Raw genomic sequence first — 121002 nt, forward strand, 5'->3', positions numbered from 1 at the left:
GTGGACCCTGGCTGTTTTGCATCCTCTAAAAAGTGAAGCTGACGTTTTCCTGACACAATCTCTGTACGTCCCCACATATGGTGGAATGACAATAAAACTGAAATGATTTGATGATTTTCACTATGATTTATTTAGTACAGTTTTGAAATGCAACTTATAATGCAAAATACACTGGTGAAAATAGTGCAAACAGCATGCAAACAGAGGCCTATAGGATAGTGGAGTCTGACTTGTCCATATATATAATACTCTGAAGATCTGCTCCATGCCATGCTGGCTAGAAGAGAACTGGCCTCCAACTGGGCTTGTTTTTTCCTCTGTGTCCGTTACTGATGGAGTTTTGGTTCCTTGCCTCTGGCTTGTTTAGTTGAGGACACTTCATTTCTGGCAATATTGTCAGCTTGATTGCACAGATACTATATGAACTTAACTGAGCTTGACGATGACTTTAACTGAAAATTGTACCTATTGTCCTCTTGCATTATCAACTATTTTTCTGTTTAACAGTATAAAGCTGCCTTCTCACAATCTGTATTGTATAAAGCACTATAAAGCATAAATAAAGGTGACTTGACTTGCTCCTGTAAGTGACTGATTACAAAGTCTTGTGTTGTCTTATATTTTACCTTTGTGTGGAAATAGATCATTATAAATTAATTTTGTCAGTGCTATTTAAGTATTTTTTGTTGTTGTTGTTGTTGTTGTTTTTTGTTGTTTTTTGTGCATGGTAGTAAGCAAATGTTGAGTTTCACATTAGCAGGAATGGAAAAAGCCTTCACCTGTATGCTGGGTTCACACCTCTACCATGCACTGTCAAATGCACATCAACCACAAATGTTTATTAATAGGCACATGTGGTTTATTTCAAACTAGGAAGGGCCACTGTCCTGCAGAGTTTAGCTTAGTTCTTAACTCTGCTCCTTGAGGTTACTTTTCCAGAATTTGTACTAAGTTCGAATGCATGGCTGTGTAGATTCTCAGCAATACAAAAATTGTCCATAACTTGCAAATGTAAGAGATCACAAACCAAAACCAAAAATGCTCAGAGGTGCTTATAAGTGAAAGGGACTGAAAAGACCAGTGATTCATCTCATGCAGACAGGCGCATACTCCACGTGAGTGTCCTCTGTGGGTATCTGTAAAAAAACACCAGTTGAGAAGTCTAAAAACTAATGTAGTGTTTTTATTCATATTTGTTAATATGTGACAGATCAGCATAGAAGCACACAACTCATGTACACAATGCACAGAAATAAAATCAACTTACTAGTTGTTGTGCATTTAGTTTGCAGAATGTTGGATTAGCGTAAGTGATCTCTACTTTGTGAATTTGAACTGTTACATTAGCATCAACATCACCTATAATAAAACAATGTATTTTAAACAAAACTGCAATTTAACTACATCCATGTCATTTATACAATGTATAAGAATAACAGCACTAAGTGGTATGTGTGTAGCACCATCTAGTTTCATTATAGATATATACACAAACTTATTGCAATATACGCATAGTTCAGAGGAATTGTGTAATCAAATACTGCATTATTTCCATTGCTTCTTACACACTTGCCTTTAGTTTTTTTGTATTTCCTGTAGATGCAGCAGATCCCGACTGCAGCTACAATCAACAGAGATCCAGCAGAAGCAGCAGAAGTCAACACGTGATGTGATGTAGACTTTTCATCCAGTGCTGTAGTCATAAATAAGTGATTGCATTAGCCTGACCTACAACAAAATAGAGACCAGGTCAGTAAAAACACACACACATATCTGCGCTGATGTACCTGAACATGTGTGACAGAGTTTGCTGATGTCCAGATGTGTGGTCTGGTTTGTGATGGGATTGTTGATCACACAGCTGTAGCTGTTTTTCTCCTGATATTCCACCTCCAGAGGTAGAGAGAGACTGATGCTGAGATCAGACACACTGATGCTGGACAATAAACTGTTTCCTTTGTACCAGGAGAGAGTCACATGACCCACATTCACCACTGAACACAACAATGAACAATTCTGCTGCGATGAAGATGAAGATGATGAAGACGAAGAACAGTTTGAAGAGTTATTGCTGATGACAGGAACAGGTAGACGAGCTGAGAAACATGAGTGAATAAACAAAACACTGTCATTTCACACACTGAAATAATTTAAACATGTAAGTGGTTGCAGTAAAATAAAACGAGAATATGCAAATGATCTCTACTCACCAAAGACAGAAACACTGAATGATTTTGATATCAGTTTTGCTCCACTTATCTCTAGTTTATAGAGTCCAGCATGTTGAGTTGTGATGTTTGTGATGATCAGAGATCCAGTTTGATAGTCCAGCTTCAGTCTGTCTCTGAATCTCCCATCAAGAACATCATTATATGTGAAGAAAGTTTTAGTCTCTCTGTTGATTTTAGCTACGGGTGATTTTTCGCCTCCAAAATACCACAGTATGTCATCCTCTTCATGCATTTCTGTAGCATCAATTTGTAAAGAAACAGAATCTCCCTCAATCACAGACTGTCTTTCATTTGTCTGTGAACCAAACCCATCTGGAGAAAATTAACAGGTTTTGATACAGATTTAGGTTCTTATTTAAATTGAAGAGCAGCAGCGGAAATGAGAAGAAAAGAAAATGCAGATCCCCAATCTGAACAGCAGCAGTAGCTGATGTTCTGAAACAAAAACTAATAAAATGGCATAACATGCTTTATAACTTACCAATCAGATGTCTCCAGCACAAACAGAACAAAATAAGCACGTAAAACATTTTCTTTAACCGTTCTCTGTCTGATCCAATAAGGCTATCTGCTAAAAACATGGCGTGAATCCTCCCACACGTTCGACTCTCCTAATGCAAATGCACATGATCTGCATGTTATATAGTAACATATAAATATACTTCTGGCTCTTATTAAAATATTTGATGCTTTAATAGCCAAAAAAAAGCATACAATTTGTTCAATCTTCCAAGATTTTGTGGTAAAACAAAGATGGATTTTAAAATAGTTTATAATCGTTCAGTTGTTGTGAACCTTAAAACAGTTAAAATCATCTTTGATCGCACATTGCCAGTCTGAGGTGTGATAACAGCAGCACCTACTTCGCATCGAACTGAAACTTGCGGTCTGATTTCCTTAGAGACATGGTTTGATCTGATGGGTGGACAAACATCTTATGCATGGGGTTTAAGTGCATGGGTGTTTACTTGTAGGTGAAGGGCTTCTTCCTGCTTTAATGTACCTGATAATACATTCTCTTCATATAGAACAACTTGAAATAAAATTTAATCCATCAAAAACCATGAAATAGCCACAGGTCAGACATGATTAATTATCATAAATCATTAATAAACTTGACTGACAACTGATCATTTTACAACACACACAAACAGTAGTTTACTACACTTTAAACAGAAACTACAAAATCACTTGTAGATGTATGATAATGCAAAGCAGGTGAAACAAATTAACAGCAAAATAATGCTTTGTGAAGAGGATTTTATCTTGGTTGAAAAATTCTTATTTTTTCTTTTTTTAGTTTTTACATTTGGTGGTCAGAAGAATGAATAGCACAGCACTGACTTCTAATCTTGTTGAATTTTACTTTTTTATTACAAAAAAATTGCAGGTGCATCTCAATAAATTAGAATGTTCTGGAAAACTTCATTTATTTCAGTAATTCAACTCAAATTACGAAACAATGCACACAATGCACACAGACTGAAGTAGTTTAACCCTTAAAGAACAGTTTTGGGGCGCCTGACACCCCTGCACTTTTCTTTGTTTTTCAGACCTATTCTAACAGTCAGCATCAAGTGCCATATATAGTTATAAACAGGAGAACTTACAGTTTAAGTTTAACTAATTTAAAGTCTCAATTTTCCTTTCATTTTCTCTAAGAATTAATGAAATTACAGAGTTTTAAGAAAAATGCAAGCAACAGTTGGGTGTTTTTTACCGTGTACTCAAACAGAAACTCTTAAAGTTTGGATATTTTTCTTTAGAAAGTTGTGTCTGGGTGTTCTACACTTCCAAATAAAATTTTGTTTACATATACCATTAACCAAAGCAAGTGAAAGCCATTTATTACAATATTGTTATCGATGCTTTTAAGTGGAAAAACAAGCCTATTTTGTTAACTAACAATAGAGCTGTCCAAAAAATATTTTAATGAGTAAATAAAATGGAAAGAGTGTTATATGATAACAAAACCAAACAAAACAAGTTTTTTCTTCATCCGAGAAATATATTTTCAATCTGAGTATGAACAATAAACACAAGCTATGCAGCATATAGTAAAAACAATTGCACAAATTGTCTTCAATACGGTGCAAAAACAGTGAAATTATTCACAAACTACACAATATGAGTGAGAATTATTCAGAGTGCAACAGAAAATAATAATGCAAACTATCTTTATGAACTGTATAATTGTATAATAATATACTTGGTATACATAATGTACATAATATAAATGCTCAATCCGTTGGCTGTAATCTGCGTCAGAATCAACTTCACCAGGACATCGCCTAACGACCCAAGACACAAATCCAGACAAAGTTCTCTGTCGTGTTTTTTTTTTTTTTTGTGCTTTTTCAGAGAGTTTTCTCATGCAAATGTGTTATTTTGTGTTTGTATTCATGCACTCGCGACAGACTTCACTTTCACATTGTTTTCGTACATTTTCTAAAGCAATATGTTAAATAGTAGTTCAAAAGACTACTTATTGGTTGAAAATGGTACCGTTTGAACCAATCTGGGCATGGGGGTGGGACTAAGCGTCAACAATCATTTCTGTTTGGCTCAGAGGAACGAAAGCATTGGTTCAATGTTGTCAAAATGCTATGACATATTCACGTACACTACAGCGCCTCTGAATATCCAAATGAGATAAATACATCATAATTTACATCACTTTTTAAAGCATTCAGATTGGATTAGCGGTTCAGATGTTATTAAACATTAAAGAATAACAGTTATTTTTAGCCGCGGGTGGCTGTCTCGGTCTTTAAGGTTAAGGGGGCTTCCACACTGGCAGTTAAGTGCGGAACGGGGCACGGTTCGCATGACAAATTGCTAATGTGAAAGCTGCCATCGGACCCTGGTGCGCACTTGGGTACCAAATCCGAGACTACCTGGAGAAAGTGGTCTGAGTTCGGTTGCTCCCAAACTGTGGCACAGTTTGTGTGAATGTGCAAGCAACACGGACTCGAGTGCGCACTAGTTCAGGAAGTAAAGTATCCCGCGCATGCGTAACACTGTCGATATCATTGTTATCTAAACAGATGAGAGAGCCAAGGTCGATTCCACACACTCCTAAAAGTAAAAATTATATTAAGTAAAATTTAATAATTTAAATTAATTATTATGCTGTGCATAATAGCACCAAAATAACATCGCGTTGTGTTCTCCAGGCATTTTCCGTGTGTGATGATGTAAAGTGACTGCAAACAATTTGATACAACTGAGTGTGAAAGCAGACCAACGTTGCGGGCGGCGCCGGGAACAATTGGCAGCAGCAAACAAGCCCAGTGTAAAAGTCTTTGGCTCACATTTAACAAAAACCTACTGTAATAATATTATCTCCATATTCATCCAGAAGAAGGAGGCGGGAACCGGCGCACAATCCAAAATGAAACTTTAATTATTCAAAATAAACAAATAACAGCGCATCAGCCCCTCACGGATGACTGATGCGCACAAATAAAAAGCAACACATAAAATAATGTCCAGGCCTGGTCCTCTCTCGTCCTTCACGGTCGTCGCTCCAGTTTTATATCCTTCCATCTCCTACGTGGGACTCGAGACAGGTGGTGGGTCGCAGGTGTAGCTCATCTCCAATCACTACACCTGGCCTCACTCCTTGTTCCCACGTCTCTCGGCCCCGCCCCACTCGTCACACCTACCAATTCACATTAATCTCAACAAATTAGAATAGGATGACATGCCAATCAGTTAATCAACTCCAAACACCTTGAAAAAATGGTCTCTCAGTTTGGTTCACTAGGCTACACAATCATGGGGAAGTATGCTGATCTGACAGTTGTCCAAAAGACAATCATTGACACCTTGCACAAGGAGGGTAAGCCACAAACATTCATTGCCAAAGAAGTTGGCTGTTCACAGAGTGCTGTATCCAAGCATATTAACAGAAAGTTGAGTGGAAGGAAAAAGTGTCGAAGAAAAAGATGCACAACCAACCGAGAGAACCACAGCCTTATGAGGATTGTCAAGCAAACTGGATTCATGAATTTGAGTGAACTTCACAAGGAATGGACTGAGGCTAGGGTCAAGGCATCAAGAGCCACCACACACAGACATGTTAAGGAACTTGGCTACAGTTGTCGTATTCCTCTTGTTAAGCAACTCCTGAGGCATCAAGCCTGGGCTAAGGAGAAGAAGAAACCAACTGTTGCCATTGGTCAAAAGTCCTCTTTTCAGATGAGAGCAAGTTTTGCATTTCATTTGGAAACCAATGCCCATGAGTGTGGAGGAAGGGTGGAGAAGCTCATAGCTCAAGTTGCTTGAAGTCCAGTGTTAAGTTTCCACAGTCTGTTATGATTTGGGGTGCAATGTTATCTGCTGGTGTTGGTCCTTTAGTATGTTCGTAGGTGGAAAGGAAGAGGACAAGGGGTCGGCTGGACTGCTGATTATATATAATAATAATCTTTTCAAATACCAACGGTGACATTTACTCTGACATCAACACACTATCGTAATCACTTCCGGGTTACTTCTTCCGGCTCAGGCACACGTCAGCAGTCCTTCTCTCTCTCTCGACTACTCCTGTTTCTCCTGGTGTTATATACTCTCTCCACACCAATTACTGAAACAAGAGACAGGTGTTGATCATTTCCATCCAAACCACTCACTCACCGTTCATCTCCTGATTCTCTCTCCCGCAGCAGACTTCGCTAAACCACGCCCCCCCTGCCACATACCCCCACCGCCCGACTCAGGCCGGGGAGCCATCCGGCCTGCAGCTACCCCCCCTTTCTGGAGAGGAAGTCGGCCACAGCCATCTGAACACCCGGTCTGTGGATCACCTTGAACTTAAAAAGGCTGTAGAGCCAGATACCCACGATTGATCCGCATGTTGGTATCCTTCATGCGGTGGAGCCACTGCAGCGGAGCATGGTCTGAACACAGGGTGAATTACCTACCCAGGAGATAACAGCGGAGGGTGAGGACGGCCCATCTGATGACAAGACACTCTTTCTCGATGGTCCTGTACTTAGTCTCTCTCTTCGAGAGCTTCCAGCTAATGTACAGCACCGGCCGTTCCTTCCCCTCTATCTCCTGCAACAGGACTGCACTCAGACCCCTGTCCGATGCGTCTGTCTGCAACAGAAAAGGGAGAGAAAAATCAGGAGAATGTAATAACGGCCCACCACACAGAGCAGCCTGGGTAAAGGCCTGGGTAAAGGCCTGCTGACACAGCTCCATCCACTGGACCATATCTGGTGCCTCCTTTTTAGTAAGGTCAGTCAAGGGGCTGGTGAGGTCCAAATAATTAGGAGCAAACCGTCTATAATATCCTGCCAGCCTCAAGAACTGTCTTACCTCCTTTTTGGTCTTGGGACATGGGCAGGTCACATCAGCGGCTGTCTTGTCAATTTGGGGACGCACCTGTCCATGCCCCAAGTGGAAGCCCAGATACCTTACTTTCTTACTCCCAATCGCACACTTCTTCGGGTCGGCCATGAGTCTAGCCCCCCTGCGGTCAGCTGGACTGCTGACAAGTTTATTAACAAAATAATAATATTTTCAAACACCAACGGTGAATTTTACTCTGACATCAACACACTATCGTAATCACTTCCGGGTTACTTCTCCCGGCTCAGGAACACGTCAGCAGTCCTTCTCTCTCTCGACTACCCCAGTTTTTCCTGGCGTTATATATTCTCTACACGCAAATTACTGAAACAAGAGACAGGTGTTGATCATTTCCGTCCAAACCACTCACTCACCGTTCGTCTCCTGATTCTCTCTCCCACTGAGTTTTTTCCCACCCACATCCTGCTTCTAATTGGCTCTGACCGAGATGCCAACGAGTACTAGCCAATCAGAGGCAAAGCAGGGCAATCTGTTTTTTTTTTTTTTTTTTTGGTTAGGAAAACGTAGGGGAGAGCGGGGTCTAAAGTAATGTGGGACGAAAGTAACAAACCGATTTTCTCCGAGCCTATAGGGCTTGGGCGCCGAGTTGCATTCTGGGACGTGGCCATGTTGCCAGCTTCGCGAATGTAAACATACAGCAAGTTGAACGAGAAGAGCAGAGTTGGGAGAAAGAAAAAAATATGTCAAAATCGCGAAAAGCTTGTGGGATTTTTAGGGATACGCTAAAAAGGGATGCCAGGGACCGGTATGTGGACAAAATCGGCACTATTAACGGTTTGGATCCATATGAAATTCCCAACAAATAGTGGAGTACCGACAGAGACTTGTTGCCGCACTTTTGCATTACAGATATATTCGGCTACCTTGTTTGTTTTGTGAGCGCCTACACTTCAGAATAGTTCCGAAGCTACAAGTCATTGAAGTCTCATGACAGTTCACAAATGGATGGGTTCAGGAGCTGCAAATCATAGAACCGGAACAGTGGCAAACAGTATACAGTAATCCGGTAAGCTGCGCTCTAACGTTACCAAGCTGCTAGTTTAGTAACCGTTAGTGCTAACAACCATTCACACATGGACTTTTAACAATGTGTTTCAAAAGTGTAGTTAAGTAGCTGTCAACCCTCCCGTTTTTTGCGGGGTTCTCATGTATTTGAGCTCTTTCCCCGCTGTCTTCCCGTTTTAGTATTTTCCTGTAAAATATCCCGTTAGCCCCTCCATCAGACCTGTCAAGTCTCTATGCTGTTGTCCTGTTGCTACTCCTTGTCCTTCCAGCGAAACAGCTGTTTTCAAAGCATAGTTTTGCTTACTTGAAAGCAACCTTAGCGTGATGTTGGGCATTTTAATATAGCGTGGTTGTTGTGAGAGCACGATTTCACGCCAATCTGTAACTAAAGTCACGTTAGACCTAGCTTCACAAATCGCTTAACGTTAGTTAATGCAGCAGTTTTATAGTACGAATTTTTGCTGTCAGCAGAGGGATAGCAACAAAAAGATGAATGTTGAAATTTCCCGTATTTTGGATGAGTAACTCGAGAAATTTGCCTTATTTTCAATGTTTACTTAAGCTATATAAATTAATATTCAGATGTTATGGTCTCCGTAGTCGCGCCTCCAAGTAGGAAAGCTGTGTAAAGTTAATCCATTCTCATTTTATTTTCCCCATGGCGATTATGTGTTGCGCTATTACACCCCACAATTCAGCAACGGTTGAAAATGGTTAAAATAGATTTTTAATTAATCAAATTAAGACACACGGATGAGAGGGAGTATGTCTGAACACTGCGCAGTAGTCCGAGTGGCAGTAAAGGAGGCATTCAACGTGGCGGCCACGCTACGTAATGACGTCACGACGCCCAAGCCCTATTACTACATTTGCATGCCAAGCTATGAGCATGTTCAAAACGCAACCCTTCACAGAGCTGAGAAATATCACGTGATTTCGTCATCATTTCCCGCAGTTAGGTCCGTAAAACTGTTTTCGACAACAAAAGTAAATTATTGAAGCGGTAATTTTTTTTTATTAGTTGTGTTGTTTTTCTTGTTTCATGTGTCACAGTAATGATCAATCTACAGGTTAGTTAGTGCTTTAACATCCTAAAGTTTGCATTATCAAAGTTTTTTAGTATAAAAGTAAATCAAGTTTAAATGTCAGGAGTTTCTGGCGGGACGAAAGTAACAGTTGTTACTTTTGTCCCGCTACAGTGACAAGAAGTATTTATTTTGTTCCGGTACATGCTATTCTGTGAATTTCTGTGTCTTGCATCATTTATTAAAATGTTAATATCATATTATACCAAAAGAATATGTCTGAGTGAGGGTCCGAAAGACAAACAGAGGTATGGTTTTGTCCAGATGTTTATGAGAGGGCGTTTCTGGACATAGAGGAACATCTGGGCAGCTCCTACCTCACATTTACCTTAGTTATGTTTAGGTTTTAGCCATATCGTAGCCTTTACACCTCCACCTATGAATTTGCAGTGTTTCCAGATGTTTTAATGCACTTTTTCAATTTATGCATAAAAACAACTGGATGGAAACATGAATAGGCCTACTGTTACATTATGTTTAGAATTTATACTATGGTAATATAATTTAATTGTTATATTGTTAATTCTAATGAAAAAATGTTTTATAAAAATACACAAAAAAAATCAAGTTTGTACAGTCGGGTTTTGAGACATTTGATGAAACTTAAATTTAAAATAAAAATATAAAAATGTAATTTAATATTTTTTTGCAAAAATAAAGGTCAAAATATGTTTGCAGTTACATTTTAACAAGGCCATAGTCAGGTTTACTTAATAAAAATAAGAGTAACAGAAAAAAATCTAGCTTATATTGTTGTGTTACTTTTGACCCACCTGTGTGTTACTTTCGTCCCAACCGATGGGGTCGAAAGTAACAATGTGCAACTTATGTTCAAAGTGAAATTATACTGAAGTCTTTCTACATTTCTACAAAATACCACCTGGTATTGTTAGACCACACTTATGAGTTACTGACCACAGCAGAAATACATCTCTGTCTACAACGTTATCTTTTAAAATTATGTTTTTCTGAAAAATGCAACTTTCGCCCCTGCTCTCCCCTAGTCATTGAGTGACGTAAACTTTAAATAAATGCGCGCAAGTTGCGACTGATGGTGACTGACTGGACTTTAGGAGAGTTTTTATTATGCAATAATAAAAAAAAAATTGTGAATTCAGGATGATATTTGCAAATTTTAATTCTCAGATGTTTACTGTGTATAATATATATATATATATATATATATATATATACACACACACATATATATATATATATATATATATATACACACACACACACATATATATATATATATATATATATATATATATATATATATATATATATATATATATATATATACACACACATATATATATATATATATATATACACACATATATATATATATATATATATACTAGAGGTGGGCATAGATTAATTTTTTTAATCTAGTTTAATCTCACTGTGATCTTGAAATTAATCTAGATTAATCTAGATTAAAATGGCTCATTCGAATTCTGCCGAAGGCATTCAGAATATGTGTTACCCAAATAAAATTGACAAACAGTAAGTCTTTGAGAAGGGGTTTATCAAGCTAGGTGGTGCATTAGAAAAGGGGCTCATCTCCTGTTTCCAAAATGTATCACAAAGTGCTTGAAAAAGCTGTAAACTAATTCCACATTGCACAAGGTGCAAACAACATTACTCCTGTTTCACACCAATGTTTAAGTTTTTTTTCAAGTTTGTAGGTGTCAAGGTACAGAAACCAAATAATAGCACTGGATAGTCTTCAATGTAAAAATGAAATATACAATCAAACCTACATTTATTCAGACACCTTCAACATTTCTCACATTATTACAGTTTTGCTATATATATCAAAAATTATATCTGGTTTCTGAATAATTTTTGGTTTGACTGTTAAAACTACAAAGAAATTCAGTCAAGAACAGTGAGTGATTTTCATTTTCATTTTCTTGGATTAACATTACAGCAGCCAGTAGCTAAATTAGGCGCGGCCACTTTAAGAAACGATGAACGCATCCAATATAATACACATCCCATTTTTTCCTCAACTGTTTACTTTCACTTAAGAAATAACTGACAGTTTATTAGAGCATAATTTCCAAGGTGGATATTTTGACATATTTTGTATGTATTTGTCGGCACAAGAGCAAAAATAAGCAAATTCGATGTTCTAGTGTTTTGAGACGCCTTTCTCTGCGCGAGCCCTGAACACCAGAACACCGTGGTATTGAATTGGGCTCTTTCACATCTTTTTGTTTGTTCAAACTGCGATTTGCATTTGTTCGTTCCGGTGCAGGAGGAACTTCGAGGTGAACTCTCTCTCTCTCTCTCTCTCTCTCTCTCTCTCTCTCTCTCTCTCTCTCTCTCTCTCTCTCTCTCTCGTGCGCACCTAACGGCACGCTACTCTGTTCAGCTTTTCCGCGTCTAGTTTTTGGATGCTTTAATGTTTAAATCGACAAGTGGAAAGGCTTAAAAACACGTGAGAAAGATAAGCTTTTGTGACGATGCGCAGCAGTGGCCCGTCAACTGTCCTGAGCATCTTTTTAGGCTGTCCTCAGCGAGTCAGTTACAGTGGCGGCTCCAGACAATTTTGATTGGGGGGGCAATGGGGGGTCCTGGTCATTTCAAGGGGGGTCTCATGAAAACCAACAAAAAATACAGTGCACATGGCTAATAACTGCATATTACTGCTACTAAACAACAAAAACAACACAGCATATCAACTACTTTGTTTTTAATTAATTAATCAATTGCATTTTGCAAACAATATGCTCAAACTTTAAAGGGTTGGACCTAATCAATAAGTCCACCTTAAATATTGATACAAAACATAAAAAACTGATACACTGGAATATAGTGATTCATATTTTTATTACTGTTGTAGTTGTTGTCTAAAATCAAACACCTTTGCAATGTAAACAAATGACAGGCTACATTTGTTATTCATATCCTTCACACTGCGCTTTGATGTCAGGTATATTATGCATTTTTTTATTGCCATTTATATTTTTACATTTATTTCCAGAGAGATACTGAGTTTACAGGCTAAAGTGGTCTTGCTGTTGTAAACACTGTTGCTATTGAAAAAAAAAAAAAATATTTGCATCACATTTAAAATATAATTATATTTTAATTCATTTCTGAATAGTATAATGATAATTCAGAGAATGAGAAAATCTGAATAAGCCTTACCAGTGTTGTGATAATTATTTTTAAGGCACTCTATGTGTTAAAAAATAAATAAGTACTGTAATATAATAATAGTGTAGTCAAATAACATAAAAAAGACCAGACCCCTCGATACCTGTGAAACTTTTCTCCCTCAAACAGCACACTAGCGTTACTTCTACACAGTACACACAGCAACATATCTGCATTTTCTCACATCACATCGTTCTAGTAAAATAATAATAAGTAAATAAACATCAAAATCACTTCGCTGAGAATTAAACACCACTTACCAGCTGCCGCAGTGTTGAAAATATCCCTTAGCAATTAAAAAAATGAGCGTTGGATGAGGTCGTCGTAAGGTGAAAGGTCATCATGTTGGTCATTTTATTTACGTCTAAATTATTATTAATAAATTGTTCTAATATTATGATTGGGCGTGGGCAGGCATTCACAAAAGGGAATGTTATTACAAAAAAAAAATCGAGGAAATTTTGCTTTGACAAAAGGGCACTTAAGGGGCAAAGGAGCAGGTGCTCAAGTGAACCGGTTCTTTCGGACAGTTCGATAAAATAAAACTAGTTGGGGGAAAAAAAACGGTTCACCGGTTCTTTTGCGCTCGATGTAATGTAATTCGCGACGACTGCCCTTCTTTCAAGCCTTCGATTTACCCGCGCTCATAAGACTAGCACAGAATCAGTTCAGAATCAATCATCAAAAGAATCAGTTCGGTTCAGACGAGCTGTGAGTCAGTCTGCTTCACGTTGAATCACACATGCGCAGTATCATCAGCTCCTCGGTTCTCGAATCGGACGCGTCTGACAGAAACGATTCTCGTTCAGTGTACGAATAAATGTCGAAACAATTATTATTTATTATTATTCTGCGTAGTTTGAATATATATTTTTATATTTATCCCGGATATATATATATATATATATATATATATATATATATATATATATATATATATATATATATATATATATATAATCAGGAAGAGGGTGGGGGGTCAAATGGGGGGTCAAGGCGTTTTTTGGCAGGGTCTTGAGACCCCCCAGGACCCCCCCTGGCGCCGCCGGTGGTCAGTTATATAAAATATCAAGGTGAAAGTCATCATAGCTTGCTTAGTATAGACCCAGCTCCCAACCCAACTTTGAGAATAGATTAACGGCGATATTTTTTTTATCGCCCGATAAGAGTCTCGCGTTAACGCAGCACGTTAACGGCGATAACGGCCCACCACTAATATATACACACACATATATATATATATATATATACATATATATACATTATATATATATATATATATATATATATATATATATATATATATATATATATATATATTATAATATACACATATATACTCGGTACATCAGTCTATATTTGATACCCCATGAGTTTTTTAATGTTAAATAATGTTAAAAGGTGGTTTAACTCCCTCGTGTGGTCATTGTCCTGAAGCTCAGGGGGGAGAGCTTTTTTGGGCCCTCCACTTGGGGGGCTTAGCCTGTAATGTGTGTTACAATGCTAAAATCAATAATAACTGGACATGTGTGTTTTAGTTTTACCAATACATATGTTTCAAGAGATTTTATTAAATGACTTGTGTATATAAAGAGTTTTTAAAAAGGGAAATATCATGTGCCTTTCCTTAATTTTGTGTCAGAAAATGTAAAAAAAAAAAAGGGATTTAGATTTGAGCCTGTATAAACTCTGTTGTCATTCTGAAAATAATAATAATAATAATAAAAAATAATAAATTGAATGCTCCTTGTATGTTTTTTATTTATTTATTTATTTATTGCACGTAATAGCTGGATTCTGGGACTGTTGAATTCCTAGTTGAACACAAGATTACTAATACTAATATAACTACTTGCATTATAGACGCATATATTAATGAAATATAAATGGGAATGTGATATCAGACTACTGTCTGAAAAAGAAAGTGACAATTTATTTATCTTACAATTATTAGTAACACTAAAACGGTAACAAAAATATATGGTGGACATTAGTAACCCTAATATAAGCATAGTACCTATGACAAAGCAAGCAACATATATTCTGTATTAATATTGCTCATCCCTCTAGTGGTCAAATTCTGTATTAGTTTCATTTCGGAGGGTGTGCTTTCATTATTATAGTTCCCTATCATAGGTCACTTCGATGCTGCGGTGACGTCACCACGTATGGGAACACCTCCGGTGTGACGAATGTCTGAAGCCCTATACCATCCCGCCAATCCTATTGGCCAAATGGCGCATAGCACCACCCTACGCATGCGCACGCATGATATACCTGGGTGCAGCGCGCCATTTCGCTCAGATTTCATTCCTTCAGGAATAGCGAATCATCTGTGCCCTATCATCTCGCGTTCTCCAGCAATTTTCTTCGAGCAGTGTTAACTCCTCTTTCGCGGACGCGATGAGTCAACGAAAGGTAAGAGCCGTATATGGGTTTATCACAGGGAGGCACTCATGAGAGATTCGTTTGCAGCCTCTCTCATGTTCTCTCTGTGATAGCCTACGGCTATGGTAAAATAAGAAAAGTATCCGCGCTCTGGAGTCTATTTCTTCAGTCGCCTCGCGTCTAACCCCCACCGTTCGCTTCTGCGGTCGCCGAGGCCCCGCACGAGGTGTTGGTTAGGGGCGATATGTGCGGCTTGACTATGAGTACAGTGATGCACTGGAGTTTTCCACTTGCTCGCTCTCCCCTACTCGAGCGCGTTAATCAGAGCAGTTTTGCTTTTATACTATGTTGTCTAACCGCAGCTTCTACTCAGAGTAGGCTCTGACCGGCATAAGCGGTTCTCTCCCTCCGAGCGGACAGGAGAAACGCGCTTCCCCTTCCTCAGTGTGCTATTATGTGGCTATCCGCGCGGTGGATAAATTACCCTTCTCACGGACCTCCACCAAGAGGTTTCGAGGTCCTGGAAGCAGCCTTATCAGCGCATATCACGAACGGCGCGGGTTTTTGCCACGATTAAGTGACATGGCGGACTGCTATTATATAGCGATGCCGTTTGACTACCTCTCTAGCCGAACGGATCGCGCCAAACTCCGCCGCGACCTAGTCTCGTCTAGACGTATCGAGTCGTGTATATTTCGGCAAATTTTTTCTCTTATTACGGTTCTTTACGAGAAGCCTCTCGTTCTTTCCCCACACTCTAACATTGACCGTCTCGCAGCACAAGCACTTCGAGCGTCACTGAACTGAGCTGTTATTTGAGCGCCCCTCAGACACTGCACAATTCAGTCTTCAGAGTTTGAGGGACGGCACAAAAGACTGGCGAATTTGGCCAGTTTATGACGGCTCACACAGCTGCCGTGTTCTCGCTAGCGGCGTGGCCCTATGTTTATCTTGTTGGATTAAATCCTGCCGTGGACACGCTTCAGGATTATACACAACGAAACACAGCGAGTTTGACGCATGCATTTCCTTCTATGTTTGCCGGGGTCTGTGCCCTCCACTGAAGAGTGCTGTTGGACTGCTAATGCACATCCAACCCTCTCACTGCAGTCCCCACGCTCTAACATTGACTGTCTCGCAGCACAAGCACTTCGAGCGTCACTGAACTGAGCTGTTATTTGAGCGCCCCCTCAGACACTCTGCACTATTCAGCCTTCAGAGTCTGAGGGACGCCACAAGAGGCTGGCAAATATGGCCAGTTTATGACGGCTCACACAGCTGCCGCGTTCTCGCTAGCGGCGTGGCCTAATGTTTTCTTGTTGGATTAAATCCTGCCGTGAACACGCTTCAGGATTATACACAACGAAACGCAGCGAGTTTGACGCATGCGCTTTACTTCATGTTTGCCAGGGTCTGTGCCCTCCACTAGAGAGTGCTGTTGGACTGCTAATGCACATCCAACCCTTTCACTGCAGTCCCCACGCTCTAACATTGACTGTCTCGCAGCAAAGGCACCTCGAGCATCATTGGATTGAGCTATCATTTGAGCGCCCCTCAGACACTCTGCACAATCCAGCCTTCAGAGTCTGAGGGACGCCACGAGAGACTGGCGAATATGGCCAGTTTATGACGGCTCACACAGCTGCCGCGTTCTCGTTAGCGGCGTGGCCTAATGTTATCTTGTTGGATTAAATCCTGCCGTGAACACGCTTCAGGATTATACACAACGAAACGCGGCGAGTTTGACGCTTGCACTTTCCTTCTATGTTTGCCAGGGTCTGTGCCCTCCACTAGAGAGTGCTGTTGGACTGCTAATGCACATCCAACCCTCTCACTGCAGTCCCCACGCTCTAACATTGACTGTCTCGCAGCAAAGCCACCTCGAGCATCATTGGATTGAGCTATCATTTGAGCGCCCCCTCAGACACTCTGCACAATCCAGCCTTCAGAGTTTGAGGGACGGCACAAAAGGCTGGCAGAGATGGCCAGTTTATGACTGCTCATACAGCCGCCACATTCTCGCAATGGCGACGTGGCCCGATTTTTATCTTGGTGAATTAAATCCTGCCGTGGATACGCTTCAGGATTATACACAACGAAACGCAGCAAGTTTACGCATGCGCTTTACTTCATGTTCGCCAGGGACTGTGCCCTCCACTATAGAGTGCTGTTGGACCGCTAATGCGCATCCAACACTCTCACTGCAGTCCCTACGCTCTAACATTGACTGTCTCGCAGCAAACAGCGCTTCGAGCAGCATTGGATCGGGCTGTGACGCCAGGCGTAAATAATAAAAAAATAATCCCTCAGACACTGCGCAATCCAGCTTTCAGATCTTGAGGGGCGATTCAAGGGTCTTACACAGACGACCCGTTTATGACGGCTCGCACAGCCGCCGTTTTAGTTAGCGGCAGAGCCTGATGTTCAATTCGTTGGTCTAATTCCTGCCGTGGACACGTTCAGGATTATACACAACGGGACGCAATAGCTCTTATGCATACACTTCCCCTGTGCACGAATGCCGCAGGCTTTTCCGTGCACGGACATTATGTGTATGACAGCGTTGCAGAAAGCGGAAATTTGAGACTGCTAGTATCGTTTTGGGTCGCGTGGAACGCTTGCCCGGCATTTCTCAATGGGTGTTACGCACAATTGTCACGGATACACCAATTCGTTTTTTTAGAGGCCCGCCTCTTTCCGCTGAATTCTTTCCACGGTGGTAGACTGATGGTAATAGCAGTGTTGTGACAGGAGATGTCAACTCTGCTGAGCAAAGGGGCTATAGAAGTCGTAGACCCCGTACTTCTCAATGCATGGATGTAGCTCTGGCCCCGTTGCGGCTCCAGGGCGTCCGTCTGTTAACCACTTGGACGATTGGCAGCGGCATTCCCCGTAATTTGTCTGGGGTTACTTCACATGCGCCCTTTTCAGTGGCAAAGTGGGCGGAAAGACGAAATATTTCACCCCGTTGTCTTCCGCATCCGACGATTTCGGTGACACGGAGTTGTGTGATGTCATTAAAGCTATGGATGCCAACCGAGTTTCTCCTACCGGGGTTCGGCTGGGGATTTGAGCTTTCCCAGAGACCGTCACGACGGATGCGTCTTTGACCGGTTGGGGAGCTGTTTGTCAAGGGCTACCAGCCCATGGAGTGTGGACAGCTGCACAACGCAGTTGGTATATAAACCGGTTGGAATTACTGGCAGTTTTCTGGCTCTCCAGTAATTCGCGAATCTGCTGATCGGCCGTCTTGTGCTGCTCAGATCAGACAACACAGCGTTTGTCTCATACCTGAATCATTAGGAAGGATTACGCTCTCGCCCCCTGTGCAGGCTGGCGAGACATGTTCTTCTCTGGTCTCAGAGAAATTTCTGTCGATCCGAGTTGTTCATGTCCCCGGACGTTTGAACTTCGGAGCAGATATGCTATCCAGACAGGCTCTGGAACAGGGAGAATGGAGATTACACCTCCAGACGGTGAATCTTTTATGGCGGATATTCGGCAAGCGAAAGTGGATTTATTCGCGTCAAACATGACTACGCATTGCCCGCTATGGTTCTCCCTATGCCCCCCATCGCCCCTGGGCGTGGATGCATTAGCTCACAGCTGGCCCAGGACCAGTCTGTATGCTTTTCCTCCGATTCGTTTGATCCCAGCGGTATTATGCAGAATACGGCGGGACAGAGTGGAACAGCTGCTGCTGGTGGCTCCGCGATGGCACACGCAGCCGTGGTTTGCGGATCTGATCAGTCTGCTAGCGGGCTCTCCTTGGAGATTCCCCTCAGACAGGATTTATTATCACAAGCACAGGGGCTGATTTGGCACCCGAGGCCGGATCTGTGGAAACTGTGGGCGTGGCCACTGAGCGGAGTGCATTAGTATGTCCCGGTCTTTCTGTTGAAACCACTGAGACTATATTGAATTCTAGAGCAGCTTCTACGAGACGCTTATATGCTTTCAAGTGGAGACTGATTACAGCCTGGTGTGGCAATCGTAATGTGGATCCAGTTTACTGCCCAGTGGCTTCAGTGCTGGAGGTCCTCCAGGATTGTTTTTCGGATGGCGTAACACCAGCCACTTTTAAGGTTTACGTGGCAGCCATTTCAGCTTACCACGAATACATAGGCGGTGCCTCTATGAGGCGTCATCCACTAGTTTCTCGTTTCGTACAGCGTGCGCGACGGCTGAGGCCTTTCCGCCCTGTGCGAGTTCCTTCATGGGGTTTATCCATTGTGTTGCTAGGTTTATCAGGGCATCCGTTTGAGCCCTTGGAGACCGTATCGGATATATTCTTGACACTGAAGACACTTCTTCTCATGGCTTTATCCTCCCTCAAGAGAGTTGGGGATTTACAGGCTCTTTCTGTTTCACCCTCATGCATGGAATTTGCACCGGGCTCTGTGAAGGTGCTGCTGCGGCCCAGGCCTAACTATGTTCCTAAGGTCGCATCTAACCTCTTTCGCTTTCAGCAAGTGTTCCTGGAAGCTTTTTCACCTGCTGAGGCTGGATCAGAAGATCTAAGTCTTTGCCCTGTGAGAGCTTTAAAGACTTATGTGGATCGTACAGCCCCTTGGCGTGAATCTGACCAGCTGTTTGTCTGTCTTGGACATAAAAGTAAGGGCCATGCGGTTACAAAGCAGCGCATGTCCCATTGGCTGGTGGAGGCAATTTCTTTGGCCTATGAGGCGCGCGGACTCGCTTCGCCCTTAGGAATTAAGGCTCATTCCACTTGAGCTGTGGCTTCTTCTCAAGCTTTTCTCAGTGGATCTTCTATGGATGATATCTGTGCTGCGGCAGGATGGTCCTCACCGAGCACTTTTATCAAGTCCTACAGTCTGGATGTGAGGATGGCTCCTGGCTCCCGGGTTTTCTCCGCTTGAGCAGATGCTTCCTCGGATCTCAGTTATCAGGTACGTCAGGCGTTTTGGTATATCGTTCCCATACATGGTGACGTCACCGCAGCATCGAAGTGACCTATGATAGGGAACATCTCGGTTACATATGTAACCTTGGTTCCCTGAATAGGGAACGAGATGCTGCGGTTCTGGCCGTTCCGTACCTTGATAACTTCTTCATCTTCAGTCATGAAATCTATTCAGGGAACCAAGGTTACATACGTAACCGAGATGTTCCCTATCATAGGTCACTTCGATGCTGCGGTGACGTCACCACGTATGGGAACACCTCCGGTGTGACGAATGTCTGAAGCCCTATACCATCCCGCCAATCCTATTGGCCAAATGGCGCATAGCACCACCCTACGCATGCGCACGCATGATATACCTGGGTGCAGCGCGCCATTTCGCTCAGATTTCATGACTGAAGATGAAGAATTATCAAGGTACGGAACGGCCAGAACCGCAGCATCTCGTTCCCTATTCAGGGAACCAAGGTTACATACGTAACCGAGATGTTATAGCAAATGCAGAAATTAAAAGAGAAAACGAGTATATCTACATTATAAAATGGCTATGCAAATTATGTTATGACTACGATGCAGAAACATAAGCATACATTTAATGCAGGGTATAATTTATAAGAAAAAAAAAAAAAAAAAACATGGTCCAAAAAATGAGTCACGCACAAGGAGGCTTTAACGGGCATGACACAGCACTTAAACCTTCACAGAAACTGTAGTCATTTCAAAACAAAATGAAGAATGCCTCGAATTTGCTCTCAGTGCTCACGTATTTACTCGCGTATGGTAAGACATTTTAATGTTATAATCTCTCTTCAGGTCAACAATACGAACGTGACGCAGTTTAGTTTACATGGATTCGACAAATTGTATTTTACTTGACCCTTGTAAGACATTTATTTGTTACAGTTTCTTTTATGGCAGGCTACAATAAAAATAAACAATGTGTGTTATTGTTTGGCTCGTGGTTTACTGTTCATTTCTTCTTCAGGTGTGTCTGGTGTTAGTACAGATGAAGTGTCTGTGATGGAGGGAGATTCAGTCACTTTAAAATATCATATAGTACACCAACAAGAAGACGTTATGTGGTATTTTAATAACATTCGCATTGCTGAAATCATTGGACATCACAGAAAGAGCTCTACAGATATTATGTGTGATAATCGTGCTGGGAGATTCAGAGACAGACTGAAGCTGGATCATCAGACTGGATCTCTGACCATCAGAGAAATCAACACCACAGACTCTGGAGATTATGATGTATTGATCTCCAGCAAAAATCACGGCGGTGGAGGATCCTACTCTGTTGTTGTTCATGGTAAGTCATTGTTTTAACAGCAAGCCATGTAGGCCTACATTTAAATTACATCATTAATTTGATTATTTTTGGAATGACATTAATTATGAATTAAAAAATTTCCACTTAAACGGATTAAATTAAATACAACAGACAGTAAAAGGTGAATCCCTCCTCCTAAACTAAACCAGTTTTCAGTCTGTCTTCATGTTCTGGTTAATTTCTTCATAATTATCCTCATGCAAATAAGTTAGGTCTTTAATTATTTTCACACCTAAATATTTTAGGCATATTCATTAAGTTGCTTCTTCTAAAATGTTTTATTGATACAGCTAAAATGATCAATACATAATCCCTGGAAACAATAATTCCTGTTTGATAAATTTGACTAGTGGTTTTGAATACATTGGTCTGATTTTCATTTATTAATTTAGCAGATGCTTTTATCCAAAGCGACTCACAAATGAGGACAGTGGAAGCAATCAAAAACAACAAAAAGAGCAATGATATACAAGTGCTATAACAAGTCTCAGTTAGGTTAACACAGTACACGTAGCATGGGATTTTAAATAATATAATAAATAAAAAGAAAACAGATAGAATAAAAAAGAATAGAGCAAGCTAGTGTTAGAGGTCTTTATACACACACACACACACACACACACTTGCATAATAAATGAAAAGAAAATAGAATACAAAAAGATTAGAAAGGTAGTTAGTTCATTTTTAAGAATATAATTAGAATAGTGAGTGTTAAAGTTAGAGATGGAAGAGATGGGTTTAAGCTGATTCTTGAAGATGGCTAAGGACTCAGCTGCTCGGATTGAGTTGGGGAGTTCATTCCACCAGGAGGGAACATTTAATTTAAAAGTCTGTAAAAGTGACTTTGTGCTTCTTTGGGATGGCACAATCAAGCAACGTTCACTTTCAGAATGCAAGCTTCTAGAGGGCACATAAGTCTGAAGTAACAAATTTAGGTAAATGGGTGCAGAGCCAGTGGTAGTTTTGTAGGCAAATGTCAATGCCTTGAATTTTATGCGAGCAGCTATTGGAAGCCAGTGCAAACTGATAAACAGCGGTGTGACGTGTATTCTTTTTGGCTCATTAAAAATGTATCATGCTGCCGCGTTCTGGATTAATTGTAAAGGTTTGATGGAATTGGCTGGAAGACCTGCCAAGAGAGCATTGCAATAGTCCAGCCTGGACAGAACAAGAGCTTGAACAAGGAGTTGTGCAGCATGATCCGAAAGAAAGGGCTTGATCTTCTTGATGTTGAATAAAGCAAATCTGCAGGACCGGACAGTTTTAGTAATGTGGTCTGAGAAAGTCAGCTGATCATCAATCATAACTCCAAGGCTTCTAGCTGTTTTTGAAGGAGTTATGGTTGATGTGCCTAACTTGATGGTGAAATTGTGATGAAACGATGTGTTTGCTGGAATCACAAGCAGTTTTGTCTTGGCAAGGTTGAGTTGAAGGTGATGGTCCATCATCCAGCAAGAAATGTCTGTTAGACAAGCTGAGATGCGAATAACTACCGTCGGATCATCAGAGAGGTATGGAATGAGAGGTAGAGTTGAGTGTCCTCAGCATAGCAGTGGTATGAAAAGCCATGTTTCTGAATGACAGAACCTAATGATGCCTTGTATGTAGACAGAGAAGAGAAGTGGTCCAAGAACTGAGCCTTGAGGCACCCCAGTAGTTAGATGTTGAGACTTGGACACCTCACCTCTCCAAGATACTTTAAAGGACCTATCTGATAGGTAAGACTCAAACCATTGAAGTGTGGTTCCTGAGATGCCTTTTGCCAGTAGGGTTGGTTGTAGAGACTTGGTTGAACACAGCTCGTCCAAGTGTTTTTGCAATGAAAGGAAGAAGGGAAACTGGTCTATAGTTCTCTATAAGAGATGGGTTGAGGGTGGGTTTCTTAAGTAGTGGAGTTATACGAGCCTGTCTAAATGATGAGGGAAAAACACCAGTGTGGAGGGATGTGTTGATGATGTGAGTGAGTGCAGGTATAACTGGAGGAGAAATGGTTTGAAGGAGATGAGATGGAATAGGATCAAGCGGGCAAGTAGTAGGGTGATTAGAAAGGATGAGTTTTGAGACTTCTGCCTCAGAGAGTGAAGAGAAGGATGTAAATGAGTGTATGTTTGCTGGTGATATGAGCTTGACTGTTTGTGGTGTGGAAAATTGTGCACTGATGTGTTTTTGTTTTTTATTAATGAAAAACGTGTCAAAGTCATCAGCTATTAGAGATGAAGCAGGAGGGGGAGGAGGAGGACAAAGAAGGAAAATGTTTAAAAAGCATGCAAGAGTTGAATTGTTAATTTTGTTATGGTAGTATGTCATTTTGGCAGTGGAGACATTAGCAGAGAAAGAAGATAGGAGTGACTGATACACATTAAGGTCAGTCGATTTTTCACTTATCATCAGAACTTCACCTTTCAAGAATTAAATATAGGAAATCCTATTAAATTATTATATGGCGGGGAAAATGGCAACATTTTATTCTGTATTCTCAGTATTCATTTGAAATCAAGAAAATAGCCCTATGATAGGGCTTAAAAAGATACTCCACCCCAAAATGAACATTTTGCCCATCATTCACTTACCCCCATGTCATTTCAAACATGTAAAAGCTTTGTTCGTCTTTAGAACACAATTTAAAATATTTTGGATGAAAACCAGGAGGCTTTTGACTGTGCCATTGACTGCCAAGAAAATAACAGTGTCAAGGTCCAGGAAAGTAAGGATATGTTTTCTGTGTGTATTTTTATCCTTTCATTTGAATAAAAACAGCACTTTCTTGTGGCTGACACAGAAGAGCGTATGCTGCTTGCGTTCAGCAGACATTCTCCAAAATGGCACTACAGTGAAACGGATAGACACAGAGGAGATGAATTGTTGAATAAAGTCATTATTTTTGTTTTCTTCGTGTACATAAAGTATTCTCGTTGTTTCATAACATTATGGTTGAGCCGCTGATGGCAGATGGACTATTCTGACAACGTCTTTCATACTTTTCTGGACCTAGACATGGTTATTTATTTGGCAGTCAATGGGACAGTAACAAGCCTCCTTATTTTCATCCAAAATATCTTAAATTGTGTTCCGAAGATGAACGAAGCTTTTACAGGTTTGGAACGACATGGGGGTAAGTGATTAATGATAAAATTTTCATTTTGGGGTGGAGTAACCCTTTAACTAGAAATAACTCATACAGAGAAGTTTTTTTTTTGCTTTTGCTTTTGGATATCTTGAAATTCTGGGGCATTATAACTGCATTCAATACAGGTAATAATTTTTATCTCTATATTTGCAAAGTGCTTGATAATGTTAGCTTGCATACCTCACATCACAATATTATCTTACATGACGATATTGCACATCCCTGTTTACATTTTTTATTTATACATATTTCTCTTACCACAATCTTTATCTGAAAACAACTTTTCATTGCACTTTACTGTTGTATAATTTTGTTCTTTGCTCATAAGGAACTGTTCTTTTCTTCTTCAGGTGTGTCTGGTGTTGATCAAGAAGAAGTGTCAGTGATGGAAGGAGATATGGTCACTCTACACACTGGTGTAAAAACAAACCAACAGAAAAAAATTAAATGGTATTTTAATGACATTCGAATAGCTCAAATCAGTATAGACCAGGGTAAGATGTGTACAGATGTTCAGTGTAAAGAAGGTGATGAGAGATTTAGAGGCAGACTGAAGCTGGACAAACAGACTGGATCTCTGACCATCACGAACATCAGGACCTCAGATGCTGGACTTTATAAACTACAGATCATCAACAGCAGAAGCAGTATAATGAAGAGATTAAGTTTTACAGTCGCTAGTAAGTATAATTTAGTGTTGATGCTCATTAAATATATACATCATTGATCTCGTAGATCCACAAGTAGTCAGAAAAGTCATTAAAGGATAAGTTCCCTTCCAGAATTAAAACTCCCTGATAATTTACTCACCCCTTCCTGTCATACAAGATGTTTATGTCTTTCTTTCTTTCTTTCTTTCTCAAGAAATTAAGATTTATGACTTCAATGGTGGCCAACGGGTTGAAGGTCCAAATTGCAATTTCAATGCAGCTTCAGTTGATCCCAGCTGAGAAATAAGGGTTCTATCTAATGAAATTATCTGTCATTTTCTAAAAGTAATAATAAAAAATTATGGATTTTTAACCACAATAGCTATTTAACCTCAAAAGCTCATCTTGCACTAGCTCTGCCATGCGCATCTTCATCCATTGTGTAATAATGCTGGAAAGGTCACATGCAGTTAGTTCTTCATCTGTATATTACAATATAAAAAGGTAGGGTGAAAAACTCCTAACACTTTATTTGCAAGTTAGCTTTGTAAACACTGGGTTTCAATCCATTGGCCACCAAAAATGTATGGAAAAATGGAAAAATCCTGGAATGTTTTTCTCAAAAACCTTAATTTCTTTTAGACTGAAGAAGGAAAAACATGAACATCTTGGATGACATGGAGCTAAATGTAATCCTTTAAGTATAAGTTCATCCATGAGACTCGTGAATGTTTGTCTGATGAGTAAATATATAAATCAATGTTTTTCTGCTGTTCATTTCCATGTGATAGGTTATAAATCCAGACATATTTTTCTACCCACATTATATATGATCAGTAGGTACAAGACTTTCCTGTTGTATTATTTTGTTTGGTGTGCATCAGTGGTTCATTTCTTCTTCAGGTTCATCTGGTGTTGATACAGATGGAGAGTCAGTGTCTGTGATGGAGGGAGATTCAGTCACTCTACACACTGATAAAACAGACCAACAAGAATGGTTTAAATGGTTTTTTAATGACAACCGTATTGCTCAAATCAATGGCGATCTTGGTAAAGTCTGTACAGATGACCAGTGTAATAAAAAAGGTTCTGAGAGATTGAGAGACAGACTGAAGCTGGACAATCAGACTGGATCTCTGACCATCACAAACACCACAAACACAGACTCTGGACTTTATCAACTAAAGATCACAAGCGAGAGAATCAGCATTGTGAAGAGATTCAGTGTTGTTGTTCAAGGTGAGTCGTTATAATATCAACAAATAATGTTTTTCAGACTGAAAGTTGAGATGGGGCATAGAAAGTCATTTGATGTGTACAGATCTTCCCACCTAGAAATGTTTACTGTTCTAAGAACGTTTTCAACGGCTAGTTTTATTTTAGTTCCCAGAATGTTCTGCTAAAAGTTAGGATAACATTCTCGAAAAACATTCTAAAAATGTCTATTGATAGCATTGTTACAACATTATTCTCTAACATTCTAATAAAGCTTCACATCACACTAGATGTGAACTTACATCGCTCAGAAGTCAAAATGTTGGTTGAAAGGGAAAACCCAACCTCTGTTTGGTGTCAGACTCTAGTGTAAATAACTCCAGAAACAGTATTACCAACTGCACTTATTATAAACAAGATTTATTTCTGTCATAAGTGTAAAAAAGTTCTTATTGAGATTAACAGAGTTGTTGATGGTTTATTGAAAATAATAGTTTAGTTTGACGTCACCATTATGGTGATCAGTACTTAGGCAGTATGAGTCTTTTTCAGTGTATCTGTTCATTTAACCGCTATAACTATATTTGTTATAGCAAAAACAGTGCGAGAAAACCGTCGTCAGGTGATGTTGGTTACTTGCTGATATTAAAACTTTTTTCACGTAGTGATCTGATCAACTGGTTTTATGTGGAGTTGAATCTATGCTATTAATTTAATATTAGAGACTATAGCAGATGCAGTGCATAAGATTCTGCAAATTCATATCAGATTTTGTCTGTTCTTTTTAAATGACATTGTTAATGAACTAGAGACTGCTTAGACACACAGCGACCTCAATAATTAGTGTATGAATCTCAACAATGGTGACAAGCTTAATGCCGCAATGCATTCTGGGTGCCACGAATGAGTTTTGCATGATGTACCCAGAATACATTGCAGCATGATGCATGTCACCATTGTTGAGATTCATACACTAAATCTTGATCTTTGTGTGACAATTTTTTTTTTTTAAATTCAGCTGGGTTTCAGGCGCTTGAGCTATTATGCTGTTTTAATAAATAATATGCACTATACATTATATTGGGAGAAAACAGGCAACCAGACCGCATATGTGTTGCATTAATCAATAGCAAGCAACCAGTGTCGTCTAACCACATGTTTTCTTGCTGTTTTTGCTATAATAAAGATTACAGCAGCTAAAGAACATCACTGACAAGTAAGTGTCAAATTGCACAACTAAAGCCAACACTTACCACCATTATGGTGACATCAAACCAAACTATTACTTTTAAACAGACATCAACATCCAACATCTAAACATATGCTTAAATCTTAATTAGAATGTTAGGGGATAATGTTCTAATAATGTTATTAATAAACATTTTTAGAATGTTTTTTAGAGAACGTTATCCTATATTTTCAGAGAACGTTCTGGGAACAAAAATAAAACTACCCACTAAAAACATTGTTAGAACAATCCATGGGAATGTTCTTAGAACATTTTTAGAACAAAAAAATTCTAGCTGGGTTGATGTTGTGTAGTTATTTTTTTTTTCTCAGAAATTCAAATGTATTTCTAAAGTACTGAATAAAAAAACAACATTGACCATAGTGCTGTACAAACAGTAACACAATGAGCAGAATACAACTTTTAAAAAGGGACCACATCCATATCATTGAATAAGTAATATAAAAAGAAAGATCCTTTGCTTAGCTGTTGGTTTGTGTTTCAGGTGTTACTGCTGCTGAACAAGATAAAATGAGAAGAAAGTCAGTGAAGGAGGGAGAATCTGTTACTTTAGAAGTCGTGGAAATAAAAAGAAAAAATAATTTGATGTTGTGGTATTTTAATGACTCTCATCGCTAAAAATTTAAGTGAAATCTGCACAGATGATCAGTGTAAAGAGAGATTCAGAGACCGACTGAAGCTGGATCATCAGACTGGATCTCTGACCATCATGAACACCAGAACCACAGACTCTGGAGAATATAAACTTCAGATCAACAGCAGCAGATTCACCATTATTAGGAGCTTCAGTGTTACTGTCACTGGTGAGTATCACTTAGTTACTTAAGTCCATTTTTCTATGAACAGTTTTTAATGAAAGTTTGAATTTTTAGATCATCCAGTTATTGTAATGTTGGCCTATATTGAAATATAATTGAGATAATCACCTTCATATGCACTCCTAATAACATAATTGTCAAAACAAACATACTGATCACAATACTAACATGAACAGTGTTTAATAAGTAAGGAATAATTGACGACAGGCCGTTGAATTATTAGAAAAATAAGGTGTGCATTATTTTTCTAATAATTCAACGGTCCGAAGTCAATTATTCCCTTTATACTAAGGTTACCACACTTCAAGACATCGATCCGATGATTTATTTAAAGAGATTCGTCTGGTTTCAAGAAATTTCAAGAAAAAATCTTTACATTTTGAGAAAATAAACCTTGTTAAATTACGAGAAAAAACTCATAAAATTTAAAGAAAAAAGTCTAAATAACATGTTGCAATTAAACTTGTTACATTTTTGGAAAAAATTGTTAAATATTGTGTACTTTTTGTAAAAATTGTGTAAAAAAATGCCGCTGCTGTTGTTACTTACTAAGTGTAAATAGTACATATAACTCTCTACACTGTAAACAGCATCTGGCAGGAGTGTCCGAAGTCCTATGAGATGAAATGAACATGAAATGGGTGTGTTTATTATTATTGCTTGGCCCTAATCCTCTTCCATAGTAAAGTGTAAATATCAGACAAAGATATTGTTTATCATCAGTCACTCTCTTAATAATAATGGCTGTTTGTTTTCAGCGGTTCTAACAGGAATATATATCGCTGTTGTTGTTGTTGCTGTTGCTGTTGTTGTTCTGCTGCTCGTTATGTACAGGTGCCATGATAGAAGGGGAGGTAAATATTACATACAGCTGATCAAACAAGAGAGAAATATGATATTTATTGTTTGAAAACAATATTTAAAAAATTGATTTTTTTTTTCTATTTAATCAAAGTACTGCATGGTTAATTGAGTTTATTATTATTCAAACAGACCCTGTGATGCAGGACAGTGATCAGGTAAGATACTATGAGCACTGAATATTTTTTTTGTGTGTGGTTTTACTCAGAAAAAAAAAAGCTGAATATAGATGAATAAGTAAGTACATTTTATGCAATTTAAAATATTTAGTATTAAAATCTATTTTGATCCGGTCACTGAACTTCCATTAATTCTCAGACCCTAACACTACACAGTACACAGTTTGCCCTTTAATAATATCTCATACCTGCACTTGGATCTCTCCGTGTATTCCTGTATCACCGAACGTGACAGAAGGACTCCGTCACAAACGAGATCCAGCGGTATGTCGGTTGATGTTTCTTCCCCAGCCACCGAGCGGGAGAGAAGCAATCGGTTTGAGGGAACCCGCCTGGTCGTGTTTCGCGGGACCAGGGGAGGTCACCGAGGAGGGAGTGGCCGAGAGGAAGCTCAGCATCGCTCTCCACCATGGCCCCCCTTCAAATCGGGGCTCATGTGGGAGGGACCAGAGCTGCCGTCTCACCATGGCAGATGGAGAAAGCCAGCGCCACTGCCCATGATGGCCGCAGGTCCAGCGCCACAGCACAAGATGGCCGCCAACCCAGCGCCGCTGCGGTGCATGGCCACCAACCCCGCACCACGAGGCAAGATGGAAGCCAGCCTCACACCACAGTACAGGATGGCCGCCAGCTCAGCGCCACGAGGCAACATGGCCGCCCACCCAGCACCACGAAGCAAGATGGCCGCCAACCCAGCGCCACAAGGCAATATGGACGCCAGCACAACGCCCCAGCACAAAGTGGTCACCAGTCCAGCGCCACGGTGCAAGATGGCTGCCAGCTCAGCGCCAACGCCCAAGATGGCCGCTGACACATTTCTTGATTACTTTGATAGGCTGTCAAAGATCCTAGAGATTCCCAAAACGGTTCACGTCATGGCTGCTGAGCCAGCACCACAGCCCAAGATGGCCGCCAGCCCAGCGCCACAGCACCGGGTGGTCGCCAGCCCAGCACCACAGCACAAGATGGCCGCTAACCCACCACCAATGCCCAAGATGGCCACCGGTCCAGCGCCACAGCACAAGATGCTCGCCGGCCCAGCACCACAACCCAAGAGGGCCCCCTGTCCAGAGTCATGGCCCAAGATGGCTGCTTGACCCTCCAGAGTCGAGTCAGGTTCCAGTTGACCCTCCAGAGTCGAGTCAGGTTCCAGTGAACTCTCCAGAGTCGAGTCAGGTTCCAGTTGACCCTCCAGAGTCGAGTCAGGTTCCAGTTGACCCTCCAGAGTCGAGTCAGGTTCCAGTTGACCCTCCAGAGTCGAGTCAGGTTCCAGTTGACCCTCCAGAGTCGAGTCAGGTTACAGTGAACTCTCCAGAGTCAGGGCTAGTCACCGATGATCCTCCAGAGTCAGGGCTAGTCACCGCTGACCCTCCAGACTCAGGGCTAGTCACCGATGACCCTCCAGAGTCAGGGCTAGTCACCGATGACCTTCCAGGGTCAGAACTAGTCACCGATGACCCTCCAGAGTCAGGGCTAGGTACCATAGACTTTCCAGAGACAAGGCTGGTCACCGTTGACCTTTCAGAGTCAAGTCAAGTCACTGGTGATCTTCAAGGACTGTGTCAAGTCACTGCTGATCTTCAAGGACACACACACATATACTATGTGTTAACGAGGAAGCGCTAATTTAAGTAATAAATGAGGTAATATATTATTATAATATGATTATTTATTTTATTGGCATATAAAAGAGTTATCTATAAATGATGTATTAAGAGGTATGTATAAATTATAAAACACTATGACAAGGTAATGTTTAACTTATATATATTTATATATTTCATTTATTACATGTTATATCTCACACATGGAGTGGCATTTTCTATAATGTCTAAATTCTAAATCAATATATATATGATATGACTTAATGTATAATTAGCATAAAACAAACAATATAATTCACATTCTCAAGGATTAAATATTAAATGAAAAAAAAAAATGATTGCACAGCCATCAGTTAGGTGGCGATATGCACTAACTAATAAACAAAAGAAGAAGAAAGAAACAGCTTGGCGTGCTTTTTCTTAGCGTCTGTTTCTATAGTGACTCGTCGATTCATCGCTCTGTTGAGAATGTCTCGAGTCTTAACCAGGAACATACTCTGAGTTGAATGAACTGACTCCCGGACACGTTTTTGGAACCACATACCTCGAGTAAGCAAGGTTTGGGATTAATCAACTGAGAGTTCAGGGTTTAGTTCACGGTAAGTTAACCCTGCTTTCTGGAATACACCCGTTTGCCAGTGTTTGACCCAGGCCTGTTATGACCACTTCTCTGTGTAGCAAAAGATCGCACATGGTTCTCACATCTAACGACTCGTCAGCCCCGTTACACCATCATTGTATTATTATCGTAATTACATTTATGTGATATTAGCTGTTATGACACTGGTCTAGGATCAGCATGTAACATACATAGTTCTTACAATAAATGACAAATAATATGAAATCAAAAATGTAACTTCATCAAGAGAGCTAGTAAATGTACCAATACTGACTTATTAAAGGTCCAAGGTGTAATATTTACAACGATATATTTAAAGAGATAAAGAGATTTTCAGAGGAGTATAAAGACCTTACTTAATGAACTGTTATGTTTTTGTTACCTTAAATTTAGCTATTTCTTTCCCTTACATTTCCCTTACATTGAAATCGCCACCATGTTTCTACATTAGCCCTAAACGGACAAACTGCTCTACATAATGTGTTTCATCACTTTATTTATGCTTCTCTGAAGGGTGTGGTGAGCGGTGGACTGAGCCGTTTGTTGCAATTCGCAACCTCACCGCTAGATGCCACTAAAATTTACACACTGTACCTTTAATACTTGCCAATATGATGCATCAAGAATTTTAGATGTGCAAGCTGTTTAGGAAGATGAATGTCTCTGCAAGATTAGAAATGTATTATTTAAAATCACATGATACAGTTTAATTATTATTATTATTTATTTGTAACTTTTTAAGGGCTTGCTCCTTTAGACTTGTAAGGAAACGGTCACTGTTGGTCTGATAATTATGGAGGCGGTCCACTGCATTATGTTGATGCCAAAAGTTTCGTTTTGCTGCTGTGATGAGTAATTTTTTTTTATAAGAGATGTCAAGAGAAAATTTGATTCTTCATGTAAATTACCATTTTAATAGAAGCATCCCACATTTAAAACATGTTAGCAGTTAATCTTAAATATCAGGATATCAGCTTGTGAAATATTTAATACTATAATACTTGTACTCTTTGTGTAACTGAACCATCAATCCTGTTGATTTCTTCTGTGATTCTGTGTTTTAGAATCATTCTGGAGATTTTTCCCCTAATCAATCTGAAGCTCTGCCGATGAACGGGACGCCCTCTAGTCAGTCTGAGACACATACTGCCAATGAGATGTCACAGTAACAGTAGTGTTTTGATTGTTTCATATGAAGAGAACATAAAGAGAAGATTGGAAATGAGAGAAGAGCATCAGCTGAAACTCACAACATTCATAAACACAATACCATGATTCCAGTATTAGGTAGGAATTGCACCTAATTCAAACTAGTTTGCAATATAATTTATAATTATTATAATTTATAATTCAATTATTAAGTGATTTAATAATTTAAATCTATATTTAAATAATGTAGGTTGCTTCAGAAAAATAAAAATACATAAGCAAAAGTTAGCAGCAATAGTGCTTAATGTTTTTCAGTATAAAGACGGTTCATTAAGAAATGAATGTGAACCATTTAATTTAATACATAAAACAATCAGTCTTTACAGAGTAGCTGCCATCAATAAACTCACAGGTACAAAATACTGAATTGAGTCTGTATTACCAATACTAGTAATATTAAGTCTTTAAAGTGTCATTATTGTCATTTGACAACACTATAGAGAGGAACATGCCTGATGAAAACACCAGTGTGCCTTTATTCATAGCATTCATATCACTCCAAGCTGGTGTTTATAGCAGGAATCAGTATATTTGTGTTTGAGTCTATGAAGCAGTTTATCTGTTTGTTCTGGTGTCGTAGCTTCATGGTTAAAGAAAGTTTGACAGTTTAAATCCTGACAGGGTTGATCCATGAAATATCACCATTGTGTCCATGATCAAACTCAAGGCACTGAACCCCCAACTTCTCCCCGGGTGCTGCAGCATAAATAATGAACACTGCTCTGTGTGTGTGTGTGTGTGTGTGTGTGTGTGTGTGCATGCACTTTGGATGGGTTAAATGCAGAACACACATGCACACATTCGAAGTATGGGTCACCAAACTTGGCTGTATGTCACGTCACTTATATTAAGTAGAATTATATATATATATAATATCGGCAGATCTCCAATCTAAATAATTCAATCTCATTAGTTTTTATTATTTTCTCATTAATAAAATAATTAAGTCTCGGATCTGAACTCTGAGATCTGGGGTTCCCAAATCAATGGCAGGATTTAGAAGTGTCATCAAGGTGTATTTTATTGTAAATATTCTCAGAAAAGTAATTTCAGACTCATAAAGTTAAAGTACAATTATAGGCCTTAGAAAAACCTTTACCTCAAAGTCAGAAGACAAAACTTGGCTGCCTTGCACTTTCAGTGGGATATTGTTAGACCCACTTTTTATTATATTTTTTTACTTTGCATCAAACGTGCTGTGAAGGCCTTGTCTATATAAACACTGTTTTATTTACAGGAAAATGGAAAGGAACTTGAAAGGTCTTTGTATGTTCGTATAATAAATTACATTAAAGCAGATCTGATTCACTCTTAACTTGAATCTGACTTTATCGTGACATTTCTGAGTTTGTTGTTAGAAATAAACGAATAATTTATCTGTGACTGATTAAATACATCTTCAACACTAGATTGCGCTCCAGCTAATACATTGTGCATACCACTTGTACTAGTTTTTTGCCCATATTACACTCTTTCATAAGTAACACATTAAAGTGATTATTATTACGACTAAAGTGTGGTAATTTTATAACACTCACACAAATGGCATCATAGAATCTTTGAAAATTTCACATTTAATTATGGTTAATTCGAAGGAAAAGTAACCACTAAATATTTTGTAAAGATGTAGAGAAGTGATTTATGGTTTAACAGGAGTAAGATGGAGGCCTGTGAGGCGTTCAAGGTAAAGCTCTTTATTCTTTCTCACGGTCTTTTATAACAGATGTTTGTTTTGTCCACGTTATTCAGTTCTTTTTACGGAACTTTTTATGGTGTTGTATTTGTTCAAAGTGCTTGTTATATCATGTAAGTATTGTGGGGTTTTTGGTTTTTATTGTAGAATATTATCACTGTGTGATGGAAATGATTGTCTTTGCTTGAATTTCATGCTTGCTCAGTCCAGTCTCTACTCTCACATCACAGGACAGGAAAAACAACAGGGAAAGTATGGGTGACTCCATCTGTTTATCTGAACAATGGGAAAATACTTCTAATTGTGCAATTCTATCTTACTTATGTTTATCCTGTGTTATGTCGATTATGAGATCTGTTCTGTCACTTACTCAGAAAGCATATTTATTATTATTATTATTATTATTTTTACTTTGAATCAGCCACAGAAAGCACCATCTAAAATAAGCTCATGTAAATATTTTTTTCCTACAGTGTAAATTAACTTGAAGCATATTTGTCTGCTCATGTGTCAAAGGCTTCTGAGGTAAATCGAACGAAGCATTACTTTAAACACCTCAGTCACACACTGATGTTAAACACAAATATAGAGCAGATTCATGCTCATGCAGAAGCTGTTTGTCCAACAAGTAAAATCACATTTCTGTACAGATGTGAATCAAAGGGACAACAGAAGAGTATTTTGCATCTACGGTTTGCACTTTAAAAAAATAGATCAATGCATATGGTCTCTTCAAGACTTTAAGAATCAAACATGAAAATGTGCCATACGTGACAAATGATTTAGATAATTTGTTAAAAGTCCTTGTATTAGGCAAATGCTTTTGAAGTTTTAAGGAGATTCCATGAATTCATCTTTAAGAACCACACTTTAAACCCTGCTGCATGAGAGTTTGATTTCCTGATGCAACGTGGTTCACACCAATCCCAAATCCTGACTTTGAAAACTGAGGTTGTCGCAGGAGGATCTCAGTCTTGCACTTAGATCATCATCTCATGGCATCAGGTACTCCACATCAGGGGCGGACTGGGACCAAAAAGTGGCCCTGGACTTTCTGGCCTACAGCAGCCCACCACATCATAACGTATCCTCCCCTGTTTTGATGTCATTTATTAATTTAATATTTAAGTATACAGTTTTGGGATTTTAACCAATAGGGCAACTGATCCTCCCTAAAAAAAAAAAAAAAAAAAACTTCGTCCAGCAGCTGTACATGCTCATCATCACGTCACAAAACATTCTCCTAGAACTCACACTTTGCATTCAGTAAACAGCGCCATATGAATCATGCATGAAATAGAAGTTTATAAACTCAAACGATAGCTTTATGTGTTTTACAGATTAACTTGAAGTCTTTATTTATTTGAGAATAAAGACTGTTCAATAATAGATCATCTTTTACTCGGTAATACAAGTTCATGATCCGATTTGTGATCAGATGATTCTTTTGAGTCCATCTTTTAAAATATTTTGTTGAACGAAACCAGTGTGGAAACCAATGGTTCACAAACTAAATAGATCTGAGGTGCAGGGCACGTAAAATTGTAAAAAGCAGAGGTGGGAAGTCCAGGGGCCAAAGAGTAAAAGTCCTGCCATATTTTTGTTCCACCCATGAACTCACCAGCCGATTTCATCAGAGGAGGAACCAAGTCATTCCTTCCAAGTCACAAACGAATCTTGAGTCAAATCCCAAGTCCTCGAAGAGTTAAAGTTAATGAGATAATTAAGTGACTAATTAAATGATGATTGTGCATTAGTGATGAACACCTGCTGTTCTTGAGAATTACAGAGGATCAGACGTTGATGTTTTATTGGTTAAAATAAGGCCACCATCATGGAGATCAGTGTTTGGTTTAATTGTGCTCTTGAGCCTTGAATTGGTTGTGCTAGATCTCTCTCTGTAGCTCTGCATGGGGTGTTGTGGAGAAGACATAACTGTGACATATGAAGAACACATAGTCACAATGTGCTGGTTTAACTATATCTCAAATGTTTTTGTTTTCTTTCTTATCAGATGTCTAGGCTTTGAGTAATTCCAGTGAAACTACAGCATGCACAAAAAAAAAAGCATTGCTCTAATGATTACAGGATATTGATTATTTTATTGTAACACATATACAAGTTTGATCTCCAGTGCATTTTAGACGCACACACGTATATCACGAACCAGCATATGAATCTCTACAATGGTGACCATCAACAAAATGCTTCATGGTGCAATACATGAATTACTCCCATAATGCACTGCACTATGAATAATAATTCTCACCACTTTTGAGGATCACATGATACATGTTCATGGCTAAATGCCTAATTCCAAAACGTTTTTTTGTCCTTAATATTGAAGCGTTATATGGTGGCATTTGCATAATGAGATTTCTCTATTTTTTTGTGAAAGTGATATACAGTTAAGTATGGTGACCTGTACTCAGAATTTGTATTCAACCCATCCAAAATGCACAGACAGAGCCGTGAATACACGGCAATTCTCTTTAACAACTAAGCCACGAACTCTTCTCACATAATCAAGAAATTTAATCAAGACCATACAGTCATCAAAAGCATAAGTCACCTGCTAGATCAAGAGTTGTATCAGCATTGCACAAATGTTTGCTGCAAAACAATAATTCAACTGTTTAGAAGCAATTTTTTTAACTCTGCTTAAAGGCTCAAGAGCTCAACTGAAGCAAATACTCACCACAATTATGGTGGCAAAGTTTTTTTTTTTTTCAATTGATTTCATCCAAGGCTGTGTTTAAAGTCAGTTGTAGTTCTTGTGTTTCTCTTTTCTTCAGTGATGTTGATTGTAAACAGCAGGTGTTCAGCACTAATGCGTTTTTCATTTAATTAGTCACTTAATTATCTCATTAACTTTTACTCTTTGAGGACTTGGGATTTGACTCAAGACTCGTTTGTGACTTGGAAGGAATGACTTGTTTCCTCCTCTGATGAAATCATCTGCTGAGTTCATGGGTGGAGCAAAAATATGGCAGGACTTTTACTCTTTGGCCCCTGGACTTCCCACCTCTGGTAAAAAGTCAGGCTACCGCTCTGACCGACGGCTATCTTGAATAGTGACTTGATTTGCGTTGTCCACTCGCTTGAAGGGGTGAAACTTCTTGTAGTTGATCGTTTGCACTTGCTTCTGAATCTTGCCGATTTACGCGTTTTAAACAATTCACGCGCATTCAGAGCTTACGCGCACACGTTCAAAGCTGAGAGCAGCATTTCAGACAATGCGCGTACACAGAATTAATTCATCTTTCGCGTATCATAACTTCTGAATGAACACATACACACTCAATTATCTCAAAATAATTGGCTCTGCAAGTATTCTCTTAACGGTTATGTTTTAAGTGAATGTATACAGTGGTCTGCTGCTCAGAGAAATTCGCTGTACCAGATAAATCTGTCTCTCTCTCTCTCTGTAAATTAGACGATGTGGAAAGGGGCCTGTTTCAAGATACGCAATGGAGTAGACCAAACTAAACAGAGGGCAAAACACCAAACAAAACACACTCCTTGTCGGCCTCGCGATCGACTCATTCACTCATCCATTTGCGTAGAAAAGAGATGTAATTCTATGATTTCCGTCATTTAATATATATATATGTAAATTTGTGTACCGGGTGGGCCGGCCCACATTGGCCAGCGGTCCACCCGTAAAAGTCCCGGTGCTCCAGATGGCCAGTCCGCCCCTGCTCCACATGATCTTCCTCTTTAATCTCCTGTAAAAACGCATCACATAAGAGATTATAATTCTAAACAAAACCATCAGAAGTGTGACACTTAATACAGATTTACACTCACCTAAAGGATTATTAGGAACACCTGTTCAATTTCTCATTAATGCAATTATCTAATAAACCAATCACATGGCAGTTGCTTCAATGTATTTAGGGGTGTGGTCCTGGTCAAGACAATCTCCTGAACTCCAAACTGAATGTCAGAATGGGAAAGAAAGGTGATTTAAGCAGTTTTGAGCATGGCATGGCTGTTGATGCCAGACGGGTAGGTCTGAGTATTTCACAATCTGCTCAGTTACTGGGATTTTAACAGACAACCATTTCTAGGGTTTACAAAGAATGGTGTGAAAAGGGAAAAACATCCAGTATGCGGCAGTCCTGTGGGTGAAGATGCCTTGTTGATGCTAAAGTGGAGAGGAGAATGGGCCGACTGATTCAAGCTGATAGAAGAGCAACTTTGACTGAAATAACCACTCGTTACAACTGAGGTATGCAGCAAAGCATTTGTGAAGCCACAACACGCACAACCTTGAGGCGAATGGGCTACAACAGCAGAAGACCCCACCGGGTACCACTCATCTCCACTACAAATAGGAAAAAGAGGCTACAATTTGCACGAGCTCACCAAAATTGGACAGTTGAAGACTGGAAAATGTTGCCTGGTCTGATGAGTCTCGATTTCTGTTGAGACATTCAGATTGTAGAGTCAGAATTTGGCGTAAACAGAATGAGAACATTGATCCATCATGCCTTGTTACCACTGTGCAGGCTGGTGGTGGTGGTGTAATGATGTGGGGGATGTTTTCTTAGCACACTTTAGGCCCCTTAACGTCAATTGGGCATCATTTAAATGCCACGGCCTACCTGAGCATTGTTTCTGACCATGTCCATCCCTTTATGACCACCATGTGCCCATCATCCGATGGCTACTTCCAGCAGGATAATGCACCATGTCACAAAGCTCGAATCATTTCAAATTGGTTTCTTGAACATGACAATGAGTTCACTGTACTAAAATGGCCCCCACAGTCACCAGATCTCAACCCAATAGAGCATCTTTGGGATGTGGTTGAACGGGAGCTTCGTGCCCTGGATGTGCATCCCACAAATCTCCATCATTTCTAAAGAATGCCTTCATGCTTCTTGTTGAATCAATGCCACATAGAATTAAGGCAGTTCTGAAGGCAAAAGGGGGTCAAACACAATATTAGTATGGTGTTCCTAATAATCCTTTAGGTGAGTGTACATTAGACAAAAAATGCATGGATCTGTTATAAAAGTTGGAAACTGTATTAAAGGCCAATGGGGGTAAAACACCTTTTTTTGGTCCAACCCCTGGACAGTTTATTGAATTAATGCCAAATTGAACAATACATATCTGAACTGATATGTGATTTTGCTAACAAGATCCAATCTACTTGAAAAACTGAAAAAGAACCAAAAATGATGGATGGTGTAAATGCCACCATGGTGTTGTAAAGCAGGTTTGATGATTTTATATATATATTACACCATACACATGCTTTTATAACTTACCAATCTGACGGGACCAGCAAAAACAGAACAAAACAAATATATATACAGCCTATATATACATATATATCAGTTACACATACTTTTTTTAAAAATAGTTCTCAGACTATTAAATAGAAGCAGAATAAGCCAGAAGTAGAAGAAAAATGATGAATATCAGAAGAACTATAGAAAAACTGAGCCACTTGTGAAATGGTTGTATATAAATATATTTTTTGATTGCTTGTGGGGGAAAAAAAGTGCAAAGTTAAAACCATTTGCCATTTCACAGTACCAGGTTTACCCAATGTGCATCATCTGAGTCAAACTGAAACCTGCTGTGGTCGGCTTTCAGAATGTGGTTTGATCTGCCGGGAGGACAAACCTGTTGTATGTGTAGTTTATAGGTGAAAGACTTCTTCCTGTCCTGCTGTTATGAGCAGCTTTTAAGACCTTCTGTTTTAATCTAAAGAAAGAATTGTGATGAGAAACTGTTTCTGACACAGAGGGAGTGAAGCAATAACAAAATGGTTATGTGTAACTTATAATTACTTTTGTGATCATCAGTTGTTTGGTTTTGAAATAAATTGATACTTCTAACAATTAAGCTTGTACTTGTTTGACTTATTACAGGTAAACATTTACCTTTGTATGCACACATTATTCAATTATATTAACAAACAAACCAAAAAAATAAAAATAATCCCACATTTTATTGTAAAATAAATAAATAAAGTAGCTGTTGTTAGCGAACTCTCATTTGTTGTAAATGAAAATGAAAGTGAGCAATGTGATGGCCATGTAAGATGACCTATACTGAGAGTTTGTGCAGTACATATGAAACCCATTAAAGTACACAAACACCATTTACAATTGAGGTTCGGTGCCTTGCTCAAGCGTCTTACCTCAGTCATGGGTACAGAATGTGGAAGAGAGTGCTGTTCATTCACTCCCTCCACCCAAAACTCAAGACTCAAACCCACAACCTTCAGGTTGCAAGCCTGACTCTTTAACCATTAGATCAAAACTACCCATCAATTAGAAGTTTGGATGGTGTGAAAAATCCATCCACTGTGCAAAAAACCTTTGTGGCCTTTAATCTTTTCATTCCAATGATTTTTTACTGTTTTAATGTTATAGCTAAAAAAGTCTTATAATGGTTTTAGTAGATTCCCAGTGCAGTGACTGAAAAGAAATAGAACCATAGTGACCTGAAACCTAAAATGGGCCAGAGTAATAATATGGGTATCTGCTAAATGCATTTAAAACCAGAGACAGTGAGATCTTTCATATTATGCTGGAATATACAAACTGTAAATATGAAAAAAAAAAAAAAAAAAAAAAAAAAAAACAATGTACACTGATCACTCTTTTGATGCTGGTTTACTGCTTCTCAAAACCCACACAATGGCCACCCGACCCAGAATTTGGAATGCATTTTAAGAATACTATTCCCATCAGCTGGTCAAAATGTACAACACCGCAGTATGCTGCTTGAAAAACTCAGATGTAAACAAGCACGCATGAGAAGCACATGAGGGAACAAGTGAGAGAAAGCACATTCACTCTCTGACAGCAGATGGCGCTAAACTGCAGACAATCCAGCTCTTACCCTGAAAACCCCATAAATAAAGCAGCTGCACTACTTTCTAAAATGTATTTAGATAGCCATTCAAATTTGTGGATTTGCTATGGTATTCATCACAGCCAAATACTGAAATATTTAGACTTAATATGCTATTAATTTTCAAACTTTTTTTTTTTAAATCTTGACTACAACATGCCCTAAATATTGTTTGAAAGTGTTTTGCTTCGTTATTGTTCATTCACACATTACATTAGGGCTTCATTAGTTAACATTAGTTAATTCATTACTTAACATAAACTGCCAATGGATAATTCTTCTGAACATTCATTAATCTTAGGTATTCCAATATTTTTCAGTATTGCTTTATTATATTTAAATGCTCAGTTATTTTTGTTGAAAAAAGTAATTTAACCTGTTATACCGTATATGACCACTTTTTTTCAATCCCATGATAATCCCTGATAAAAATATCAGCAATTAATTACAACATGAAAATTTGATACCGGCATTTCCCTAATATATAATGGTGTTAACCACAGTAATACGAGCATGACAGAATAGCAATAGTATACAGGTTATTTAAAAAGATGGAAACATGATAAATAGCTAGTCTAGGTTTAAATTAGTTTGTTATTGTTCATACAGGCATTAGGAAGGCAATAATAAGGCAAGGGGTCTTGTTTTTTGTCTGTTGTTTCTTAAATGGTTCCAGAATCATCGACTTATAGCAATGTAGAGCTGTAATCATGGACATGTGATTTTCACCTTTGGACACTACAGAGAGATAATGAGCTTGTACTACATTTGCTAACATGTCCTGCTGAGCATGTTGTGTGGGGTGATACTGTAAACCACTAATGGACTTAAAGGGTTAGTTCACCCAAAAATGAAAATTTCCGTCATTAATGACTCACCCTCATGTCGTTCAAAAAACGTAAGACCTCTGTTAATCTTCGGAACACAGTTTAAGATATTTTAGATTTAGTCCGAGAGCTCTCAGTCCCTCCATTGAAGCTGTGTGTACGGTCTACTGTCCATGTACAGAAAGGTAAGAAAAACATCATCAAAGTAGTCCATGTGACATCAGAGGGTCAGTTAGAATATTTTGAAGCATCGAAAATACATTTTGGTCCAAAAATAGCAAAAACTATGACTTTATTCAGCATTGTCTTCTCTTCCGTCTCTGTTGTGAGAGAGTTCAAAACTCTGCGGTGATATCCGGTTCAAGAACTAATCATTCAATGTAACCGGATCTTCTTGAACAAGTTCACCAAATTGAACTGAATCGAGAATCAGTTCTTGACTCGAGAACGAGTCAATGTTTTGTTCGTTATCTGGCTCGGCTGTGTTAATCTTCAGTTCTCTCTTCACAGCAGTTCAGTCAGTGTACTGTTTGAGTAAATGAATTACTCCGGGATATTGGTTTGTTTGAACTCAGAGGGAGTGTCAGCCACATTAAAAAAAGTTAACAGCTTAAGTCATTTGTGGATTAATGCTTATTGGAGACATGAACCGTTTTAAACGATTCAGTTCGATTTGGTGAACTGGTTCATGAAGATCCGGTTACATCGATTGATTCGTTCGCGAACCGGATATCACAAACTGCTTTGTTTTGAACTCTCTCTCACAACAGACACGGAAGAGAAGACAATGCTAAATAAAGTTGATTATTGGGTGAACTAACCCTTTAATGTTCAGTGGAATTGTCTAATAAGAATAAATTAAGAGCCATAAATTACAGACAAAAGGGCATGCTGAAGGGTGGAATCATTTTTATAAAGAAACTAGATTTCCATACAATAGAACATTTCGTAAAGTTTCTGAATACTGTGCGATTTGTGAGGCATCAAATTAAAGCAATAATATTTTGGAAATCACAATAACAACTTAAGAGAGGCACACAGTCATGCAAAATTATATATACAAAAAACTAAATGAAATCAAAAGATAGGTTAAATAAAACTGAGCTGTCTGGGTGAATAAATGGAGAATAAATGTGAACTAAACCAAAATGTGTGAGGCAGCGTCCTGTATGAGCTTTATCATCAGTTCCAGTAGACAGTATTTGATCATCGTTTTTTAGGGACATTTTCATACACAGCATTTGTCTTTGATTTCTGCAAGAAAACACAAACTTAATCAGGAACATTGCTGATGTGACAGAAAATTAATGGAATGTTATGATTATCTCTGAATAACCTTTACAACAAGACCCAATTAATGTCTCTATAAAATAAAAAAATAAAAAAGTTTAAATTCCCAAAGCTGAACATAATGTAAATGACACATTAGGAGGAACAGCAGTTTTGTTTTACAAAGAACACTGCTACTGCAGAACAGACGCTAACACGGAGCAGTTGGAGGAAATAACTTCAGTCATCTAGTTCATCACATGACTTTTTAAACCGTTAAATCATCAAACAAATTATTTCAGTTCTGAAAGTTTGAGAATGGTTGCATTTAACACAAAAGAAACATTGTTTGTTGCAGCACATCTACAAAGCAACCAGCTTTAGTTTGAAGCTACATTTCACCTCAGACGATGATGAACTGCAGAGCAGTTGCAGCTCGAGGTCAGACTTCAGCACAGGTAACATGAGGCAACAACTGTCCTTTTTCCATTGAAAATCTAATGATATAAAACTGATGCTTTATGAATTATTTTAGAATACCAAACCCATTTATTTATACTGCATGATTTTAAATGGCAGATTATTTCAATTAGTAGGCCATACAGATTTGGATTTGGTGTAATGGTAAAAGGTTTTAAATAAAACCATCACAAGTGATATCATTACATATCTTAACGAAACTAAACAAAAAACTTTCACACAGAAAGCAGCACCTTAAATATAGAAAAGATTTGTCCGTGAGCTACAAAGTTGCAACAACCTGGGAGTGATCGAGTGCAGTCAAATGATACATTGAGCGAGGCGGATAAAGCAAGACTGATCACAGTGCCAGTGGATTAGAGACCTGTCGAGGACTGGTGCGGGGGTACACACTCATGTGTGTGTGTGTGCAGGATGAGGAAGAATTAAATGTTTCACGGGACTCCAACAAAAAGAACTATCTAAAACAAATAAATTGTTATTCATCTATTACAAAAAAGCAACATGAACGAATATAAAATATAAACGATAAACAGGTGCAAGCGTATGCAGAGTTTCTATTTATAACACACTAGCTATAACTATAACACACATTTGCAGCGATGAGCAATGCAGTGCTGAAATTTGCATGGTCACATTTCCTCTCATTATAACACACAAGTTGTAGACATTATGAAAGTTTCAACAGAGATTTGTGAGATTGCGGTGAATTGAGATGTATTTTAGAGATTATAAATGCAGCGCTCTTTGCTTGCATTGCCCAACCATGCATGCATGCAGCCGCTTGCTTTAGTTAAAAATAACAGTGTTCTGTATATTGATGCTTTAATAACAATTTTTTATCGGGAGCGTGTATGCTGGGATTTCATAAATTTCATGTAGAAAAAAGTTATGTAACTAGTAATGTAACTAATTACTTTTGAAATAAGGTGTTCAGAACAGTAATGTGATTACTTTTAAAAAGAGTAATCAGTAATTTGATGACATTTTCAGAGTAACTCGCCCAACACTGGTCCTGGATAGTTAAGCACACAAATGACATGTAATCATTAGAAGAAGAAAAAGTTTTAATGATAGTGAGATTTGCTTGGCTATGAAAATTGTATTCTTTATATTATAGAGATGCAGTATATGAGCGCAAAGAAACTGTTTTGACTTTATTAATAATGCACATTTGATTTAGTATAATAAGCTGCTGAACGTCAGCAGATGCAACAGTAGCAGTGTCTTTCTGGTTGCCATTACAACATCTCACATTCACTGGGTTTGCAGACCTTGGTGCAGGTTGTACCAGTGGGCCCTGTTTGAAATTGTTTAATTTGTATGTTCACTCTATTTATTTATTAGTGCTATTTAGTTTTTCCAAATTTGTATGTCTCCAGGTACCAAAACCGAAAATTTTATGTAAAATAGCACTGCATAGTCTTCACTATAAAAATTAATATACCGTAAACCCAATATTTATACCGATTCCTTCAACATTTCTCACATTATCACAGTTTATTTGCCACAGTTTAGAAACTATATTGTCTGAATATTTTTTAGTCCCAAATTATTTTGTAAATTTTTCTGGTAGTCCACTGTATGAAATTTTTTAGATGATAAAAATGAGATATAATCAACATTTTTTTTCGAGGATCTCTCCAAGATGGGAATTTTTATATAATTTTGTATCTTTTTGACGGTACAAGAAGAAACAAATTTTGGTATTCAAGTGCATTGAGTCTCCTCTCTCTGCTTGCATCCTGTGCACACAGAACACCGCACGTGGGTGCTGAATTGGGCTCTTTTTCACATCTATTTCTGTTTGCATGTTTAAACTTTGATTTGTATTTGTTTGTTCAGGTGCAGGAGGACACGAAGGAGAGCTCACTTTGGTGTTGATGTCCATGAGACGCAGCTCTCTGCGTGCACACTAAACATGGCACACGATTACTCAGTTGAGTTTATCTGCGTCTTGTGTTTGAATGCTTTAAACTTTTTTGAATGTTTAAATTGGCAAGGCTTAAAAACATGTGCAAATCATGAGCCTTTCAACTGTCCTGCGTATCTTTTTAGGCTGGCCAGACGATGAGATCGCCGGGGGCCCCCTATAGTCATCACCACCTTTCACCTCACTAGCGACGGCTCTGTTTGCTGCTGCTCTGTTGTCATAAAAACGCTTAAATATTATACATGGAGTTATTGTAGGGTATTGGTTTGATCAAGAGTATTTAAATTAGGTGTATTCCCAAACCCCCTCAAAAATGAAATACACAACCCCACCACTTTTTAAAGACAAAATTACATCAGTGACATTGTTGCTTACAAACAAATCCACAAATCATTTAAAAAGTGCTGGGTCAAATCAATTTGAAGTCACCCTGTTCTTCCAGCGCCCAAGTTCTAAGCAGATTTACAAGTTGACCCTAACATTGTCCCTTTTCATTTATTTATGTTTTTTTAATTATTATTAAATGTAATTTATTTATTTTTGCAAGCCATTTAAAATCTTTCGTATTTGTTGTTGTCAGTGAGAACTGATTTGGGGGGAAGAATAAGAGAGTATGATTAGATGCAGACAAACAAGCGCCCGTCTTCACTCCTAATAGCACCACTTCCTTGTCTATTTTTAAGTCCTTGCTAAAAACGTTTTTTTTTATTTTCCTTAGTGTACTGACTACTGTGATAAGCTAAATTTTGAAATGGGTGGTTTTAAATTTTTGTCTTGTCTATTTTCATGTAATATTCTTGCTCTTCTGTAAAGCACTTTGGTCAGCCTGGAGGCTGTTGTAAATGCGCTATACAAATAAAATTGAAATTGAATTGAAATTGAAACTTCATGCTCATGTCTCATCAACCACAGCAAACACTAAAGTCTACGTGTTTTTAATTTAGATCATATTATCGTCTCGTTGAGTTTGAATGCTTCCATTGTCCTCATTTGTATGTCTATTTGGGTAAAAGCGTCTGTTAAATGACTAAATGTAAATGTAAAGAAAAGGAAAAAAAGCTTAAACTATCCTTTGAAGGCAGGTTCTGGCAGTTGGGCCACTAAACCTGTCACAGTGTCTGGGTTGTTGTTCCCCGGGGTTCCACTAGATGTCCTCCTTCTCACGGTGTTTGTCCCAGATCACTTCCTGTTTCCTTATATGGTCACCTTCCTCCTTGTTGTAATTGATTGTTTCCCCCACCTGTCTCCTGTTTCCCCATTATCCTTCTGTGTATAAAGACCCAGTCTGTCTTAGTCTGTGTTACGGAGTCCTTGTTTAATGTTTAAATGTTACAGTTATTCATGCCCGTCATTCTTGTCTTGTCTTGTCTTGTCTTGTCTTGTCTTGTCTTGTCTTGTCTTGTCTTGTCTTGTCTTGTCTTGCCTTGCCTTGCCTTGTGTTAGTGTCTTGTTTATGTTCTGTTGTGGATCTTCTGGTTTTGACCCTGCCTGGACTGTTTACCTCTATTGGATTACCCCTTGAATAAACGGCTTACTGCAATTGGTTCCTTCTCTTCGTGTTTCCTAACACATAACGTGACAGAAGGACTCCGTCTACGTAGGAACCAGCGGTATGTCATTTTTTCGTTCCCCAGCCAAGATGGCGGAGAGGCGGGCCAAGTATCTTCAGTTAACCGCCCTCCGTCAAGAGGGCAATGAAGTGGGTGCCTTGGCTCGAGTGTTCTGGTCTCTGGCTGAGGGCTTGGACTACAATGATGCGGCCCTGAAAGACCACTTCAATGGCGGGCTGGATGATCCAGTGCCGCAGGAAGAGATGGCGCAGTTGGAGACGCTGGAGTTCTGGGAATTCGTGCGCTACCTGCAGTTTCGGTGTCGGTGGGATGCCCCAGCCACTCCTGTCTCTCCCGGCAGGGTGGTCGTCAGCCCAGCACCACTGCCCAGGAGGGCCGTCAGCCCAGTGCCACAGTACAAGATGGCCGCTAACCCAGCGCCAATGCCCAAATTGGCCACCGGTCCAGCGCCACAGTACAAAATGGCCGCCAGTCCAGCGCCACAACACAAAATGGCCGCCAGCTCAGCGCCACAGCACGAGATGGCCGCCAGCCCAGCGCCACAGCACAAGATGGCCGTCAGCCCAGCGCCACAGCACAAGATGGCCGCTAACCCAGCGTCAATGCCCAAAATGGCCGCCAGTCCAGCGCCACAACACAAAATGGCCGCCAGCTCAGCGCCACAGCACGAGATGGCCGCCAGCCCAGCGCCACAGTACAAGAGGGCCGCCAGACCAGCGCCACAGCACAAGATGGCCGCCAGCCCAGCGCCACAGCACAAGATGGCCGCCTGCCCAGCGCCACAGCACAAGATGGCCGCCAGCCCAGCGCCACAGCACAAGATGGCCGCCAGCCCAGCGCCACAGCACGAGATGGCCGCCAGCCCAGCGCCACAGCACGAGATGGCCCAGCGCCACAGCACAAGATGGCCCAGCGCCACAGCACAAGATGGCCGCCAGCCCAGCGCCACAGCACAAGATGGCCGACTCAAAGCCTGAGTCTCCAGAGAAGGTGCACGATGCTGTCCCGGAGGCAGAGGCGGTGCACGATGCTGTCCCGGAGGCAGAGGCAGTGCCCAATGCGGTTCCGGAGGCCGAGGCAGTGCCCGTTGCTGTTCCAGAGGCCGAGGCGGTGCCCGATCCGGTTCTGGAGGCCGAGGCGGTGCCCGAGGCTGTTCCCAATGCAGTTACCGAGGCGGGGCCCGAGGCTGTTCCGGAGGTCGAGGCGGTGCCCGACGCTGTTCCAGAGGCCGAGGTGGCACCCGATGCCGAGGCAGCGCCCGATGCAGAGGCAGTGCCCAATGCTGTTCCGGAGGTCGAGGCGGTGCCCGACGCTGTTCCAGAGGCCGAGGTGGCACCCGATGCCGAGGCAGCGCCCGATGCCGAGTCGGTGCTCGATGCTGTTCCGGAGGCCGAGGTGGTGCCCGAGGTCGAGGCAGCGCCCATTGCTGTTCCAGAGGCCGAGGCGGTGCCCGAGGCAGTTACCGAGGCGGTGCCCGAGGCTGTTCCGGAGGTCGAGGCGGTGCCCGACGCTGTTCCAGAGGCCGAGGTGGCACCCGATGCCGAGGCGGTGCCCGAGGCTGTTCCGGAGGTCGAGGCGGTGCCCGACGCTGTTCCAGAGGCCGAGGCGGCGCCCGATCCAGTTCTGGAGGCCGAGGCGGTGCCTGATGCCAAGGCGGTGCCCGAGGCTGTTCCAGAGCCAGGGCCAGTCACCAAGGACCCTCCAGAGCCAGGGCCAGTCACCAATTACCCTCCAGAGCCAAGTCAACCGGGGACTCCGGTCTCAACCACGGGGGCGTGTTGGTCATCTGCTCCGCCCTGGGGGACTCCGACGTTGACCACGTGGACGTGGTGGCCGTCCGCTCCGCCCTGGAGGGCTCTGACTTTGACCACAAGGCTGTGGTGGTCTTCCGCTCCGCCCTGGAGGGCTCTGACTTTGACCACAAGGCTGTGGTGGTCTTCCGCTCCGCCCTGGAGGGCTTTGACTTTGACCACAAGGCTGTGGTGGTCTTCCGCTCCGCCCTGGAGGGCTCTGACTTTGACCACAAGGCTGTGGTGGTCTTCCGCTCCACTCTGGAGGGCTCTGACTTTGACCACAAGGCTGTGGTGGTCTTCCGCTCCGCCCTGGAGGGCTTTGACTTTGACCACAAGGCTGTGGTGGTCTTCCGCTCCGCCCTGGTGGGCGCCTCAACAGATCCTTCAGGGATTTCTGTGTGTTGTTTTGGGAGCCGCTCCGTAGAGGGGGGGTACTGTCACAGTGTCTGGGTTGTTGTTCCCCGGGGTTCCACTAGATGTCCTCCTTCTCACGGTGTTTGTCCCAGATCACTTCCTGTTTCCTTATATGGTCACCTTCCTCCTTGTTGCTTAATTGATTGTTTCCCCCACCTGTCTCCTGTTTCCCCATTATCCTTCTGTGTATAAATACCCAGTCTGTCTTAGTCTGTGTTACGGAGTCCTTGTTTAATGTTTAAATGTTACAGTTATTCATGCCCGTCATTCTTGTCTTGCCTTGCCTTGTGTTAGTGTCTTGTTTATGTTCTGTTGTGGATCTTCTGGTTTTGACCCTGCCTGGACTGTTTACCTCTATTGGATTACCCCTTGAATAAACGGCTTACTGCAATTGGTTCCTTCTCTTCGTGTTTCCTAACACATAACGTGACAAAACCACCCACGTCTGTTCACTGACCGTCTGATGCACATTAAATCAAAACTTAAATCAGACTAACTGACTGCAACAACTTCTTGCAACAAAGTCATGAATCATGAGCTTACCTTTTTGTGTGTTTTAGGTTTACACAATGTTGAATCAGAGTCTTCTTCATGGGTTTGGTCTGCATTAAAAATTACAAGTGTGTTAAAATGAAACAATTTCAGTATAATTTCAACATTTTTTATCTTAAAATATATTTCTACAGATTAATTGCTTGTTCTCCTGACCTGTTTTCCTACATTTCCTGCAGATGCAGCACATCACGACAGCAGCTACGATCAACAGAGATCCAGCAGCAGCAGAAATCAACACTATGTACAATAAAGGTAGGCTCTGAACTGTAATGAACAAAATGAGCCATTAGTGCGAATCAGTCTGTTTTCTCTACAAAAAACACTATGAAACATCATATATATATCCCCAAAAGGATCACTGGTGACATACCTGAACGCATCTGACAGAGTTGAGTGATGTTCAGATGTGTGGTCTGGTTTCTGATGGGATTGTTGATCACACAGCTGTAGCTGTTTTTCTCCTGATATTCCACCTCCAGAGGTAGAGAGAGACTGATGCTGAGATCAGACACACTGATGCTGGACAATAAACTGTTTCCTTTGTACCAGGAGAGAGTCACATGACCCACATTCACCACTGAACACAACAGTGAACAATTCTGCTGTGAGGATGATGAAGATGATGATGATGAAATATTTTGTGAAAAATCTCTGGTAATGTTCGGAGATGCCAGGCGAGCTGAAAAACACAAGAGTATAAACAGAAACATGGACAAATGCATGTAGCAACATAAGCAATGATCTTGATTATCTCTATCTACCTCTGGAGATGTTTCTGTCTTTTTTATTGTGTTTAGTGTGGCACTGCTCTGTGGCTGCCACGCAGTGTTTCCCATGACATTACGCTGATAGATAATTTCTTAATCTAAGACTCTTTTAGGGAGCCTCCTTAAGTTTGTGGATGATATTTTTTGGGGATATTAATCATGTATACTGTAATGTGGAGCATGTTTGGACTGTTGGTGGCATTATTAAACATTTATCTCTCCTATGTACTGAACTTGGGCCACGCTGCTGGCGGCGTTGCTCTTAATGAAATTTGATATGAACAAGTCGCATCAGAACATTCTACAGTAGTGGATACAATTCCAAATCACCTTAAAACCAATATGAAAAGCATCAAAGTTCATACTAAGCGGAAACGGGGATGTAGAGGAGGCCTTCGTCGCCGATTGAGATGGATGAAAGAAAAAAAACAAAATTTGCCTGCCTACTACCCTTCTCATTAATGCGCAATCCTTGCGAGCGAAAATGGATGAATTAACAGCTAACATCCGCTACCTATATGAGTTCCGGAACTCCTGTGTCCTGGCTATTACCGAGACATGGCTGGACAGCAACGTCTCGCCCAGCGAGGTTGAACACGAAGGCTTCGCGTCATTCAGGACTGACCGAAATTTTAACATCACCGGAAAGACTCGTGGAGGAGGCGTATGTCTTCTTGTTCGAGAGGAATGGTGTCGTGCAGAAAAGGTCAGAGAAAGCATGTGTACTCTGGACATCGAATTGTGCATTTTTCTTCGTCCGTACTATTTACAGAAGGAGTTTCCCCAAATTTTTATTACTGTAGCATATATTCACCCCAAAGCAAACTTTAACAAAGCTCAAGAGATCATTTACAACCTATCTCAGAGACTTGAGTCAATTTCTCCTGACGCTCCTAAGTTTATTTTGGGTGATTTTAATAATTGTAACATTAAGGAGAGTCTGCATACATACTATCAATATGTTGATTGTCTGACAAGATAAAACAAGACTTTAGATATGTGCTATTGAACTGTTAAAGATGCTTATACATCATCTGTCCTCCCACCACTTGGCGCCTCTGACCATAGTATTGTTTATCTTCGACCTGTTTATCAAAGCTTACTTGGAAAGGAGAAAACCCAGAAAAAAATTTGTTAAAGTGTGGGATAATGATAGTACAATGGCATTACAGGGGTGCTTTGAATGTACCCAGTGGGAAGGTGTTTGATAGTGGTGATATCAATGAGTATGTTGAAACAGTTAATGGGTACATAAACTACAGTGTAGATACTGTTATACCCACTAAGACTTTTATGGTCTACCCCAATGATAAACCTTGGGTGTCTAAAGAATTAAAGATCCTTATTAATAAGAAAAGGACGGCATATAAAAATCAGGATGTGATAACTCAGAGACATATACAGAAGCATATAAAAGACAAATACAAATAGATAAGAATACCTATAGACAAAAAATAGAAGCGTCCCTGACATGTGGTAACTCACGACATGCCTGGCAGGGGATAAAGAATATGACAAACATCCCTCATAAAGGAAGAGGCAAACAGCCTCTGTTAGGACAATGTGAGGAGCTAGAGATGGCTAATCAGCTTAACTTACATTTCTGTCATTTTGATAAGGGAGAAAGTAATGCTATTCCAGTGTTTCTACCACCATCTTTGACTAAATCTCTTTCTGGTTTTTATATAAATGAAATAGAGGTCAGTCAAATTTTTAACAAATGTAATCCTCGGAAAAGCCCAGGTCCAGATAAAATATGTGGTAATGTATAGCGCCAGTTTTTACTGATATCTTTAGAGCGTCATATAATACTGGAATTGTCCCTGTTACATTGAAAACATCTACAATAGTACCAGTGCCAAAAGTTTCTAGACCCTTAATATTAAATGATTTTCGACCAATAGCACTCACATCTCTAGTGATGAAATCTTTTAAGCGTTTAATAAAAAACCACATTGTAACTGAAACAAAGCATCTTATAGATCCTCTGCAATTTGCATATCAAGCCTCTAGGGGAGTAGAGGATGCAATCTTAACTGTGCTACATCTGTTGCACTTCCACTTAGAAAAAAATTATATTTGTGGAGTTCTCATCAGCTTTTAACTGTATCTCTCCAAGAACATTAATAGACACACTGGCTAAAGAATTCTCATAGATAATAGGATGCTTATATGGGTGACTGATTTCCTTAGTTGTAGAAGCCAGCAGGTTAAGCTAGGAGGGTCTATCTTGGACAAAATGATTACTTTGATCGGATCACATCAGGGATGTGTCTTAATCTCCATTATTATTTATTGTATACACAAACTCTTGAGCTAGTGCTTTTAAAAACAGATTCATTATTAAGTATACAGATGATACTGCCATTGTGAGCCGTTTACATGATGGAGAGGAAGAGCATGGCCCTGTTCTGAATTTCTTTCTGAACTGGTGTGAGAAATCAAATCTCCTCTTAAATGCCTCCAAAACTAAGGCAATGGTTATTGATTTTAGAATGAAAGAAAAAGATACAACCCACTCTACACTTATTAATGGGGAACAAATACAAGTAGCAACACATTATAAATATCTTTTTATAGTCTTGGATCATGAGCTTAAATGGTATGGACTGACTTTTTAAGTAAGAAGATACAACAAAGGTTGTATTTCTTTAAGAAATTGATCAAATAAGTAACAGGACCAAGATCCCAACTAAACCAAACACTGATCACAACAATGGTGACTTCAAATAAATCAAGTTTCAACATTTAAACCTCTGTTAATTCTCAGTAAGAGCTTCTCTAGATGTCTGACAGAAATAAAGTCACAGAACCTTGTAAGGAGGATCTGTGAACATCTATATCGGACGTACAGAAGACAAAAAAAAAACATTTTTAAAAAAGACGTCATAAAAACATTCTGTCTCCTCAGTGTTACTCAAATTACTATATTGCGTATTTTAACATCAATCTAATCCACTGGGCAAAGTTAAGTCCAGTGGACGTCTTTTTATGTCTTTGCAGACGTTGAAAAGACGTCCACTGGACGTAACTTTGTCCAGTGGATTAGATTGATGTTAAAATATGCAATATAGTAATTTTCAAGTAATAGTTCCTTTAAAAACAAACAAAAATATTAAATACACGTGACTTTATGCCACAAGACTGCTAACGTATGAAGGTATAATTAACACTGGATTTATTTAACATGCATTATGTACCATGTGTTGAGTTCAGTCTAAAATGCATTGAGTAAAGAAGTTAATATACAAGACTTGGTATGTCCTTGTGCTTTGGACACACACTTTCAATAATAAAAAAAGTTATTTGACCCATGTTATGGTCTTTTATTTATTTAGACTATGGCCTAGTGGTTAGAGAGTTTGACTCCTAATCCTATGGTTGTGGGTTTGAAACTTGGGCCAGCAATAAAAACGACTGAGGTGTCCTTGAGCAAGGCACTGAACCCCCAACTGCTCCCCGGGCGCCGCAGCATAAATGATGAACAACACTCCGGGTGTGTGGGCATGAATTCTGAGTATGGGTCACCATACTTGTCTGAATGTCATGTCACTTTTCACTTTTTTTTTTCACTTTTGTTTTTTTTACAGTGAAATAATATACATGCTTTTATGAAGTTCTCTAAAGTTCTCTGAAGTCCTCTAAATATTGGTCCGGTTCATGTCAAATGTAAGAGCCTCACCGTGACCTCCAAAATGAGGTACAAGTCAATTTTTTTATTTATTTTTGGTAATCAACTTTGTTCTGTAGATTGAGTTTAATATAAATTGAATCTGGAATATATCTTTAATAAAACAAGATATAAAAAATGAGACAAATGATACTTACTATAGACAAAAACACTGATTGTTTTTGAATGCAGTTTCGCTGCAATGATCTCTAGTTTATATTCTCCAGCGTGTTGAGTTGTGATGTTTGTGATGGTCAGAGATCCAGTCTGTCTGTCCAGCTTCAGTCTGTCTCTGAATCTCTTATCAGGACCATCATACGTGGAGAAGATTCCAGAGGCTTTATGTATTTGAGCTATCAGACACTTTTCAGCTCCAAAATTCCACATTATTTCATCTTCACGTATTTCAGTAAAATCAGTGTGTAGAGTGACTGAATCTCCTTCCATCACCGATAATGACTGCATTTCATTTTTTTCAGAACCAAACACACCTGCAGAAACAATCAAGAGATTTGTTTACTTTAAGTTTACAAATGTAATCATGTAATCAGCTTGTGATATTTAAATGTGAAATGAATAACAGCAGCAGAGATACAACATAAAACGTTGGCATATTTGAGCAATTTGGTATTTAATTTATTTGAAAGTTATCTACTGTAAAGCAAAATATATGTGAAGGCATGTATGTGGCATGTAAAGTTAATAATGGCCGAGTGGAACAACAAATTTATTTAGGTCACTAAACAGGATCACTGAAATGAGACCTAAAACCAAGTCAAATATCTCAGTTTTATTGGTTTCATCTGGGAAGGACAGCAAATGAAGATAATTTAATGTTTTATATCTCTGAAATAAAAAGGAAGCTGTAAAAATATTTTTTAAAACTTACCCATCAAACGCCACCAGCAGAAACAGAGAAAAACAAACACATGAAACATTTTCTTTAACAGTTCAGTGTCTGATCTAATAAAACTATCTTCTGCTAAACCCTCAAACTGTTCATCTGGTGTTTGAATCCTCCTCCGACAGAGTCTGACCCTGGCAGTGTGCACACACACATGCACGCACGCACGCACACACACACACACACACACAATGTAAATTAATCAATCAATACATAGTTACATATAATACAGGCCAAAAACTTTGTTAACTTTAATTGTTAATGGTGGGATACGTTTTATCAAAAAGTTAAAAATTTAAACATTTTTGTAATATAACATTAATGTTTTTGTTTGTTTGTTTGTTTGTTTTTTATATGTAGGCCTAAAAGTATAATATTTTGCATATGATTAATAATTAATCTGAATTTAATTTAATGTTTTAAATGGTTTTATGGTCATTCAATTGTTGCAAATTCTATCATCAGTCTGAGGTGTGACACTTGCAGCTCATTTTCTGAGTCAAACTGAAACCAGTTGTGGTTGGTTTTCTTCAGAAACATGCTTTGATCTGTTGGGTGGACATGCATCTTTTTCATACGAGTGGCCATTTGTTGATGTATATTTAGAGGCATCTTCCTGTCCTGCTGCTACGAACCTCACAACGGATGCCCACACAGAACTGTTTATCAGTGAGATAAAATTAATCCATGAAAAACAGTTAAATCAGAGTCACAGGTGAGATTTTAAACTGGATTGTAATGAATGCACACTTTGCTTTTTAGCCTTTCAGTGTGACTTTAAAAATGTCCATTAGAAACAAGAATGTCTTTAAAAAATATCTGGGGTTAGATTTAGGCTGCTTCATAGCAACATTGCCTGGAAAGATGTGAACTTGTAACATCACACGCATACAGTATATGTACAAATACAAGCTTATGCAAAGGTACATGCTGATAAAACATTATACAAAACTAACAGGCTGAATATTTACAAGTGTTTGTCTGGTACCTTTTGTGATCTGAAAAAAACAAAACTCAAAACATATAATTAAATCCCATGAACATGAAGAGAGATTGTTGAAGCAATTTCTATGAATGTAATAATATTTTGAGTTTATTTTGTAAAATCTGAGAAAAACCTGTGTTACAAATGAAATTGGAATGTAAACAGTTAGCTAGTGATGTAGTATAATGTAATTTTATTGGCTGTTAGAATTTGTATGAAAGAAATAGATACTGGGACTAGAAAGAGAAGGAGAGGGAATCACCAGGAAGGCACTATATACATTTTTTTAAAGACTCAGGGTTGTGGAATAGAATCTGAAATTGTAAAATGACATGATTATACATATTCCAGTACAGTAGGTGGCGGTATGCACCTTAACATTGGAAGTCCGCCATTAAATAAGAGAAGAAGACTTTGTGTTCGAACTTCGAAGATGTTTGGAAACTGAAATTAGAAAAGCTCAAATAAATAAGGAGTCTGTTATGGCAGTTTTTTTTAGATGTAGAAAAAGCGTATGATATGGAATGGAAAGAGGGATTATTGATTAAATTATATAAAATTGGTATTAAGGGAAGAACTTTTAATTGGATTAAAAGCTTTTTATATGAAAGGTATATTTAGGTTAAAATTGGTACTTCAGTGTCCAATAAATTTAGAGTGGAAAATGGGACTCCGCAGGGTAGTATGATAAGCCCATTGCTTTTTTCTATCATGATAAATGATGTGTTTTGTAAAATAAAGTATGATATCGGGAAGTCATTGTTTGCTGATGATGTGGCCCTTTGGAAGAATGGCAAGAATTTAACACTTATTCAAGAGAAAATGCAGGAAACTGTAAGAGTGATTGAAGAATGGTCTTATTCATGCGGTTTTAAATTTTCAGTATAGAGAAGACAAAGATGATGGTTTTTACTCGAAAGAGGGTTAAGGACGCTAGGATTTTGATGTATGGAAGACAAATTGAGCAGGTAATAAGCTTTAGGTTTTTAGGGGTAATTTTGACTCCAAATTAAACTGGACAGATCATGTAAGAAAAGTAGAGGGAAAATGCAAGAAGATTTTAAATATAATGAGGTGCTTAACTGGGTCAGAGTGGGGCGCTAGTCGAAGGGCATTGAGAGATTTATATGTTGCTTTAATGAGACCAGTGATCGAATATGGAAGTGTAGTGTTTAGATCAGCGTTGAAAACATCAATAAAGAAACTAGAAGTTATTCAAAATCAAGCACTGAGAATCTGCTGTGGGGCTATAAGGACCTCTCCAGCTTGTGCAGTTCAAGTGGAGATGGGTGAGTTACCTCTAAATTTACGATTCAAGCAGTTGATGATGAATTATTGGGCAAACCTAAAAGGGCATAATGAAAGAAGGCACCCAACAGTAAAGTATCTAAACCCATGTTGGGAAAGTACAAAGGGAAAGGTAGAATGTTTTGCTTGGGCATCGGGAAAAATAGCAATTGAAATGGAGTTACAGGAGAGAAAGTTCAGTCCTACTGTCCCTTATCCAATCACACCACCTTGGCTTTTTCCACCACTAATAGTTGATCTCCATTTTCAAGAGGAAATAAAAAGACATAAAGGGAAGGGCAACTGGGCAGAGATAGTGGATGACAGACTATGGTCTGTATATAAATCTTTTATAGCAGTATTCACAGATGGATCAAAGGATCCTAAGAGTGGTCTTACTGGTTTTGCATTCACTATTCCAGAGTTGAAGATAAGTATTAAAGAAAGAACTGCTGATCATCTAACAGTGTTTACGGTTGAGTTGTTAGCTATTTTAACGGCATTGCAGTGGATAGAACAAAACAAAATTGGCAAGGTTGTGATATGTTCAGATAGTTTATCTTCATTGATATCTCTACAGTCTTTATCATCTAATAACAGACTTGATATTGTATATGAAATGTATGAAATTATGTTCAGACTTCAGCATATAAAAACAGAAATCATAATTATGTGGATTCCAGCTCATAGGGGGATTGAGGGGAATGAAGCTGCAGACGCGTTGGCAAAACAAGCTCTGAAACACGATAGTATTATGGAAGTAGCATTTAGTAAAGCTGAAAGTAAAGCAAAAATAAGGAATAATATTATGAAGGAATGGCAGAAACAATGGATGGGATGAAGGGAAGAAGGGACGTCATTTATACAATAATAAACAAGTGGTAGGAAGAATGAAATCAATAGACATACAAGAGAACATATAATTATTTCGAGGTTGCGATTGGGGCATACTGGGTTGAATAAAACAATGCATTTATTGAAAAAACATCAATCAGGTATGTGTGAGTGTGGAATGGAAGAAGAAACAGCAGAACATGTGATTAGCCAATGTGTCAAATATGAAAATCAAAGGATAAAATTAAGAGATGAATTAAAGAAATATGGAGTGAACACATTAAATCTTAAAAACCTATTTAAAGTTGGAGATCAGGGCCCGTATTCATAAAGAATCTTAATGCAAAAAGTAGCGCCTAGTGACAAAATTCTAAGAAAATTCTTAGAAATGTCGGCATTTACTCTTAAAATTAAAGAAAAAATCCTAGTAAAGAAAAAAGTAATTCATAAAGCATCTTAACCCTTAAAAGAGGTCTTAAGGTCAAACTTGTTAGGAGCACAGACGAGGACTTTTAAGAGGCTTAAGAGTTTCTTTAGTAAGAAAAGAAAATGGCAGAAAGACGAAGAGGCAGAAGAAATGTGTTGCAGACAATGGATGACAGGGAGTTAATTAGATGCTATAGATTAGATAGTGTCTATCACATTTTCTAACTGTTTTTAAATTCATTTTAAGTAAATGTTTTAATCATTTTAAAAGTTTTAAAATTGCTTGTTTTATTTTTGTTATTATTTTTCTTTATGATTATTTTACTTTCTTTTATGTAAAGCACTTTACATTACCATTATGTACGAAATGTGCTATATAAATAAACTTGCCTTGCCTTGCCTAGATCGTGCAGCGATCATGTTTGTGACTAATCTTATTAGAGATGTGCTAACATCTCCGACACAGTGCAGAAATGCCATAGCGCCAGAAATTAAAGTAATCACTATGTTACGATATTTGGCAACTGCAAAAATGCAACAATGCAATAGTGATGATTTGGGTCTGTCACAACCTTCTGTAAGCAGAGTGATCACACAGACAATTACAGCACTTTCAGAACATCTTATTGTGTCGCAGTTCATTTCGTTTCCACTGGACATTCCCTCAAAAAACTGCATTTGTGAATATAGCAGGCTTATAGGTGCGCACGAGCAGGGGGAATGAACCGTTAATAGTTTGTGCTATATGCTCCCATGTCTGCTTCTTGTCCCGTGCTGTGAAACCCGGCCCGAATTATCCTTTAAGAATGGCCTTGTGTTCATCCACTAAGCGTTCATCCCGCTTTCTCGTCCTTCTTGGTTTTGATCCCATGTTTGATACATTAAAACCAACATTCAAACCGCCACTTCAATCACTGTAATTGGAAAGAGTGAAACAATTTTTATTATTCTAAGCCAATCAAATACCTTATAGGGAATTAAAAGCATGGTAAATAAAAAAAATGATTTATATACACACATATAATATGTGTGTGTGTGTGTGTGTGTGTGTGTGTAAGAGAGAGAGAGAGAGAGAGAGAGAGAGAACGGTCAAATAGGAATGTAAATTCAAAGTGAGAATTAGAATAGACCCTATACTTAAAATCACTCTTTTTTTCCTTCTTGGACAACCAACCAATCACAGTCTTCAAAAGATTGTGTCATACATAGCAACGGGGTCAACCCCGCCTCCTCACTAAGATGAAAGTTTTTGTCTTTTCCTTACTCAGAGTTGCTCTCAGATCAATCCCGAATCGCTTTTAAGCTAAGACTCCTACGTAAAAGTTTTTAAGCTAAATTAAGAGTTTTCTGAGAGGATTCTTAGAATCTTTATGAATACGGGCCCAGATATATAAAGCTTTGTGTATTTTCTTTTAAAGAAACTGGTTTAATGAAAGAATTTAAGTCCTTGTGGATTATTGTATTAATTTAAGATTTGGTTTCCTTAATGTTATAAAGGGAGTTATAAATGTTTTTTTATTTTTATTTTTCTCTTCTCCTGAAGTACATATTTCTGGTCCACACTCCAGCACAGTAGGGGGCGGATATGCATCTTAAACATTAGTTGCCACCCGCCATTATAAATACAAGAAGAAGAAGAAGAAGAAGAAGAAGTGTTCGAAGATGTCCAAGTAGCCCAGAGTGCAGTCTGGATGATGGGGCGGGGCGACACGTTGGGGCGGAGCGACACGTGTCGCCCCGCCCACCCCAGCGGTTATTGGTTTATGATTAAGATGAGCTTATTGGTGTACAGATGAGTGACGATTTTACAGCTTATTGGTATAGAGAATTATGACGCTTTGGGCAGGATTGGAATGCGGAAGTAGACACTCAAATGAATAAACTTTTAATACAAATTAAAAAGCGAATATAAATGTTGTGTTTTTGCATTTATTGTTGCGTTTCCACAACATCCCGTATAAATACAAAGAGTTTTGGATTACGACGAGCAGAATAGAAATAAATGGTCTATTCCTTCAACAGCTGTAGACGCTATACCTCAGCATTACTCGCTGGTTTTTGAAAATGACACGGCAATATAATGCGAAGTATGGTTGTATGTAGATAGTCATGGAGTACCTTGATTTATATATTCAAATTATATATACATATATAAAATTATATATATATATATACACACACACATATATATGTATATATAATTGTGTGTGTAACAAATTGTCACCAGTCTCTGAACGTCACCAATAATATACTGAACATTCCCTTAGCCCCTACGAAAATTTACCATGGTTCTGCTACAGTAACTAGTGTTAAACTATGGTGTTTTTATAATTACAGCACACAGTAATTAATATGCCAACAAATATTTTACTACAATAAATCCATGGTTACTTTTTGCAAGGAAGGAACTATAAAGGTTCTAAAGAACTTGCCCAAAAACACTCGTCACTTTCTGTTATTTGTTTTCTGAACTGCACTACTGAAAACCTCATTAATCCTGAATTTATTGTTACCCGCTTCTATATAAAAACATGATACATTTAATCACCCCTTTAAACACTTTATAAAATCATTGGTAATTTAAATATTACACCGAATTGTCACAACTAAATTAAGAATTCATTATGAGCAATGCATAGCAAATGATGTTACCATCAAATATGAGAAACCTTAAAGAACGATAGACTGATGTAAATGACTGAAACCTGTTGTCATGCACGTCTTTGCCATAGCTTTTTTATTAAAACATTATACACTGCAATGTTTAACTTTAAATGACATCAATTAATACACCAAAACCAGTTGATCTCAGTTCATTCTCTATTTCCCTTCAATGAACTTAACACACAAATGTGTTTCATGCCGCAAAAAAAACCAAAAAAAAAATCCTGTGTAAACAAAAGCCCAGAAGATCACCACGTCGGCCTCTTCCCTTACCCTGGTGGGTTAAACTTGAAAAGGGCTCTGCACTGCAAGCTTTCCCTGATGCTGTACATCCGTCTGAACTCGTTCCGGTCAGGAGACAGGAGGACAATTCTTCCAGTTGGCCACAACTTATAGTGTAAAGACAAAATACAGGAAAGATAATAATAATAATAAAAAAAAGTTTAACAGCCTCGTACTACAAAATTCAATTGGAGAATGAGCATTAAACAGGGGGAAATCTTACTCTCTAGCCAGGCAAAGTGTGCCACTTTCCGAAAAACTTCTTGAGTGAGCACATCCCTAAACCATCTGCAAACCAGAGAAAGTGTCAAATATGCAGAGTCACCCGCTGACAAAATAACTTCCCTGAGGATTTCCAGGGGAAGCTGTTGAATCAAAAACATACATAGGTTTATTTATACATGTATATAAAAGTTATTAAACATTATATAAACACTGAATACAGACAACCTTGCTTTAAACAAACTCTATAGATTGTCACAACTGCATACTCATTCTTTTATAATACTACTAATAAAATGTGAATATATACAGTACTGTGCAGAAGTATTAGGTATGTTAGTATTTTCACATTGAAAAAAAATAGTTTTAAGCCAATTATTTATATCTTTTGCTGTAGTGTGTCAGTAGGATATATTAGTTTACATTTCCACACATTTATTTTGCCATTAATAATCCAGAGAGATATTTGTATATATTTGTATGCATGATCCACATGAAGATCTTTTACATTGAATATAAATATTTCTGTCTTATATGGTGAACAAAATCCACATTAGATCGTGAACAGAAGTTATTTCAAACACTCACTGCTGTCTGAAAATGAATTAAGCTGAAATGTTTTTAAATGTCTTTGATGCTGATGTTAACTGATAGCTATATATGAAATAATCCACGGTTCTGACCAATATAGTACTTGTACATAATCCCAATTTCATATCTGAACAACTATGTAGCTGTAATAACTAAAATACCTCTGCATGTACACACATATGTAATTATTAGTTCTTAATGAATGTATGTGCACAAATAACCTGCTTTGCTGGACTCTGCCTGAAGACATGGTGAATGGTGAAGTTCCTCCCCTCAGTGGTTGAGCTCTAAAAGAACAAATGTCAAGAGGTAGGTATATTGCTTGATATAGTACAGAGTAATGTTTCATGTAGCAACATTCAAACAGCTACATACATTTGCTGAGTGAAGCTGTCCAGGAGAACAGAGCACCACCACCTCCTGATCATGTCATCCTGAAAAATAATAATAATAATATACACACAAAAATCATGCATGTCTGTTCAAATAACTTGACAAATGTAATGGCATACCTCTGTAAAATCAAACCTAACAACTAAAGCCATGTACAAAGTGTACTGTTACAATCCACAAAGAACAATAAAATGAGCAATTTATAACAAATATTAACAATAATTATTCAAATTGAACGTACCATGGATAAATAAATGATCGAACATCGCATTTAATATTATAAGATATTTACACAACCACTTTTACTCACCTCATGCAATCAACGTGGAATAGCGTTATTACTCTGCTGCTGCAGTTGCCACCGTTCTGTTTGTTTCAACGCAAACTTCCCCCTGCTGGCTCGGAGCAAAATGTCAAAGGCGGGGAAAACAAATATGGGCGGGGCGACACGTGTCGCTCCGCCTCGAAGTGTCGCCCCGCCCCATCGTCCAGACTGCACTCTGGGGTTACTCAAGATGTCCGCGGTAGATCCGTGTCGACGCCTCGGTTCACATGTCACATATAATCCTCACCAAGAACCGCCAAACAGTCTCATAAAATCGAAGACCAAATTGGCACGAACGAAGGCTTCGACACAGCGCTTGAATTGGAAAAGTGTTTTTTTATTATTAACCAACAGATCTATGGCCCACGCTGTTACTTTCACTGTTGTGTCAGACATTTTGTCTTCTGTAAAATCTGCCTTCTTTTTCAACGGAAAATGGAAGACATTTACTTTTTCCCTGACGTTAGAATGTGTAACGTTATGTCTATTCTTCGTGTGTGGTAAGACTTTATTTATTATTTTATTTATTTCTCTTTTAAATTTTCCGGTTAAACCCATAGTTTTGTAGTTAATCGCTTATCACTATCATAGTGCATGGCATCGTTATCAACGATCACTGTCATAGTTCATTTTTAAGATGAACAATAGAGAAATTTGAGGGGACATATAATTTTAGTCAGTTCAGCTATTTTAAATGGTGAATAATAGCGCCAGTCGTCAATTGTTATAGGACTAGATAACGTCAGACATAATAGAAATGTCCTTTTATCTCCTTATTGACGTCCGAACCAAATACTTTTGAGTATTACACGAACTTAATTCTATAAATTAAAATATTTTGGAATCTAATATGAATCTAAGCAGAAATATTATCTCAGATAGCTGTAAAATTAGCCATAGGCCTACTGTTAACATGAACGTATCTAATATACATGGCATGCAAAGACATATCTTAAACCTAGGGACAGTTAAGCATTTTATTTATCGGGTGCAAAATCCAGTAGGTTATTTTAAACCTTTTAAATTGGTTATTTATCATTTTTGTATTAGAGTAAGGCATGCAAGGATGCTCTAATCGCTGCTTGGATAATTAAATACAGATATAGACAGTGTGACATGAATCAGGATGAGGGTTTTATTATATTCATTACGGTGAGAAGATCATCTATGATTGAAAGTGTGAATTGTTCTTCTGCTGTTTGTTTGGATGTGACATTCGGCAAGACCAGGTTACAGCTTGTGTAAAAGTGTGCTCCTCCTTTATCTCCTCTCAAACTTTGAAACTGTAATGTCAAGTTACATGCAAACATACTTAGTTTAATGGTTTATAAAAATAGGGTCAAGCTACTATTTTAAATTGTAATTAGCCACACTACACATCTACTTAGGTTCAACAAGTATCACTGAATAAATGAATGAATGAATGAACAATCTTATTTTAGTTGTGACAACAACATCAAACTCCAATGATCCTGTTGTTTTGTCATGCTCATGCATGCATCACAATTTGATTACAGAGATTCAGATATTTTTGTCCCATTATTCCAGAAATTTGTAATGAACTGTTAGTTTCTTCTTCAGGTGCGTCTGCTGTTGATCCAGACAGAGCATCAGTGTCAGCGATGGAGGGAGATACAGTGACGTTACACACTGGTGTTGAAATGAATCAAACAGACAGAATGACGTGTTATTTTGGAGTGAATCGCATCGCTGAAATCACTGGAGATCAGAGTAAGATCTGTGCAGATGCTGTGTGTAAAGAGAGATTCAGAGACAGACTGAAGCTGGATCATCAGACTGGATCTCTGACCATCATGAACACCAGAACCACAGACTCTGGAGAATATAATCTGAAGATCACCAGCCGCAACATCAACAATATATTTAATGTTACTGTACATGGTGAGTCATTTATAAAATTAAAGCCAAGTTATCTGTTTAGTATCAAGTATCTGTCAAGTATCAAGTTTAAACTGCAATACTAAATTATATTAGTGCAAATGGTGATAGACGCCATCTAATAGATGTAAATAAAAGCCTTTGCCAAAGTTGACTATTGCATTCTGTGTAAAAAAAAAAAAAAAAATTAACAACTACCACATGCAGAGCTGGTAGCATTGCTTTAGTTATCACTGTTATAAGGTCATTTGTGAACAAAACTCTTTAGAGTAGTGACAATTGCTCATTTTAATAACTCTGATTGACTTACATTCACGCTCTTAGCATCATTTCTGTGATTGGTGACTGATCTTTGTTGCTAAAAGATTGTTGTTAATAGAAATGTTTATCATCAAAACGACATTTTAGTGAGCTTTTCTTTTAGTTCTTGAGCTGCATTTGTGTTCTGGTGGAGATGACAGTTTCTCACTAGACTCTTATCTTCTATTATCCGTTTAATTGAGGATTTGATGTAAAATAAGTCATCAGTGTGATGAGCAAAAATGGATAAAGGATTTTCAAACTGACATTCATGGAAAATGTAACCACAATGTTGTGTAGTTTTTCCCCCTTTCTTTCTTTTGTTCTTTTGTTTGTCGTTGATCCTCCAGCAGATGTTGGTTTGTGTTTTCAGGTGTTCCTGCTGCTGAACGAGATGAAATGAAGAGAAAGTCAGTGAAGGAGGGAGAATCTATCACTTTAGACACTCGTGTAATAAAAAAACCAACTGATCTGATGAGATGGTATTTTAATGACTCTCTCATCGCTGAAATCACTGGAGATCAGAGTAAGATCTGTTCAGATGTTCAGTGTAAAGAGAGATTCAGAGACAGACTGGAGGTGAATCAGACTGGATCTCTGACCATCACAAACACCAGAACCACAGACTCTGGAGAATATAAACTACAGATCATCAGCAGCAGATTCAGCATCATGAGGAGCTTCACTCTTACTGTCTCTGGTGAGTATCATCTTGTCATTCAGTGCATGTTTGCTCGTTATTTTAGATTACAGTTCAATGGTTTTAGTCCGCTAAATGAGAAAGTGGATTGATCTTTAAAAACAACGCCAGGTTTATTTATCAGTCAATTAAGTAACACAACAAAAAAGTGTAAATATCAGTCAAAGATTGATCAAATCTGTCTGTCTTTCTGTCTGTCAATGATGTTCCAGATTCAGGATCATCTTCAGTTGTGGTTATTGTTGTTGTTGTTCTTCTTCTTCTTCTTCTGCTCGTTCCTGTTGTGGTTTACTTCAAGTGGCAATCAATAACGCAATGTGAGTATTATATTCAGTTGATTTAACAAGAAAGAAATATGAAGATTGTTGTATGAAAATGTACATCTATTTTGTCTTCATTCAGCAAAGTCAGCAGTGTTTAATTAAGTTTATTATTGAAGGTACAGGTATCAGGAGGCAGCGCGGGAGACAGGATCGCCCTGATCAGGTAAGATTATTTCTGCAACTGTAAATTTATTCTGTTCTGGTGCTTCTGGTGTCATTCACGTTCAGTTATTATTAAGTTGGACAAAACGGATCCTTATATTGCTTGATATTGTGAACTTGCATTTCTTATTTTAATTTATTATTATAACCATAAACACACAAACTTGATCTTTAAGTTATTGATAGTAAATAATGAATCTGAAATCTTGCACATTCACAGTAAATATTCTCCTAAAAAACACAATAAAAAACGGTAGCACTTTATTTTACAGTCCTGTTCCTTATGTACATACTATGTACTTATTATAGTAATTACAATAACTAGGTACTAACCCTGAACCTACCCCTAAACCTAACCCTACCTTGTGTTACCAGAACTTTCTTAGATAAATACACTGTAAGTACACTATAAGTACATGTTAGTAGACGTACTGTAAAATAAAGTGCAACCAAAAAAACTCCCCAGTGAACTAAATAACAAACATCAAAACAAAAATCACAACTTTAGATGTAGTTTGTAGTATTGTATGTTTGTGTAACTCAGTTATCAATCCTGTTCATTTCTTTTATCTTCTGTGAATCTGTTTCTTACAGAGAGATGATGCTCAAGCCCCTGAACAGAATGAAACTCTAATGAAGACTTCTAATGGGACAATCCAATAAGACTGAGGCTGCTAATACAACTGTTACATTATTATTATTATTATTATATTATTGAAAGGGAAAATTAAGAGAAGACTGGAAATTAGAGAAGAGCATCATCAGAAATTCTCATTGTTCACAGAAACAGGTCACAATAGTAAGGTTTCAGTGTCATTAATGGTGATTTTACTTTAGCATCTTGACAACACTATTTACACACTACTCAAACAACACTACTACAGCATTACTCTAAACTGATGTTTTCAGAGGGATCACTGAGAAACATTTCACTGAAACTTTGTGATTTAGTTAGCAAGCCTTTGTGGTTAAAGAAGTCAAGTCTGCTTTATTGTCAATTCTACAACATGTACAGTACATACAGAGAATTGAATGTTTGTTACTCTCAAACCCTTGGTGCATATAGATAACACTACTGAGGTTCAGAGTTCAGTGGTGCATGGGGAACTAGAGGAGAGGTTTGGGAGGGAGTTCATCTTCCTGTCAGTCTGATGAATGAAGCTGTCCTTCAGTCTGCTGGTCCTGGTCTGGAGACTGCAGTCTCCTCGCTGTGTCAGCAGACTGAATGGATTAATTAAATCTCACTATTATATGCACAATCAACACTTTGAAACTCAGGGACTGAAACGTTTTAACCCTGTTAACCCTGCCATGTACAATAATAGTGAGAAAAAAAATGTATGCCCTTCTCTGTCAGCCGCGCTGCAGGGATGCACTGTTTTGTTCAAATCAAGGCATTCAAGGTGAAGCTTCATATTTCACATTGTTTCTTCATCTGTGTCTCTTTCAGTTGAAATATGAAGCTTGTTCAGCTGGGCTGTTTGTACAGTATTATTTCTAACATGTAATTGTGTTTTGTTGGTGTGTTTGTAGAATAATGTCACTAAATAGAAATGATCACCTGCTGTGGCCTAATGGTTAGAGAGCCGAACTTGTTACCAGAAGTTTAACTCTCGGTGCTAGCAAGAGTTGTAGGTGGAGGGAGTGAATGAACAGTGCTCTCTTCCACCCTCAATACTCATGACTGAAGTGCCCTTGAGCATGGCATTGAACCCCCAGTTCCTCCCTGGGTGCTGGATCTATATCTGCCCACTGCTCCAGGTGTGTGTGTGTGTGTGTGTGTGTGTGTGTGTGTGTGTGTGTGTGTGTGTGTGTGTGTGTGTGTGTGTGTGTGTGTGTGTGTGTGTGTGTGTGTGTGTGTGTGTGTGTGTGTGTCCACTGCTCCAGGTGTGTGCTCTGGGATGGGTTAAATGCAGAGCACCAGTTCCAAGTATGGATTATCATTCTTGGCAAATGTCACGACTTTCACTTTGCCTTCACTTGATTACATACACGCAGTATTTGCCTGTTTTTATATTCATTTCCTATTTTTGCATTATTTGCCTGTGTATAGACTTTTTTTTTCCCCTTTGCTTTCTTTAACTTCACATTAGTAACGCAAAAGTGCCTTAAATGTTTGTGTATGTAAATAAAATGTTTTTATATATTTATATAAATGCAATTAAAAATGGATATCACATAATTTCTAGACTCTTGAGTTTATGAATTTTCCTGTGAGAAATAACTGAACTAAGCTACACTGAATAGTTTAGAGTGATCTTCTTCTACATTCTGAAGCATGATTTTAACACTTTTTGATGCATTTAGACTTCATTATTAACATTTTAGCAAGTCTGAATTAATTACTAATTTTTCAATGTCTATGTTCTTTGGACGTATGCTATGTAGACTTAGCAGACTTGTGTCAATAAGTTATAAATTCTCAACACCGCACATCATATTAGATCATTTTAAGATCATATTAAAACTATACTAATGCAACCCATTTTTCTTAAAGGTGTTATTTCAGTTTAGCTGTTTATTTCAGCAGAGGAGCTTGGACAATAACATGATGTGAATGTGTTATTCTGATCTGTTGCTAAAATGTATCTGTATCTGTTCAGCTTCAATTATTTTCATTAACGGTGTAATTGATTTGTATTTTCAATTATTTTCATTATTTTTAGTATTACTGCTTTGGCTACTCTACTGTAAGAACTATACTGTAGCTTATTGGTAAAGGGGTAAAGCCATTATTGTTTTTGTAGGTAACATCTTATTTGGACACTAGATGGCGTCACTATAGTTTTAATTACATTTTAATTCATCTGAATGTTCAGGGATATTTTTTTTCTGAATCGGAGCAAACCAGTCTGTCTCTGATCAAATCACAAACGTAAATGCCTCAATTTTTACAAAACTTCCACACTGTTTATCTGAATCAAAAACAGGACTCCAACTTCTGAGTTCAATTCCCAGTTAGTTTTTGTATTAAAAAGTGTGTTTGTTTTGTTTTTGTTTCTTCACTAGAAGTATAATGTAGGCCTATGCAAAACACCAGTCAGATCATTTGTCATTTAGGGTATACTCAGAGAAAGTATCTTTTTATCAACAGGTATTTCAAGATCTGATTGGTAATGTTAGTGAAAGTTTTGTTCACTGATAAAATTATGACTGCTGCTATCAGATGACTCTCCAACCATCAGGCCACAAACCTCCCCTTTTCACAAGCATAGGGCCAGTTGTGGCCTGATGGTTAGTGAGCTGGACTTGTAATCCAAAGATCTTGGGTTCAAGTCTCAGTACGGTTTTATTTCTGGTGTTTTATGCCTTTAATTCAATAGGACAGGAAGTGAAGTGGGAGAGAGATAGAGGGACAGGATCAGGAAAGGTCTGCAAGCCAGGACTCAAACTCAGGAAGCTCAACATAAGCTACATGGTCTGATGTGGTTTTCTTCGAGTGCAGAGCAATAATGAAATGTGAGTATTATATTCACCTGATTTAACAAGATGGAAATATGTGAATTGTTGTATGAAAATATACATATATTTTGTCTTTATTCAGCAAACTTAGCAGTGTTTAACCAAGTTTATTATTGTTCAAACAGGCACCAGGAGGCAGGAGCGCCGTTCTTCTTTTAAAAATAATGCTGGGTTATTTCAACCCAACTTTAGGTCAAATATGGACTAACACAACCGTTGGGTTAAATTTTTACATTACATTTTTGATTCTCTTGCTGGAAATAACTACTGAAACTAACAGTTTTATTCTGAACTCCAGGTAAACAGAATCCAGGGTTATCTTCCTTCACATTTCACACTGTTCATCATTATAAATGTTCAGCGAGTTACAGATGCTCAAACAAAAACAGCGCAACAGACCGCCAGATTGTGTGCCTTTAGCAGCTGTGGAGCCAGAGGCCTGTTCTGCCTTTTTTGAGGTGATAGTTGTATTTCGGGGGAAGGGTCCATAGACCCTTTGGTTAGATGAGGAGGCGTTAGATATTATTTGTTAAATATAACAAATAGCCGTGTGTCTGATTGGTCAAAATGCTACATACTTAAAGTTAACTTAATAAAGATAAAATATTTCCCTTTATGTGCACACAATATACAAATACATTACCCAAAAATATTGAATGTGTGTTGCCCTGAATTATGTGTAGGCTACAGCTGAATTAACAAAATGGAAATATCTGTTTAAATGAGTTTGGTATCGGTCAGTGTTTTTTTGTTTTGTTTTGTTTTTTTAAACATTAGCCTGTTTATTCTTTGGGGTTTCCAGACCAGCAGCATGTATTTACAGCACATTCCTTTCCGGTAAAAGGCTGTTTCTATACAGTCTATAGTAAAAGTGCTATTAAAGATGTGTTTTTGTTCTTTGGACACTGAACCAGAAATAGATGTTGTGTTTGTGCTACATCTGCTCAAAAGTCCAGCAGAGCACAGTGTGTTTGATGACACTATAGACCACTACAATGCACACAACTAGACCAGTACATTACAGAGAAGGGGGCACACTTTGAAGAATGGAATACATTTTTAATAAAGTATCTATATTTCCATATGAGAGAGAATATTTTGCTGAGTCTCCACAATACACCACACATAACACACCACAATAACAACTGAGAGGCTATATGTGCAAAAAAAAAATTGCTGAAATAAAAGGTTTTAATTAAAAGTGGCAAAATAAAACTGAGTCATCCGTTGGAGAATATGTGAACAAAACCACAAATGTGTGAGTTGTTGTCCTATGAACTCAGTTCCAGTAGAAACAGCATGATCATCGTTTTTTAGGAACGTTTTCATACACAGCATTCGTCTTTGATTTCTGCAAGAAGACACAAACTCAATCAGGAAACTGCTGATATGACAGACAATTAATAGCAGACCAACTTTATAATGCTCTATGAATAACATTTACAACAATACATTAGTAATGTATCTATGAAAAACTTTACGCACTTATAATTTATTGTATAATGAATAGCCTTCCAGTTTATAATTGACTTTATTAATGTGGACACGTACAGCATGTAAAGTTTGAGAACGCCAACCACATTTATATACCTTCATACAGTCACCCAAGAATAGTTACGTTAGACAAGTTTAACTAAATATGAGGCGTCACGTTTTGTTTAGCCTGTGCTTCAAATACTTCGATATTGCAGTGTTGCCATGTCCACGCTTTTTATACTCATATTTGGGATAGCTAATAGTTTAGGCTTCAATCATAATGCTATCAAGATAATCAAGTAATGTAAGATGACAGGTGCGGGTCCCGATATTTTGCACTTATTTTCAATACAAAGCATTTGGATTTATTTTGTTTTGTTATGAACTTGTTTGAAGTTTTCTAGCAAGGTCTGTCAACATGAATGAGTAAAGACTCACAATACTTTACCCTGAGTTTCTTGCTCCGCTTACAAAAGAGAAACCTGTCTCTGTTGCGCAGTTAAATAGGTCAGTAGCTACAGCACCAGTGAGTGTGTGGGCGTTATTTAACCTTTTTTTATGCTAACCAAATTTACCAAGAGGGTCTGGTTGCAGACTTGCACTATTAAGTGTTTGTTTTTTCTACAGGAGGAAAATGCTTAACGCGTTAATTGCATTTATATTCTGCGGTTCTGTGGCCACGGATTTGCCAGTCTTGTCTTTTTCTTGCAGGACCCTGTATGTTAGAGTAGTAAGCCTACTAATATAGTTTTAATCGTTTAATCACCACCACAGCTTGTTGTCTCCATTGGCAACACGTACGATTTGTGACGATTGCAAGTGACGTCACAGGTAGCGGAGAGTGCAAGTAGCGATTGCAAGTGACATTGTAATTTAGTTTCTTTTTTCTTGTCTTCACCACCTGACTACTGTTGTAAAATGTTGAGAGATTCAAACAAACAGCTATCAATAAATAGATCAAAATAAAAAAAAATAAAGACTGCAAATGACGTCGCTAGCGGAAGCACAGGTGTCTGAGAGTGCAAGTCTGAGAGTGCAAGTGCAAGTCTGCAGCCAGACCCTTCTCCAATTTAGCGGCTCAGCCTCCCAGAATGCTTTTTATTTACAGGTTTATATTAGGCCATCTCTCTCATAAATGTAGTAAAACACACAATAATCCACATCAATAAGTTTAATATTTAGGCTATACAAATTTGAGGAATATTGATATAATATTTTATTGACAGCTAGCCAATGCAAATTGTTGTATACTGCAGAAATTACAGTCTGAGCCCAAAGCAAATATTTTTAATAGTTATCATGCACACTGGACTTAAAAATGATTTAGTAACATTGCTGCTAGGTGATGCGACATGGAGCAGGACCTTAGCTGGGGTTAGCGGGGCCCGGGGCCCGGTGCAGGTTGTTCCAGAATTTATTCAGACACCTTCAACATTTCTCACATTAGTTTCAGTTTATTTGCTGTAGTTTAGAAAATGGTAATAAAATAGGACAAGAACTCAAGAGTTAAACTGTCTGAACAAATTCATCTTGATAATGTCAGATAACTTTAATAAAAAGGATTACAGTCAACCAAAACTTCAGACATCTGTTATTATGACAATATTTACACTACTATCAATACTTTATTGACCAATCACCAAGCAATGCTTCATTTTGTTCAGTCTGTGAGTGTTTCAGTTCAGTGTTGCTGTATGTGAGACGCGGCTCTCTGCATGTGAATACAGCGCGCGAGTAACCCTTTAAACTCTTTTGAATGTTTAAAATGGCAAGGCTTAAAAACACGTGAAAATGATAAGCTTTCGTGACGATACACAGCAGTGGCCTGTCAACTGAGCATCTTTTTATGCTGGCCTGAGGCCCCCCACCCGTGGGCCCCTTTAATCGTCACACGCAATACATAATGGGCTTGCTGCAGATTTGCTTGCAAATAATTCCATAAATCAATCAGAATGTGCGGGGTGAAATGTTGCCCTTTTATGGACCAGTTCTAAGCAAGTGTAAATGTTGACCTTCACATTGACCTACTTTACAAGCCAGGTAAAATTCTAAAGTAAAATCGGTCGAATTTAGAGCTTGTCTTCATCTATGAGCTTTCAGGAGCGATCAGGGCGCTTGATCATCAGCATCTTATTTTGATATAAAAAAAGGGACAAATTTACGGGGTAAAAAATAAAGGAGTAAAATTAGATGCGGATGACTGAGAGCCATACTCACGTCCCAATGACCACGGCAAACACAAAAGACTACCGGATTTATTTAGAAAAGTTTTACTTGGCTTGTGAAAAAGAAAAAAAAGCAGACCTTCACCATTCACTATCGTCATATTAAAGAGTAAAAAAGGTGATTGTCATTACATTTAGCTTAACTGGATGAACTAAGACCTGTTAAACAGTTTATCAGTAGGGATGTATTACTGTTGGAAACCCCCCAGTAAAATAAATGCATTTCCTATGATTACATTTTCATTTGTGATAGCCCGGGTATTTTTTAGCCCTACAAAATGATAATAGCCTTAACAATGGAAAGATTTACTCAGTATTTACACTGAAGTGCAAACCTTTGTATAAATATATGGCTACTGTAGGTCATAGTGCTGTAGTTGGGCCCATAGACCACCTACGTCTGTTCACTATCTGTCCGTTATACATGAAACACAAATCTTCAATCAGATTAAAGGACTGCAACAACTTCTTGCAACACAGTCATGAATGATCTTACCTTTTTTGTATTTTTGTTTTGCACAATGCTGAACCAGAGTCTTTTTCTTGGGTTTGCACTGCATTAATAAATCACAGGTGTTTTAAATATATATTTTAACAATGTATCTTAAAATATATTTCTACAGCTTAATTTATTGTTCTCCTGACCTGTTTTTCTACATTTCCTGCAGATGCAGCACATCACGACTGCAGCTACAATCAACAGAGATCCAGCAGCAGAAATCAACACTACGTACAATAAAGGTAGGCTCTGATCTGTAATGAACAAAATGAATAAGTCTGTTTGCTCTACAACAAACACTATGAAACATCACCACTATATATATATCACCAAAAATATCACCGGTGACGTACCTGAGTGAATCTGACAGTGTTGAGTGATGTCCAGATGTTGAGTCTGGGTGCTAATGGGATTGTTCACCACACAACTATAGGTATTATTATCCTGATATTCCACCTCCAGAGGTAGAGAGAGACTGATGCTGAGATCAGACACACTGATGCTGGACAATAAACTGTTTCCTTTGTACCAGGAGAGAGTCACATGACTCACATTCACCACTGAACACAACAATGAACAATTCTGCTGTGATGAAGATGATGATGATGAAGATGATGAAAGATTTAGTGAATTATCTCTGATAATGTTAGGTGTGGGCAGATGAGCTGGAAAATATAAGAAAAGAAGAAAAACAGCAACCTTGGTGTATTGACAGTCGGTAATTGTTTAAATTTTTTTGAACAAGTGCTTTAAAAAGTTTTACAATTAGAATTAAATGTACATGTTTTTATTAAAGCTCGCCAAAAATGTATTCTATTCCTCATAACCTCATGTAACCTTTAAACAGTGTACTTTTTTTCTTTTTTCTTGATAATCAGATTTGTTTCCGTGGAATGAGTTTAACATGTATTGAACCTGTAATATTCCTTCAATAAAAAAAATAAATAAATATATATATATATATATATATATATTTGGATAACAAGAAAGAGACAAATGATCTCTACTCACCATAGACGGAAACACTGAATGTTTTTAATGAGAGTTCAGCTGCAATTCTCTTTACTTTATAGAGTCCAGTGTGTTGAGTTGTGATGTTTGTGATGGTCAGAGATCCAGTTTGATAGTCCAGATTCAGTCTGTCTCTCAATCTGTCATCAGGACCACCATATGTGAAGAAGATTCCAGAGGCTCTATTTATTTGAGCTATCAGAGAGTTTTCAGCTCCAAAATTCCACATTATTTCATCCTCTTCATGTATTTCAGTTACATCAGTGTATAGAGTGACAGAATCACCCTCCATCACTGACACTGACTGTGTTTCATTTGTCTCAGAACCAAACACACCTGAAGAAATAAACAAGAACACATCTGTTAACTGTTGGTATGCGAAGCATGAGATCAATTTGTAACATTAAAATGTGAAATGAATAACAGCAGCAGAACACAACATAAAACAGAAGTTGACATGAATAATGTAGTCTTTAATGCATTAGAAAATTATGTCCTGTAAAGCAATAACATATTTTAATTCTGCTGGAGAATTGTATTACTTTCATATAAAACAAAAAAGACCTGAGGAAAAAAAAAACTATATCTTACAACATTATCTCAGTTTGATTTGATTTATATGGGAAGCAACAGAAAATGAAGATTATTTCTTCTTAACCAGCAGCTGCTTTATTGCGCTGAAATAGAAAGAAATTAAGTTGTAAGAATGATTTTATAACTTACCAGTCAGATGCAACCAGCCAAAACAGAATAAAGCAAGTGCATGAAACATTTTCTTTACCAGTTCAGTGTCTGATCTAATAACTGCTAACACTCGAACCGTTTTTCTGGTGTGTGAGTCCTCCTCTGACAGAGTTTGATCCTCCCAGTGTGCGCACAGACACACACATTGAATGGAAGTACATTTAATTAATTTAGTTTAATAAATCAATCAATGTACAGTCATATATAATACAGGCCAAAAACATTTATTAAGATAACTTTACCTGTGAATGGTCGGAAACCTATTATCAAAAAATCTTAATCGAATGGAAGATGGATAGATTTTTTTAATCTATTTAAAATTCCATGTTTGATCATGTTAAATACGTACAAATAGAGGAGTAGAACTTTTTGCATATGATTATTAGAATAGTCAGCCTAAATTTAATGATGAAATAAATGGTTTAAAAGAGTTTTATGATCATTGAGTTTTTGCAAATTGCATAGCCAGTCTGAGGTGTGACAAGCAGCTCATTTTCTGAGTCAAACTGAAACCTGCTGTGGTTGGTTTTCTTCAGTTTGATCTGTTGGGTGGACAAACAGTTTGTGCATGATGATGGCCATTGGTTTGAGGTTTAGTTTGTAGGTGGAAAGTGTCTTTCTTGCCTGCTGTTAAGAGCACACAGTTCATAGCCTCACAGAACAGCTTTGCAGTGTAAAAAATGAAATGGATCCATGAATCATTGAAACCTTGCATACTCTGCTTTTCAGTTTTGCAGTGAGACATGGAAACAATCACCAGAAACAAGACTGTGTAGTATTTGTGATTAGGATTAGCAATGGCAAAGACATGTAACACTTACATTTTTTTTATTGTTTTTCCTGTTCATTAACTTTCAGAACATTACCATTTCCACAGTTGTCTTTTAAACTTGGTAAAATAGAATTTGACCCAAATAGGAGTTTACACAACAGTAAATTATTGAGCTTAAAGGGATCCTATTATGCTTTATAAATGTTCAACTTTAGTTAGTCTTTAGTGTTGCTGTTTGAGCTTGCTGTTTGAAAAATTATCTGCAAAGTTACAAAATCCACTTTAAAATGAGATATTTTATTTACCAGAAATCACTTTTCAAAAACTACAACGAACGACTTGTTTGAACTACAACGCATATTTTCCAGGATTTGTGATATCACAAAGATTGACGAATGGGAAGAGATCTGGTTGAGCTGCACTAGAGAAGACAACAAGTGTTATCACTATGTCAGAAACAGGCTAGCTATCCCAAGACAGACAAGCTTAGAGTGGTTACAATCATTCAGGTTTAAATCGTGCTCAGGATTATTTGTTTTTGCACTGAAGCTCAAAGCAGGTGACTATGGTAAGGGGCATGACATTTCACGACCAGGCGCAGAGTGCTGCCACACACACACTAGCCCAGCTAACCAATCAATCACTGCACACACTGGCCCAGCTAACCAATCAATCACTGCACACACTGGCCCAGCACACACTGGCCCAGCTAACCAATCAATCACTGCACACACTGGCCCAGCTAACCAATCAATCGCAGCACACACTGGTCCAGCTAGCCAATCAATCATAGCACACACTGGCCTAACTAACCGAGCAATAACTGCACACACTGGGCCAACTAACCAATCAATCAGAGTACACACTGGCCCAGCTAACAAATCAATCGCAGCACACACTGGCCCAGCTAACCAATCAATCACAGCACCCAATGGCCCAGCTAACCAAACAATCGCAGAACACACTGGCCCAACTAACCAATCAATCGAAGCACCCACTGGCCCAGCTAACCAATCAATCGCAGAACACACTGGCCCAACTAACCAATCAGTCGAAGCACCCACTGGCCCAGCTAACCAATCAATCGCAGAACACACTGGCCCAGCTAACCAATCAATCACAGCACACACTGACCCAGCTAACCAATCAATCGAAGCACCCACTGGCCCAGCTAACCAATCAATCGCAGCACACACTGGCCCAGCTAACCAATCAATTGCAGAACCCACTGGCCCAGCTAACCAATCAATCACAGCACCCACTGGCCCAGCTAACCAATCAATCACAGCACACACTGGCCCAGCTAACCAATCAATCAAAGCACACACTGACCCAGTTAACCAATCAATCAAAGCACACACTGGCCCACCTAACCAATCAATCACATCACCCACTGGCCCAACTAATCAATCAATCGCAGCACCCACTGGCCCAGCTAACCAATCAATCACAGCACCCACTGGCCCACCTAACCAATCAATCACATCACCCACTGGCCCAACTAACCAATCAGTAGCAGCACACACTGGCCCAGCTAACCAATCAATCGCAGCACACACTGGCCCAGCTAACCAATCAATCGCAGCACACACTGGCCCAGCTAACCAATCAAATCCCAGCACCCACTGGGCCAGCTATCAATCTATTCTTTGATAAAAAAAAAATAGATAGGACTATGTCAAATATAGTTTCCATTTTACTTTCAATGAAGAACCAGGGGAACCCCCCAAGGTCATTTTTTTGGGCCTTATACCCCCCCCCCCCACCCCTCAATTTGAACACTGTGAGGGAGTAAACAAAAGAACATCTGACAGCTTAAAGGGTTAGTTCACCCAAAAATGAAAATGATGTCATTAATAACTCACCCTTATGCTGTTCCAAACATGTAAGACCTCCTTTTATCTTCGGAACACAGTTTAAGATATTTTAGATTTAGTCCTAGAGCTCTCAGTCCCTCCATTGAAGCTGTGTGTATGGTATACTGTCCATGTCCAGAAAGGTAAGAAAAACATCATCAAAGTAGTCCATGTGACATCATAGGGTCCGTTGGAATTTTTTGAAGCATCGAAAATACATTTTGGTCCAAAAATAGCAAAAACGACGACTTTATTCAGCATTGTCTTCTCTTCCATGTCTGTGTGAGAGAGAGTTCAAATCAAAGCAGTCTGGATATCCGGTTCGCGAACGAATCATTCAGTTCACCAAATCGAACTGAATCGTTTTAAACGGTTCGCATCTCTAATACGCATTAATCCACAAATGACTTAAGATGTTAACTTTTTTAATGTGGCTGAAACTCCCTCTAAGTTCAAACAAACCAATATCCCGGAGTAATTCATGTACTCAAACAGTACATTGACTGAACTGCTGTGAAAAGAGAACTGAAGATGAACACCGAGCCGAGCCAGATAACGAACAAAACATTGACTCGTTCACGAGTCAAGAACCGTTTCTGTCAGACGCGTCCGATTCGTGAACCGAGGAGCTGATGATACTGCGCATGTGTGATTCAGCGTGAAGCAGACCGACACACAGAGCGTCTGAACTGAACTGATTCTTTTGGTGATTGATTCTGAACTGATTCTGTGCTAGAGTTATGAGCGCGGGTAAACCGAAGGCTTGAATCAAGGGCAATCATCGCAAATGACGCCATTACGTCGAGCGCAAAAGAACCGGTGAACCGTTTTCTTCAGCCGGTTTATTGAATCGAACTGTCCGAAAGAACTACTGGTGATCCGAACACCGATGCAACCGGTTCTTCACTCGTGAACGAGTCAGTCTATTGTTCGTTATCTGGCTCGGCTCGGTGTTCATCTTCACAGTTCAGTCAGTGTACTGTTTGAGTGCATGCATTACTCCAGGATATTGGTTTGTTTGAACTCCGAGGGAGTATTAAAGATTAGTGAAAGATTAATGCGTATTAGAGATGCAAACCGTTTAAAATGATTCAGTTCGATTTGGTGAACTGAATGATTCGTTCTCGAACCGGATATCCAGCTGCTTTGATTTGAACTCTCTCTCACAACAGACACGGAAGAGAAGACAATGCTGAATAAAGTCGTCGTTTTTGCTATTTTTGGACCAAAATGTATTTTCGATGCTTCAAAAAATTCCAACGGACCCTCTGATGTCACATGGACTACTTTGATGATGTTTTTCTTACCTTTCTGGACATGGACAGTATACCGTACACACAGCTTCAATGGAGGGACTGAGAGCTCTCGGACTAAATCTAAAATATCTTAAACTGTGTTCCGAAGATAAAAGGAGGTCTTACATGTTTGGAACAGCATAAGGGTGAGTTATTAATGACATCATTTTCATTTTTGGGCGAACTAACCCTTTAAGTGTATACAGTCGAGTTATATGCAGTATTACTAGCATTAGAATGGATTGAACAATCCGGATGGGATAACGTTGTAATATGTAGTGATTCTGTATCTGCCCTCATGAGTATAAAGTCTGGTGTGACTAGCAACCATCAGGAATTACTTTATGAGATTCTATTTACAAACTCAAGAATAAGTGGGCATGGAAAAAAAAAAAACATCATGTATTTGTGGGTACCAGCACATGTGGGCATACAGGGAAATGAGAGAGTAGACAGACTGGCAAAAGCAGCAACAACAAAAAAGAAAATGTTTATGTCAAATCTAAATTATCAAAAACAGAAGGGAAGAGTTTAGTGTGGAACAAGATAATGCATAAATGGCAGCAGCAGTGGGATAATGAGATCAAAGTGAGACATCTGTACATGATATAAAATGTGATAGGTATGGAAAGTAAGAAAGGGGGACAAGGGAAGGAACAAGTCATAATAAACAGACTGAGGATTGGACATTGTAAGTTAAACAAAACTCTTCATATTATAGGAAAACACCCAACAAGATTACGTGATGAATGTCAGGAGGAGGAAACAATTAATCACATCTTTATATCATGTAAGAAATATATACTAGAAAGGCAAGAGTTTAAGAATCAGCTACGGGAAATAGGTATATTAGAATATAATGTTAAATATATAGTAACATATGGAAATAATGACCAAGGACGGAGATATTGTTTTAATTTTCTTTTAAAGTTTAAAATTTTAAAATTGAGTAAGTTAGAGTGAGACAACAGATGGCAGTAATGCAACAGTATGGATGCCAACTGCCGTAAAACTCCAAAGAAGAAGGAGAAGAAGAAAAAGAACAGTTTGCCATTCGCCATTGAACGTCAAAGAAGAAGGCTGTGGTCGAAAACTTTGGCTTCAGTTAGGCGGATTTGCGAGATTTGAGTTTTTTTATTAGATTTCAGCGAGTTCTCACCAAGAAGTCTCATATTATCGAAGACTTTTGGATAAATACCAATGAAAGCTCCGACATGAATTTAAGAAGTGTTGTTTCGTATTTGGCGCACGCTTTCACTTTCACTTAAAGTCGACATTTTGTTCAATGAAATCGGAGTTGGTTTTCAGAATGAAATTGATAAAGGCGATTCTTGCCTTTTTGGTAGGATGTTTGCACCTCTTTCCAGTGCCTGGTAAGACATTTACAGTCTCTTACGTTCACCGGATAAAACGGCGAATTTGGTCCAGTATGTAACGTTAGGCCTATCCTACAATACTATACTACTTTGCATTCAAATGTATCATTTCAGTTTTTGTTTTATTGTTGTAGCTATTATATACACTAAATAAAATATATTTAAAAGAGACAGAGCTGTATAATATATGTAAATTCATTCAGATGATTTCTTATAGACCAATTTAAGGTTTGTAAACTTGACATTTAGGATGCCCGTGCATCATGGTTGGAGAAAACCCGGAAGCGAATACCCTTTAGAATTATAGAATTAGACGGATATAGTATAAAATTGTTAGGTTTAAAAATATTGCCGATTAGATGTCATTTTCAAATGGATTTTAAATTCCATGGATTTTACCCATTTACCTCCAATTGTTCCCAGTGTTTTTCTGCAACCAGTGAAACGCAGAAAAAAATTGCATGCAGCTGCAAGTGATGTAACTGTGACGTCTACTCTGAATTGGCCTATAGTTCAGTTCTTGTCCACGCTCATTCGTTGAGCATTATCATCCTTGGTTCCTCTGTTTTCATTTGATAATGTTTCCATTTTGTTTATTCTTACAACAAACATCCATCTTCTTTTGTTACACTCTGTATTGGATTTCCCTCTTGAAGGAGTTTTATAGTCCTTTCTATCATTTCAACTGACCGCTCTCCTGTAGGAATCATATTTCCTTTCAGTTAGTCAACTCCAAGTCTCCAACTGCTTGTTAGGGTCTGGAAGCACTCTCTTTTAACTGCTGACTAATTAGCATTTTAGATATGAATGAAGCATTATAGAAATTACAAGCTGATTCCATTTTTTTCTCTACTTGATAGTTGAGATGTAAAATTATTTTGCATTAATTGAAATATTTTAATTTAATTAGTTTGAGGTATGTTTTACATAACCAGAGTGTTGAATAAGTAAACTTTTTTTTTTTTTTTTTGTCATTTGTTATTTGTTAAAAAGTAAAACATTTGGGTGAACACCTAAGTGTGGTGATTCCATAGTTTTTGCCAGGGGTTGTACACGCAGACACTCTCAGGATGACTTTTAAATGGGTAATAAGTTATTCAGATAATACATTTTAATGGTGAATATAAAAAAGGTTTAGACCTCATTGAGCTCAAAGCTGGTTACAGCCATGATTATTGAACATTGAAGTTACTTTTCGGTTTTCTAGGACAGGTTGAGTGATTTATCAATCTTGTTTAGGTTGTGAAAACTTCAAACTGAAATTTGAATGCAGACTTAAGTACTCATTTTATTTATTAATAAAATCACACGCACATGCATTTTCACATCACTAATCATGTATATTTTTGTCCCACTGCCCTATATTTTATTTATTCTTAACTGTTCGTTTCTTCTTCAGGTGTATCTGGTGATGATACAGATGAAGTGTCTGCGATGGAGGGAGATTCAGTCATTCTACACACTGGTGTTAACATAAACAAAGAAGATAGAATGACATGGTATTTTAATAAAATTCGTATAGCTTTTATCAATGGAGATAAGTATAAAATCTGTACAGATGATCAGTGTCCCCAGAGATTCAGAGACAGACTGAAGCTGACAGACAGTTCTCTTACGATCACAAACATCAACACTTCAGATGCTGGAGTTTATAAAGTAGAGATCACCAGCCGTAACATCGCAAAGAGCTTCAGTGTTACTCTCCATGGTGAGTAATTTAGTGTTTTAAAACTAGTTTATGTATGTTTAAGTCACATTAATGTTAGTGATGCAATACAAAGTATTTATGGCCTAGTTTGTTCATTTTTAATACAATTTTGAGTTTGCTGGTATAATAATTGCTTTTCCTAGGCAAACTTGACATTTTGGTCTAATATATGTACAAGAAGATTTTTCAAAAAGGACATAATGACATAAGTTAAAAGCCAGTGGCGGCTCCAGACAATTTTGATTTGGGGGGGGGGGGGTGGCAATGGGGGGTCCTGGTCATTTCAAGGGGGGTCTCGTGAAAACCAACAAAAATACAGTGGACATGGCTAATAACTGCATATTACTGCTACTAAACAACAAAAACAACACAGCATATCAACTACTTTTAACTGTTATTAATTAATCAATTGCAGTTTACAAACAATATGCTCAAACTTTAAAGGGTTGGTGCTTTAAATGGTTCACGTCTCCAATACGCATTAATCCACAAATGACTTAACTTTTTTAACGTGGCTGACAGTCCCTCTGAACAGGGCCGTGCAGACACCTTTGGAGGGGCAGGTGCTCAAAGTATAAAAGGGGCACATGGAACTAGGGGTGTGCCGGTACTAGTACCGGTACCGAACGGTTCCTGGGCAAATTCCAAATGGAAGTGATCATCCCTATCCCCTTGAAGTGGGGACTTTGGAGTGAGTAGGGCATGTGCGTGCCATTAAGTAGTCGTTAGGAAAGCACTTTGCTAAAGGAGCGACATAATTTCCTCATTATCTTCAGCTGCAGCATGTGTCCGTCAGCAGATGTCGATCGCTGTTTTACTGTTATAAATGTTTATTTTTTATTTTTTTATTGTTGTTAGCATAACCGTTGCAAATAAACATACATTTTATATGTAAATACGTTTTAAAAATATGCTACACTGTAAAACCCGACAAGTATACTTAACGCAAACCGTTTGAGTAAAAAGATTGCCTTGATTTAAACCATTTAAGTTTTAAAACTTTGCATTTAAGTAATTAATTGATTAACTAAGTGCTGATTGAGAATTAGTGATGAACAGCTGCTGTTAACAAACAGAATCACTGAAGAAAAGAGAAACACAAGAACTACTACAACTGACTTCAGACACTGCCTTAGATGAAATCAACTGAAATAAAATACATGAAATCTCTCAAGATCTGATTAAACAACCCCACAAACAGCATCACCAGCTCCACTTATTAATAACCAGACTGACTTTATTTCTGTCAGACGTCTACAGAAGATCTTATTGAGAATGAACTAAGGTTTAGATGTTGATTTATTGTTTCATTTGAAGTAACCATGTTAGAGATCAGTGTTTGCTTTAGTTGAGCTCTTTACCCCTTGATTTCTGTCTTAGTCTTTTCTCTGGCTGTTATAACCGTGTGTTTCTAAAACATGTTTGTTGTATCTCAAAAGCCTGCGCTGCGCAGAAAAGTGTGGACACTGAACAGCAGGACAGATGGAGGCACCAGTGCTCTCACTTGCTCTTAAAATGTGAACTTGAGCGAGAAACTCCATGTATGAAAAATAAATCTATAGAGAGTGCCACTCTCAGAGTGCAATGTCTATACTCAAATTAAAAATAATAAAATAGAAAATGTTTGTGAAATGCACAATGTGCATTGTTTAAGATTGCTTTCAGTTCAATAAAATAACAAAAAAATTATTTAACTAAAGTGGGTATGCTGTGATCTCTGCTGTATTTTTTCACTGTCAGATTCCGGCAGAAAAAAATAAATAAATACAACATAGGAGAGGGAGAGATCGTGAGTCATTATGGGAAATGGGATGGGATTTTCCCCCAGTTTTTTTCGTGGGATTGGGACGGTAAGGGATCTTTTTTTGCGGGAGTGGGACGGGAGAGTTTTGAAAATCTACTCCCGTGTCACCGTCACCCTCTACTTCACACACACACACCTGCCACAGCAGCCACGAGTCGCATTGGAGTGGCGTCATCTTCCCCTTGGACTGATTGGCTAGAGGCGCAGCTGTCAATCTAGAACTTGCGGCCAATGGTGACGCTGAAGCCTGCCCTGATTTACATGAAACCAGGGGCAAATCTAGAAAAATATTGATGGGGTGGCGAGAAGGGGGCAGGAATTTTTGAGGGGTGGCGCTGGCAACATATGGCATACGTATATACAGGTGCTGGTAATTTAATTAGAATATCATCAAAAAGCTGACTTATTTCACTAATTCCCTTCAAAAAGTAAAACTTGTATATTATATTCATTCTTTACACAGAGACTGATAGATTTCAAATGTTTGTTTCTTTTAGTTTTGATGATTATAACTGACAACTAAGGAAAATCCCAAATTCAGTATCTCAGAAAATTAGAATATAATTTAAGACCAGTACAAAGAAAGGATTTTTTGAAATCTTGGCCAGCTGAAAAGTATGAACATGTATGGGCATGTACCGCACTCAATACTTAGTTGGGGCTCCTTTTGCCTGAATTACTTCAGCAATGCAGCGTGGCATGGAGTTGATCAGTCTGTGGCACTGCTCAGGTGTTATGAGAGCCAAGGTTGCTCTGATAGTGGCCTTCAGCTCTTCTGCATTCTTGGGTCTGGCATATCGCATCTTCCGATTCCCAATACCCCATAGATTTTATATGGTGTTAAGGTCAGGAGAGCTTGCTGGCCAATTAAGAACAGGGATACCATGGTCCTTAAACCAGGTACTGGTAGCTCTAGCACTGTGTGCAGGTGCCAAGTCCTGTTGGAAAATGAAATCTGCATCTCCATAAAGTTGGTCCACAGCAGGAAGCATGAAGTGCTCTAAAACTTCCTGGTATACGGGGTTGCTGAACTTGGACCTCAGAAAACACAGTGGACCAACACCAGCAGATGACATGGCACCACAAACCATCTCTGACTGTGGAGACTTTACACTGTACCTCAAGCAACGTGGATTGTGTGCCTCTCCGCTCTTCCTCCAGACTCTGGGACCCTGATTTCCAAAGGAAATGCAAAATTTACTTTCATCAGAGAACATAACTTCGGACCACTGAACAGCAGTCCAGTCTTCTGACACTGTCTGTTGTTCAAGAGTGTCTTGACACAAGGAATGCGACAGCTGAAACCCATGTCTTGCATACGTCTGTGTGTAGTGGTTCTTGAAGCACCGACTCAAGCTGCAGTCCACTCTTTGTGAATCTCCCCCACATTTTTGAATGGGTTTTGTTTCACAATCCTCTACAGGGTGCGGTTATCCCTATTGCTTGTACACTTTTTTTCTACCACATCTTTTCCTTCCTTTCACCATGTGCTTGGACACAGAGCTCTGTGAACAGCCAGCCTCTTTTGCAATGACCTTTTGTGTCTTGCCCTCCTTGTGCAAGATGTCAATGGTCGTCTTTTGGACAACTGTCAAGTCAGCGGTCTTCCCCATGATTGTGTAGCCTACAGAACTAGACTGAGAGACCATTTAAATGCTTTGCAGGTGTTTTGAGTTAATTAGCTGATTTGAGAGTGGCACCAGGTGTCTTCAATATTGAACCTTTTTCACAATATTCTAATTTTCTGAGATACTGAATTTGGGATTTTCCTTAGTTGTCAGTTTTAAACATAAAAATTAAAGGAAATAAACATTAAACATGAAATAAACATGAAATATATCAGTCTCTGTGTATTGAATGAATATAATATACAAGTTTCACTATTTGAATGGAATTAGTGAAATAAACTTTTTGATGATATTCTAATTATATGACCAGCACCTGTATACTGAATTTAGTCACAGTTATCACAGTTTCATGATAAATAGTATATGTACACACTACAAAAGGGCACAGGCTGCCATTTACAAACTTAATCTCATGCAATCAATGTCTTGCATTTGAAACAGTTCATATAAGGAATAAGTGACCATACTATGTGATCTCGCTTAATAGGTAGAAGTAAGGGGCATTATCACAGGAGAGGCATTAAGGTTAAGACACAGGTGATGAGTGGCCAATGTGTGAGAGGGGAAGCATACTGTTTAGCTGACAATAATAATAAATAAACATTATAGGCACAAGTACAAATGAACTTTTAGAAATTGTTTTTGAAAAATATGGTGTTATTGTTTTGGCAAGTTTAAATTAAAACATCTAGGAAACCATGTATGATATTCCTTTAAAATAAAGTTTTAGTAGATTGTTTTAAAGTATATTTTACAGTGCAAATCCTTACTTTTTTTTTTTTGAGTTAGACCAAACTTTTATTTTGGTGGGTTCTAGACATTGTAGAGGTGGGTAGACAGAGTTTCTGTGTTTTTTTAATAAACTATTATTATTATTAGCTATTAGGCCTACAAAATTTTATTTTGACAGGTTGTCGTAAAGACATCGCAGTTTCTGTCAGTCTGTGTATACGAAACGAATGAATGACGATAGTTTTATCAAATGAAATGGTGTCCTCGCTAGCGTGCACATGTGTCAATAGAGTGAAAAGATGAAAACACTGCGCGTGCTTCTGTGTGTGTGTGTGTGTGTGTGTGTGTGTGTGTGTAGTAGAGCACACATTGAGTGCTCATTCCCAGAGACATGTATAACAACACCTTTAATATTCAGAGACACTAGTCCATATCGATATTTGATTAAATGTACAGCCTACTTTTGATTTATTCCTTCAAAAATGGCCGAATTCTGTGACGTTCTGCTTTATACAGCAAGTTCCATTTGTGACTGAATTTCGCGATTCAATCCCTGTCGCTTCGCAAACACAGACAGGGCGAATTTATGAATGAAAGTGTGAAAGTTATGACACAACGAAGTTGTTACATATCCTCATGCTTTTTAAAAGTGGGCAACATATCATGTACTACAGAACTAGGCTAGCACTGTGCTTTCATTATAGCTTCATTTCTTGATAGATAGATAATCCATTTTTACCTCTTTCCTCCTGTGTCTCCTCGCGACTCCTGGTTCCCTCATTTTGCGCGCACTTTTTTTTGTTTGTTTTCCAAACAAATCAGTCTCTTGCCGCTCTTGCGTCTTCTCGTGCTGCAGCATTCACTGCAGTCACACATTGGAGATTTGCGAGCGTAAATGTTCAAATTGGCCATAACTTTTAATTCGTTGCTGCCAACTCTATGCCACCCCGGTAGATCCGCCCCTGCATGAATCTCAAACTGCAACTTTTAGAAACGCAAGCGCAGAACGTGGAAATGAGCAAAGGGGAAAAAACCACAAGCACACAAAAAAAAATCATATGAGCAGGAAACCTGATTTTGTTTGAGATTTGGAAAATGTTGAATTCATGTTTCAGTTTTGTGCAATATAATTTTAAATGCGTTTACATTTTTGATTTACGCTTATTATTTTCGATCCATGACTGCGCTTTTTGTTATTAAAAAAAAAAATTGTTTTTCGGTTTTGTGCGTTATTATTTTACACTTGTTTTTAAATATTTGATCTTTGCTTGTTATTTTTCGCTCTGTGACTGCAATACATTTGGCGGGATTATAATCCCATACCCTTCATTCAAGCCCTCGGTTTACCCGCGCTTATAACATTAGCACAGAATCAGTTCAGAATCAATCACCAAAAGAATCAGTTCAATTCATACGCGCTCCTTGTCAGTCTGCTTCACACTGAATCATGCGCAGTATCATCAGTTCATCGGTTCTCGAATTGGATACGTCCGACAGAAACGGTTTTCGGTTCAGTGTACGAATAAATTTCGAAATATTTATTATATATTATTGTTCTGCGTAGTTTGAAGAGAAACATTTTTTACATTTATCCCGTATATATATATATATATATATATATATATATATATATATATATATATATATATAAAATCAGGAAGAGGGTGGGGGGTCAAATGGGGGGTCAAGGCGTTTTTTGGCAGGGTCTTGAGAACCCCTAAGACCCCCCCTGGCACCGCTGGTGTTAAAAGCAAAGAACATTTTGAATCCTAAACAAGTAACACTACAGTTCTATAGTCTAATCTGAAGGGTGAACTCAAAAGACATAAATCATACAACAAGGTCATTTTTTAAGATTAGAATCCACTGTAAAAAAATAAATAAATAAAAACACAGAAAAAACATATTTTAATCAAAGTGATTTCGCCATCATATGGACAAAATTTAAAGCATAACCAAAAATTATAATAAAAAATAATAAGTACTATGCACCCATTTGTAAGGTTGTAATGTTGTCACGTCACGGGACAAAAGAACGAACAACCAGAAGACCCAAAAGATGAACTATACTTCCGGCTCAGACTGCATTGGTTTAGTGTATGGTTCGGTCACATGATTAAGGAACGACTCGACCCGAAGACTCATGAGATGAACTAATCAGTTCTCTTTCCGGCTCAAGATGGCATTGACTGACACAGGCGAATTACTACTAGCATAACAGAGCCCATAGAATACTGCGCATGCGCGACTGAACGAATCACTCCCCGAGACATTAACACATTAAAGATTCGTTCTAAATGAACTAATCGTTCAAGAACGACACATCACTAATCAATGTGTTTATTATGTAGCAGTATGTGACATTTTTTTTTGTGCAACCATAATATACATTTTAAAGGCCATACATGCTGCTATAAAAACACATTTGCTGCTCAAGTGAAATTGTCAAATTCAGTTAACATCATTAAGAATAAGATACTGTACATCACTTACAATAAGACTGCAAACCGAATTTTATTTTGGTGAGCTGTTACTTTTAGTTCAAAACAATCTGCAATGTTCTGTTCTGGTGGAGATTACATTTTGTCACCCATCCATTACCTTTTAATTGTCATCTGTTTAATTAATGATTTGGTTCAAAATAATGTCTGTAAAATAATTTCTTTATGAGCAAGAATAAAATAACTTGAATATATGTTGCTTTTCAGTCTGATAATCAAGAAAGAATATGTAATCACAATGTTAGTTGTTTTTTTCTATTTTTTTTTTTTATTATCAAAAATAACCTACAGTCATCTGTTGGTTTGTGTTTCAGATGTTTCTGCTGCTGAACGAGATCAAATGAAGAGAAAGTCAGTGAAGGAGGGAGAATCTGTCACTTTAGATCCTGGAGTAGGAAGAAAAGCAAATGATGTGATCATGTGGTATTTTAATGAGACTCGTATAGACATTAATAGCTGTACAGATGTTCATTGTGTCGCTGAAGAGAAATTCAAAGACAGACTGAAGCTGGATCATCAGACTGGATCTCTGACCATCAGAGACATCACAAACACAGACTCTGGAGAATATGTTCTAGAGATAACCAGCAGCAGAAGCGGCATCATGAGGAGCTTCAGTGTTGCCGTCATTAGTAAGTATTATTTAGTCATTCTACTGAATTACTAATTCATTGAATTTCGCTTTCAGTTTTCCATTTACTTGAAATGACTATTTCCTTTGAAATATTTGAATAGAGTTTAATACTTTCCTTTTAAATTAATTCAATGTTCTGTATAAATTTTTTTTCTTAACTATTATTTTGTATTTATTTACTGTAATGTAACCGGTTTGAACTCTGCTTTCAAATTGTCTTTCTTTTGATTCTCGATTTTAAATGCACCTGTGGGTTATCACAAGTAATTTTGTTGTTAAACAATGACAATAAAGTGTTTGAACTAGAACTTAATGGACTCTTCCTCAAGAACTCAACAGATGGCAACATTTAACAGTTAAACTTATCATACAGCTGTGTAAATATCAGACAAAAATTTTTATAAAACTGATTATCAGTTCCTGATTAAATATCAATGACTGTCTGGCTTCATCTGTTTCAGATTCAGGATTGTCTTCAGCTGCTGTAGCAAGAAAACATTATGGTGCTCTTGTCGGTGTCCTGTTTGCTGCTGCTGCTGCTGTTTTTGTGATCACAAGCATCAGAAAAGAAAAAAATGGTGAGTATTCATACAGATGGTTTAACAGAATTGAAAATAAGATGTATTGTGTGAAAAGATTTTGAAAAACGTTTAACTATAAACAGTTTTCTTTTTTTCATGATTCTTTAATGAATAGGAAGTCCAAAAGAACAGCATTTAGCTCAAATAGAAATATTTTCTAACATTTTAAATGTCTTTACTGTCACTTCTGATTAATGTATGCATTGCTGAATTAGAGTTTTGAATGTAGTGTGTAGTGTTACACAAGCTCTGCATTTCTGATAAATGCTCGTCTTTTGAAATTTTTATTCATTAAAGAATCATGAAACAAATTTTACACGTTTTCAACATTAATAATAATAGATATTTATTGAGCAGCAAATCAGCATATTAGAGTGATTTCTGAAGGATCATGTGACAAAATTCATCTCTGTTCACTGGAGTAAATTACATTTTACAGTATATTCACCTACTGTAGAAAACCATTATTTTAAATTGTAATATTATTATATAATATAAATATGTATTATATAAATATTTCACAATTTTTACTTTATAATTGATCAAATAAACACTGGCTTGGTGAGCAGAATAGACTTCTTTTAAAAACTATTAGTGTTCTCTAGTCTGTAGTGTTTGTGTAAGTGAAACTTCAGTCTTTTACTGTTTCTTTTGCTCTCTGTAAATCTGTTTTCACAGGTGGATCAAGTTCCCTGCCCTGACTCTGCTCTGACTCTGCTCTGACTGGAGAATGGGATGTCCTCAAATCAGACTGATGCTACCAGCGAGATGTTAGTGTATGGATGAATGAGACATTTATATAGTGCTTTATTGTGTATTGCAGTTCACACAAAGTGCTTTACAACCATATGGGGAGGTCTCTCCTCACTGAAAAAGAACAACTCCCTTAAGCACTGGCTTTCAGCTAGTAGCCTTTGTCGATTTATAATTTCACAAAATGGATAGTAGTATAAGTAAAAAAGATAATTCTACTCAGCTGAGAGTGGTTGATGCCATGGCAGTCACAGGACAACAGCGCCAGTGCGCTCACCATACACCATCTACACGGAGGAGAGGAGAGAGAGTCATAGAGTCAATTCAATGGATGGAGGTTATTAGGAGTTCATGATTGACAAGGGCCAGTGGAGAGAATTTTGCCAGGACACCAGGGTTACACCTCTAAAAAATACTTTTTACAAGAAGTGTCATGGGATTTTTAATGAAAACAGAGAGTCAGGACCTCGTTTTAATATCTCATCCGAAGGATGGTGCTTTTTGACAGTATAGTGTCCCCCTCACTATACTGGGACATTAGGACCCACACAGACCACAGGGTGAGCATCACCTGCTGGCCTCAATAACACCTCTTCCAGCAGCAACCTTGTTTTCCCAAGTATCCCTGGCTGCAATTGATAATGAAAAGGGTTATGCTAGAATAATTTGAATATTTTGAATAATCAATAATATGCCAGGACACAATTATTTCCCTGTTACTTATTTGGTTGAAACTGTTCAGTTATTTTTGATAGAGGAACAAGTTGGCATTTATAGATATCTATTTGGTGAAGCATTAATTAACTGACAATCTAGCACTGGCATATAATGCATGTAATTGACAATGGATTACTGACACATGAAACAGCAGTCTGGGTCCTCGGTGCTATCATAAAATCCCCTGAAGGAATTCCCATTTCCATACTAACCAAAGCAGGATTTGAAACAGTGAGTATAATAAAAGATGACAGTTTCAAAGACCTGCAAACAGAAACAAGTACAGACCATGAGTTTTAACATCAAATATTATATTATTCTAGTGCAGTGGTTTGCAACATTTTGTCTTTGACCATTGCCATACTTGAAGCACAATTAAGCTAACTCATATTAAATGATGGCCTGATTATTACACGGTTTCTGAAGGTATAATCAAATCTGATTTAATGTTTTGTTTTAATTCATGTCATACACTACCCATAAAATACACACACACACACACACACACACACACACACACACACACACACACATATATATATATATATATATATATATATATATATGTATGTATGTATATATAATTATATACACACACACACACACACATACATATATACGCACACAAACACACACTTGAAGTGGATCAAAAATGGTAATTCAAGTTGTGCCAAGACAATGGTTATTGGAATTTGGTTGGTTTTGATCCACTTCAAATGTTGACTAAATATGTAATACATATATGTACTTATATACTTATGTATACATATATATTCGCACTACCATCAAATGATTGTAATGTTTTTTTTAAACTAGTCTCTTATGTTGCAGTATTAGAAATATTTGATTTTAATAAAAAAAAAAAAAAATAGTTCCATGTGACTGTAAATTAAACATTTATTATTAAAGCCCCATGTTCAAAATAAACTAGTAATATTTTCCTTAAACTGTCTAAAATTTGTAAATGCCTTCAGAAATGCATGTAATGACTTTTCATGTGATTCAAGACACAGTATCTCAATGATGTCCGGGAAAAAAAAGTTAATTGATTTTATTGTGAAATGTTAAAAACAAATACCCCCAGTAAAAAAAAAAAAAAAACGTTCACACTTGTGGTGTGGTTTATGTCTAGTAAATCCTCCCTACATCCTCAGACAACGCAGTAACGGGTGTGTTAAAATTATCCAGGACATCCTGTTACCTGTCGGTTCAGTCTGCTGCCATCAGGCAAGTAAAAATTAGTCTCTTTAAGAGTAGCTTCTTCCATCAGGCCATCAGACTTCACAACATGGACATGCCTCTCACCTATCCTGTAACACTCATATACTCAAAGGGTCTCATTCATGAAACACGAGCAGAACGAATTTATGTGTAAATCGTGTGTAAAGTGGTTCTGGCGTAAATTTTCGGATTCATTAAAATGTTCGTATTTTCCAAATGTTAGTTGGTACGAAAGAAATCTACACCTGCTCCCAGCCACGCGTAAATAGTGCGTTTAACATCTGAACGTTTTGCTCATTAATAAGGCTGCATTTTAATTCACCTTAATCGGGTACATATTTATATAGCATTTTGAAAAAAAATATTATATATAGTAATTACATACGGTTTTTCTTTTTTACTTTTATTATGAGAGCCAGTAATAGGATCTGTAATATGCTGCCAAGCTTCCTTTTTTAAGGACCTGATACGCTATGTACGCTTGAAAATTAAATGTGGCGTTTTGAATGAACTTCTGATAATAAAACTTCAATTTCTGCAGCTGAGAAATTTTTCTTTTTCAAACGCTTTTGAGAAGACACTTTGAAATCCTTCATTTGGTGTCATAATATGATGCTCATATATAGTTGTAAGTCGGATTTAATAGGCGGGATTTATGGAAATTGAGAATGAGCGTGCACGCGCGTCCCATTTACGACTGATTGGAATTCATTAACACACACACACATTTCACTATCACATCTGACGTTTACGAAGTATTTGTGAATCAGGAGAAGAGTTTTCGGGAAGGTCTCTTTATGCGCAAATCACTCCCATATTTACTCGTATATTTACGAATGTTTCATGAATGAGACCCATTGTCTTTAAATCATGCTCTGTGTATCTGCACACACATAGCAATCTGAACTCAGCACTATGTATTGTTGCACACCCCAACCCCCCCCCCCCCCCCCCCCCCTCCCCCCCCCCCAAGACAGTGAGTTATTATTATTATTTTTTTAAACATTCATTCTTTAACATTCTAGCAAGTCTGAATGATTAAGATATTTTTGGATATGTTCTTTGGAAGTATATGCAGAGGCGTAGGACCCCCTTGGTAAGTGCTACAAATGAACAAAAGCCTACATGCAGATAATTTATCTTAAAATGTTATTTAATGGCAGATTATAGTATTATACACTTTAGATTACAGAACAAAGCAATGTTTGCGCTGTTCCTGCATGGCTTTGACCAACAGATGCCGCTAGCGTGCCGTCACTCCTGTGTTGCGCCTGCACTGATTAAGATTATTTATTTGTATGTTTATTTTTTATTTTCGTCGATTAAATCAGGCATCGAAACGCGAAAATTATTATTCTCAACATTTAATGTAAACAAAGATTGATAGAGGATAGTGTATTTCTGGTATCAAGGTCGCGCTGTTGAGGCTCACTCTGTGTGCATATCTTTATGAGAGATTAAATCAGCGTAACAGCACAGAAACACACTGCAAGTAAGTAAAATGTATTTGTATAGCACATTTCACAGATAAAAAATAAAAAAGTGCTTCACAACTATAGGTAGAATACACAACAATTACAAATGCATTACAGCACATAATCAAAAATAAACAGAAGTACACATAAGGCCACCCTACAGTCTAGTTAAAAGCCTCTTTAAAAAGAAGAGTTTTCAACTGGATTTTAAAATTTTCCACACAATCCAAGCAGCATATGGAAGGAGGCAAAGCGTTTCACAACCGAGGTGCCACAACTTGAAACGAATGGTCCCCTCTAGTTTTAAAATGTGTAAGGGGTAGAGGTGGGCAGATCGATACTAATATCGATAATATCGATACCAACGTTGGTATCGGTATTGATCGATACCAACGGGAAAATATCGATACTTAAGTTTCAGTTTCTCTCGTTTTGCGACCTGGCCGTGTTTGTCAAAATGCTGCTACTGTCACAGAGCAGAGCAAGCTCTCAAGAGTGCTGCTCGTGCTCGACACTGCTCTCCTCCCCCTCTCCTGTGTTGTACCGTCACGTGACTCACCACTAGCGCTACTTTCTTTTACTGTCTATGGCTACCACCAGCAGTCAGGCGCGCGCACCGCTCAGCCGCGCATTTCTAACAGCAGTCAGTCAGAGGCGGAGAGAAAGAGGAGCATTGTATGGCTGTATTTTCAGGCCGATCTACCCTTTTTTGTGTTAGCTGTGAAAGTGATACTAGTTTCTATATTTAAACTACACATAAATGTGCACCAGACTTAATTATTTTTATTATTTATTATTTTATCAATAGCTGATTCTCCAAGAGCAGTGGATATTACAAGGCACTTATCAGAAATGATTGTGAAGGACCTGAAGGCTCTTTCCATAGTGGAAGATGTCGGCTTCAGGAATTTTGTACAAGGAGAATTTGTTTTACATTGTGAAGTAAAACTTTGTGACTTTGTTTTAGAAAAAAAAATCCTGAAAAGAAGTGCACTAAAGAGGAGAAACATTCTTATTTACATGCTACTTGAAAAGAGAATTTGTTTTTACATTTTTTTTTTTTATATTTGTGAAGTAATAATTTTGTAACTTTGTTTATTTAAATAAAACAGAAGTAACCAAAAGTTGTTTCTGAACAAAAGCTTTTGTAGTACTGATTAATAACCCAAAATGCAAATCACAAAAACAATTAAAAGTCATGAAAATTCATTTAGATTTAGGTTGAAGACGCATCCACCTTAATTATTAAAAAGTATTGGTATTGGTATCGGTATCGGCGATACTGGCCCTGTATTTACTTGGTATCGGATCGATACCAAATCTAGCGGTATCGCACACCTCTAGTAAGGGGGGCAACTAAAAATCTCTGGTCTGTTGATCTCAGACTACGTGAGGACGTACGCAGCTGTATCAGGTCAGAGATGTATGGGGGCGCCTGTCCTTGTAAGTCTCTAAATGTTAGAACCACATTTTTAAAGTGCATTCTAAATTTCACTGGTAGCCAATGAAGAGAAGCTAAAATAAGAGTAATATGTGCCCTTTTACTCGTGTGGGTTAAAAGCCTAGCAGCTGAATTTTGGACAGTCTAGAGACGACAAAGATCCTTCTTATTAAGGCATATAAAAAGACAGTTACAATAGTCTAAACGAGATGAAATAAAAGCATGAATGATCATCTCCAACTCGGCCTTTGACACCAAGGCTCTTATCTTAGAAATGTTCCTTAATTGAAAGAAACAGTTTTTAATAAGTTGCTTCGAGTGTTTCTCCAGAGACATGGCCACATCAAAAACAACACCTAAGCTCCTGAGACTCGGCTGAACAGACGAACCTAAGGCACCGATATGTTGTTTTATCTGAGGGATGCTCTGCTAAGGGGCAATGATTAAGGTTTCAGTCTTGACTGAGTTCAGTATTAAAAAGTTATGATTTAGCCACTTCTTGATCTTACTCAAACAGTTGATTAAAGATGATAATTTATAACTCAGTAGGCTTAAAAGAACAGTATAACTGAATGTCATCTGCATACAAGTGATAAGAGACATCCTGAAACTGGCTAATTATCTGTCCTAGAGGAAGTATATACATAAGGAAAAGAATCGGTCCCAGGACAGAACCCTGAGGAACACCACTCGACAAACCTACAGTATCTGACATGATCTGATTTATAAAAACACTAAAACTTCTACTGGTAAGTTGAGAACCATTTTAAAACTGATCCAATTATCCCTAATAGATCCTGAAGTGTGATCAATAGTGTTAAAGGCAGATGTAAGGTCCAGTAAAACTAACACTGTATGCTTCCAGAATCAGCTGACATCAAAATATCACTTGAAACTTGCACCAGTGCAGTTTCCGTAGAATGTTTTTTACGAAACCCTGACTGATATTTGTCAAAAATATCATTTATCTCTAAGAAAGTAGTAAGCTGCTCTGCTACCACTTTCTCTTAGTCATGAAAGGGAATTTAGATATAGGCCTATAATTTATGGGTTGCAATCGGTCTAAACTGGGCTTTTTAAGAACAGGTTCAACAATAGCATGTTTAAAAAAGTTTGAGGTGTCCCAATCACTGAGCAGAGCTCATTTAAATGAACAGCTTCCATATCCTTTTGCCACGTTTCTGTGAGGAACATAAAATCCATCTTTTCCATGGTGAAAAGATCGTTGATGGCATGCACCTTATTAGTGTCGAGCATTGAGCAGCGCTAAACGGAGCGATGATGGCAGACCGTCCTCCTTATTAGCAAGTTGTAGTGGCCGCAAACACCTGGTACAGTCACGTGGTTTCCAGCGGTGTCGTGCGGCCAATCGCTGGTCAGGGAGGTCAGCCACAAACTGCAGTTTCCTAACTGCGTCTCCACCACCGCCCCACGATGACCAAAGGGGATCTCGTCCAATGGGCAGGACGAGCTGAGGGCGACCATGGAACAGAGCGCCACTAGCACATATATCCCGGGGGAAAACTGGCAGCAGCCACCGCGGCCGCCGCCCGCAGCGAAGCTTGGGCACCCCCGTCCGCAAAGACAGGCTCGTCCCGACCCGGAACGCCAGCTCTGCAACCCCTTCTCCTTCGTCTCTTCTTGGGATTTCCACGGCCCCGAAGCAAAAATCGGTAATCAAATAGGCCGGGTACACACACCAACGGGGGTGGAAAAGTTTGACTATAACTCTCCCAGCTGTTACAGAGTCTTTTCATATACACTCCAATGTTCATCAGGGTGACACGGCCTATATCCGAACAGCGGTGACACAGTTGTAAAGGCAAGGAGAATATGACCATAAAAGAGACATATACTAACAAATAAAATTGACACAAATGTGACGCAGCAGCGGCCATGCCAAAGAAAGGCGCCTTCTTGCTCATCTGACCTGAGGTAACAATTAAAAATATTTGGTTTATTCGTAACATCAGGGCCGTGGCTAGTGGGGTGAAAGGTGGTGACAAAAGGTGGTCCTCCACAATGTGGCCTGCTCTGTGGAAGGAGAGGGCCCCCAGAGTGCCACCAGCCATGGACTGGGACAATCCGACAATCTTCCCTTATGATAAGTGTTGAATTATTCTAGTTAATATGTGTAAATAACCCTCAGTTATTTAATTAGTTTTCAGGATTTATATATTATTCTTATATTATTTAATTATATCCTTTCTTAATATTAGTCAACTGTTTGTTATATTTTGTAATGTTATTTTACACTCTATAAGTTATTTAACCGATAGAGACTTTTATTTTGAAAGGCGGCTTGACGGAAGTGCTCAGAGCCCGCTCATGCACGGAGAGCGCGCAATACGGAGAAAGAGAGCGAGCAAAGACGGAGACTGCACACGGCGTTAGGAATTAAGGACACTTTTAAGTAGGGCTGGGCGATATATCTAACGATATGATCATGCGCATCTAATCAGTAAAGCTGCTTCTGTGATCACTGCTAAAATCTCCATCACCTGCTTATAATTGGAGTGGCATTTAATAGACAGAGCCGTAGATCGCTGACAAGCCACGCCATATCGCGTTCATTATCGCAGATGAATCGCCTTCGATAATGAATAGTGATGGCCGATTCGTGAACGAATCGTTCAATTTAACCGGTTCTTCTTAGTGAACCGGTTGAACCAGTTCACCAAATCGAACTGAATCGTTTGAAACGGTTCACGTCTCCAATAAGCATAAATCCACAAATTACTTAAGCTGTTAACTTTTTTAACGTGACTGACACTCCCTCTGAGTCAGAATAAACCAATATCCCGGGGTAATCCATTTACTCAAACAGTACACTGAATGAAATGCTGTGAAGACCGAACTGAAGATGAACACTGAGCCGAGCCAGATAATGAACAAACACGCCCACTGCTGGAGCAGTTCTCGTTCTCGAGTCAAGAACCGGTTGCTTCGGTGTTCGGATCACCAGTACACTCAACCGAGAATCGTTTCTGTCGGACGCGTCCGATTTGAGAACCGATGAGCTGATTCTCGTTCTCGAGTCAAGAACCGGTTGCTTCGGTTTTCGGATCACCAGTACACTCAACCGAGAATCGTTTCTGTCGGACGCGTCCGAATTGAGAACCGATGAACTGATGATACTGCGCATGCGTGTAATTTTGTAAGTATTTTGTTAAACATCGGAAAGTGTGATAAAATAACTATATTTTATTTTGATTTTTTTATTATTATTTTTTTTAGAATAATGTTTCCAATCTGTATATTGTATATAATGTATAGGCCAAATGGGTTTTCAGGGAAGTTGGACAATAATTAAGACTCTAAAGACTCTTATGTTTAATAGGAATAAGGGATGATTTATGAGATATCTGCACTGTATTTATAGTTAATGATGACATTCACAAATTGAGTTTGTAGTAAACAGAACATGAACATGAGTAAAGCAGCTGATGACACTGAACTGCAGCACGTGCCGGTTAGAGCGATTCTCGTTCTCGAGTCAAGAACCGGTTGCATCGGTTTTCGGATCATCAGTACACTCAACCGAGAATCGTTTCTGTCGGACGCGTCCGAATTGAGAACCGATGAACTGATGATACTGCGCATGCGCGATTCAGCGTGAAGCCAACTGACTCACAGCATGTCTGAACCGAAGGGATTCTTTTGGTGATTGATTCTGATTCTGTACTAGTAACGTTATGAGCGGGTATTTTGAGGGCTTGGATGAAGGGCAATCTGGCGAAACGTAAGTTCATTTAATAACAAATACATCGCAATGGATTATGTTTAGTAAGTGGATCATGGTTTCTGCGCTGATGACACCTAATTTATTTACTTTATATCTTCAAGACTTAAATCCTCATATGCACATTATTGCTGTTACTGTATTTAGGTGTTGTTGCAAAACTCAAATGTAAACTTTTCATGATTATGAGGTTTTAACTGACTAAAGTTATGATTAATGACTTTATATATTTGAATGTTTGATAGACGTGACGCCATTACGTCATCGCCAATGACGTCATTACGTCGAGCGTGAAAGAACCGATGAACCGGTTTTTTCAACCGGTTTATTGAATCGAACCGTCCGAAAGAACCGGTTCGCGGAAAAGAATCGAACTTCCCATCACTAATAATGAACGCGATATGGCGTGGCTTGTCAGCGATCTACGGCTCTGTCTATCAGAGGTGGGACTTTCAAGTCACAAGCAAGTCTTCAAGTCATATTCAAGTCCTCAAAGGGTTAAAGCTAAAGAGATAATTAAGTGAATAATTAAATGATGATTGTGCATTAGTGATGAACATCTGCTGTTAACAATCAACATCACTGAAGTAAAGACAAACACAAGAACTACAACTGAATTTAGCCACAGCCTTCAACTGAAAAAAAAAAGTAAAAGAAAAAAAAACACTATGCCACCATAATTGTGGTCAGGGTTTGCTTTAAGTAGTGTCTTGACCCTTTTACTAATTCAAACCAATTTGATTCAAAACAATTGCAATATTGTTTTCGCAACAAACATGTATGCATTGCTGAATCAAACCTTGCAATAACATCTTATCTTATGCTTTTTCTGCTTATAACTCATGATGACTGAACATCATGAAATTGTGTTTATCTTTGGATAGTAGACTGACACTCAGCTATTACTGAACTGAAGTAAAAAAAAAAAAATCACAATGCTTCATTGTTGAAAGACACAAAAGGAGACAATCAGTTCAGGTTTTTAGACAAACACACTTATCACACGATCCTCAACAGTGGTGACAATTTTTCATACTGCAGTGCATGACGGGAGTTTTTATTAAGGTTTACCCAGCATGCAACATTTTGTTGATTGTCACCACTGTTGAGAGTCATATGCTGGTTCTTGATCTCTGTGTGTGCCTGCAGAGTATAGTTTTTCAAATTTTGTATGCACTTAGTAGATTTAAAATTCACTTTAATTTTTTTTCCATAGTGTTGATTTACTGGGTTGATTATGGTAAACTTAAATAGAGCTAATGTTCATTTGATTGTAATCTGACCACCTATCACATACAGATTAATTTCTTCTCTCTGCTTTACAGCACCTCATGCAATGCTACATAAAGAGATCTAACATGAAAGTCAAGGGTCAAGAGCCCCACTAAAGCAAACGCTGATCTCCATTATGGTTGCATCACTTTAACCAATAAAACATCAACATCTGATCCTCTGTAATTCTGAAGAACAGCAGGTGTTCATCATTAATGCACAATCATCATTTAATTAGTCACTTAATTATCTCATTAACTTTAACCCTTTGAGGACTTGGGATATGACTTGAAGACTTGCTTGTGACTTGAAAGTCCCAACTCTGGTAAAAGATGAATGTCAGTCAACAATCCAAAGAAGACTATCTCATGATGTCCAAGTCATCATGAGTTATAAGCAGAAAAAGCATAAGATCATCTGCCACTACAAGGTTTGATTCAGCAATGCATACATGTTTGTAGCAAAAACAATATTGAAATTGTTTTGAATCCAATTTCTTTGAATTAGTAAAAGGGTCAAGAGACTACCTAAAGCAAACCCTGACCACAATTATGGTGACATAGTGTGTTTTTTTTCTTTTACTTTTTTTTTTCAGTTGAAGGCTGTGGCTAAATTCAGTTGTAGTTCTTGTGTTTCTCTTTACTTCAGTGATGTTGATTGTTAACAGCAGAAGTTCATCACTAATGTACAATCATCATTTAATTAGTCACTTAATGATCTCATTAACTTTAACCCTTTGAGGACTTGGATATGACTTGAAGACTTGCTTGTGACTTGAAAGTCCCACCTCTGCTGTCTATTAAATGCCACTCCAATTATGTGATGGAGATTTTAGCGGTGATCACGGAAGCAGCTTTACTGATTAGATGCGCATGATCATATCGTTCGATATATCGCCCAGCCCTACTTTTAAGTGAATTTATGCATCAGATTGTTGTTTTATTTTCAGTATTTTGTTTACTTTGAGTTTGTTGCTTGACACTTGGTTGGAAAGGAGAACAAGGTAGTTAAGATTCATTTATGCTCTTACATAACGTAACACATATATATTGCATGTGTCTCTGTTGACATAGTTTAGGATGAATGTTAGTGTTAATTGCGTAATTTTATTGCTGTAAGGTTGATTGTGTTGTTTAATTTTTATGTATACGATCTCATTATAATTTCCAATATTGTTTATTCATCTGTTTTAGCTCTTACTGTGTTGTGAAGTCTATAAGGACAATACACACAAAAGGAAAGACAGTACATCATCAGTGAATGAGTTAAATCCTTTATTCTTCAACGGGGCTGTTACAATATGTGTGCTTAAAATTTTGGTCAAATATGTCCTGCGGTGGCAGAATAAATTGGGGGTTTTGTGTTCAATTATTATTATGTTTTTATTGATTTGGCCTCTTATGATGTTTGTGCTATACTGTGTGTAGGCTACTGCATCCATTCATTTTTCTGTTCAGTTGATGTGTATGGATTTGCCCTGCATTTATTTCAGTGTGCAGACATTCGGGGTCCCGCATGGAAAAAACCTATATAAACATATGTTTCAATATAGGTTTTTAATGTGACATATATAAAATTGGCCGTTTTCCTATACTATATGTACATATATGCACACATATGTGCATACATATACCTATATAGGTACATATATGCACGTATATATGCACCCATATGTTCACCTATAATAGTAAAATTAAAATCTATAGCTGCTAGGCAACATAAATAAAAGTCCAAAATGTAGAAATGTGCATTATTTATTTACTCAAGATCAAATAGTACAAAACAAAAAATATGAACTAGGCATCATGTATGACAGTCAAAAATGAGATATGAGCTACAAAATGACCAGATCCTGCCATTAGCTATATAGAAGAGATATCTTGTATGTATAGGGCTTATATATGGATATGAAGAAGCAATACATGAGACCTATATTTCCTATATATGCACGAAAATGTTGCCTATATGTGGCATATATACGCATATATGCAGCATATATGCGCATATATGCAGCATATATATATTATCATATATGTGCATATATGCAGCATATATGTGCATATACACTGCATATAGGTTTCATATATGAGCATGTATCCACATATAGGTCCTTTCCATGTGGGGTGTGTTATATACAGACCTTTGACTGTGTATTTATCCTCTTGTTGTATAATATGCTTTGATTCTGTGCTTTCCATCACTGTGTGACTTCAGTTTCGAAAGAAGCTGATTGTTTACCTGCTTTGTTTTATCCTTCTTCAATAAAAGAACATAATGTTACACTGTGTTTTTATATTTTTATGGAAGAAGGGAAAACGTCATAAATTTGAGGCTGGTTCTTTCTGCGGAAAAGATGCATATTCTTTTTACAGTCCTGATACTTATGACAATGTGATGCTGATGTGCCAAAAGATTAAGTATGTCCTTGTTTGTGAAACCATACTGAAGAACAATTCCACGAAATGCCCCACAGCTGTCATTTTAACAACTGTCCTTTAAAATAATGGGTTACCGTTACAATATTATGACTTCATTCTCGAAGTATGCAAATGTATTTATTTATTTTCTCTGTGTCTTTAATATTAAATTTATATATAGTCTATGGGAAACTGTAAATTATCTAATGATAGCAACATAAAGAACCCCCTTAAATCAGTGTAGTGCAGGGATCCTCAAATCTGGACCTCGAGATCCACTTTCCCGCCGAGTTTGGCTCTAACCTTAATCAAACACACCTGAGCATGCTAATCAATATCTTTGGGATCATTAGAAAATCACAGGCAGGTGGCTTTGATCATGTTTGGAGCCAAACTCTGCAGTGTATTGGACCTCCAGGGCAAGATTTGAGGAAGGGGGGTGTAGTGTCACACAGTGCCAGTCAGACAAAACTATTGAATAGAGACCAAAAAACAAAAAAAAACAAAGTCCACATTTCCAACATCTTATGATCATATTACATTGATATAAATACATTCTGTTCATTTTCGGTTTTCCTAAATGTCAAAAACGAATGGGTAACTAATAGGGTGACCATATGAGCCATTTTCCCAGGATTTTTATATTGCCTAAAATATCCAGATTTTGTCTGTTTGTGCTGTGCAGATCGATCATTGTATGACATTCATAAGAGCTATAGAGAGCAGAGCAGACGGCTCCTTATAATAATAGTAATTCCTTACATTTTATATAGCGCTTTTCTAGGCACTCAAAGCGCTTTACATAGTCAGGGGGTATTTCCTCATCCACCACCAGTGTGCAGCATCCACTTGGATGATGCGACAGCAGCCATATTGTGCCATATCAACGCCCACCACACACCAGCTTACTGGTGGAGAGGAGACAGAGTGATGAAGCCAATCAGCAGATATGGGGATTGTTAGAATGCCATGATGGTCAGAGGCCAATGGGCGAATTTAGACAGGACGCAGAGGTCACAACTCTACTCTTTTCGAAAGATATCCTGGGATTTTTAATGACCACAGAGAGTCAGGACCTTGGTTTAATGTCTCATCCGAAGGACAGTGCTTGTTGACAGTATAGTGTCCCCATCAATACACTGGGGCGCTAGGACCCACACAGACCACAGGGTGAGCGCCCCCTGCTGGCGTCACTAGCACCTCTTCCAGCAACAACCTAGTTTTCCCAGGAGGTCTCCCATCCAGTTACTGACCAGGCTCAGCCCTGCTTAGCTTCAGTGGGCAAACAGGCTTGGGCTCCAGGGTGATATGGCTGCCGGGATTACCCGGGATATGTGCGTGCTTTCACACACAACCCGTAAAGGTCAGGGCGTGACTGCACTTGTTAAAATGACAAATTACCTGCTTTTTGCGTCAGATCAAGGCTGCATCTCATTTCTAGTCTTACTTGACCTTAGTGCTGCGTTCGACACCATAGGTCATGACATACTCATAGATCGATTACAAAACTATACAGGTATTCAAGGGAAGGCTCTAAGATGGTTTAGATCCTACCTGTCCGATCGCTAGCATTTTGTTTATTTAAATGGAGAGTCATCTCATTTATCACCAGTAAAATATGGAGTGCCACAAGGATCCGTCCTAGGTCCCCTTCTATTTTCAATATACCTGTTGCCCCTTGGTAATATTATTAGAAAATACGGAATTAGCTTCCACTGTTATGCTGATGATACTCAGCTATATATCTCAACGAGACCAGATTCAACTTCTAAATTATCTAAGCTAACAGAGTGTGTTAAAAATGTAAAAGATTGGATGACCAATAATTGTTTCCAATTAAATTCAGATCAGAGATATTAATTATTGGACCAAAAAACAGTACACAGAATCTTGTCCAAAATGCAGCAGCTAGAGTCCTTACAAGGTCAAGAAAATATGATCATATTACCCCAATTTTACAGTCTCTGCACTGGCTACCTATTAAGTTCCGTATCAGTTACAAATTATCATTACTTACCTATTAGGCCCTAAATGGTTTAGCTCCTGCGTACCTAACTAGCCTTCTACCACGTTACAACCCATACGCACCCTAAGGTCTCAAAACGCTGGACTTTTGGTAGTTCCTAGGATAGCAAAGTCCACTAAAGGAGGTAGAGCTTTTTCACATTTGGCTCCCAAACTCTGGAATAGCCTTCCTCATAATGTTCGGGGTTCAGACACACTCTCTAAGTTTAAATCTAGATTAAAAACACACCTCTTTCGCCAAGCATTAAAAAAATGTATCTCTTAAATTGTGAGTGTAGTTGCATCTGATGAAATGTGCATTCTTATTCTTTAGCTTGGGTTAATCTAATTAATTTTACTTTGTTGGAACAGCAGCTATGCTAATGATGTCTCTATTTGTTTCTATGTTTTGCCGTAACTAGGATTAAGACAAGCTCCAGTCTGGATCCGGAGATGAGGCTGACCCTCAGAGGACCCCAGATGATGCTAACCCTGAATCAACAAGCAGAACTAACAAATATTGCTACAAGTGTGACTGCATCATATATTAATTATTAATAATATTAATAATGTTCATCGTCTGGCTGACTACGTTGTATTAGATTTTCTAAAAATCCTGTCATACGCACATAAACTGACAGTCACCACTTTTAAGCTACCACTAAATATTGTAGAAACGTAATTTTCTATGAAGTTGCTTTGTAACGATTTGTATTGTAAAAGGCGCCATACAAATAAACTTGAATTGAATTAATGTATGAGTCGAAAACGTTAGGCACGTTATACTTTCACTGAAGCAAGCGAACGATCTCGGCGTCAGCGCGGAAAGAGAGGAACTAACTGATCTCTGATTCATTACAGTTTGCACATTTTTTTTTCGTGAATGTTGATCTTCCTTCAAAACAGCCAGTAAAAGAGTCGCGATAACGTGCCTCCTCACTACGACACGGCATTGGATCTGGCCTTTCTTCTCACAGCGCTCGTCCCGGGATTGAACCTGGCAATGTTACTAGGTCCCTGACCCGGGTTCAATGCCGGAATCAATCCCGGGACGTGTTTGCTTTCACACAGAAGGCAACCCGGCAATGTTCCGGCAATTTGCCATGTCTGACGTGCAGTGTGAAAGGGGCTCTAGTGTATCTATGGCAGAGAGAGACAAGAATATTGAAATTGTTTTGAATCCAATTTCTTTGAATTAGTAAAAGGGTCAAGAGACTACCTAAAGCAAACCCTGACCACAATTATGGTGACATAGTGTGTTTTTTTTCTTTTACTTTTTTTTTTCAGTTGAAGGCTGTGGCTAAATTCAGTTGTAGTTCTTGTGTTTCTCTTTACTTCAGTGATGTTGATTGTTAACAGCAGAAGTTCATCACTAATGTACAATCATCATTTAATTAGTCACTTAATGATCTCATTAACTTTAACCCTTTGAGGACTTGGATATGACTTGAAGACTTGCTTGTGACTTGAAAGTCCCACCTCTGCTGTCTATTAAATGCCACTCCAATTATAAGCAGGTGATGGAGATTTTAGCGGTGATCACGGAAGCAGCTTTACTGATTAGATGCGCATGATCATATCGTTCGATATATCGCCCAGCCCTACTTTTAAGTGAATTTATGCATCAGATTGTTGTTTTATTTTCAGTATTTTGTTTACTTTGAGTTTGTTGCTTGACACTTGGTTGGAAAGGAGAACAAGGTAGTTAAGATTCATTTATGCTCTTACATAACGTAACACATATATATTGCATGTGTCTCTGTTGACATAGTTTAGGATGAATGTTAGTGTTAATTGCGTAATTTTATTGCTGTAAGGTTGATTGTGTTGTTTAATTTTTATGTATACGATCTCATTATAATTTCCAATATTGTTTATTCATCTGTTTTAGCTCTTACTGTGTTGTGAAGTCTATAAGGACAATACACACAAAAGGAAAGACAGTACATCATCAGTGAATGAGTTAAATCCTTTATTCTTCAACGGGGCTGTTACAATATGTGTGCTTAAAATTTTGGTCAAATATGTCCTGCGGTGGCAGAATAAATTGGGGGTTTTGTGTTCAATTATTATTATGTTTTTATTGATTTGGCCTCTTATGATGTTTGTGCTATACTGTGTGTAGGCTACTGCATCCATTCATTTTTCTGTTCAGTTGATGTGTATGGATTTGCCCTGCATTTATTTCAGTGTGCAGACATTCGGGGTCCCGCATGGAAAAAACCTATATAAACATATGTTTCAATATAGGTTTTTAATGTGACATATATAAAATTGGCCGTTTTCCTATACTATATGTACATATATGCACACATATGTGCATACATATACCTATATAGGTACATATATGCACGTATATATGCACCCATATGTTCACCTATAATAGTAAAATTAAAATCTATAGCTGCTAGGCAACATAAATAAAAGTCCAAAATGTAGAAATGTGCATTATTTATTTACTCAAGATCAAATAGTACAAAACAAAAAATATGAACTAGGCATCATGTATGACAGTCAAAAATGAGATATGAGCTACAAAATGACCAGATCCTGCCATTAGCTATATAGAAGAGATATCTTGTATGTATAGGGCTTATATATGGATATGAAGAAGCAATACATGAGACCTATATTTCCTATATATGCACGAAAATGTTGCCTATATGTGGCATATATACGCATATATGCAGCATATATGCGCATATATGCAGCATATATATATTATCATATATGTGCATATATGCAGCATATATGTGCATATACACTGCATATAGGTTTCATATATGAGCATGTATCCACATATAGGTCCTTTCCATGTGGGGTGTGTTATATACAGACCTTTGACTGTGTATTTATCCTCTTGTTGTATAATATGCTTTGATTCTGTGCTTTCCATCACTGTGTGACTTCAGTTTCGAAAGAAGCTGATTGTTTACCTGCTTTGTTTTATCCTTCTTCAATAAAAGAACATAATGTTACACTGTGTTTTTATATTTTTATGGAAGAAGGGAAAACGTCATAAATTTGAGGCTGGTTCTTTCTGCGGAAAAGATGCATATTCTTTTTACAGTCCTGATACTTATGACAATGTGATGCTGATGTGCCAAAAGATTAAGTATGTCCTTGTTTGTGAAACCATACTGAAGAACAATTCCACGAAATGCCCCACAGCTGTCATTTTAACAACTGTCCTTTAAAATAATGGGTTACCGTTACAATATTATGACTTCATTCTCGAAGTATGCAAATGTATTTATTTATTTTCTCTGTGTCTTTAATATTAAATTTATATATAGTCTATGGGAAACTGTAAATTATCTAATGATAGCAACATAAAGAACCCCCTTAAATCAGTGTAGTGCAGGGATCCTCAAATCTGGACCTCGAGATCCACTTTCCCGCCGAGTTTGGCTCTAACCTTAATCAAACACACCTGAGCATGCTAATCAATATCTTTGGGATCATTAGAAAATCACAGGCAGGTGGCTTTGATCATGTTTGGAGCCAAACTCTGCAGTGTATTGGACCTCCAGGGCAAGATTTGAGGAAGGGGGGTGTAGTGTCACACAGTGCCAGTCAGACAAAACTATTGAATAGAGACCAAAAAACAAAAAAAAACAAAGTCCACATTTCCAACATCTTATGATCATATTACATTGATATAAATACATTCTGTTCATTTTCGGTTTTCCTAAATGTCAAAAACGAATGGGTAACTAATAGGGTGACCATATGAGCCATTTTCCCAGGATTTTTATATTGCCTAAAATATCCAGATTTTGTCTGTTTGTGCTGTGCAGATCGATCATTGTATGACATTCATAAGAGCTATAGAGAGCAGAGCAGACGGCTCCTTATAATAATAGTAATTCCTTACATTTTATATAGCGCTTTTCTAGGCACTCAAAGCGCTTTACATAGTCAGGGGGTATTTCCTCATCCACCACCAGTGTGCAGCATCCACTTGGATGATGCGACAGCAGCCATATTGTGCCATATCAACGCCCACCACACACCAGCTTACTGGTGGAGAGGAGACAGAGTGATGAAGCCAATCAGCAGATATGGGGATTGTTAGAATGCCATGATGGTCAGAGGCCAATGGGCGAATTTAGACAGGACGCAGAGGTCACAACTCTACTCTTTTCGAAAGATATCCTGGGATTTTTAATGACCACAGAGAGTCAGGACCTTGGTTTAATGTCTCATCCGAAGGACAGTGCTTGTTGACAGTATAGTGTCCCCATCAATACACTGGGGCGCTAGGACCCACACAGACCACAGGGTGAGCGCCCCCTGCTGGCGTCACTAGCACCTCTTCCAGCAACAACCTAGTTTTCCCAGGAGGTCTCCCATCCAGTTACTGACCAGGCTCAGCCCTGCTTAGCTTCAGTGGGCAAACAGGCTTGGGCTCCAGGGTGATATGGCTGCCGGGATTACCCGGGATATGTGCGTGCTTTCACACACAACCCGTAAAGGTCAGGGCGTGACTGCACTTGTTAAAATGACAAATTACCTGCTTTTTGCGTCAGATCAAGGCTGCATCTCATTTCTAGTCTTACTTGACCTTAGTGCTGCGTTCGACACCATAGGTCATGACATACTCATAGATCGATTACAAAACTATACAGGTATTCAAGGGAAGGCTCTAAGATGGTTTAGATCCTACCTGTCCGATCGCTAGCATTTTGTTTATTTAAATGGAGAGTCATCTCATTTATCACCAGTAAAATATGGAGTGCCACAAGGATCCGTCCTAGGTCCCCTTCTATTTTCAATATACCTGTTGCCCCTTGGTAATATTATTAGAAAATACGGAATTAGCTTCCACTGTTATGCTGATGATACTCAGCTATATATCTCAACGAGACCAGATTCAACTTCTAAATTATCTAAGCTAACAGAGTGTGTTAAAAATGTAAAAGATTGGATGACCAATAATTGTTTCCAATTAAATTCAGATCAGAGATATTAATTATTGGACCAAAAAACAGTACACAGAATCTTGTAGATTACAATTTGCAACTAGACGGATGCACTGTTGCTTCCTCTACAGTCAAAAATCTGGGTGTTATATTAGACAGCAACTTGTCTTTTGAAAATCATATTTCCCATGTTACAAAACTGCATTCTTCCATCTTAGAAACATTGCCAAGCTACGAAACATGTTATCTGTTTCTGATGCAGAAAAGCTAGTTCATGCATTTATGACCTCTAGACTGTACTATTGTAATGCACTTCTAGGTTGTCCTGCTTCGTCAATAAACAAGCTACAGGTAGTCCAAAATGCAGCAGCTAGAGTCCTTACAAGGTCAAGAAAATATGATCATATTACCCCAATTTTACAGTCTCTGCACTGGCTACCTATTAAGTTCCGTATCAGTTACAAATTATCATTACTTACCTATTAGGCCCTAAATGGTTTAGCTCCTGCGTACCTAACTAGCCTTCTACCACGTTACAACCCATACGCACCCTAAGGTCTCAAAACGCTGGACTTTTGGTAGTTCCTAGGATAGCAAAGTCCACTAAAGGAGGTAGAGCTTTTTCACATTTGGCTCCCAAACTCTGGAATAGCCTTCCTCATAATGTTCGGGGTTCAGACACACTCTCTAAGTTTAAATCTAGATTAAAAACACACCTCTTTCGCCAAGCATTAAAAAAATGTATCTCTTAAATTGTGAGTGTAGTTGCATCTGATGAAATGTGCATTCTTATTCTTTAGCTTGGGTTAATCTAATTAATTTTACTTTGTTGGAACAGCAGCTATGCTAATGATGTCTCTATTTGTTTCTATGTTTTGCCGTAACTAGGATTAAGACAAGCTCCAGTCTGGATCCGGAGATGAGGCTGACCCTCAGAGGACCCCAGATGATGCTAACCCTGAATCAACAAGCAGAACTAACAAATATTGCTACAAGTGTGACTGCATCATATATTAATTATTAATAATATTAATAATGTTCATCGTCTGGCTGACTACGTTGTATTAGATTTTCTAAAAATCCTGTCATACGCACATAAACTGACAGTCACCACTTTTAAGCTACCACTAAATATTGTAGAAACGTAATTTTCTATGAAGTTGCTTTGTAACGATTTGTATTGTAAAAGGCGCCATACAAATAAACTTGAATTGAATTAATGTATGAGTCGAAAACGTTAGGCACGTTATACTTTCACTGAAGCAAGCGAACGATCTCGGCGTCAGCGCGGAAAGAGAGGAACTAACTGATCTCTGATTCATTACAGTTTGCACATTTTTTTTTCGTGAATGTTGATCTTCCTTCAAAACAGCCAGTAAAAGAGTCGCGATAACGTGCCTCCTCACTACGACACGGCATTGGATCTGGCCTTTCTTCTCACAGCGCTCGTCCCGGGATTGAACCTGGCAATGTTACTAGGTCCCTGACCCGGGTTCAATGCCGGAATCAATCCCGGGACGTGTTTGCTTTCACACAGAAGGCAACCCGGCAATGTTCCGGCAATTTGCCATGTCTGACGTGCAGTGTGAAAGGGGCTCTAGTGTATCTATGGCAGAGAGAGACAAGAAGGATATAACTGCAGCCTGGAGATCTCCAAATAGGGGCAGGAACTCCAAAACGGGGCGGTAGCTCCAAAATAAGGCTTGGCTTCCTCCCATTGAGAGACGGCTCATGACACTCATGCACAATTTTTCCACCAATCCACTTCAGTGCGAACTCCGCCGCAGTTTTTATTGGTTGTGTCAGTTAAAGTGTTTCCTACACTATGCAACAAAAGATGCTAACCCCTAAACCTACCCCACACCTTACCTTAACCAGTGAAATTTACTGAATGGCAGGATTGGCGCTGAATAGCGTGGTAAAGAAAGTTGCAGTTCAGAAGATAAACAGTTAATAAGATCATGCAATATGAGACTCACCGGACAATGGCACCTTTTAAGTTACACCCAGCATCACTACCCCCTCCTAGCCTGCAAATTTCATGCCTCGGGACGGCCCCGTTGCTTAAAATAAAGCGACAGAGTCAAATCTTTGCTCTCCGCTGGGACGGCTCCTGAGTTATTCCCTTTACATCATGAAGCAGAGGTTCACACTTGGGTCCAAACACCACTGGTCACAAGCTTTGGGCTTATGTATATAGCATATTTTATTTTATATGAACTAGAAACAATGTTTAATTTATAAAGTTTTATTTTGAAATGTAAGTCAGTAACAATTGGCTGAAGCCAGAGCCAATGGTTAAAGTCTTTGCGAAAGGAGACCCCGCCCCATTTTGGAGTTCACGCCCCATTTTGGAGATCTCCGGTCTGCAGTTATACCCACTTGGAAGGAGACCGGTGTTCTGACTTCTTCTTTTCTTCCTCTTTGGTGTTTTATTGCCGGTTTGCAAACCAGCTTATAGGTGCATTACCTCCACCTGGACTGGACTGGACTGGATTAAGATTTAAGCATTATCTATGGGGGAGAGAGGGGGAGAGAGGGGAGGGGGCCAAAAAACCTTCCTCACATATACAGTACACAGAGGTGGGAAGTCCAGGGGCCAAAGAGTAAAAGTCCTGCCATATTTTTGTTCCACCCATGAACTCATCATCCGATTTCATCAGAGGAGGAACCAAGTCATTCCTTCCAAGTCACAAATGAGTCTTGAGTCAAATCCCAAGTCCTCAAAGAGTTAAAGTTAATGAGATAATTAAGTGACTAATTAAATGAAGATGCATTAGTGATGAGCACAATCAACAATCAACAATCAACATCACTAAAGAAAAGAGAAACACAAGAACGACAACTGACTTTAAGCACAGCCTTGGATGAAATCAATTGAAAAAAAAAAAAAAAAAAAAAAAACTTTGCCACCATAATTGTGGTGAGTATCTGCTTCAGTTGATATCTTGAGCCTTTAAGTGGTTTTCACAAATTTGCTTCTATACAATTTTATTATTGTTTTGCAGCAAACATTTGTGCAATGCTGATACAACTCTTGATCTAGCAGGTGACTTAAGCTTTTGATGACTGTATGATCTTGATTAAATTTTTTGATTATATGAGAAGAGTTCGTGGCTTAGTTGTTAGAGAGAACTGCTGTGAATTCACTGCTCTGTCTGTGCACTTTGGATGGGTAAAATACAGAATATGATTTCTGAGTACGGGTCAACACACTTAACTGTATGTCACTTTCACAAAAAAGAGAGGAATCTCATTATGCAAATGCCACCATATAATGCTTTATAACACTTCAATATGAAGAAAAAAAAATTTATTTAGGCATTTAGCCATGAACATGTATCATGTGATCCTCAACAGTGGTGAAAATTATTATTCATACTGCAGTGCATTATGGGAGTAATTCATGTATTGCAACATGAAGCATTTTGTTGATTGTCACCATTGTAGAGATTCATATGCTGGTTCGTGTGTGTGTGTGTGTGTGTGTGTGTGTGTGTGTGTGTGTGTGTGTGTGTCTGTCTGTCTGTCTGTCTGTCTGTCTGTAAAGCACTGGAGTTCAAACTTTTATGTTACAAATAAAAAAAATCCATATCCTGTAAATATTAGAGCAATGCTTTTTTTGTGTGCATGCTGTAGTTTCACTGGAATTATTCAAAACCTAGACATGTGATAAGAAAGAAGACAAAAATATTTGAGATATAGTTAAACCAGCCCATTGTAACTATATGTTTTTCATATGTCACAGTTCTGTCTTCTCCACAACAACCCATGCAGAGCTACAGAGAAAGATCTAGCACAACAAGTCAAGGGTCAAGAGCACAATTAAACCAAACACTGATCTCCATGATGGTGGCATCTTTTTAACCAATAAAACATCCACATCTGATCCTCTGTAATTCTCAATAACAGCAGGTGTTCATCACTAATGCACATTCAATAGTCACTTAATTATCTCATTAACTTTAACTCTTTGAGGACTTGGGATTTAACTTGAGAGTCGTTTGTGACTTGGAAGGAATGACTTGGTTCCTCTGGTGAAATCAGCTGCTGGACTTTTACTCTTTGGCCCCTGGACTTCCCACCTCTGTACAAAACTGGTCTCTTAAGGTATAAAACACAAGGGTACAGCACCAGTGACAAGCTATTGTACCCCTAAAGGTACAATTATGTACTTTATTTTCTGAGAGTGTACCCTCAAGGTTACAGCTTTTGTACCCTTGGCATAGGGTACATAAAACATCACCATCTGATCCTCTGTAATTCTCAATAACAGCAGGTGTTAATCATTAATGCACAATCATCATTTAATTAGTCACTTAATTATCTCATTAACTTTAACTCTTTGAGGACTTGGGATTTGACTCAAGACTCGTTTGTGACTTGGAAGGAATGACTTGGTTCCTCCTCTGATGAAATCGGCTGATGAGTTCATGGGTGGAACAAAAATATGGCAGGACTTTTACTCTTTGGCCCCTGGATTTTCCACCTCTGACAGTACATATCTTTCTCTTCCTTTTTCTTTTCCCCTTATTCTATATTTTCTTACTTAATTCACATTCTCTTATAAACTTAATAATGTCATCATATATCTTGTTAGCTGATTTCCCCAATAAACCTGACAAAGAAAAGTCATGGTGTTTCAATTTCTTCATTGACCGAATAAGGCGATATCTCTCATGGTTATATTTTCCACATTGAAGTAATACATGTTTAACTATTTCTTGTTGATTACAGTGTATACATTCTACATAATGTACTATTAAGTCCAGTATGTCCAATTCAAAGACGTGTAATGATATTTCCTTCAGTTTTTTTGTATATTATACAAATGTCTACCTGTTTCATGATAATTCCAGTATATCTGCCATACTGATTGTGTATATGTTCTAATGTATACTTTAGCTTCTGCTTAACTTAGAGGAATATGTAAATCTATTTGCTTCATTCTTAGAGTTTGTTTAGCCAGCATATCCACCTTCTCATTTCCCTCCACTCCAACATGAGCAGGAACCCAAATGAATTGTGTAGAAATACCCTTAACTTTCATTTCATACATCCTGCAGAATATTTAATTAATAATAGCCATCCTAACTAATGACCAGACAGATTTTATACTTTCAAATGCTGCAAAACTATCAGAAGCAATGAGTTATTTACTTCCTTCTCTTCTATCCACTATTGGGCCAATAATGTTGCCAATAGTTCTGTAGCATATACTGATAAATACTTGGTTACTCTTTTCATAATATAAAATTCACACCTTGGAATATATACTGCTGCACCAGCATATCAATATCAAGATAATTTGCTCAATCATTCAAAAAATTATTTTTAAATAACAAAATGAAAGCTGAATGTTTTTTTTTATACACATGAACTAGAATATAAACATTCTTAATCTCTATATAATTTTTTTTGCCCGAAAAATTATACATTTAGTAGATAAAATGCACTATATAGTAAAAAAAAAAAAAAAAAGAAAAAAGGAAAAAAGGTTGTGTCAAAAATGTCGTTATCCACTTTATTTTTGTCTTTAATCATATCCTGCATTGTGGTGCACTTCGAGATGAATTTAAGATTCGAATGAAAATCATTTTGACTCAAATGTGTATTGGTCAAGTTTTTAAATAAAATGTTTTGCTTATTTTCTACAAACTTTTAACAATTAAAATGTTGTGGTGAAGGCATTACATAAATTACATTTACTACACACCTGTATAAATATAAAATACATGTTTTAAAAAAAAAAAAGCTGAAAGCTACACAAGGGTCTACTTGGGTCTACAAGGGTCACAGCAGCCACAATAGCCAAAACATATAATAAGTGTTAAGAGCTCAACTAATGGAAACACTAATCACTGTTATGGTGTTTAACTGTTATGCTGTTATGGAAATTAAACACATTAGAGTTTAACCCCTGTTAATTTTCAATAAGAGCTTTTGTAGACGTCTGACAGAAATAAAGTCAGTCTGGTTAGTAATACGTGAAGCTGGTAATGCTGTTTGTGGAGTTGTTTAATCCTTCTCTTCTGAGATCTTGAGATATTTAATGTGCTGCCATGCATTTCACCCATTGTTGCAGTGTGGTGCTTATTCCAACCAAAATTAAACGTCTGTCTGATGTCGGAGTTTGACGTCAAACTAAGTTGGGTTTAGACGTCAACCCGACTTTAATTTTAAAACCAAAACATGACGTCTGACTGATGTTGGATTAGTTTGAGTCCAACGTCTTCCTGACGTCACATTGATGTCCTGTGCCTGCTGGGTGGTGTTTCTTTTTCTTCTTCACTTGTGTATTTTTGAAAATTTTGTACAGAAGATGCATACTAGCACCCTCTACCATAAAACAATGAAAACACAGATTCTAGGAGTATAGCTCAAATATATTTAGACTTTTTGTAAGTATAAGTCAAGTATACTTAAACGTAATTTTAAGTATATTTCTGAGAAGTACATAAAGAGCATTTCTGAGAAGTACATAAAAAGTAAACTAAAAGTATACTTTCCTATTTTTAGTTTAATAGAAGTATACTAATAGTACACTTGAATAAACTTCTTTTCCGTAAGGGTGGTTTGATTACCTTTGATAATCTTGATTTCAAAAGTGTGTATTTCAGGAACAAAATGTAGCAAAACTTTAAAATAATACAATATATAAATAACACAACATTTGTATCAAATAGTAGGCTATACAAGTTCTTTATTTTGCATATGATTTGTTTAACTACTACACTGATAAAGTACACATCAACCATCCCCTGCATCAGATAAAAAAAAACAAAAGTTAATTCTGAGGATGTTTACCCATGTCTTCATGTGTGCAATAGAGGCCTCATATATAACTTAAGAAAATGTAAGTCTACCCCATTAGAAGAGCTTCTGCAAAATAACAGGCAAAAGTGCAACTATCTAAGGCCCCGTCCACACGGAGACGGAGCTTACCCCAATCGCGTGGTACACAAACGAACATGGAACAATACATGGAACAATTAATCAGTGTTAATGTTTGTTAATAAAAAGACAATCGTTCAGTGTTTGTTCATGTTTTTGTTGCTGTTACGTGACGTAGAGTTGTCTGACTAGGGGGGAGACGTGGGCTGATGACGTCATAGTTTCAGAAAATATACGGATTAGCCGTCCAGACGAAAACGCAAAGACGGCGTTTTCAAATTTATCCACTTTGGGACCCGGTTTCAAAAAATAGCGGTTTCACCTTGCGAAAACGCCGGATCCGTGTGGACGAAACGCCTATCCGATAAAAAATATGTGCGTATTCACAGAAACGCGTCTCCGTGTGGACGGGGCCTAACTCTGCTGATTTGTAACATATTAATCACAAACAATCAGCTTCTCCAGATGAACTGTAGTGTAGGCACTTCTATGTGACACCTTTTTTAAGAAGAAAAAAAAAGTTAAATAATTGTTACTTCATAAGAGTCTTTATATCGTTCTTCATTTCTCACTTTACAGTTTTTGATGCTACTTCAAACGACATACTTATCAAATGACATAATTTTATTAGCAAAACAGAGGAATATGAGAAAATATTTTATTTTATTAAAATTTTATTAACAGCTGCTGGCCCATTTACTTGTAGCGTATTCTAACGATAGGCTGCCTCTGGCAAATAAGTGGCTGTAATCGTTGAGTAAACATTTTAAACAGCAAACAATTAAAAAATTTAGTCCACAAATGAAAAATTATATTCTGTGTTTGCTTATCTTCATTCGAAGGTGAAACTTAATTAGCCTACCTTGTTGAACAGTTTTTGTGATCCTGTGAAAACACACTGTACTTTTTCAGTTGCTTTGAAACTCATGAATATTCATGTTTGCTCCGCCCAGTGACACCAAATATCTCAGAAACCAGTCTCAAACCGATTTAACACAGAATTTGCCTCTTCTTTTTCTTTTACCAACAAGTATATATAAAATTATTAAAAAAATACCTGACTTGGAAAGTATCTTTGAAAAATCTGTTGGTTATGTCTTAAGCGAAAGTCAACAGTGTAGAAAGAATTATGGCTCCATTGTCTCTTAAAGTGACCGCTCCTAATTTACTAGCTCTGCTGTCTTTAATATTAATCCAAGAAAATGAAAGAAAGAAAATTACTCACTGCTCTTTGTAGTTTTAACAGGAATTAATCCACAGTCGAACCAAGAATGATTCAGACACCAGATATAATGGTTTAAATTGTTTCACTAGTGGGTGCAGGACACTATAGTTCTTTTTATGCAAGTGAGTATAGTTAAATAAAGTAAACTGTGACATTTTATACCCAAAATATTATTCATACATTGGTGGACTACCAGTAAAATTGATTTAAAAAAAAAATGTTTTAAATAAAAACTAATTGCTAATGTGAACTTTTTACACCACAGACTGAACATAATTAAGCATTGCTTGGTAATTGTTCAACAAAGTATTGATATTTGTGTAAATATCATCATACTTACAGTTGTATGACGTTTTGGTTGATTGTAATCCATTACAATTACAGTTCTTGTCATATTTTACACCATTTTCTAATCTATAGCAAATATTTAAGATAAACTGTGATAAAGTGAGAAATGTTGAAGGTGTCTAAAAAAAATATTTGGTTTGACTACTGTATATTTTATTTTACATTGAAGACTGCACTGCACTACTATTTTACATTTAATTATAGGGTTTCTGTACCTGGACACCTACAAACTTAAAAAAAAAAAAAAAACTTAAATAGCACAAATAAATAAATAGAGCGAACATACAAATTAAACAATCACAATTTATTAATGGTCTTGTGTAATTATTAATTGCATGCTGTTATGTCATTAAGACAGAATTAAAATTTTGAGTAGACCCCAGAGGTAGTCCAATCTCAACAAAATGTTTTTTTTTCTTTCATTTCTCATGAAGGAAGTTGACTCGGCGGGAGAGCAGAAGATTAAGAAAGACCAAAAAAATAAGGGAAACCCTAACAGAAATGCAAGATTTACTATAACTTTTAAAAATGATTGCAACTGCATTTAAAAATTGTATATTTTGACACGAAAAGTCTAATATTTTTTACGTTAATCTATTAGTCTGCATTTACACTGCTTAATAAGCATTTTTAAAAGTATGTATATTTTTCTCCCATTTGAAAATGAATCCCACGTGTATGTGAGGGATGAGAGATTTAAATACTCTGGAAGGGTAGGCCTATATATGGCTGTTAGCAGCAAGAAAAAAAAAAAAACTTTTAATAACTTTTATAAACTTTTATTAACAGATCATATTTAGCCTATACAAGGCAGTCAATGTGCAACAAAGGTTTGTAAATTTCACAAATGGTTTTATTCCAGGCCTGTAGTTTTGTGCTGTTGTTAAAACAGGCAACCACACAACACGCTCTTCCCGGCATCACTGGACAGCATACATACTAAAAAAACTAAATAAAAATAACTTTTCGTACAGCTAACATCTGTTAGAGCTGCCTACGGGACCAATATGCTTCTGCTACTTCCTTAGCAGCAAAGGCTCGCAGTAATGGCGGTGCTGCTTTA

General features: G+C 38.1%; 4 protein-coding genes and 1 long non-coding RNA gene across 6 annotated transcripts; 3 read left to right on the forward strand and 2 right to left on the reverse strand.

Annotated features, from left to right (window-relative positions):
• Window positions 1–1809: 1809 nt before the first annotated feature.
• LOC113078530 (SLAM family member 9-like) lies at window positions 1810–55797 on the reverse strand (the record flags this gene model as incomplete). The annotated part of the gene is made up of 3 exons (XM_026250828.1): window positions 55794–55797; window positions 55063–55395; window positions 1810–2096 (listed from the first exon to the last, which is right to left on the reverse strand). Coding segments are annotated over exons 1-3 (624 nt in total), but the record flags the coding sequence as incomplete, so codon positions are not given.
• LOC113078544 (uncharacterized) lies at window positions 29348–33244 on the forward strand. Its single transcript, XR_003281548.1, has 3 exons — window positions 29348–29432; window positions 29572–29597; window positions 32906–33244. It is a non-coding gene; the product is annotated as an uncharacterized LOC113078544 (long non-coding RNA).
• Window positions 55798–64047: 8250 nt separating the features above from the next.
• Window positions 64048–68985, forward strand: LOC113078540 (uncharacterized). 2 transcript variants are annotated; one of them, XM_026250836.1, is made up of 6 exons: window positions 64048–64317; window positions 65399–65719; window positions 66390–66716; window positions 66929–67033; window positions 67156–67202; window positions 67796–68985. In XM_026250836.1, the coding sequence occupies exons 1-6, from the start codon at window positions 64176–64178 to the stop codon at window positions 67862–67864; spliced, it is 1011 nt and encodes a 336-aa protein (XP_026106621.1). In that variant the 5' UTR covers window positions 64048–64175; the 3' UTR covers window positions 67865–68985. The 2 variants fall into 2 exon arrangements, with proteins under 2 accessions (XP_026106621.1, XP_026106622.1); XM_026250837.1 differs by having other exon boundaries at window positions 67162–67202.
• A 5424-nt stretch (window positions 68986–74409) lies between these two features.
• Window positions 74410–81713, reverse strand: LOC113078531 (natural killer cell receptor 2B4-like). Its single transcript, XM_026250829.1, has 5 exons — window positions 81701–81713; window positions 75875–76210; window positions 75213–75528; window positions 75010–75110; window positions 74410–74417 (listed from the first exon to the last, which is right to left on the reverse strand). The coding sequence occupies exons 1-5, from the start codon at window positions 81711–81713 to the stop codon at window positions 74410–74412; spliced, it is 774 nt and encodes a 257-aa protein (XP_026106614.1).
• On the forward strand, window positions 81622–93496 carry LOC113078542 (uncharacterized). The gene is made up of 5 exons (XM_026250840.1): window positions 81622–81914; window positions 83317–83625; window positions 90605–90922; window positions 91386–91502; window positions 92184–93496. The coding sequence occupies exons 1-5, from the start codon at window positions 81827–81829 to the stop codon at window positions 92204–92206; spliced, it is 855 nt and encodes a 284-aa protein (XP_026106625.1). The 5' UTR covers window positions 81622–81826; the 3' UTR covers window positions 92207–93496.
• Window positions 93497–121002: the final 27506 nt, after the last annotated feature.

The sequence above is a fragment of the Carassius auratus genome, unplaced genomic scaffold (assembly GCF_003368295.1).
Source record: "Carassius auratus strain Wakin unplaced genomic scaffold, ASM336829v1 scaf_tig00025933, whole genome shotgun sequence".
Taxonomy (NCBI): domain Eukaryota; kingdom Metazoa; phylum Chordata; class Actinopteri; order Cypriniformes; family Cyprinidae; genus Carassius; species Carassius auratus.

Coding starts and splice junctions, on each gene's coding strand:
- LOC113078540 (XM_026250836.1), top strand. CDS start 64,176: ATGGCCCACGCTGTTACTTTCACTGTTGTGTCAGACATTTTGTCTTCT. Junction 64,318..65,398: donor ATGTCTATTCTTCGTGTGTG/GTAAGACTTTAT, acceptor TTTCTTCTTCAG/GTGCGTCTGCTGTTGATCCA. Junction 67,203..67,795: donor GACAGGATCGCCCTGATCAG/GTAAGATTATTT, acceptor TGTTTCTTACAG/AGAGATGATGCTCAAGCCCC.
- LOC113078531 (XM_026250829.1), bottom strand. Junction 75,529..75,874: donor ATTCAGTGTTTCCGTCTATG/GTGAGTAGAGAT, acceptor TATATTTTCCAG/CTCATCTGCCCACACCTAAC. Junction 75,111..75,212: donor TGTCAGATTCACTCAGGTAC/GTCACCGGTGAT, acceptor TACAGATCAGAG/CCTACCTTTATTGTACGTAG.
- LOC113078542 (XM_026250840.1), top strand. CDS start 81,827: ATGAAATCGGAGTTGGTTTTCAGAATGAAATTGATAAAGGCGATTCTT. Junction 83,626..90,604: donor CTTCAGTGTTACTCTCCATG/GTGAGTAATTTA, acceptor TTTGTGTTTCAG/ATGTTTCTGCTGCTGAACGA. Junction 91,503..92,183: donor CATCAGAAAAGAAAAAAATG/GTGAGTATTCAT, acceptor CTGTTTTCACAG/GTGGATCAAGTTCCCTGCCC.